The sequence below is a fragment of the Mastigoproctus giganteus genome, chromosome 5 (genome assembly GCF_048544385.1).
Source record: "Mastigoproctus giganteus isolate SK-2022 chromosome 5, ASM4854438v1, whole genome shotgun sequence".
NCBI lineage: Eukaryota > Metazoa > Arthropoda > Arachnida > Uropygi > Thelyphonidae > Mastigoproctus > Mastigoproctus giganteus.
In genome coordinates, this window is record NC_143579.1 from 38,739,184 (window position 1) to 38,857,067 (window position 117,884).

Consider the following 117,884-nt stretch of genomic DNA (forward strand, 5'->3'; position numbering starts at 1 on the left):
ATAGTGCTGCCATCTATAACAGATATGTATATCAAAGATAATAAAGCATTAAGTCATACTATGATTAAATAAATTTAATGAACATCTAATATTATATTTATTTTAATAATTACGTATAAATTCCGTTTTACTATATATAACCATAAGAATATTTATATATTCTTATATTTATAATTTATATTTGTTTTACATATATATTATTTATTTAGCTTGTTCATTATTAATTTATGAATATAAATTTATTTATTGATATAATATAAATACATGTATTATATTTATATTAACATTATTATTTATTAGGGCGAGTAGGTATGAGTATAAACCGAATTTGATTTATGCACGGTGCAAAATCTAAATAACTAGAGACCTTTTTAGAGTAATGGTTGGCAACGATCGGTGCCTGCAAATCAAAACCTGTACGCAACTTAGATACATGGGATAGCAACGTAAACATTTCTAACATATGTATTGTTTGTGCGAAGCTTATATATCTTTGTGAGAAATTGCGGCACGTTTTTTATAATATCACATTTTTCATTATTTTTTTTTTACCACTGGAAATTATAGAAAAGTTTAGCTAGTTTTAGCAGTTGTCTTGATATCGCGGTTTCGAGGTTTTATGGTAAAATGCCGGCGAAAGCAGAAGATATCTTAAAAGGATTTAAATTGTATCCTTGTTTGTTTTATAATCTGATGTTAACAGTAGAGCGTGGTAATTTAATAACATTTAATTTAGATATTTTCTTGCATAAATATTAACTTCATTTTAATATTATCTGTAGAGTTAAGCATCTGGTAGGTGGTTAATGTAATTTTATGGATAAGTAAATGAAGATGTGAAGCAGGTCCGTGAAGTTGTTTACTGATCAAAATTTTGTTTTAAATGCTTCTACCCCATCAGGGTATTGCCGAAAGCGGAACAGTTTGGAGGACGTAGCACTACAAAATCTAATAAATAAAATACTTGATTCAACTCTTAATCATTGACTTTCAGAATAAATAGTGGTTGGATTAATTATAATCTAATTAAAATTAGTGCTGCAGAAAGTCAAAATTGATGTGAGAAAAACAGAATTAATGCTGTTATTAGACAGGATGCTAGTTTAATTTGTGAAGAAGCTAGTTAGAATTAGGTAAAGTATGTTGATATATGAAACCAATGTGTGATGACTGCTGTATCCTCAAAAATCTCTTCATTTATTGTTATTTTTAGTATAAAGATATATAGGTTCATTTAGAACTACTGTATATAAGCCCATATTCACATTAATAGCTATGATAAATTTTCAATAAAGTGTTGTCTGTACAAAGTGGTAATTGCTAGACATGAAACAGCGGCACAAATGAAATGTAGAAATTCTGTCTTGTAACGTTAGAACAAAATGAAATAAGCATAAGAAGCAAAATTTGATCAGTGTACTTGTAGTTTTTATTTTATGTAAAAGTTATATTTCAGTTCAGTTGCACTTGTGTAATTATTTCATGTGCATGTTTTCCTCGTAGCTGGATTTCATGTACTTATCAATTTAGAATAACAATTTTCACATGCCATTGTATACTCCTGTAAGCAGTTAAGTTGTTAATGAATAGAAATGCTCTGTTTGCTGTGAACCAGCCTAACTATTACCATATCTTGCTGTATAAAGTGATAGTTGGCACACATCTTGGTACTGTATACAGAGTTGGAAGTTTCATTTAGAAAGAATGTTGATTTGTTAAACAGCTGTAGAGAAGAGCAACTTGATTAGTCTGTGGTATCAAAGGGTACTGTTACCAAGAGTGACTTCAGTTCTGTAAATTGTGGCATCTAGAAACTAGGCACCTGGAAGTAGACCTGATTGACATGCTTACACATGAAGGGAACATAAATTGGATAAAGGATGATTACAGAACAGATATGCAAAAATTTTGTTTTTTTTATGCAGAGCAGTTGATTGCTGGAACAAACATCTATCTGGTGTTATAGAAGTGGGTGTTTTGAATAAATTTAAAGAATTAAATTATTAGAAGGGACAAGCAAATGAAGTGGGTAGTGGTTTTTTTATGGCTGATGCTGCATAAGCTTGCTTCCTCTTATCATTTTTTTTCACAACTAATACTTAAGAAAATGTGTGTTATAGAGCTCTAATCCTTCGGCTTTATTTCAGTTGCGCTTCAATTTTAAGGCACCTGATATTCTGCCTAATAGTTCCAAATGTGAATTAAGAAACACTTTTAATTTAGTATTAGTGGTGTAAAAATAATACTTCTTTGCATCATTTTTTTACAAGGAAACATCATCATACATTAACAGTGGGGATGTAAAAAAAATAATAATACACTATCCACTTTATTGCCAATTTTGTCTAATAATTTGTTCAATCCTCCATTAAATTCATTCAAACTACCCATTTCCACAACACCAGGTGTAAGTTTGTTCCAAAAATGAATTGCTCTAGCTGAAAGGAAATTTCTACATATCTATCCTGTAACTATTTTTTTCCAATTTAAATTTATGTCCTTGTAAGTAACCTGAAAAAAAGTAAGGATGCAATCCATATTTAGTTTACTCAGTCCACTTACCTCTTATCAGGACTCCTCACAGATGCGGCGTCTCCGTAGCCAGGTGGGAAGGAGCAGCAGTGCGTAGCACACGCTTCTTGATTGGACCGGGGTTCGAGCCCGTCACCACCAAATACGGAGCATGCGGAAAGATCAGGGAATGACCACCGCACTGGAGCAATATGGCCTTAGTTGCTAATGCTCTTAAAAAAAACCAAATAACCTCACAGATGCCTAGTTTCCGAGTGGTAAAATTTACAGAACTGAAGTCTTTATTCATCATTAGCTTCAAGACCTCTTCTGTCTAATTCTTGTGCGAGGCCAATCTGTTAGCCATTTTGGTATTTAAATTTTTCTTGGAATCTCAGAACTCCTCTTCAAAATTCATATCACATATAAGCAAAAGAAAAAAAAAACTTCTGGCCAGTGAAGTTAGAATTTTTTCCAATTTAAATTTAAATTGGAAAAAATTCAAATTAGACCTATTAAAAATATGAAGGTTATTTTAAAATAAGGGTTATTAGTCTTGTACTTTATTAATCATGTTAGTCCTGTCTGCCCCTGTTCCTACGGATCTACTTTGTAAAGTGAAGCTTTTAAACCTGTGAACAATATCTAATACACAATAAACTAATAATTTTTCAGTGGAAGAGTGTGTGTTTAAATTTAAATTAATATTTTAGCCCCATAATATTCTTTTTCAAATTATATAAGTTTTGACAGGCCTTTCGTTAGCATCAAGTGATGATTAAGCTTGTTCTGGCAAAGAATAACTAAATACTCCAAGAAATGGATTCCTCAATGTGGATTTTTATCAGTCCTTCTCTTCATTGCTATCTTTATACTTATTTTTAATAAAAACCAGGGACTTCTCTAATATGATAATGGTATCTACACTTGGTCCATACCCTCAAACTGGAAATCCCATCAGTACTAGCCAAAGAGGCATGAAAAGTTACTTATCCCAATGTAGGCTAATAATAATCTTACCTTCTTTAATTCAAAACTTAATTCATGTAAAACTCAACTTCTCATTAGTCTTGAGACCTTCTGCTTTGTCTAATTCTTGTCGGAAATCAATCTGTTAGCAATTTTGGTATTTAAATTTTTTTTGGAATCATAGAACTCACATACAGCATTTAAGCAAAAGAAGAAAAAAAACAAAACAAAACTGGCTAGTGAAGTTAGAACTGTTAAAAATGAAAAATATGAACATTATTTTAAAATGCATGCATAAATATTTATATATTTTCTTGAATCACGTCTGTTGCTAATCCCTGGACAGAATCTGTTACCTCTAATCTGAAATATATATTTATGATGGAAACCTGGATCCTAAATTGGCCTGGAAACATACTGAATTTCCTTTCTCCCTCTCTAGATCATGGCTTTTTGAGGAATTTTTTAATTTTCCCTTATTTGCATACTGTTTTACAATAAGTAAGATTAACTTTTATGAAACAAGGGACAGGAGAATTAGATTTTGTAAACTACTGGAATTTCATTTAAATTAGTGTTTACCGCTAGCCAAACTCTTTAGTACAACTGATTGGTAACCTTGATCACAAACGTAGACCAGTGGTCAGTATACAATTTTTGCTATGTTCCCCAGAACATTTTGATCTTTGATCAAATTTTCTGGGGAACATAGCAAAAAAATTGATTTTATTCAATGATAAATGTTTACATCATCATATTGAATCATATATTTTCAATATGATCTCATATAAGCACACACATGTTCCGTTGTGCTTGACAGTGATCAAATCATTTTTGTAAGTTTTCTTTGTAAATGCTTTTATCAGAAATGCTATAAGACATGATAGTTTATCAAATTTAATAGCATTTCTTGAACTGACTCAAATCGTTTTCTTTTCATGTCCTTTTTTTAATTTTGGGAATAGTTTGCATGGTGCCAAAATCAGACTAATAAGGTTGTTGCAGCATAACAGAAATGTGTTTGTTAGTCAAAAATTTACAGATAGTGACATGTGGCACAATACATTGCTGCGATGGAGGAGCCAACTGTTTTGCCAGTTTTCAGGTAATTTATGGTGGATCACACCTGAACCATTTTAAAACTTCTTGGTAGTGGGCTCTATCCTAACCTTCCTATCCTAACCTAATATTCCTATCCTATCCTAACCTAAACTAACCTTCCAGAATAGACTCTGATGATACCATCCCTTTGTCATCAAAAATGCTGTCAGCATGACCTTCCCCTGTGATTTTGACTGCTGCCTTTTTTGGCCTTAGTGAAAATGTTGTTTTCCATTAATAGATGTCAACCTTGGTCTCTGGGTTATATCCATTCATCCAACTGTTACAATTTTTGTTAAAAATACAAGATTCAACATAGCTTAATCTGTCAGCAAATAATGTTGAGTGAGAATGCAAGGAACTAATGTGGTGCTCACTAACTTCAAGTCCAAATCTTCAGTAAAAATGGCCTGAACCAAATAAAATAAAAGATGTCTCTTCAGCAATTTCTTGAATGGGTATTTGTTGATCAAATCGAATGATGGTGTTAATTTTATTGATGTTTTGATCATTTCATGATGTTGCCAGTAGACTTCTTTATCTTCATGCAAGAAATTTTCCTCATGAAATCACTTGAAAATTAAACCCTGTTGTAAGGGTGATGTTGTGATGATAATCTTTTTGCTACTGCTGTGTGTTCAAGAATTATAAGATTGTTTGCTGAACTTTTTAGCCAAACCTTGTGTATTTGTACAAGTATGTGTGCGTTCACAGGCCAGTTTTATGTGTAGGTATAAAATGCTCACATCTGGTGAAAATGTGCTTGGCACACCTAGGATCCTGAGCTGGATATCATCATTCTTCTCTTCTTTAGCATTAGCATTAGTAGAGGCATATGATGCAAGAAGGCAAGCTTATGCAGCATCAGCCGAAAAAAAAAAAAAACACTTCCATTTCACCCCTCCATTCATTCGAAATACCTGTCCAGCTGAGCCTTAAATTTATTTAGGCTATTAACTTCCACAACAAGGGATGGAAGTCTGTTCCACCAACCAACTACCTGCTGGCTAAAGGCAAATTTCCGCACATCTATCCTACATCTGTCTTTCCTTAATTTGAATTTATGCCCTCTCAGGTGATTATTCTGAGCAAGAGGAAGAATCCCATCAGCATTGAGCATGCTCAAACCATTCAAGGCTTTATACATCTCTATCAGATCACCTCATCGGTGCCTAGTCTCCAGACACTGTAATTTGCAGAACTTAAGCCTTTCTTCGTAACAGCAACCCTTTGTTCCATTCACTAATCTTGTTGCCCTTCTCTGTACTCATTCTAGCAGCTCTACATCTTTCTTGAAATGAGGCCTCCAGACCTCTGTATACCGTACTCAATGTGTGGCCGGACCATTGCCTTATACAAGGGAATAATCACCTCCTTATCCCTGCTAGAAAAATTCCTGTATATCATTGACAAGACACCATGAGCTACTCTTGCAGCCCATCTGCATTGCTCAGAGAACTTCATATCTGCCTGCACAATTACCCCCAGGTCCTTTTCATTCTCTACCACTGTCAGTGTAGTACCACAGAGTTGATACGTTGCTCTGGGGTTGCTATTTCCCATATGTAGTACTTTACATTTGTCAATGTTAAACTTCATTTACCATCTCTCAGCCCATCTGCTCAACCTATCCAGATCCTGTTGTAGCAGCATAGTGTCAGTAGTGTCCTTAACAACCCTGCCAACCTTTGTATCATCTGTAAACTTGGACATTAAGCTTGATATACCATCATCAATATCATTTATAAATACAGAAAACAATAATGGACCCAACGCTGAACCCTGAGGGACTCCACTAATAACATTAGTCCACAATGAGCAATGTCCATTGATTACCACTCTCTGTCTTCTCCCCCTCAACCACCCCTTTATCCATAGCAGCAGTTTGCCTCCAGTGCCACACTGCTCCAATTTGTGCAGCGCCTCCATAGCCAGGTGGGAAAAGCAGCAGTGCATAGCACACGCTTCTTGATTAGACCGAGATTCGAGCCTGTCACCACCAAATACGGAGAATTCAGAAAGGTCAGGAAATGACCACCGCATATTTCCGGAGCAATATGGCCTTAGTTGCTAATGTTCCTCAAAACCAAATAACAACAAACAACAGCTCCAATTTGTGCAGCAGTCTTCCATGTGCAACAGTATCAAAAGCCTTTATAAGATCCAAATATATAATATCAAAATTATTCCCTGCATCCAGTTCTTTTGTGACTGCATCATAGTATCCAATCAAATTGGTCAGGCAAGACTTTCCCTTAACAAACCCATGCTGTTTTTGAGCTGTAATTGAAGTCTTGTCTAGATGATCCTGCAGTGCTTCTTTAACCAGTACCTCCATTAATTTTCTGGGAACAGAAGTTAAACTCACAGGGTTATAATTAATTGTCAGCCTTTGATCCTACTTTGTGAATTGGGGTCACATTTGCACATCTCTAGTCTATGGGTACCTCCCCTGGAAGCTCTCATAATTATGACTAAGGGTTTGCTTACTTCCTTTGCTGCCTCCTTTACTATAACTGGATAGATCCCATCCACTCCAGGTGCCTTTCTTGTGTTTATCATCAACAATTTCTCCTCCACTTTAGTCTGTTATTACAAGATTATCTAGCTTACTGCCAGAGATGAAAACACCTCTGGCATTCCCCTTGCTGAATATCTCCTCATGTGTGAATGTCGATGCAAAATATTCATTTAGTTTGTTTAGCTACCTGAGCAGGATCATCAATGGTTGACCCATCGATATCAAGTGTACCAATCTGATTTATCCCCTTCCTTCTAGAGTTTACATAAGTAAAGAACTCTTTGCGGTTTTTCTTTGCATCCTTTGCCAAAGATTTCTCGTAATCTGCCTTCGCCTGCCTAACCTCCTGTGTAACTTGGTTACAGATCAACTTATATCTATCATAGGCTTCTGTGTCACATGTTAATTTACATGTATCCCATGCATTTTTCTTCTCTGCCATATGTGTCTCATTAGTTCATCTGACATCCATTTAAGCCTAAACCTTGAACAATATTTCTTAGTTGGTATGTAAAGCCTAGTAGCTTCCAAGATAAGTTCTTTGAATGCTTCCCATTTTGAATTTGCTGTTGGTAACATCATCAGTTGGTCTCACTGTATAGAATTAAATACTGTCTCAGACCATCGTTAGTCGTCTTTACGAAATCAAAACCCCTTCCCTTTACCCCCTGATGGTAGTTACCTCTTTGAGTAAATCTCACTTTAGCACACTGTGATCACTGCCACCTAGTGGTTCCTTTATCTGCAGATTCTTAATGCATGATGAATCACTACTGATAATCAAATCAAGAGTATTACTCCCTCTAGTTGCCTCCCAAACATGCTGATGTAGAAAACAATCATCCAATAAATCCACAAAAGCCTTGTTAGTGTGTGAGTGACAAACCCACAAATTCCAGTCAATATCTGAGAAATTAAAATCCCCCATTATAAGACAAGCTGATTTACTGGCCCAATCTTATTTCTCTGTACAGTTGTTCATTGTACCCATCAGAGTCATTAAGCCTATAGCACACTCCTACTCTCAATTTTGATCTCCCAGTGCTTATGTCACACCAAACTGACTTGACACTGCACTGTCCAGCGATGTCGACGGGCTTCACTTCCTTGGATTTTATGTGTTTCTTAACTAATAGCATAACCCCTCCTCCCTTCCTACTGTCTATCCTTTCTGTAGACGTTGTACTCCCCAAATTCCAGTTCTGCATTCCTTATATCTGTGTGACACCGCGTCTCTGATATCTCAACAATATCTGTCTTTGATGTTTTGAGCAATACCTCAAATTCATCAAATTTATTTACTAAACTCCTAGCATTGGTGTACACGCAAGTATACATCCACCTGTTCCTATTCTTAGCTACCCCAACCCATGTGTTTACTTGTACCGCAATGGCTCCCAGCAGTCTCTGAAATATCCTGCATCTTGTTTTCCAGGCTGCTGCTCATTCCTATTGAAGCAGTGCAAGAATCACTTTCACCTCTGCCAGTGGCTACTGTTAATCTTTTAGTCCTTGTATCCTCCCATGCTAGCAGTTTTCCGACCCACCTAACTCTGCCTCGATAGCTTCAGCAGATATTCTTGCACCCTTTCTATTTAAGTGTATCCCATCCCTGTAGAAGCAGTCTCTCCTGTTAACAAGTACAGACCAGGTTAAAAAATATTCTACCCCTTGAACCTTGCACAATCTTTTCAGGGCCGAATTGATCGAAAAGGCTCTTATCATATACTCCCTCCTATCATGTCTGGGCAGAATTGCAGACACTTTCAAATTCAACCCTAATTCATGGCTTTTTTTCAACAGTGACCTGTACTTGTTAAGTAATTCTTGGTGATTCCCTTCTACTTTTGGCTCTCTCTCACAGGGTAACTTGGGAATTTTTTTTTTGGCTGGTGCAGCATAAGTCTCAGGCTTCCTTGCACCATATAGCTAATAATAATAATAATGTGTTTAGCCAGCAAGCACATAGTATCTATTCATATGTTTTCCAAAATCTTGTGAAAATGGAAATGCAGTTTAATGTAGAAAATGAATGAAATTGTCTAACGCTGTATATTTGATTTTTAAGAATTGCAGCTCATAGTATATGCCAGTGGTTTTCAACCAGGAACAACATTCTTGGGGTGCCGTGTAATTTCGATTTAAGTTACTTAAAGTTATTATTATTTTTTAATATATACATTTATTTCATTATAAAAAGGTAGTGTGAATCATTGCTGTAATACTCAATACGTTCTACTTTGATATTAATATTTGTAAAATAATAAGAGGTGTTTACCTCAATATAGTACGTAGAACACTTCTACATACTATATTGAGTACTGAAGTGTTCTACGTACTATATTGAGGTAAACTCCTCTTATTTTACAAATTATAAAAAGGTGTACGGTATCCATTGTGCCGTATATTTTTAATTTTGTGGTTATCTATAATTGATCTTTATTTAGGACCTCTATATAAAGAATAAAATTTTTATATAGCTATATATTAAAAGGTCGAAAACCACTGTGTTAGGTATTTCTTTTGGCCTAGGGGTGCTGTGAAAAAATTACTGGGACACTAAGGGTGCCGTGAACCGAGAAAGTTTGGGAACCTCTGGGATATGCTTTCATAGCTATGTCTCTTTGGTACTTAACACCGATTTTGGAATGGTAGAAAATATGGCAGGTAGAAATTCTGAATTTATTAAGGCCTTTTGAATTGAAGCCATGTTAACTAATCTCATGTAAAGTTGTAAGGGTTTTTTTCAGAATTTTTAATAGATTTTTTATCCTTAAAACAAACTGGCTTTAGAATACACAACTTCTTGACTTAATACTTAAAGCTGCATGACCTTCATGACCCAAATAATGCTATCTGTTGTTGTTTTAGGTATTATAACAGTATAGAGGTGTGGTTCGATTCAACATTTATTATTTTTATGTGCAAATTAAATTTTTTTTATTCTTTAATGTATGCATAATTCATTTGGAGAATATTTTCCACATAAATTTCATCTTTTGACTCTTAATTTCTAATGTTTAATTGCTGCTCATATATATTTTTTATTCCTGCTCTACTATAAAAATGTACAAACTTCTAATAAACTTAATCTGATGATAAAAATGGAAGTATATCATATTCTAAAGTCTGAGGTTAAAAATAAAGAATTCTAAGAGTATCTGAATTTTCTGAGATATTCTTGCCCTACATATCTTAAGATAATCATTGCCCTACTCTGTATGTTAGTGAATTTTACTTTAACATAAAATAAAGGAATTGGATGAATCTGAGAGATGCTGATACTGGCAAAATTTTGTGGCAAGGCACAGAGGATTTGTAAGTATTGCAAATTTAATTTATTTATTTTATTTTTAAATAAAATAAATTTTTGTTTATTCTTGAGATAGCCAAAGCCAGAAAAATTTACACATTCATCGTGACTGTATACATATTGTATTGTGACTGTATACATGTTGGTCCTACAGTCCATAGTGGGCTGTGCATTTTTCATGTAGCTTGTGGCTCAAAGCTTTAACCCTTGTATTTGTGACTGTGCATGCTAATCAAAAATTAATTAAATTTTAGAGAAAAATCCTGTGCAAGCTCATGTGCTATTGCTATAATGTGCCAATTCATGAAAATTATGCTACAGCAAAAAATGAATGGAAAATATGCTTGAAGACCCAATAAAATAGTAATAATAAAAAATCCTCTTTTACTACATGGAATAGACTTAAGAATTTTTGTTGGGAAACACCTCAATACATACTGTTACAACTAAAAGGCAGTTTTGCAAGATAATACTATCTTATCTAAAGGCCTGTAATGGTTAATAAAAAGAATTAAACAGGATAAAATTAGAAATGTTGATAAGACCATGTGTTAATGTTAATTCAAAAAATGTACAGCTTGATAAATGGAAACAATTTTTAACATGGAGAAACTTATGTTAAAGTGCTAATTTTTGACTTAATTTGATGGAATTAATTATTGCACATCTAATTTAGAAATTTTTATGGATACAGAGATTCTTATGGATCCAGACTTGCTAGGGAGAATTTAAACAATTAAGGAGAATTATTTCATTAAATGAGAAATTATTTTAGAGAATTAATACACTTCTAAAGATAATCTGACCTTATGATTGTGGAAAGCATATAGTTACAGATCTGCCAAAAATGGGGCACTACCGAAAGCCAGAGGCATATATTATCAATATATATATATATATATGTGTGTGTGTGTGGAGCCGACCGGGCTAGCCGGGTGGGTAAAGTGCCTGCCTGACAACCCAAAGGTCGCGGGTTCGATTCCCGCCTTGGGCTTGGATCAAAGTACTGCAAAAACGTTGGGAGGTGCATTATGGCCACAGAAGCCTATGCGCCAACAGCTACGAAAGAAAAAAAAAAAAAAAGTGTGTGTGGTAGAAGTAATAAAACTGCTGAAAAGCAAGTAGATGGAGGTGTAAATTGCATAAAATGCCAAAACTAAAAAGAGAAGAATAAAAGAAAAAGGAAGTATTGAAGGTGGAAGATTATTATATTATATTATTAGCCATATGGTGCAAGTAAGCCTGAGGCTTTTTCAGTACCAGCCAAAAAAAACATTCCTGAGTTACCCTGAGAGAGAGAGGGGGGGGGAAATCACCAAGGAGGAGAAGAATGATGATATCCAGCTCAGGATCCTGGGTGTGCCAAGCCCATACTCACCAGATGTGAGCCCCTGGGGTTAAATAAATAGAAATAATGAAAATATCCTATACTATAAGATGAATTAAATCAAATTATAAGCTGAATTGGTAAGCCAATTAAAAGGGAGTAAACTGTAAAGCAAAATTAATAAGTTAAATATGTGAAGGAATAGCAAGCATCAGATAAAGATGGAAAAATTTTTGTTGAATAGTCTAAAGAGGGGATAACGAAAATTCCAAAACAAAATAATAAAATAAAAAAAAATCTGATACAAGCTAAACATAAATATTGATACATAATTTGCTTACCAGTTCAGCCTATAATTTGATTTAATTCATCATATAATATAGGATATTTTCATTTTTTCTATCTGTCTTCCAACTTCAGTACTACCTTTTTCTTCTATCCTTCTCCTTTTAGTTTTGGCATTTTATGTAATTTACACTGCCAGCTACTTGCTTTCCAAAAGTTTTATTACTTCTACCATATATATATATATATATATATATATATATATATATATATACAGGCATACCTTGAATAACGAATAGGATGCGTTCCACGAAATTACTTCGTTAAGCGAAATTTCGTTTTCAGAGGTAAAAATACTATGGCCAGAATAGGGATACGTTCCTACCTAAAGAAAATGAAAAGCTTTTTTTTTCGAACAAAGAAAAGTTTTATTAAATAAAACTTTTCTTATACAAAGTGAAATCACATTTTAAAATAGGAGTCTAAAGTTGATTGCTTATGCTTTTTTTCTCTTTCATTTAACAGTTGCCTATACAGAGTTATTGCATTTAACACTGATCGCTTAACAATAAAACTTCTTCCTAAATCAGGATCATTTTCACTAAAAAAATTTAAAACGTTTTCAATGTCATTTAAGCACCTTTTTAAATCTTTGGTTGTTAACACTTTTTCCGCAGGAACTTCTTTAACTTCGTCTTCATTATCTTTGTCTTCGTTGCTAACAAGGTTTTCTAAATCTTCCACTGAAAAACCATCATCTTCTGCATTCAATAAATTTCTAACATCCTCTTCATCGACATTTTTCGAAACCTATTGATTGAGCCATCTGGATAACTTCATTTCAAATTTCTTGGATGTTATTTTCTTCTTCTAGTACAACTTCTGGCCATATTTTGCGCCAAACTCCATTTAAGCATTTCTTAGTGACTTCTTTCCAAGAACTATCAATGTTTTCAATTGCGTTTTTAATGGTGTAGCTTTTCCAAAAAGTTTTAACTGTCATTTCCTCTTTATCCTCTAGTTCGGTTAAATTGCTTAATGTTCGACGCAGATAATAAGCTTTAAATGATGCTATTACTCTCTGATCCAGTGGTTGAATCAGGGAAGTTGTGTTTGCTGGAAGAAACACAACTTTGACAGGAATGCGTGTCCAACGTGTTAAGATCAGTAGGATGTCCCAGAGCATTGTCTAACAACAAAAGAGCTTTTTCTTCAAAGTTGTTTTTTGACAATACCGTTTTACTTCAGGACAAAAGTGGTTAACAAACCAATCAGTAAATAACTCCTTGGTAACCCACGCTTTTCTATTTGCTTTCCATATTACAGGTAAATTCATTTTTATGTTACCTTTTAATGCCCTCGGATTTCTGAATGGTAAACTAATAACAATTTTAATTTATAATCGCCAGATGCATTTGATCCAAAGAGTAACGTTAAACGGTCTTTAGCTGCTTGGAACCCAGCAGCTGATTTTTCTTCAATAGAAATGAAGCTTTTTGTTGGTAGCCGTTTCCAGAACAAACCGCTTTCGTCAACACTGAACACCAAATTTGGTGGAAAATTTTCATGTTCGATTATTTCCTTTAGTTTTTCTGGAAACTTATTTGCAGCTTTTCCTGTTAATTTTACACTATGAATCCTGGCCCGTTTTTTAAATTTCTCAAACCAACCACGAGAAACCCCAAAGGTTTCCGTAATTTCTTCAATTTGTTTAGATTTCAGGTGATTAAACGGGAATATTTTTTTATGTTAAATGTGGCTTGAAATTGCGGACTTCGTTATATCGAAGCTTCGTTATCAGAGGTAACGTTAACCGAGGTATGCCTGTATATACTTTTGGATTCTTTGCTGCTGCTTTGTGCACTTAGGTACAATTGTCATTACATTTATCACTCAATTAATTTTTTGCCTCATATTTATCATTTTATTCATACTTTATATATATATATATATATATATATATATACACGGTGTCTCAAAAATACATGGCATAACTTCAGGAATGAGTTCCTCATATGTAGACAATAAAAATATTTTATATCTGCATGGTTTCCGAGTTTTGAAGGTCTGTCTATGACACTTAGTTGTTCACATCACCTTATAGTAATTGTTCAAAATGTCCACCTTCTGGCTGAATACAGGCCTCACATCGACGTCTCATGGACTCGTGAAGACAATGCCAAATTCCTGGCATGTTTCGTATTGGCTCACAACCTGCCACAATTTGATTGCAGAGAGTTTTCACATCAGCTACCGGAGTCGAATACACCAATGACTTTAAATTCCCCACAAGAAGAAATGTAGTGGTTTAAATCAGGTGAACATGGAGGCCAGGCAGTTGGTCCACCCCTCTACCTCAGGAGTCGTAGATCTTGCTCGTCCTCTGTCGGCAGCACCAGGTGTAAAGTCCCATGTTCACAAAGGCAGCGATGGATACCTTCAAACGTTTTCCTGTCTGGACATCTTCGTTCTGGGAACCTTTCGTGGGAAAATCGGCAAAACGACGAGCCACCAGAGCATTGCCTTCCGCCAAACCGTACATAAAGTGCATATTTGCTTGCTCCTGATTTGAGTACATTGTCGGAATGGAAAACCACCAGATTCTGTCAGTACCTTATGATGCTGTATAACGCTGTAGACCATACTTGTCCCGAGTATGAAAAGGCAATGGTCTTAAATCGAAGAAGAACAGATTATGATTAGAGATAGTGCTATGCTTGGAGAGAGACTCAGTGTGAGACTATAATTTTTATCATGATTAAAATTTTAACCGCCGTACGAGTAGAGGTCTTCCTCCACGAGGAAGGGGCAGTAACTGTGGTCACACGGGATATTTGCTTATCTCTGTGTGACCACAGGCTAAAGACCAATAAAACGATCTATTTAATCAACAGAAATGTTTAGAATAATTTTGGCCTAATAACTATTGCAGTGATGATAAAACACACAAATAAAACTGTAATAAAACAAAAGATTAAGACTTTTGCGCAGATAGGCAAATTGCCTGGGTGGCGCACTGGAGGTTCTGTTGCTTAAATGGAGTACCTTATGATGAAGGAAATCACCTGCAGGAGATAAGACATTCCGGTTAATAACTTGGGAACCAAGCATTTCCGGAACTATGCTCATATAAAATATTTTTATTGTCTACATATGAGGAACTCATTCCTGAAGTTATGCCGTGTATTTTTGAGATAACCTGTGAGTATATATATATATATATATATGCTAGTAAGGTGGCCAGTTTGATTGGTTGGATTTCGATTTTATTTGCGAATATTTCTGAAGAATATTTGCTAATGCTATTGAGGCAGTGTTAGGTGGGTCAGAAAACTGCTAGCATGGGGGAATTCACAAATTAAAAGATTAACAGTAGCCCCAAGCAGAGGCGAAAGTGATTCTTGCACTGCTTTTATTGTAATGAGCAGCAGCCTAGAGAGCAAGCTGCTGGGGATTTCAAGAGCTGCTGGGAGTCATCATTAGCATTAGTAGAGAGGCATATAATGCAAGAAAGCAAGCTTATGCTGCATCAGCTAAAAAAAAAAAAAAAAAACCTCCCATTTCATCCCTCCATTCGTTTCAAATGCCTGCCCAGTTCAGCCTTAAATTTATTTAGGCTGCTAGCTTCCACAACAAAAGATGGAAGTCTGTTCCGCCAATCAACTACCCGCTGGCTAGAGGCAAATTTCCGCACATCTATTCTACAACTATCTTTCCTCAATTTGAAACTGTGCCCCCTCAGGTTCTTAGTCTGAGCAAGACGAAGAATCCCATCAGCATTCAGCTTTCTCAACCCATTCAAGGCCTTATACACCTCAATCAGATCACCTCACAGGTGCCTACTCTCCAGGCGCTGCAATTTGAGAACTTAAGCCTTTCTTGATAATTGACTCTGATGGGTACAATGAACAACTGTACAGAGAAATAAGATTGGGCCAGTAAATCAGCTTGTCTTATAATGTGGGATTTTAATTTCTCAGATATTCACTGGAATTTGTGGGTTGGTCATTCACACACTAGCAAGGCTTTTGTGGATTTATTGGATGATTGTTTTCTACATCAGTATGTTCGGGAGGCAACAAGAGAGAGTAATACTCTTGATCTTATTATCGGTAGTGATTCTTCATGCATTAAGAATCTGAAGATAAAGGACCCACTATGTGGCAGTGATCATAGTGTGCTGAAGTGGGATTTACTCAAAGAGGTAGCTACCGTCAGTGGTAAAGGGAAGGGTTTTAGCTTTCTTAAAAGTGACTACAGTGGTCTGAGACAGTATTTAAATTGTATATGTAGGGCCAACTGATGATGTTACCAACAGCAAATTCAAAATGGGGAGCATTCACAGAACTTATCTTGGAAGCTACTAGGCTTTACATACCAACTAAGAAATATTGCTCAAGGTTTAGGCCTAAATGGATGTCAGATGAACTAATGAGACATATGGCAGAGAAGAAAAATGCATGGGATACATAAATTAATGGGTGACATTATTATTATTAGCCATATAGTGCAAGGAAGCCTGAGGATTATGCTGCACCAGCCAAAAAAAAAAAAAAAAAAAATTTCTGAATTTCTCTTTGAGAGAGAGAGAGAAAGTCACAAGTAGAAGGGAAGGGAATCACCAAGAAAGAGAAGAATAATTATATCCAGCTCAGGATCCTGGGTGTGCCAAGCCCATACTCACCAGATGAGATCCCCTCGGGTTAATGGAAGCCTATCATAGATATAAGCTGGTCTGTAACCAAGTCACAAAGGAGATTAGGCAGGCAAGGGCAGATTACGAGAAATCTTTGGCAAAGGATGCAAAGAAAAACAGCAAAGAGTTCTTTACCTATGTAAACTCTAGAAGGAAAGGGATGAATCAGATTGGGATTGGTCCACTGGATATTGATGGTTCAACTGTTAATGATCCTGCTCAGGTAGCTAGCAAACTAAATGAATATTTTGCATCTACATTCACACATGAGGAGTTATTCAGGGAGGGTAATGCCAGAGGAGAAATTGTTGAAGATAAACATAAGAAAGGCACCTGGTGTGGATGAGATCTATCCATTTGTCTTAAAGGAGGCAGCAAAGGAAGTAAGCAAACCCTTAGCCATAATTATAAGAGCTTCCTTGGACTCAGGGGAGGTACCCATGGACTGGAGATGTGCAAATGTGACCTCAATTCACAAAGGAGGATCAAAGGGTGACACAAGAAATTATAGACCTGTTAGTTAAACTTCTGTTCCAGGGAAACTAATGGAGGCACTGGTTAAAGAAGCTCTACAGGATCATCTAGACAAGACTTCAGTTATAGCTCAGACACAGCATGGTTTTGTTAAGGGGAAGTCTTGACTGACCAATTTGATTGGATACTAATATGTGGTCACAAAGGAACTGGATGCAGGGAACAACTTTGATATCATATATTTGGATCTTAGAAAGTCTTTTGATACTGTTGCACACAGAAGACTGCTGCATAAATTGGAGCAGTGTGGAATTGAAAGCAAATTGCTGCTATGGATAAAGGGATGGTTGGTTGGAGAAGACAGAAAGTGGTAATCAATGGACACTGCTCTTCGTGGACCAATGTTATTAGTGGAGGGTTCAGTGTTGGGTCCATTGTTGTTTTCTGTATTTATAAATGATATTGATGATGGTATATCAGGCTTAATGTCCAAGTTTGCAGACGATACGAAGGTTTGCAGAGTTGTTAATCACACTAATGACAGTACACTGCTGCAACAGGATCTAGAAAAGTTGAGCAGATGGCAAATGAAGTTTAACAATGACAAATGTAAAGTACTACATATGGGAAGCAGTAACCTCAGAGTAATGTATCAACTCTGTGGTACTACACTGACAGTGGTAGAGAATGAAAAGGACCTGGGGGTAATTGTGCTGGCAGATATGTAGTTTTCTGTGCAGTGCAGATGGCCTACAAGTGTAATTCATGGTGTCTTGTCAATGATATACAGGAATTTTTCTAGCAGGGATAAGGAGGTGATTATCCCCTTGTATAAGGCAATGATCAGGCCACACCTTGGGTACTGTATTACAGTGTCTGGAGACTAGGCACTTGCGAGGCGATCTGATTGAAGTGAACATGCTCAAACCTTGAATGGTTTGAGCATGCTCAATGCTGATGGGATTCTTCCTCTTGCTCAGAATAATCACTTGAGAGGGCATAAATTCAAATTAAGGAAAGACAGATGTAGGATAGATGTGTGGAAGTTTTCCTTTAGCCAGCGTGTAGTTGGTTGGTGGAACAGACCTCCATCTTTTGTTGTGGAAGCTAATAGCCTAAATAAATTTAAGGCTGAGCTGGACAGGCATTTGGAACGAATGGAGAGATGAAATGGGAGGGTTTTTTTTTTTGGGCTGATGCTGCATAAGCTTGCTTTTTCATTGTATGCCTCTATTAATGCTAATGTTTATCTGACATAAAATTTAAGGAGGGTATGTTCATTGGTCCCCAAATTAGAAAATTGGTTTTAGACGGTCAGTTTGGGACTACTATGACTGATGTTGAAAGGGAGCCTGGATTGCTTTTAAAAGTGTACTGGAAAACTTTCTAGGAAATCATAAATCACAGGATTATGAGAAAATTGTTCAAAATATGCTCAAAAAGCTTTGCAATTTAGGTTGCAATATGAGTATCAAAATTCACTTTTTGCATGCCCATCTTGATTTTTTTCCCAAAAATCTTGCACTGATGAGTGAAGAACAAAGGGAGAGATTCCATCAAGACATAAAGGAAATGGAGCAGAGGTACCAGGGAATGTGTAATACAGGCATGATGGCCGACTACTGCTGGTGTTTAAAAAGAGAGAAACTTGGCACTGTACATAAAAGAAAAATGATTAAATGTTCTTTTCAAACAAAGAGATGAAGGTCTGATTAATGAAAGTTTCAGAATTTTGATTAATACTTGTTAGTATTTACATATTTTTTGATATATGAAAATATAATCCTATCAATTTGTCATTACTAAATACAATAAAGTTATATACTTTCGTAAAAAACAATACTTTTTTATTTCTTAAATTGTGATGTATCTCAATGTGATAGAAAAAAATCTAAGTCATATTTGAAATCACAGCAACATATTTTGGCAGTAGGACCTATTGAAATTCAAACTCCAGTGAACAAACTTAAATTTGTTAACTAGTGTAATTGTTTCCATTTATCAGATATCATTTCTTTTGTTTAATATTAACATATGGTCTTATCAACATTTGTTGTAATCTCCTGTGAATAATTATTAATTCTTTATTGATTATTGTAAGTCTGAAAGACAATATTTTCTTGAAACAGTCTTTCAGCATGGTTAGACTGAAGATAAAAGGCCCACCTAGAAATTAGAATAGGGCCCCATATATACTTAAAAATGTGATATAAAGTAGGTTCATATGGTTAAAAAATTAAATAAACAATTAGTTATTTCCTTTATTATAACTCAAATTAACAAATTCAATTGGTATAAAAACAAAAAATAAATTCTAAGTGTTTAAAAAATGAATTCTCTTTTTTATTAAATAAACAAGGTACAAAAACAAAATAGGTACTTTTCCGATTAAACAGATTATAGCATAAATAATTTTTTATATTCTGTGCTTTGAGAAGCAAGATTATCAACAATTTTATTAAGATCTATTTGAAGGCGGTACATCTTGATCTATATTCATTATGATTAGAGTCTGTAAAATTTCTTCCCTCATGGTGTGTAAATGTAATTTGGCTAAGGTAAAGAAAGCCAACACGAGAACTTCGGGAAACTTTTACCAGTTAAAAGCGTTTCCCGGTATCGCAACTTCTTGCATTCTTGGTATGCAGATTGTGTGTGTGTTATCGGTAGTGGCAGTAGAAGTCGATAACGATGTGTTGATTAGTTTTTTCTTATTATTAAAAGCAGATTATTTGAGTTCATGAGTGGGCTAAAATTTATTTATGGGTACACCTTCCAGACTGCCTCAGTCTTAGGGTGTTTATCCTCACTTCCCGCTGTTTTAACCTGATATGAAAATTGCTTCTACAGATGGTGTCTGTTATCAGTAGTTGCATAGAAGTCATTTTCCTATTGGGTTAAAACAGCAGGAAGGGGGGATAAACACCCTAAGACTCAGGCAGTCTGAAGGGTGTATCCATAAGTAAATTTTAGCCCCGAAGGCATTACACTCACGAACTCCAATAATCTGCTTTTAATAATGAGAAAAAACTAATCAATACATTGTTATCGACTTCTACTGCCATTACCGATAACACGCACCATCTGTTTACCGAGAATGCAGGGAGAAGCTGCGGTACCGGGAAACGTGTTTGACTGCTAAAAGTTTCCTGTGGTTCTCGTGTTGGCTTTTACTTTCACCCGTGATTTTATTACAGCCAAATCTTGTTAATACAAAGTTCAAGGGACTGAAATATTCATGTTTTGTAATAATGAGGTTCGTAATAACAAAGTCCCCAAAAAGGGTTAAAATTTTAGGTTTTTTTTGTTTTTTTTTTTTTTTGTGTAGTACCATATATCTAAGAATAATAATAAATAATAATAATATCAAAAAAAATATTTTAGATTAATAAAATAATAAAAACAAAAGCCTGTCTAACAATACAGTAATAGGAATAACACATTTTTTAAAGATTTTATTTTATTTGTAAGATAAACTAAGAAAAGCAGTTAACAAAAATGAAAATATTATAGTATATATTATGATATATACAACACTTTAGTATCAAGTAAAAAGAATTACAATCTTAATATAAAAGGAGACATATAAACCATTAACTTTTTGATAAATTAATCTAATTTAAAGAAAGAATCCAATTTTGTTTGCCCAGTTCTTGTCCTATATGCATTTTTAACTACAGCACCGACTATCAAATCAAATGCAGTAGTTTTTTCTTTATCAACATTTCTGCAGGCCAACGCATTCTCTGTTATGTTCAATGCATCAACTAATGCTAAATGCATTTTGGACATCTTTTTTAGATGGCATTGTGTGTGCTCTTCACTTTCGCTGTCACTGTTAACAAAAACATCATCATTTTGTTTGGTGCTCAGCAGCTCTTCTTGTGTTGGTGTTGCAGTGGTAGCAACTTCATTATCCACCTTCACAGACTCTTCAACTTCGCCAACAAAATCCATATGCTCTCTCAAATTCCTCAATGTTACTATCACATTTGTCTGCTGGACCATGTTTTTCTATGATATTCTCTCCAAAGCCACTCTTTCTGAAGCAGTTGATTATTAAACTTGAGGCAATACTGTCCCAAGCAATAACAAGATTATGGATAGCATCCAAGACATTTGGCTGAAAATTGTTTTGGATCAAGTACGTTATCAGGCAGGCTCTATATGCTCTCAAGAGAGCATATAGAGCATTTCCTTTGCAATGTCCGTTTTGCTTCGTTCCATCCTATCAGCCTCTTGTATAATTTTCAGTTTAATTTCTAGGCTTAATTCCGCCCTTTTATATTTTTTGCCACAGCAGTGCTAGATGAGTTTTAATTATAAACAAACTTTAAATTAATTTAAAGACAAGTTGCAAAAAAAAGACATCACCTCAGATAAAATGGCACAAAAAAAAGATTAAACTGTAGCAAAAGACTCTTTGAAGTGGCGTAACAATTGCAGCTGACCTTTTCCCATGGAGAATAAGGGAGTAAACAACTTATAAAAACTATATTTACTTTTTGTTAATTTAGCATCTCATCCTTCTTAATGTTTTTCAGAGTGCACTTAAGTTGTAGTTACCATAAACTGGTTTTGTGTACAAAAAAGTAATTTCTAAGAAGTCAGTGCCATCCTTTGGGAAGCAGGGAACTGGGTGGCCAGAAGCAGTAATAGGGGCAATAATCAGACAACTGTACCAAAGTTTGTATTAAACACACAAAATAACAATATTTATTTCTCACTGGGTGAAAAGAACTTTGTAATACATATTAACTGAATTTTGTAATAAACGAATATATATATATATACATAGAAAAGCCTATCCTTCCGCAGGGGAATGGTATGTGCTTCCTATAAACGAGTACTTTGTATAAATTGAGTTTGTATTAACGAGATTTTGCTGTATTTTTAATATTGAAAATACACGTTCACATGTTACTTGTGTGGATGGCAGTGTTAATATATATTTGTATGCCATCACACGCTTCTTGATTAGACCGGGATTCGAGCCCGTCACCACCAAATATGGAGGATGTGGAAAGGTCAGGGAATAACCACCGCATATCCCGGAGCAATATGGCCTTAGTTGCTAATGCTCCTAAAAACCAAACAACAACAACAACAAGCCATATATTATACATAGTACATGCAAATAAGCATATTATATCATTTAATAACATTAAATATACAGAGAATATAGCCTTTGCACGAATTATGCCCATTAGTGTTAAGACAAATTCATTTTTTTTATTTCTAAATTTTGATAATTTTTCCTAAAGTGAACCAATTCATTCTGCAGTTCTATGTAGTCAACGTTAATATTTTTAATACCTTGTTGTTATCGCTGTTTATTAATTCATTTTTACCATGCAGAAATCATATAGATTTCTTGAATCAAGGAAGGAAAAACTCCTCAAAATTGTTCTTTATTTGTTTCAGATCTCAACTCAATGCTTGTTACTCCATTATTAAAGTTTTTTAAATTTCTATCTCATATTTCTTATAATCATCTAGTATAAGGCAGTCTTGAGTGACTTTCATAGGCATTCCTTTTTACTCTTATGAGCCTAACAGCAGGGTAGTATGGTTCAATTTCATTAAGCAATTCAAGATCATTTAATGAAATGTAAAACTCAAAGGTTGAATTGGGAAAGCAAAATTGAGAGTAAAAGTGTGTTATAGGCCTAATGACTCTGATGAATGAGTCAGCAGGGAAGGAGGGACCATGCTGTTAGTTAAGAAACACAAAATCTAGGGCAGTGCATTAAGCACATATGGATGGACAGTGCAGTGTTGAATCAGTTTGGTGTGACATAAGCACTGGGAAAGCAAAATTGAGAGTAGGAGTGTATTATAGGCTTAATGACTCTGATAGGTACATCAAACAACTGTACAGAGAAAGAGAGTGGGTCAGTAAATCAGATTGTCTTATAATGGGGGATTTTAACTTCCCAGATATAGACTGGAACTCGTGGGTTGGTCACTTTCACACCAGCAAGACTTTTGTGGATTTATTGGCTGATTGTTTTCTGTAGCAGCATGTTCGAGAGGCAACCAGAGGGAGTAATACTCTTGATCTGATTATCAGCAGTGATTATTCATGCATTAAGAATTTGCAGATAAAGGAACCACAAAGTGACAGTGATGACTGTGCTGATGTGGGATTTACTTAAAGATGTAACTATCATCAAGGGTAAAGGGGAGGGTTTTTGCTTTCATAAAGGTGACTACAGTTGTCTCAGAGAGTTTTTAAATTCTATACAGTGGGATCAACTGATGATGTTACCAATGGTGAATTCTAAATGATTGTCTTATAATGGGCGATAATGGGAAGCCTTCAGGGACTTAACCTTGGCATCTGCTAGGCTTTTCATTCCAACTAAGAAATGTTGTTCGAGGTTTAGGCCTAAATGGATGTGAGATGAACTAATGAGATGTGGCAGAGAATAAAAATGCATGGGATGCATATAAATCATCAGGCAACACAGAAGCCTATGGTAGATATAAGCTGGTCTGTAATCAAGTCAAAAAGCAGGTTAGGAAGGCAAAGGTAGATTATGAGAAATCTATGGCAAAGGATGCAAAGAAAAACAGCAAAGAGTTCTTTATGTAAACTAGAAGAAAGGGGATGAATCAGATTGGTCCACTTGATATTTATGGTTCAACTGTTGATGGTCCTGCACAGATAGCTGACAAGCTGAATAAGTATTTTGCATCTACATTCACACATGAGTTATTCAGGGAGGGGAATGCCAGAGTTTATTAAACTCTGGTAGTGAGGTGAATGATTTTGTAATAACTGAGGGAAAAGTGGAGGAGAAATTGTTGAAGTTAAACATAAGAGAGGCACCTGGGGTGGATGGGATCTATCCAGTTATATTGAAGGAGGCAGCAAAGGAAGTAAGCAAACCCTTAGCCATAATTATGAGTACTTCCTTGGGCTCAGGGGAGGTCCCCACAGACTGGAGATTTGCAAATGTGATCATCCCCAATTCACAAAGGAGAATCAAAGGGTGACACAAGTAATTTCAGACCTGTTAGTTTAACTTCTGTTCCAGAGAAATTAATGGAGGTAATCATTAAAGAAGTGCTGCAGGATCATCTAGACAACACTTCAGTTATAGTTTGGACACGGCATGGGTTTGTTAAGGGGAAGTCTTGTCTGACAAATTTGATTTGATGCTATGATGTGTTCACAAAGGAACTGGATGCAAAAAATAATTTTCATATCATATACTTGGATTTTAGGAAAGCTTTTGATACTGTTGCACATGGAAAACTACTGTACAAATTGGAGCAGTATGGTATTAAGGACAAGTTGTTGCAATGAATAAAAGGATGGTTGTGTGGGAGAAGACAGAGAGTGGTAATCAATGGACACTGCTCTTTGTAGACTAATGTTATTAGTGGATTCTCCCAGGGTTCGGTGTTGGGCCCATTATTGTTTTTTTTATTTATCAATGATGAAAGTATATTAGGGTTAATATCTAACGTAACGTTTGCAGACGATACAAAGGTTGGCAGGGTTGTTAAGGACACTACTGACGCTATGCTGCTGCAACAGGATCTGGAAAGGTTGAGCAGATTGGCTGAGAGGTGGCAAATGAAGTTTAACATTGACAAATGTAAAGTACTACATATGGGAAACAGTAACCCCAGATCAACGTATCAACTCTGTGGTACTACACTGACAGTGGTAGAGAATGAAAAGGACCTGGGGGTAATTGTGCAGGCAGATATGAAGTTTCCTGAGCAGTGCAGATGGGCTGCAAGCGTAGCTCTTGGTGTCTTGTCAATGATATACAGGAATTTTTCTAGCAGGGATAAGGAGGTGATAATCTCCTTGTGTAAGGCAATTGTCAGGCCAACCTTGAATACTGCATACTGGTCTGGAGGTCTCATTTTAGGAAAGATGTAGAGCTACTGGAACAAGTTCAGAGGAGGGCAATGAGATTGGTGAGTGTAACAAATGTTTACTCTTTGCAAGAAAGGCTTAAGTTCTGCAAATAGCAGTATCTGGATACTAAGCACCTGTGAGTTGATCTCATTGAGGTGTATAAAGTCTTGAATGGTTTCAGCAAGCTCGGTGCATATGGGATTCTTTCTCTTGCTCAGATTACGAACCTGAGGGGGCATAAATTCAAATTGAGGAAATACAGTTGTACAATAGATGTGCGGTAAATTTGCCTTTAGCCAGCAGGTGGTTGATTGCTGGAACAAACTTCCATCTGTCATTGTAGAAGCTGATAGCTTAAATAAATTAAAACAAGAACTGGACAAACTTGGAGTGAATGGACTGGTGATATAGGAAGTTTTTTTTTTTTTTTTTTCTAATGCTATATAAGCTTTCTTTCTTGCAGCATATGCCTCTAGTAATACTAAATTGAGTTATTGAAGAAATCGATAGGTACTCTCAAGACATTTAATTAGTTGTGATTGTTTTTTGAAAGTCAATGGGGCACATGGAAAAATGTAACTTTCAATTTACGTGAGAATCTCAAAAATCTGGAATTTTCAGAAATCTGATGTTGTATTCAACCCCAAAGAAGAAATAGGCTAGCCGGCAGAAGTCCAGACAACATATTTTCCCTTTGCCCAACCTGTGGGTTGTAAAAAAAACAAAAAAAACACATATACACACACCAGAGGTGCCAGATTTATGGTATCTTTTATTAATAATTTTTAAACACCAATTATTTTATATATTTCTATTTTACGTGTTCTAGACTATATGCAGGGCCAGATTTCCCATTAGGCACTATAGGCACAGTGCCTAAGGCCTGTGAAATTTTAGGGCCTGCAAAGGAAGGCAAAAATTAAAAAAAAAAAACAACAGGTCACTCTTCATTATGACTAACGAAAAATGATCTGAGAAACGATGTGCACAATCAGCTCTAGGAGCTTCCATTTAATACGCATACACTATCTAGCCACTGTTCTCGAAACTGGAAGGATTGAAGTGATGGTTGCTTCGTCAGTTGAGGTGTGGTTTATCATTTATTATAGTTGAAACCAGAGTCATGTTAATTGACATGCTTCACAGTCAAAGTGTTAAAACAGAAGAAACGTTTTATCCCCCTTTTTTTTAGCACATTTCGGAATTGAAGTGCCTAGGGCCTACAAAAATCAAAATCCCACCCTGACTATATGTCATTCTTATTATGTATTTACAATGTATAAAATGACTAATTTTATTAGCTGTTCAATATTAATTGACAGAATAGCACTTAAAAACTCAATACATGCAGTAATATATATTTACAATAGTTTTTAAGACAATTTAATTGTTGAAATCATATTGCACCATTTATGCCTCATTAAAATGTATTGAACAATCGGAACACCCATACTAGAAACAGCATTCGAACTGTGGCTTTTATTTCTCAGACAAGTACATTAATCATTGGATCATTCTAGCAGTTTCAGGTTAACTTTTTTGGCTTAATGCTAGTGACTGTCATTCTGTGAGGTTATAAGGATCAGAGCTACTGTATTATATAATAAAAATAACAAATTGCCTCTGAATACTTAGGCTATTGTGTAATCTTCAAAAAAAAACAATTTTCAAAATTCGACATGAAATAATTCAAAATTATTTACCATTTAATGCTGCCTTTGTTTTCAATCTGTTACGAAGAAAACTGAAAAGTCCATATTTTATATTAATATATATTCTTAATTATTTTTTTGAATAAAACCTTCTCTGCAGTGCTTTAGACATGTTTTTTCATCTCTTCATTATTTAGGAGTTTTTAATATTATCTGCCTTATTATCTTGACTGACAGTGAGTGAAATGTCTATTTAAAACCAGTGTTCTTCAACAATTGTATGCTAGCCACAGTCTCCCGTGATATGAAGTGAGAGAGTGTAATAATTGTGTGCTGTCACGAAAGGTCATTTCAGCATGTCTCAATAATTGATCGTGAGAGATGTAAATTTTCAATTCTTGTTTTTTTAGCACATGCACACAATTACCATGAATAATCTTAAATTGATCCTATATTTTTCCTATTCGCAAAATGACTAGCAGAGATTTCTGGAATTTTCAGTGAAGAATCAAAGAAGCATGTTTGTTGAAAGTTATATTTGGATTTACAGCTGTGTGGACTGAGTAAGCAAAGAGCACAAAATTGCCAAAATTGTATGGGGGTCTCAAAGACCTTGCATGTCCAGATCTGAGTTAAAACTGGGATCTCTTCACTGGTTGCAGTATCTGGTAATGCTCCAGGATGCACTCCTGATTCAGGCCTTGGGAAAATGATCATGTGCATATTTCTTTGGTTGGGCTCACATCTGGTGAGTATGGGCTTGGCAAACCCAGGGTCCAGAGCTGGATATCATCATTCTTCACTTTCTTGGTGATTCCTTCTAATTCTCTCTCTCTCTCTCTCTGGGTAACTTGGAAATTTTTTTTTTTTTGGCTAGTGCAGCATAAGCCTCAGGCTTCCTTGCACTGTATGGCTAATAATAATAATAATAATAATGGTGAAGGTAAAGAAAGCTAACACGAGAACGACGAGAAACGTCAGATAACTTGCACGGAAAATTAGTTTCCCGATACAGCACTCTAGCGCTGCTCGCTCGGTAAACAGACGGTAGGAGTTATTGGTCTGGAGCAAAGTCGAGAACAATATATTGATTGACAGGTAGGCGTGTCAAATGATGTGGTGATTGGTGCGCCAACACAACACACGATAACATCGGTTTAGTATCACTTTAGTAGCACTAAGGGTAACTTGCCCTAATCGTGGCAAGATCCAATATTCCTTACATTTCGAGGGTACAGCTCTAAATTGGTGTTCGCAGGCCGACCGCTAATTAGTACACCGGACCGAACCTATTGGTAACTCTCGAGGAGGCTTCCGGATCAGCTAGTGTATAATCTTGCTACCTCTACTCTGCCAGATAGTGACTGGAGGGAGTCCGAGTAGTGTATGTGGGGAGCATTGTCGAGGCCACGTTATGTCAAGGATCTTACCATGTGTACGCCATATCCAAAAATTTCATTACTTCATACAGCATGTCCCACCCACTTTTTCTTACTATTGAATACACCATGAATTGTCAAATTGATAGAGCAAGCTTATCTGCAAAAAGATCTAAACCTCCCAAGCACTTCCTAATTCATTTCACAAATATATGTGGTCTCAGTTATAATCTCAACGATGTCCATTTCCACTTGAAGTCTGCCAAACCCCATGTACTTTTTCTGACAGAATCTCAGTTATTGGTTGATTCAACTACTGCTCATCTCAGATGCCCAAATTATTCGCTGTATGATTCCTTTCGCCTCAAAGGTGGTACTTGTGCATATGTCCGTTCTGATATTCCCTGTCAGAGACTTGGCAATTTGGAATCTTCTCTCTTTGATCTTCTCTGGCTTAAAATCTCTCTACCTCATTGTGTCAGATTCATCTGTTGTCTCTACCGTTCTCCCAACTCCATTAATCACTTGGAGCTCTTTGACTTCCTCTCTTTGCAACTTGACTTTCTCCAGTCCAACTTTCCTAACAGTGAAGTAATTTTCCTTGGTGATTTTAATGTTCACAACTCCAGCTGGCTTCCGTTTTCTAGTCACAACGACCCAGCAGGTCGAGATTCTGAGGCTTTTGCAATTACTAATGAACAAGCACAGATTGTTCATTTACCAACAAGAATACTGGACAATCCTAATCATACAGCCAACACGCTTGATCTTTTTCTCACAAACAACCCTTCTAAAAACACGGTCGAAGTGAGAGGTCCTTTAGGCACTTCAGATCACAGCTTGGTGATTGTCTCTTCTCCAATGGAACCTTTATCTCATGGCTATTCCCAACCTCGTGTTGTTTGGCATTACAAGAATGCAAAATGGGATGGCCTGCGAGACTTCGTTTCTTCTTTTCCTTGGTCGGATTACTGTTTCAAAACTTCTGATGTCAACGTTTGCTCTGATCATGTCAGTGAAATTATTCTTGCAGGAATGGAATCCTTTATCCCACACTCCACTTTAAAATCTCATCCTTTATCTAAACCTTGGTTTTCCAATAAATGTGCTAAGGCTGTTCAAGAGAAGAATGTTGCATATTGTAATTGGCTTGTTTCTAATTCTTCAGTTTCATTTTCTGTCTACACCAAAGCTCGCAACAATTGTAAAGCAGTTATTAATCAGTGTAAACTAGAGTTTGAACTCTAGTTTACACTGATTAATAACTGGCTAATTAATTACAATTAATATTTGGCTAAGAGTAGAAAACTTGCTTCTTGCCCTAATGGTAACCGAGCATTCTGGTCTCTTGCCAAAGCTATTGGCCGCAAATTTTGCCCATCTCTGCTCCCACCTCTGTCCAAACCAGATGGTTCTGTTGTCACTTCAGCCAAGGATAAAGCTGACCTGCTAGCATCCCATTTTTCTTCCAACTCATGTATTAATGATCTTGGTAAAACACCTCCCACCATTCCCAACACGCTCCATTCAATTCCCCCTGTGGTCTTCTGTCAAAAGGATGTCAGAAGGATTTTGACGAATCTTGATGCTAAGAAAGCTCCAGGTCCCTATGGTATTTCTCCACTTGTTCTCAAAACCTGTGCTCCTGAACTTACTCCTATTCTTTGCCGCCTTTTTTCACTTTCTTATTCTAAAGGTGTTTTTCCTTCTGCTTGGAAATTTGCTCATATCCAGCCAGTTCCTAAAAAGGGTGAGAAATCCCTCCCATCCAATTATCGTCCCATTGCAAAACTCTTTCTAAAGTAATGGAGAAATCAATTAATCGCCAACTCTTAAACTACCTAGAAACCTTCCGTCTGATCAACGATCGCCAGTATGGATTCCGTCAGTGTCGATCCACTGGTGATGTTCTGGCTTATGTTACCCATTTATGGACTAATTCAGTGGAAAGGTTCGGTGAAACACAAGCAGTTGCTCTTGACATCTCAAAGGCTTTCGATCGTGTTTGGCATAAAGGTCTTCTAAACAAGCTTCCATCTTATGGTTTGCCAACTGTTTTTAGTAATTGGTTATCCAGTTTTCTCTGTGATCGCTCACTGAGGGTGATGGTAGATGGTTCTCTGTCTTCTAACTTCTTCACTAATGCCGGTGTCCCCCAAGGTTCAGTTCTTTTCCCCACTCTTTTCCTCCTGTATATTAATGACCTTCTTCCATTGACTGGAAATCCTATTCATAGTTTTTCCGATGATAGCACATTGCATTCCACTTTCCATTTTGAAGAAACCTTGCCCTGTTCAATCAGCTTCAACTTCTCGAAAATCTGCTACCAATTCCTTAAATGCTGATCTTCAGGTAATTCGCCAGTGGGGCAAAGACAACGTAGTTGATTTCAACCCTTCTAAAACTCAGTCTTGTCTTATATCTCGCAAAAAGGATTCTTCTGCTCCTATGCTTATCTTTAGTGACACTCCGATTTCTAGGCAAAATGATATGTCTCTTTTGGGGATTACCCTGACTTCTAATCTTTCTTGGCACAGGCACATTACAAATATTGCTTCCTCTGCATCTAAAAAACTTGGTTTTCTCTTTCCCTCTCGGCGTTACTTTTCTTCAAAACAGCTGCTCACTCTATATAAATCGCAAATCTGCCCTGCCATGGAATATTGTTCCTACATCTGGGGTGGTGCCCCCAAAACCTCTCTCAGGCTTCTTGATTCCATTCAGAAGAGGGCAGTTAGGTTAATTGATGATTCATCTCTAACAGAGTTTACACTCGCTGTCTCTTAGACGTACTGTTTCTGCTGCATGCCTCTTCTACAGATACTGTACTTCTATGGGCACTGTTCTTCTCAATTGGCTTCTATAATTACTGCTCTCTCTTTCAAAACAGTCCAAACCCGTGCTGCCACCAGCCAACATCCATTTACTGTCCAACTTCAAACTCACAGAACCAACCTTTCATCTTCCTTGTTTATTCATTCAACTGCCGTTTTCTGGAACAACCTTCCTTCATACGTATTTCCTGAAAATTATAGTCTACAGAAGTTCAAGTCCAATGTCAACAAATATGTTCTCTCGTCTTCTCAACCTCCTACCCAAGCACGGTACTAAGTACAATAGGTTCTAATACCTCTCTTGTTTGAGGTTTACATAAAAAAAAAAAAAAATTGCACATGCCCTAATGAATTCTTTCCATAATGGTGAAAAAAGGTCAGATTACCTCCACTTTGATCTTGAACTCCTCCCAAAGTGGAGGGAGTAACATAACCATTTTTCTTTAGAATCATGGGTGGACTAGCACATAAATTGCTTATTAACAAAATATTAATTTTTTATTACTGTACTTTTATTTTTAAAGACACTCGTGCAGATACACACATATCATAACATCAGTCAATACCTCAATAGCTATTCACTATATATATATATATATATATATATGAAGAATCTTTCTTTCTTTTCCTATTATTTCCTAACCTAACGTTTAAGGTTAGGTCACGAAATATAAGGAAACCTTTTCTGTTATTTCCTAACCTACCGTTTAAGATCAGGTTACGAAATAATCAATGGACACTGCTCATCGTGGACTAATGTTATTAGGGAAGTCCCTCAGGGTTCGGTATTGGGTCCTTTGTTGTTTTCTGTATTTATAAATGATATTGATGATGGTATATCAAGCTTAATGTCCAAGTTTGCAGATGATACGAAGGTTGGCAGGGTTGTCAAGGACACTACTGACACTATGCTGCTGCAACAGGATCTGGAAAGGTTGAGCAGATGGGCTGAGAGGTGGCAAATGAAGTTTAACATTGACAAATGTAAAGTACTACATATGGGAAACAGCAACCCCAGAGTAACGTATAAACTCTGTGGTACTACACTGACAGTGGTATAGAATGAAAGGGACCTGGGGGTGGTTGTGCAGGCAGATATGAAGTTCTCTGAGCAGTGCAGACGGGCTGCAAGAGTAGCTCATGGTGTATTGTCAATGATATATAGGAATTTTTCTAGCAGGGATAAGGAGGTGATTATTCCCTTGTATAAGGCAATGGTCAGGCCACACCTAGAGTACTGTATACAGGCCTGGAGGCCTCATTTCAAGAAGGATGTAGAGCTGCTGGAACGAGTACAGAGAAGGGCAACAAGATTAGCGAATGGAACAAAGGGGTGCTCTTACGAAGAAAGGCTTAAGTTTTGCGAATTACAGTGTCTGGAGACTAGGTACCAGCGAGGTGATCTGATAGAGGTGTACAAAGCCTTGAATGGTTTGAGCATGCTCAATGCTGATGGGATTCTTCCTCTTGCTCAGAATAATCACCTGAGAGGGCATAAATTCAAATTGAGTAAAGACAGATGTAGGATAGATGTGCGGAAATTTGCCTTTAGCCAGCGAGTGGTTGGTAGGTGGAACAGACTTCCATCCCTTGTCGTGGAAGTTGATAGCCTAAATAAGTTTAAGGCTCAGCTGGACAGGTATTTCGAACAAACAGAGGGGTGAAGTGGAAGTGGTTATTTTTTATTTATTTATTTTACTTTATTTTTTTTTTGGCTGATGCTGCATAAGCTTGCTTTCTTGCATCAAATGCCTCTACTAATGCTAATGCTAATAAAACGAAAAATAAAGAAAATTTTTTCTTTTTTTGTAATCAAACCTAAATCAACAATATAGTAAAAACACTCATGAACTCCAAAAATCTGCTTTTAATAATGAGACAAAAAAAACATAATGAAGAACATCAAATTGAATGGAACAAAACTTTTATTCATTTAGTTTTCATCAAAAAATCAACCAGCGTTTTATTTTCCTTACAAATTTCTTCCATCTTTAAAAAATGCATTGCTGCTATTACCAGTTTACCGTTCATCACAAAACTATTATGCATGTTCTTTACTCATAAATACACATTATAATGCCAACCAATGACTACACAGTAGCTTGTCATCTGTCGTACCCACCACCAATCATTTCATCGTTTGCCATGCCTACCTGTCAATCAATATATTCTTCTAGATTTTGGCTCCAGACCGATAACACCTACCGTCTGTTTACCGAGCGAGCAGCGCTAGAGCCCAGTGTCGGGAAACTAATTTTCCACGTAAGTTATCCGACGTTTCTCGTCTTTCTCATGTTGGCTTTCTTTACCTTAGCCGACGTGATTTTATCAGATACACTGTTGTCAGGAGAACATTTTTTATAATAAGGATAGGTAGTCTAGAACTAAAATATCTCTGCCAGAAGCTAAAAATTTATGATGTTACTATTATTACTTGTGTGGGAACTATTGACATTAATTGCACTCAAACTGATGATTTGTGTGCAATTTTTTATATTAAAATTTTTTTTAATATAAAAAATATTTTAATATAAAATGTCAGGTGACACAGAAGCCTATGGCAGATATAAGCTAGTCTGTAATCAAGTCACAAGAGGTTAGGCAGGCGAAGGCAGATTACGATAAATTTTTGGCAAAGGATGCAGATAAAAACAGAAAAGAGTTCTTTATTTATGTAAACTCTAGAAAGAAAGGGATAGCTCAGATTGGTTCACTTAACATAGGTGGTTTGACTATTGATCATGCTCAGGTAGCTGATAAATTGAATGAGTATTTTGCGTCAACATTCACACATGAGGAGTTATTCAAGGAGGGGAATACCAGAAGTTTATCAAACTCTAATAGGGAGCTAAGTGATAACTGAGAGCAAAGTGGAGGAGAAATTGTTGAAGTTAAACATAAGAAAGGCACTTGGGCTGAATGGGATCTATCGAGTTATATTAAAGGAGGGCAGCAAAGGAAGTAAGCAAACCCTTAGCCATAATTATAAGAGCTTCCTTGGGCTCAGGGAGGTCCCCATGGACTGAAGATGTGCAAATGTGACCCCAATTCACAAAGGAGGATCAAAGGGTGACACAAGTAATTACAGACTTGTTAGTTTAACTTGCAAATTACAAATTGGAGCAGTATGGCATTAAGGGCAAGTTGCTACAATGGATAAAGGAATGGTTGAATGGGAGATGTCAGAGAGTGTTAATCAATGGAAACTGCTCTTCGTGGGCTAATGTTATTAGTGGAATTCTCCAGCTTTCAGTGCTGGGTCCATTGTTGTTTTGTGTATTCATCAATGATATTGGTGAAATACCAGGCTTAATGTCCAAGTTTGCAGATGATAAAAAGGTTGGCAGGGTTGTTAACAACAGTAAAGACAGTATGCTACTGCAACTGGATCTAGGTAAGTTTGGGGAAATGGGCTGAGAAATGGCAACTGAAGTTTAACATTGACAAATGCAAAGTACTTCATATGGGTAGCAGTAACCCAAGAGAAACATTCCAACTGTTGCCCTCATTTTAGGAAGGATGTACACTCAGGGAAGTGGAGAGTGAAAAAAACCTGGGGGTATTTGGGGAATCGGATATGAAGTTTGCTGAGCAGTGCCGACGTGCTGCCAGAGTAGGTCACGGAGTCTTGTCAATGATATATAGGAATTTTGCTAGCAGGGAGAAGGAGGTGATTATCATGTTTCACAAGGCAATGGTCAGGCCACACCTTGAATACCGTGTACAGGACTGGAGGCCCCATTTTAGGAAGGATGTCGAGTTGCTAGAATGAATACAAAGAAGGGCAACAAGATTGGTGAGGGGAACAAAGGGGTGTCCTTACCAAGAAAGGCTTAAGTTCTGCAAACTGCAGTGCCTAAAGAGACTAGGCATATGCAAGGTTGATCTGATTGAGGTGTATAAGTCTTTGAACAGGTTGAGCAAGCTCAATGCAGATGGGATTCTTCCTCATGCTCAGATTAAGACCCCATTGGCGCATAGATTCAAATTGAGGAAAGACAGTTATATAATCATCATCATCATCAACCATTTTCAATCCATTGCAGGATGATGACCTCTACAGCAACTTTCCAGTTCTTTCTGTTTTGTGCAATGGCCATCCATTTACTACCCATGAACTCTTCAATTTCATCTGTCCATTTCCATTGTTGTCTTCCAGGTTTTCTTCTAGCTCTTCTTGGGTACCATTGTATTATTTTCTTAGTCCATGTGTCATCATGTCTTTGAGCTATATGTGTCCTGCGCAACACCATTTTAGTTCTTTAGTTTTGATAAGAATGTCCTTTACTTGAGTTGCTGCCTAATCTGTGTGTTTCTCTTCTTATCTAACAATCTTGATTCCTAATATAATTTGTTCCATTCATCACTGTGTAGTTCTCAGCTTCTCTTCCATTCTTTTGGTGAGTGCCTAAGTTTCACTTCTATAAGTCATGGTAGGGAGAGTATATATTGGTTCATTTTTTTATCAAACCCTTTGATTTCAGACACATTGGGATATTACTCCTCGGTATGTGACTACATTTCCTCAATGCTATCCATCCAAAATTTATTCTTCTTTTGACTTCCAGCCATTTATCATTATTGTGCCAGATAAGTATACGAATCCACCTTTTCAATTACTGCTTCTTCAATGATTATATCCCTTTCTGTGGCATACTTGTTCATCATTACTTTTGTTTTAGCCATATTCATCCTTAGTCTGTGCAAACCTGTGAATACATTTTAAACATTTTTTTCTAAACATTTTAAATGCGAAACTCCCCTTCAATCTTTCTCCCGTTTTGGAATCTCACCAATTTGAGATTCCAAAACGGGAAGAAGATTACAAAATTCTTCTTAAATACAGTATGCGTTCCCTTTCACTTAACTTGCCAACTGAAGACGTTTTAACGAAAGTCCACCGTTACAACTATTGGCTTATTCACTATTTAGAATTTCAACTTAATCAACTTCACGACAATCGAGGACGGAGTTAGTACACTTCTACTTCCTTGCGCATATTTTAATCCCATTTTCATCGTAATTATCACTTATTCATCCCCCTTAATTTTGAAAAAAAAAATCACCTTAAAATTAGTCTATCTCATATTATTCAAACCATAACAATTGCAGATCGATCAAAGGTGAGTACTGGAAATTTAAGCTTTTGCTATTTTTGAATTTATATAGCATTAACTTAATAGTAATAATAATGCTGTCATTAATGAAATTTATTGATGATATGTTGAACATACACAAAGTCATTTTGGTGTGACATAAGCACTGGGAAATCAAAATTGAGAGTAGGAGTGTGTTATAGGCCTAATGACTCTGATGAGTATAATAAACAACTGTTCAGGGAAATAGAGTGGGACAGAGAGTCTTATAACGGGGATTTTAATTTCCCTGATATTGACTGGAATTTGTGGGTTGATCACTCACATACTAGCAAGGCTTTTGTGGATTTATTGAATGATTGTTTTCTACAGCAGCATGTTTGGGAGGCAACTAGAGGGAGTAATACTCTTGATCTGATTATCAGCAGTGATTCATCATGCATTAAGAAATGCAGATAAAGGAACCACTAGGTGGCAGTGATCAGTGTGCTGAAGTTAAATTTGCTCGAAGAGGTAACTACCTAAGGGAAGAGTTTTTGCTTTCGTAAAGGCGACTACAGAGGACTGAGACAGTATTTAAATTCTATATGGTGGGACCAACTGTTACCAACAGCAAATTCAAAATGGGAAGCATTCAAAAAATTAATCTTGGAAGCTACTATGCTTTTCATACCAACTAAGAAATATTGTTCAAGGTTTAGGCCTAAATGGATGTGAGATGAACTAATGAGACGTGGCAGAGAATAAAAATGCATGGGATGCATATAAATTATCAGGCAACACAGAATCCTATGGTAGATATAAGCTGGTCTGTAATCAAGTCAAAAAGAAGGTTAGGAAGGCAAAGGTAGATTATGAGAAATCTTTGGCAAAGGATGCAAGGAAAAACAGCAAAGAGTTCTTTACTTATGTAAACTGTAGAAGGAAGGGAATGAATCAGATTGGTCCACTGGATATCGACGATTTCATCTTCAACTGTTGATGATCCTGCTTAGGTAGCTAACAAACTAAATGAATATTGTGCATCTACATTAAGTCATGAGGAGTTATTTAGGGAGTGGAATGCCAGAGATGAATTAAACTCTAGCAGTGAGCTAGTTGATTTTGTAATAACTGAGAGCAAAGTGGAGGAGAAATTGTTGAAGATCAACATAAGAAGGCACCTGGGGTGGATGAGATCTATCCAGTTATAATAAAGGAGGCACGAAGGAAGTAAGCAAACCCTTAGCCATAATTATGAGAGCTTCCTTGGACTCAGGGGAGGTACCCGTGGACTGGAGATGTGCAAATGTGACCCTAATCCACAAAGGAGGATCAAAGGGAGACAGGTAATTACAGACCTGTTAGTTTAACTTCTGTTCCAGGAAAATTAATGGAGGCAATGATTAAAGAAGCACTGCAGTTATAGCTCGGACAGCATGGTTTTGTTAAGGGAAAGTCTAGCCTGACCAATTTGATTGGATACTATGATGTGGTCACAAAGGAACTAGATGCAGGGAATTACTTTGATATCATATAGTTGGATCTTAGAAAGATTTTTGATGCTGTTGCACATGAAAGATTGCTGCACAATTTGGAGCAGTGTGCCATTGGAGGCAAATTACCTAGGGGCTCACATCTGGTGAGTATGGGCTTGGCACACCCAGGGTCCTGAGCTGGATATCATCGTTCTTCTCTTTCTTGGTAATTCCCTTCTACTTCTCTCTCTCTCTCTCTCTCTCTCTCTCTCTCTCTCTCTCTCTCTCTCTCTCTCTCTCTCTCTCTCTCCGGGTAACTCAGAAGTTTTTTTTTTGGCTGGTGCAGCAAAAGCCTCAGGCTTTCTTGTACCATACGGTTAATTGTAATAATAATAAATTGTTGCTATGGATAAAGTGATGGTTGAGTGGGAGAAAACAGAGTGGTAATTAATGGACACTGCTCTTCGTGGACTAATGTTATTAGTGGAGTCGCTCAGGGTTCAGTGTTGGGTCCATTGTTTTCTGTATTTATTAATGATATTTGATAATGGTATATCAGGTTTAATGTCCAAGTTTGCAGATGATACTAAGGTTGGCAGGGTTGTTAATGGCACTAATGACAATACGCTGCTGCAACAGGATCTTGAAAAGTTGAACAGATGGGCTGAGAGGTGGCAACTGAAGTTTAACATTGACAAATGTAAAGTACTGCATATGGGAAGCAGTAACCCCAGAGTAACGTATCAATTGTGTTTTACTACACTGACAGTTTTAAAGAATGAAAAGCACTTTGGGGTAATTGTCTAGATGGTCTGCAAGAGTAGCTCATGGTGTCTTGTCAGTGATATACAAGAATTTTACTAGCAGGGATAAGGAGGTGATTATTCCCTTGTATAAGGCAATGGTTAGGCCACACCTTGGGTACTGTATACAGGTCTGGAGGCCTCATTTTAGGAAGGATGTAGAGCTGCTGGAGCAAGTGCAGAGAAGGGCAACAAGATTAGAGAATGGAACAATTGTTGGAATGGAATTTTGCTAGCAGGGAAAAGGAGGTGATTGTCCCTCTGTATAAGGCAATGGTCAGGCCACGCCTTGAGTACTGCGTACAGGTCTGGAGGCCTCATTTTAGGAAGGATGTAGATTTGCTTGAGCGTGTACAGAGAAGAGCAACACGATTGGTGAGGGGAATGAAGGGATCCTCTTACCAAGAGAGGCTTAAGTTCTGCAAATTGCAGTGGCTGGAGACTAGGCACCTGCGCGGTGATCTGATTGAGGTCTATAAGGCCTTGAATGGGTTGAGCACGCTGAATTCTGATGGGATCCTCCCACTTGTTCAGAATACGAACCTACGGGGACATAAGTTCAAATTAAGAAAGGATAGATGTAGAATAGATGTGCGGAAATTTGCCTTTAGCCAGCGGGTGGTTAATTGCTGGAACAAACTTCCATCTGTCGTTGTGGAAGTTGATAGGTTAAATAAATTTAAGGAGGAACTGGACAGGCATTTGGAGGGTATGGTGTGATTTTTTTTTTTTTTTTGGCTGATACTGCATAAGCTCCTACACTTGCTTTCTTGCATCAAGTGCCACTACTACTACTACTACTACTACAAAGGGTTGCTCTTACGAAGAAAGGCTTATGTTTTGCAAATTAGTGTCTGGAGACTAGGCACCTGCGAGGTGATCTGATTGAGATGTATAAAGCCTTCAACGGTTTGAGCATGCTCAGTGCTGATGGGATTCTTCCTCTTGCTCAGAATAATCACCTGAGAGGGCATAAATTCAAATTTTGGAAAAACAATTGTATGATAAATGTGTGGAAGTTTGTCTTTAGCCAGTGTGTGGTTAATTTCTGGAACAAACTTCCATCTGTCGTTGTAGAAGTTCATAGCTTAAATAGATTCAAGGCAGACCTAGACAAACATTTGGGACGAGTGGATGGGTGAAATTAGAAGATTTTTGTTTTTGGCTGATGCCATATAAGCTTGCTTTCTTGCATCATGAGGCGCCTCCGTAGCCAGGTGGGAAGGAGCAGCAGTGCGTAGCACACGCTTCTTGATTAGACCGGGGTTCGAGCCCGTCACCACCAAATACGGAGGATGCGGAAAGGTCAGGGAATGACCACCGCATATCTCGGAGCAATATGGCCTTAGTTGCTAATGCTCCTAAAAACTAAAATAACAACAACAACAACAATCTTGCATCATGTGCCAATGATAATAAAGGATTCTGATTACTGTATCAATAAGGAAAGTGGATGAATAATGTTGAATTAAAAATAAAAAAACGTATGAATGCACTAATAAATCAGAAGACACTGAGTCTCCTCATTTATTGCTGAGCAAGGAGCAGCTTTCAAAGCTTTGAGTTAAATATGAAATTAGCAAACATTACCTGCAGTAGAAATGATTTCTTTTAGGTAAACTGTACCAGAAACAATTCCTAGACTTTAATCACTATCATTTGGTTTTCCCAAACCCAAAACTTAAGATAGAGGTGAGTTATATCTAGATGTATTCCTTCTTGAAACTTTATGTAATATAAACAAGAAAGTGTTTTCAATGGGTGCACTGTAGACTAAAAAAATGCATGGCACCTTTTAGGATCGATCATGGGACAAAGAGAAAAAGAGTACTAAAAACTGGATATGACTAAAAACTAAGTGTGAGTTTAATGTATACCAGTAAGAAAATATAAATGAGAAGGATGCCTAGATGGTTGAATATGGAACTGGCTAGTTTAACAGAACAGAAAAAAGATTGTGTGATTGTTTTATGGGGCAGTGAAAAGTACTGATACCTACAACTAAAAGTTAATCTGTAAGCGTACTACAGCAGAGGTTAGGCTGTGGCAGCTAATTATGAGAAATCACTGGGTAAGAGCATAAAAAACAGCGACAAGAAGTTTTTCACATATGTAAATATAAAGAAGAAAAGAATGAATCGAATTGGAACATTGTTAAGGGATAGGAAAGCCGTAGATAACCCAGCTGATTTTGCTGATGTAATGAACAGATACTTTATTAATGGTGCCTCCGTAGCCAGGTGGACAGGAGCAGCAGTGCGTAGCACACGCTTCTTGATTAGACCAGGGTTCGAGCCCGTGACCACGAAATATGGAGGATGCAGAAAGGTCAAGGAATGACCACCGCATATCCCCGGAGCGATATGGCCTTAGTTGCTAATGCTCCTTAAAAAAAAAAAAAAAAAAAAAAAAACAACCAACCAAATAACTTAACAATTTTAGATGAAAGACCCATTTTTGAGAGGAGAAACTGCATGAGTGAAGCTGAATAGTATATCACTAAGAGTATTGAAATCACAGAAGACTGCTTTAAAAAAAAAAAAAAAAAAATTCAAACCTGAAGGCATTTTAGGCTCTCGGATTGATAGCACATATCCAATAATTTTAGGTGATGAGAGAGTGCATTGAACCATTAACCATCTAACTGGAAAAAATCCATGACGACAGCAGTCACATGACACCTTTACTTTAGCAATCAGTTTGTTGGAGAAAAGGGCATGAAATAGTTTAAAATACACTGGTGTGCAAAACTTTAAGGACCAACACTGTTTCTATAGGATAAAAATCTGTCATTCACACCCCATCTTACTTACCTCCAAAGCAAAATCAAAAAATACTCTGCACTAATAGCTAGAGTCACTCGTCGCGATTGGGGGCTTAAGAAGAGGACCCTAGCCCTTTTCTATAAGGCAGTCTTCTTACCATCAATAACATATGCATCAGGAGCCTGGTTCCACAAAGCGGTAACAGCAGTAAACAAAAGGAAACTAGAGACCATTCAATGTTCAGTCCTACTGACAATCTCGAGAGCCTGCTGTACTGTAAGCACCCATGCCTTCCAGGTCCTCTTGGGCGATCTCCCCCTGGACCTGGAGATCGTCCACTGTGGGCTGCTTTATCAACTATCCAAAGGTAGAGCAATCACCTGCCTGGACTACACAACTGATCTGGTGAACGATCGTAAGCTCGAAAAAAAAACGCCTTCTCACCCACTTACAGCAGTCCTGGCAAACCCGCTGGATGACTTCGACAAAAGGGGAAGTCACCCGAAGATTCATACTGGATAATCAACTAGTGTTTCCCAAAAGCCCAAACTGGTTTTCACCGGGACTGCTTGACATCTTACCTACTCACGGGACACGGCGCAATAAGAGCAAAACTCTCCAGTTTCGGTTTGAGTGACACCCCTCTCTGCCACTGTGGACAACCAGAGACGTGGGAGTACCTCATGCATCACTGCCAACTATATGAAGACCTCCGCTGCCTCTTAATAACCAGAATACGTTTCTCGCCAATAAACCAAGAACAATATCTCCTGGAGAGCGAGGACAATTATAAAGCCCTAACGCAGTTTGCGCAGGATCTTTTTACTAGAAGAACATACCCACAACCTTAGCAGGAATTTTCCTACAAACCAACCACTCGTCATCCAGAATAAAGATCCTTAGATGTGTCAACCAAACAAAAACCTAACAGCTACAATCTGAAGAACAACTAATCATTAACTTAACCTGGATCTGACCACCGGCTTAAACTGGAGTCATTATCTGGACTTGACCACTCACACAGACGGGACAACATGTCCCAGGAATGGCATACGAAGACCCGACAAAGACATTGTGCAATTTGCTGCCGAAACATCATTAGGCGATCTGAACCGGGTACCCTCACTCTGTTCACTTTCCATTCCTTCCCTTGGTAGGAGGATGATTACTCTGTACCCTCCCCCCCCCCTGCCATCTCCTATCTTCACCTGGTGAGGCATGGGCCTGCCCCACTAACTTTTGGGGTTATCTTCACTGTTGACCCCATATTTCTGTCTTTCACCCCCCAGTCTTCAGTCTCCCTTCCCTCTCTAGCTATCTTGCGACTAGTGTTTGACCCTTGTTAAAACTACACAAGCCCTACACTAAAAAAAAAAAAAAAGAAAAAAAAATACTTATCTCTTTCGCCCTGACCCAATTTCTAGTGTTTCTCCCCCACACTTTTTTTTTTTTTTTTAGGTCCTTGCCACTGAAATCTCAGGAAATTATGTGGCAGGACCTGCCAGAGTAAATAGTAAATCTCTAAAATACTGGTGTACCTGGTCTGCCTCCATGAAGTATAGTGTGGGCAATGGTGGGTCTCATTTGAGACCCAACGGCTAAAAGACCAGATGAACAACGGTACGAAACATTACACACCACAATATCCATACACTTTTAAACCTCTGGCCTCTACAGTGTTCTGTGTCACACCACAATGTATACTACGCGGAGATGGGGGAAACTCCTGGTGCCGTTAGACCCTAAACACACTATACTATACTGTTTCTGTAGGTTACAACCATAAAATCTTTACTTAAGGTACTCTACTGATGAGAGTAGATTCAGTATCAGCAGTGATTCTGGACGTCAGCTAATCTGGTGAGAGGTTGGCACCTGGTATCACCCTGCAAACATCACTGAAAGGGATCGATATGGCGGTCGAGGTGTTCTTGTCTGGGGAGGTGTTATCTTGGATGGACATACACCACTCCAGATACTGGAAGGCGGTATTGTAACTGGTGCACGCTACTGTACTGAGGTAATCCTCTCCATGTGCGTCTGATCCGAGGTGGCCCTGAGTTCGTGTTTATGGATGATAACCCCACACCCAATCGCACCGCAGCTGTGATATGCTTTTGGAAAGTGGGGACATTGTTCGTATGGATTGGCCTGCCCATTCATCCGATCGATCTAAATCCCATCGAACACACATGGGGCGCTCTGGGGAGACGCTAGCGGCACGTCCACACCCACCAGAAAATGTTCACCAGCTGAAGATGGCGGACAGAGGAATGGACGATGTTACTGCAAGAACTTACCAACAACATTGTTCTAAGTATGGACAGGCGGTGCAAAGCCTGCATTGACATTAGGGGTGGCCATATCTCCTACTGAGTACCACCTCTTCCCTTTGTTCCATCTTTGGCAGTGATGCATCTGTATCATGGCAGCCAGTGCTATGTTGCCATTTTTGAATAAAGTCCCTCTGTACCATTTTGTTTCTGTTGTTGTGTGTCGGTCTTGTTTCCTTCATCATTTCTGTACCTCACGAGGTTCCTTTGGTATGCTTTTCCCATATCCAGGCCACTCCTATGAGAGGCTACAGTTGAAAACCTGACTGGTCTTAAATTTTGCACATCAGTGTATGTAACTTTCAAAAATTTATTCCGAATGCTAATATTTATAATGTATAACAAGATCATTAGAAACAAATGTCTTGTTTATATATATAAAAAAATTATAACCAGCTGTACAGCTAAAAATTGTTATTATGACCAGGCAAAAACAGAAGGAAACCACAATGCTATGGAAAGTTGCCATAGAACGGGTGTTTTTCAATGTGCATATCTCTATATCCAAACTTTTCTATTAAAAAAATTATTAATGAAAAATGCAGTTAATGATATTAACTGCATTTTTAATAATTTTATTTCCACGAATTTCCCTGCTGCAAAAGCTAGACTGAACTGGTCTGTATTTATTCACTTCACTCTTACAACCATCTTTATGGACTGATGGTATGTTTTCCTTTCTACAACCCAAAGAAACCTCCTCTGATATAATTCTAATAGGTATTTAAATTTATAAGTTTTACTGTTTTTGGTGTATAAAATACATCAGCTGGAGCTTAATATTAATTATGAGAGCATCATCATACTCAGAGGAGGTTTCTTTGGGTTGTAGAAAGGAAAACATACCATCAGTCCATAAAGATGGTTGTAAGAGTGAAGTGAATAAATACAGACCAGTTCAGTCTAGCTTTTGCAGCAGGGAAATTCGTGGAAATAAAATTATTAAAAATGCAGTCAGGACATCTGGACAGAAAGTTTTGTGAAGGCAAAAGTCTTTGAAAAAGCCACCTGTAAATTGGATATAGGAAATAATTTTGAGCAGAGCATTTCTTTCTTCTGCATGAGGTTACTGTAATAAACTGATACATGGTGGTATCTGGTGAGACTGTTTGATTTATCGATTGCAGATTGGCAGTAGAACTGATAGTAGAGGGTTATAATTAATGATTACTCGTCAGTTTGGGCTAGAGTTAAAAGTAGTGTCTTTCAAGGATTAGTGCATGAGCCTCCATTATTTCTGAGATGATATTGAAGAAGGGATACAGGAAGTGACCTCAATTTGCAGACAGTATCAAGATCAGGAAAATGGTAAATGACCACTGCCAAGCAGCATTCCTTCAGAATGACTTAGATAGGCTTCAGGATAGCCATATAAAAGTGGTAGCTGTATTTTAATGCTGAAAAGTGCAAGTTTTGCACTTAGCATTAGCAGAGGCATATGATGTATGAAAGCAAGCTTATGCAGCATTCAAAAAGAAAATAAAAAATTCCCACCCATCCATTTTGCTCTAAAAGTTTGTCCAGCTCTTCCTTGAATATAAGCTATCAATTTCCACTCATCTATTCTACAACTGTCTTTCCTCAATTTGAATTTATGTCCCCTCAGGTTTGCAATCTGAGCAAGAGGAAGAATCCCATGAGCATTGAGCCTGCTCAAACCATTCAAAGCCTTATACACCTCAATCAGATCACTTCACATGGTGCCTAGTCTCCATTTGCAGAACTTAATTGGTGAGGGGAACAAAACCCTCACCATTCGTGGGTACAACAAACCCAAAATAGTTTATCCATTAGTAGGAGTTGAATTAAAGACAATGAAGGAGGAGAGAGATTTAGGGGTTACAATCAGGCAGATGTGAAGTTCTCCATGTAGTGTAGACAGCAGCTAATAGGTCTGTGTGGTGTCTTATCAGTGACCATCAAATATTTGCATGTTGAGATGGGAAGGTCATAATCCTACTGTTATAAGGCAGTGATAAGACTGCACTTGGAATATTGTTCCAGTTATGTTTCTTGAGTAGTTTCAAAGATGGGTAGCATGGTTTATGAAATTGGCAAACATTTTATGCCAATTTCACCAAGATATACAAGGAAAGACTCTGAATATGTGGGTTGCAGAACTTGGTAACTAAGCACCTTAGAGGTGACCTGCTTGAAGACTATAAATGCTCAGAGATGGGATAATAAATTGAGTGAAGGTGAAATATTTTATGGTTATAAGTGTTGGATATAAATTCAGATTAGGGGAAGAGTTATAGATCAAAATGTAGGCAAAATGCAGGAAGTTGTCTTTTATCTGGTGGTTGTAAATTAGAGGAATAAGTTACCTCAGTGGGTAGTTAAGGCTTGGGGAAAATTCTAAAGTGAGCTGGATTTTACTTTTTTTTTTCTTTACATTTATGAATAAAAAAGATGAGTGTAACTTAGAAAAAAATTTAAAAGTTTAAAATACACTCTTATTTTCTAAATTAAAGAAAAATCATCCAGGTAAATTTTATAATGAAGTTGCTTTAGCTGCAAAATTAACAGGATTTTTGGCCTCTGTTATTAAAATAATGAAGGTTGAAATACAGCAAAAAGAATCATCATTCACCTGGAGTGTATTCCATAAATTAAAATCATCTGGGTAAATTCTATAATGAAATAAATGTTTTAGCTGGTGCTTTTGCTTCCACTGTTGTTTTCATTGCCAGAGAAGCAACCATTATTATGAGTCATCACTGCTTTTGTATCAAGAATCAATGCATTCACATTATCATCACTATAGCTAGCTACTTTCCATCATTGAAAGCTGTAGCACAGATAAGTGCTATAGACTCTTCAGATTTATTTTGCTCCAGGCATATGGACAGCCAATAAGTTTGAAATTATGACAGGCAGAGTCACCATTGAGTCACTGGAGGGATAAATTTTATAGCAGAGTTTTATAGGTAAGAAGTGGATGAAACTTTAAATTGAGAAATAGTATGTTGAGAAAGAAAAATAGGTTACTATTTTATAGAGAGCTTTGACTAGGGCTATGTAGGATAGGGGTCTTAAATCTGGATTTTTTTTCTATAATGGCAGTAAATTCTAAGTAAATAAAACCTAATATGTAGTTTCAATTGTACGTTATTGTTTATGACAAATATTCCAGCCAATCTGAGTTCGTGACATACAGAAGATTTTGCACACTATAGGTTTGCATAACACAATATTCAAAGATCACCAGTTTCCTCTTGCTTCTACCCTAGCAACTATAAGCTGGACAGTCATCAAGTACTTCAGCTCAACAGGGCAATCATCATTAGTAGCTTTCATGACCTCTATGGGCAAGTTGGCATTAGTAGTGGCAAAGTAGAACAGAGAAGCAAGTTTATGCATCAGATTAAGTCCTTATATGGCATCATCTCTAATAATATTTATAATCCTTCCTTAAATTTAACTGCTTTACTCAGAGTGTGCTTGAGATTCAGTGTTGGATATATTCTACAGCACTTTTTTTTTTTTTTTTTTTTCTTTTTTTTTTTGGTAGTTATTATTGGCACATTGGCTTCTGTGGCCATAATGCACCTCCCAAGGTTTTTGCAGTACTTTGATCCAAGCCCGAGGCGGGATTCGAACCCGCGACCTTTGGGTTGCCAGGCAGGCGCTTTAGCCACCCGGCTAGCCCGGTCGGCCTACAGCACTAAACACTACCAAAAATTTGTAATGAAGTGAATTCAGTTGAGCCTTACTGAACTTAAAAACTTTTTTTTTTTTTTTTTCTAATTAAGCTTGAATGGTTTTTCCTCTGAAAGCAGGAGTCTTCACCTCGCTGAAGGATTCTTTTTTATAATATTGAGTTGTTTCATTATTTCTTTGAAGGAATCTCCTGCCTTTTTTTCAGAATCAAGGTATAGATTTGAAATTACTTTTTTAGAATGTTTTGTTTGCATAGTGTTATGCTTGTTTAAAACTTGTTTCACAAAACTGCTGGCACAATATGGTCTAAGATGCTGATACACCATAACACTAACATCTACATTTTTGCAACTAAAACAAACACAAAATTGCAGCTCATTAAGGATGTCATAGGAGGCTCCCTTCAAACCGTTATTGATGCAGGATGGTGACCTCTTTCCATTTTATGGATGATATGAGCAATTCCCCAAGAGTCAGAAGTATAGATTTGACATTATAATTATTAAATTATTTTTCAACAGCAAAGATTTATTTTAATCCAAAACAGAATATTGTGGTGCCAATTGCCATTGTTCTGCTGAGTTAGTTTTTTGTTGGTACCTCTTTATATACCTCATATATGTGTCAACAGATATCTCACACTTCTGTGATCAGCCTTCATCCTTAAGTCTGAGTTAATCAGTAACGACATGCTCCTGGTTGAGATATCCATCACTCTGGCCATTATCCCTGCTTTTGGAGTAGATGTCACTGAATTCTAATTGTTATCATTTCAACCCGTTGAGCCAGAAAAGAATAGAAACTGATCAGTTTGTGCCAGTATGAGGGGGTATCAAAACGTTTGTACCCTTACCTACAAATAATAGCCCTAGAAAGGAGAAAATTCACAGGAACTTTAATCCTTTTCTATGTACTCTCCATGTATAGTAACATATTTCTCCCATCTATGGATCAGTTGTTTAATACCTTGATCATAGAAGTCTGCACTTTTTGCCTGAAACCACAATTCCACTTATATGACCACACTGGATTTCCATTTCCACTTTTTTACAGTGTCACAGGTTGGACAATTCTGACCATACACAGCTTTCATTTCTTCATCAATTTCCTGAGCTTTCTTGCCTTGCAAATGCAGGAACTTGATCACTGCTCGATACTTCACTTTGTCAACCATAGCATCCTTCTTCAGATTCCGGGCTCCACCTCTGGTGTACAATCACCTACGGGAATGAAATTTCACATGTTAGTCATTGAATATGTAGACAACTTATATTAAAAATGGCATCTTACTACTGATGTTTTATATAGGTCCGGGTACGAACTTTTTGATACTCCCTCATATTTATTCTTAGGGTATCCTTGTAAAGGTTAATAGTTTAATAAAACAGTGGCAGCAACATTTTCAATATATCTATGGATGTCATACTGACATTATGCTGGACAGTTACAGTATACAATTTGGTTTCACTCTGCTCACTTTTAGTTTGTAAAGGTTATTTGTCTCTCTGAATGCTTACAGTCTGGGCTTGATTGTAGTTTGTATATAATTTCATATTTTGCATTAGAGGCATATGATGCAAGAAAGCAAGCTTATATAACATCAGTCAAAAAAAAAAAAAGAAATCCCGTTTCCATTCACTCCAAAAGTTTGTCTAGTTCAGCCTTGAATTTATTTAGCATTAGCATTAGTAGAGGCATAAGATGCAAGAAAGCAAGCTTATGCAGCATCAGCCAAAAAAAGAAAAAAAAAAGAAGAAAAAAAAACTTCCACTTCACCCCTCCGTTCATTCGAAATACCTGTCCAGCTGAGCCTTAAATTTATTTAGGCTATCAACTTCCACAAAAAGGGATGGAAGTCTGTTCTACCAACCAACTACCCGCTGGCTAAAGGCAAATTTCTGCACATCTGTCTTTCCTCAGTTTGAATTTATGCACTGTCAGGTGATTATTCTGAGCAAGAGGAAGAATCCCATCAGCATTGAGCATGCTCAAGCCATTCAAGGCTTTATACACCTCTATCATTTAAGTTGTCAACTTCCACAACGACAGATGGAACAAGCTTCTGTGTGTATTTGTAATAATTTGTTTATGGCATGATGCTAGTACAGACTGAAATGCTGCTCCTTAATATATTTATTAAAGACATAGGGTAAGGCGCATTCAGGGCTAGAGCCTCAAGCTGCGAACAAATTTAGACTATGTATATAAAGTGCTTAGCATCATAATACACAGCCATTTCTGTATAAACAGAAAATTTTTAAGGTGGCATCGTTTTAGGTTATATCTCATATTGTGAATACCTTCACAACGAGTTGCCATGATATTGCACTACTTCGAATAAGTAACGCTTCACCTAAGGAGAAGACTAGTGTTACTTATTCTCAGATAGGTACCACCACCCAGACAGCACTGTTTCAGGGCTATTTGGCCCTTCGTCAGTGAGTGTGGGGCCAAATAGCCCTGAAACAGTGCTGTCTGGGTGGTGGTACCTATCTGAGAATAAGTAACACTAGTCTTCTCCTTAGGTGAAGCGTTACTTATTCGAAGTAGTGCAATATCATGGCAACTCGTTGTGAAGGTATTCACAATATGAGATATAACCTAAAACGATGCCACCTTAAAAATTTTCTGTTTATACAGAAATGGCTGTGTATTATGATGCTAAGCACTTTATATACATAGTCTAAATTTGTTCGCAGCTTGAGGCTCTAGCCCTGAATGCGCCTTAGTCTAAATACATCATACACCATCAGGCATCTCTCATATTGTGGAGTTATACTTCATAACTGTTTTTGCCATCATTGCATCACTTGGGTACCTACTCACTCACTGACGAAGGGCCAAATAGCCCTGAAACAGTGCTGTCTGGGTGGTGGTACCTATCTGAGAATAAGTAACACTAGTCTTCTCCTTAGGTGAAGCGTTACTTATTCGAAGTAGTGCAATATCATGGCAACTCGTTGTGAAGGTATTCACAATATGAGATATAACCTAAAACGATGCCACCTTAAAAATTTTCTGTTTATACAGAAATGGCTGTGTATTATGATGCTAAGCACTTTATATACATAGTCTAAAGACATAGGGCTAATAACTTATTAAAAATTAACTTTGGCTAATTGCTACAGTGTCAGAGGCAAAACTTTCATTCCACCAGGTTTTCCACTGTGGGGGACCCAAAGGGTCGGGTACCCAGATAGTGGGATTTAATTGGTTGTTGATGCTATTCCAATAGTTGGATAAAAGTTTGTATCTTATGTATTCTGCACAGTTTATCTGTTTAATGTATATATTTGTATTAATTCATATTTATATTTTTTTAAGGTCAAAACCTGATGTTGAACATGAAGGTAAGTGTATGGCTTTTATTTGGAACTCATATTTGTAATAAGTAAAATTTGACTGTATTACCATGCTGCATTTAAAATTAACTACAAAGCCCAGCTTGTTATTCAGGCAGTTTGCTTATATGTACTTTAATTGTTCCTTGGCTCTGTCAGCAGACTGCTTTTCCAGTAATGGCTCACTGGCCACCACTGTATTATTCACCAGTCAATTAATTACTGTAATGCATATTCTTATTCATTGAAGTTAACTTCCAGGATTGCTTGATAATATCTTACCTATCAGAATGATTGACTGACAAGTGAGTCATGTCAAAGTGATTTATTTTTTTTTTTTTTTAGAAAAGCATTTCTCATATAGACCTTTGAGGAACTGTTAAGTTACATATAAACAAATACCAAGCTAGCCAATACCAGGTAAATATACCCTTGACACCTGATCTATACATTAAAGTGTTGGCAATCACTTTAAATTTATGTTAATCTGCTGCTAAACATTAGATTAGAAAAATAATAAAAATATTACTTGTTTCACTTACACATAATTTTGAATTCTGAAAATTTCCTTATGCTGTGCTGAAACTGGCAAAACACAGGGTGTTCCACGTAAAACTGACATGATATTCATTTTTGAACAACTCCTGCGTGAAGTTGTTCAAAGAATGAATTTTAGCCAAATCATTTCAGTTTGTGTTGCTCAACAAACAGTCGGCATTTGGCACTCGTAAGTGATAGGTGTGTGAGAGTATCATCAAGGATGCCATATTCTGTGCAAGAAAGGATTTGTATAGTGGAAGCCTATGTACGTACTGGCTCTTTTAAGGAAACACAGGAATTGTTTTCTGAGAAATTTCCTGTTGCTACCATCCCAGCTAAGAGTACTATTCGGTGCTTACTTGCAAAATGGCAGACAACAGGTTCCGTTGTAAATGCACCGAGAAATCGTCTACCCTCTGTTAGGACTCCAGAGGCGGCATTGAACATTCAAAAGAGAATTTTAGCTAACCCCAGAAACTCTGTCGGGAAATTGTCGCAACAAACTGGAATGAAACCAACTTCTTGTTTTCGTGTATTTCATTACCTGAAATTGAAACCCTATCTTGTGAAGTGTGTCCAAGAATTACTGCCACTTGATGCAGCAAAACGTCTGAATTATTATGAGTGGCTCCTTAACAAGATTGCACATGGTAAACTTGACCCACTGCTTTATTTCATGCAGTGGGTCAAGTGATAAGGCAATGGGTTCCATCTTTCTGGTCATGTGAGTTCTCAATAACAGTTGATACTGATGTGCCAAAAATCCGAACAACTTGCATCAGAAGCCGCTTCACGACCTGAAAATCGGGGTATGGTGTGCGGTTTCTGGAAATTGAATTGCCAGTCCAATATTTTTTGACACTACAGTGAACACAGCAGTTTACCTTCAGATTTTTGAGAACTTCTACACTCAGTTAACAGAACTAGAGTGCGAAAACTGCTACTTTCAATAGGATGGCGCCACGTGTCACACGTCTCATGATCACTGGCCCGTGTTTATGACAGTTTCACAGAGGAATGCACAGTTGGCAAAGGATTGTGACTGCCATGTTCTCCAGATTTGTCTTTGTGTGACTTTTACCTATGGGGAAGAGTTTGAGCACAACCCCCACACAATAAATGAACTGAAGGACAGCATTTGAAGAAATATCAAGGCTATTGACATCACTGTTTTGCATCAGGTCACCTTGAATATGATTACACGTGCACAAAAGTGTATAGATGCACAAAGACATAATTTGCAGCATCTCTTATAACTGTGTGTACATTCAGAGAGAATAAATAAAGTTACTTTTGTGTTTATCTCATTTTACTCCTGTTTAGATTTCTCTTAATTATTTTGCCAGTGACTGGGGCCGGTTTTATGTGAAACACCCTCTATATTTGGATAGATTTGGAAAATAAATTTCAAATAAAGACTACCTGATTCATCAACAAATAAAAACAGTGTGCTGGTTTAAGTTAAACAATGTTCACACTTAACTGTGGTTGCTTAACTGTCTACACTTAACTGAGACTGCTAATGATAGTGTGAGATGGAATATATATATATATATATATATATATATATATATATATATATATAGAGAGAGAGAGAGAGAGGGAGAGAGAAATGGTGAAAAGAATGGTTTGTTACATTCAGATTTTGCTACGTACTCGCATGAATTCCAATAGATGAAGTGTCATGTCAAGTGTTACAATTTTTTCAAACTAATGGAGTTAAGCTTGTACTGTTTTTTGGACATTTTTAGACTAACTACACTTCAGCTTTATACCAATAGTAACCTTCGACAGACTCTTTTGGCTAATTAGGTATGTTGTAAATTTTAAAATGGCATGTGGGATAAATGATTTCAAACTCTGAAAATTCTCATTGACTAATTTTTTGCCTTATTTTGTACCATTGTTTGAGGTATAGTGTTCTAACTACCTGTATATTCATAATGTTCATCCTTGATATGGGTGAAAGATTACAGCAGTTTTTTTCCCGAAGTGAAGGAAACGTGCTTTTTTTTTCTTTTTTTTCTTTTTTTTTTTTTTTTGAGTAGGGAAACTGTTCTTTTTTTGGTTTTTATGTCTTTTAGATTATGTGCTACTTGCATTTTTTTATTTGTATTAGAGAGTGCACATGTTGTATGCAAATGGAAAGTGAACTTTTCTAAGAAATATAATAAACTGTTTTCTTATGTTAGTTTTTATTTATACTCTTCCCCCCCTTCTGAAACTTCAATTGTATTATTTGTATTATTAATTTGATTTACTGTCAATGTTAGTATTAGTTATGTGAGAGTGCTGTCTACATTCATATTAACCCTTGAAACATTGCTATTAAACTAAATTAAAACATAAATTGCTAAAATTCTAATAATTGAGTGTAAATACAAATAAAATTTATAGATATAAGTCTAAGGCAAAGGTTGTTCCTCCAAGGCTGTTTCAATACTGAGAGAAGATTTGCAGACCTGTTGCAGTATCTTGGAGGATGCAAGCACCTATGATTAGTTTTAGCTTGAGACAAAACTATTATTGTTACTTTCTTGTTACTTTGTGTAAGTATATGTAAAAAATTCCAGGAAAAATCTCAGTAAATCTTACAGTGATGGGAGAGTGTGAATCAAGTTGTATCATGCTCAGTGCGCTATTTGTAAATAGTATGCAATTCATAGTCATTTATGAGTTACCAGCAGCTGCAGTCCATGTTCAAGTGCACAAGGGGATGTATCACCTTGTTGTTTTCACACATTATATTGGTAAAATGTCAGTAATAAAACAGCATACCAATGTCTAATTTGTGATATTAAAAAAAGTTTTTATTTGAAATACGTTAAAAAATTCAGTGAGACAGTTAAATATATTAATTGCATCTTCCCGAGGGTCGTGAAAGTGTGAGTAATAATAAATAAACCGGTTACTCCAAACTTTAACACCTTTCACAGTCTCGTGATCTTGCCGGGAAGGTCTGTATATAAATCGTTTTGCAACGTGAGGAATTCTTAATGGCCTCTTTAGTTGTAACTGTGGCTGGCTGACTTCAGATGGTTACAATTGAATTTTCTCCCATGAATCATTCCAGGATTTTCAGAACATAGTGCTGCAAATAAGTTCTGAACAACATTGTACAGACATAATTAAAAGTTAGCATAACTTTTAATTATGTCTGTACAATGTTAGCATAGTGGTTATAATCACCATCCTCCCACACTGAGTGGAAAAGGATAGAATTCGAATCTGTCAATGCATGAGATATTTTTGTGGACTTGTTTCACAATGTGGCTGAGTTTTCCCAAGAAAAACCATTCCACTGTTGCTTGAGATTCAGGTTTTTCATCCGGCTAAATGACCAATGACTATATGCATTTACAGACAGTGTATTAATGCCTCATAGCCTTAGTTGCTAAATACAAAATTAAAAAGAGATATTGTGAGAAGTGATATACATCAAAGTGTGGAGAGACAATATCTGATAAAGTTGCAGGCTCAGCTCTAAATTGCCACACCTTCTTGAATGAACATTCAAGACGTACCGCAAAACGAGAGTAGCCTTGTGCAGGCGAAGTTTTTACTGCTCCTGGAATAGAGAAGTTGTTTCTGTTTTATTAGCTTAAATTGGCATATTAACTTATTTTCTAGAGTAGCTTTATATTCCTAGTTACGATACTTAGTTTAAAGTTTAACTTAGATAGAGATTTTGTAGGTATTACTTAGTATCAGTAAGGGTATAAAATCCATGTGTTACAAGTTGCAGCTCCGCTGAACGAGAAGTTTTTTAGCCATATTTAGCCGCTTTATTGACCAATTGTTATATTACATTATTTTCTATAAGTAGCTTATAAATCTAGTCAGGATCCTTAGTTTATTCTGAATTGAGACAGCGAGATTTGGAAGTTAATTAATACTTAAGTGTCCGTAGATTTACCGTTCGCAACTTGCTGCCATTGTTATACGATACGTTATATCCCGAACTAGATAGCGTTAGTATAATATAATATTGTCAATTAATCAGTAAAATCTATTAATCTTGTTAAACTTCATTGTCAATTAAATTGTACTTTTTAACTAAATACATATAACGACTTAGATTACAAACGTAACATAATTAATTAATACATAACTTGATACGGAAGTTATATAAACGGAACTCGTAGATAATACTCGATACTGAAAAATATATATAGCATTATAACTGTGTCGGGATACAAGTTTAGGATTATAATTTTGCACTGAAATTGAAATTTTATTGAAATTAAATCGAAATCATGACTCAGACCAGAGCAGCAAAGCAAAAGGCTCAAGCTAATGGGAGTGCTGTGACTCAGGGGAGAACTGAGGGGGGCAGTTGCCCTCTGAGTCACAGCCTTTTAAAATGCACTGCTTGCTTGATGTTTGTGGAGCAATAGGGTACGGGACATGATATTGCTATGGGGGATGTCTTTGTGTGTGCACGATGTAAGGAGTGTAAAGAAATCAGGCGACAACTCAACGTTGTTATGGACCTATATGAAAGCTTGAAAGACAGGGTGAATGCCCTCGAAGGATCTAAATTCAGGGGCCCATCAAGCTCTCAGCTGCCCACATCAACGCCAGAGCTTGCACTTGGTCATCATGCAACACAGCGGCAACCTCCAAGGCATAATGCGCTGGTCCCACAGGAACTAGTAGTTGTTGGTGACTCTATTGTCAGGGAAACTGGGGAACATGCTTTGTAAAAAGGATAGGTGGAACAGGACCAGGGTATGTCTGCCAGGGGCAAAGGTTGATGACGTTGTAGAGTGGATATCATCTTTTAAGGGCACAAAAGGTGATATAGTTGTACACGTTGGCACTAATGATATTAAGAGTAGAAAACCGGTGGAATTACTTAAAAAGTACAGGTCACTGTTGAAAAAAAGCTGTGAATTAGGGTTCAATTTGAAAGTGTCTGCAATTTTGCCCAGACACGATCGGAGGGAGTATATGATGAGAACCTTGTTGATCAATTCGGCCCTGGAAAGATTGTGCAAGGCTCAAAGGGTAGAATTTTTTTCAGCCTGGTCTGTACTTGCAGCCACTGGCAGAGGTGAAAGTGATTCTTGCACTGCCTCTATTGGAATGAGCAGCAGCCTGGAAAACAAGATGCAGGATATACACAACCCATGTGTTTACTTGCGGTACAAGTAAACACATGGGTTGTGTGTTTACTTGTACCGCAATGACACGCATGTATACTTGCATGTACACCAGTGCTAGGAGTTTGGTAAATAAATTTGATGAATTTGATGAACTGGAATTTGGGGAGTACAGTGTGTACTGAAAGGATAGATAGGAAGGGAGGAGGGGTTATGCTATTAGTTAAGAAACACAAAATCCAAGGAAGTGAAGCCAGTTGACATCACTGGACAGTGCAGTGCCCCTCGACGTGGGCACCTGTACATGGTGAGGGGACCTCCCAGTGACGCTGCTGGACTTCCAGACTAGCATCACTGGGATCTAACGCCCATACCTTGGTTCCCATACCTTGGTTCCAGGGTTAAATCTTTGGAATCCGGTGTGTGCAGCCGTGCGCCGCGACCCGTGGATTTCGGAAGGGGGGATCCTGGTGGTTGAGGGGCCCAGCCTTAATACACCACTTTGGCCCCTGCTTCGACAAGACGGGAGGTCCCGGACCGGCCCGACTGGGATCAATCAGCGGGTGGTATTTTACTGCTAGGGTCAACTGCGTTCCAATAAGTCTCCCTCCCTTTGGTCCTGGGATGGGATAAAGACTTATTGGTAACGTGGGTATGGTGCTCCTAAGCGAACTCGGTGTCCCATTCGTGTACGCAGTACCTGCTAGTTCACGAGTGGGCGTCCCCTCGTAGGGCTCCCTGGTGGGTGAGGTACTTAGGCATCAGACACTTTCTCTTTACTTTTATGAGTAATTTAAATCCCTCTTTTTCTGGGGCCCCAACAAGGCCCCTACCTAATCGATCGTCAGATGAAAGTGAGAGCAATTCTGCTAAAAGAGCCAGAACTGAGGAGAAAACACCATCTGTGACACCTCTTTTCCTCATTCTCCACCAGAGAGCAGTCAGTAGGGAAAATGTCACCTTTCTTTATCCAGAAAGGATTAGAAGGGATGGCAGGTTCACCCAAATCCGTAAAACGGCTGCGTTCTGGAGATATTCTAATTGAAGCATCAACCACAAATCAAGCTGAAAAAATTTTGAAAGCCACATCTATAGGGGAATACCCATCATTGTAACCCCTCACAAAACTTTGAACTCTTCATGAGGTGTCATATCAGAGTGGGATCTTCTTCACGTTTCTGAAGAAGAGATCTGCTTTGAATTAAAAGAACAAGGAGTAACAGCTGTCAAGCAAACATCCATGCGTAAGGATGGGAATCTCGTCCCTACCCGAGTTCTCATCCTAACATTCAACACCCCACGGCCTCCAAGTTCCATCAAGGCAGGGTACTTAAACTGCCCAGTGAGGATTTACGTTCCAAACCCACTGGGGTCTTTTCAATGTCAAAAGTACGGCCACTCACAAACAGCTTGTCGTGGTAACCCTGCCTGTGCTCGATGTGGTGCTAAAGATCACGAGAGTAAGGAATGTATAGCTCCTAAGCCTAATTGTATTAACTGCCAAGGAGAGCACCCTGCATACTCTCGAGCATGCCAGCGGTGGAAGGACGAAAAGGAGATACAAAAATTAAAAACGGAGCTAAACATCTCCTACCCAGAGGCTAGAAAACGCATACAACCAATAAATAGCGGGAAGCCTTCATATGCTCAGAAGATTTCTGCGAAGTGCACTATCGGTATGCAAACAGAGATGACTATACCACCAAGAGAGTCATTCACCCCGATTGCAAGCTATTTATTGAGTTCACAAAAGCCCACCAAAAAAAACACAATCAGCTGCCACTCCTATATCCGTACCTTCTAGTGCTCCACCACTACCAAAACCAAGTGGTAAAGAAAAGCCAAAAGCTTCAGAAGAGTCATCCGTGACACCAGAAACAATGGATGTAGAGAACAAGGAGGTACCGGACAGCGTCCATTCTTCCCCAAAAAAGATAAATCCAAGACTGACAAAATAAAGCCCTCAGCACCTCGGAAGCCGCCTGACGGACCCACCAAGCCAAAATAATGGCTAAATTCCTACAATGGAATTGTCGTGGATTCCGGCAAAATACTGATGACATCAAGGCCGCCCTCCTGCAAAAGCACGAGCCAGTTTGCTTTTGCTTGCAGGAAACTTATCTAAAAGCAAATAATGATCCCACCATGCATAACATCACAATTTTTCGAAAGGATAGAATTGCGGATGGTCCTGCTCATGGAGGAGTGGCTATCCTTGTGGGCAACCAGACCCCAGTTCAGCCCTTGCTAGTTACAACCAGCATAGAGGCTGTTGCAATTCGCCTTTCAGTGGGATTTTTATTAACTGTGTGCTCTATTTATTTGCCACCTGGGACTGACATCTCCCAGGAAGACCTTGATGATCTTGTAACGCAGTTGCCTCCCCATTTCTTACTTCTCGGGGATTTTAATGGACATAACACCCTGTGGGGTAGTGCTAACATCAATGGAAGGGGACGAGTCATAGAGTGTATGCTAAATGACAATGACCTTTCCCTTCTAAATATTGGAACAAATACCTTCTTCCACATGCCTACCTGTACTTTTTCTGCCATTGATCTCTCTATCTGCTCCCCTGCTCTACTCCCTTCACTCACTTGGGAAGTGGAGGAGAATCCATACGGAAGTGACCACTTCCCTGTGATAACCTCGTTACACAGTGGGAGACCATATCTTCCCTTCAGGTTACCATGGTGGAAGATTGATCAGGCTGACTGGTCTGCCTTCCAACATCAGGCAAATTTTGATCTCAGCACTGTCAGTCAGGAGCCGATCAATGATGCAGTAACGTACATCACAGAAATTATCGTCCAAGCAGCTGTGAATGCTGTTCCAAAAACATCTGCCCGGTTTCCACCATTTCCCAAACCTTGGTGGAATTCACAATGCACAGCAGCAAAAAAGGCTCAAAACAAAGCTTGGGGATATTCCGCCGATATCCTACCACGTCCAACCTTATAGCCTTTAAACGCTTACGAGCCAAAGCACGCTATATCCACCGTCAGAGTCAAAAGGAATCGTGGATCCGTTTTACATCATCCATTAACCAGTCTACCAACTCTAAGGTAGTCTGGGATAAAATCCGGAAAATGAAGGGAAAATATACATCCCACCCTTCTTCAATCCTAGATTATAATGGATGCACTATTGCAGATCCAACTGCAATAGCCAATTCTCTTGGGGAAACATTCTCTAACATCTCTGCAACATCATCGTATTCCCCAGAGTTCCTGGTCCTGAAACATAAACTCGAGAAACAGGCACTTAATTTTAAGTCCAAGAGTGTCTATCCCTACAATGGGGCATTCACTATGCAGGAACTGAAAACAGCCCTCACTCTTTCTCTTTCCAAAGCAAGTGCTGTAGGACCAGATGGCATCCATTATGAAATGATTAAACATCTTTCACAAAAATCTATGGATTATCTGCTCTTTCTATATAACAGAATCTTTATTGAAGGGCAGTTTCCGGATTCCTGGCGCAAGGCAATCGTTCTTGTCTTTGCTAAGCCAGGAAAGGATCCAAAAGTCACTACCAATTATCGTCCTATTGCTCTGACTAGCTGTCTGTGCATAATCCTGGAGAGAATGGTTAACTCTTGTTTAATATGGTATTTAGAATCAAATGACCTTCTCTCCAACATCCAGTGTGGCTTCTGAAGGAACTGGTCCACTTTGGACCATCTAATTAGACTGGAAACATCCATCCGGGATGCTTTCCTAAAACGCGAACACTTGGTGTCAGTGTTCTTTGACATGGAGAAAGCGTATGACACAACTTGGAGATTTGGCATCTTAAAAGATTTACATAGCCTAGGCCTTAGAGGGCATCTCCCCTTTTTTATTCAAAACTTTTTAGCCAATCGATCTTTCCAAGTTCGTGTGGATCCTCACTCTCTCGTTCCTTCAGCCAAGAGGAGGAAGTACCACAAGGATCAGTGTTAAGTGTCACGCTTTTCGCCATCAAAATAAATTCCATCACAGAACAACTTCCTCCAACTGTAAACTGTGCCCTCTATGTTGATGACTTTAGCATGTTTTGTCAGTCATGCAACATGAGGGTTATTGAAAGACAACTGCAGAAAGCCATTGATCGCCTTAATTCCTGGGCACTTGCTAATGGCTTCAGGTTCTCGCCGGAGAAGACCGTTTGCGTACACTTTTGTCGTAAGTGTAATCTTCATCCTGAACCTGAATTAAGGCTCGGACAAAATGCTATTCCAGTAGCAGCGAACACAAAATTCTTGGGACTTATATTCGATAAAAAACTGACCTTTCTGGATCATATCCATCAACTCCGCACAAAGTGCACAAGAAGCCTTAATATTCTCCGCTCGCTCTCCTCTACATCTTGGGGTGCAGACTGATGCACCCTACTACAACTTTACCGTGCACTTGTGCGATCCAAATTAGATTATGGGTCCCAGGTATATTCTTCAGCCAGAGACAGTGCCCTTCGATGGCTGGACCCTGTCCATCATCAGGCTTTCCGTATCGCTACTGGAGCATTTCGAACATCTCCTGTCCAGAGTTTATACGTCGAAGCAAACGAACCACCGTTATTGCTTCGATGTAAGCAGTTGTCTCTAAAGTACGCTCTAAAATTGAAATCCCTGCCAGACCATCCTACGTGGCCATTCGTTTTTGAGCCACGATGGGAAAATTTGTACAACGCCCGTAAGACTGCCAATTGTCCTTTTGGTATTTGTCTCCAAGAGCTACTCATAGAACTTAATATCAAGGTAGACAAGGTTGCCCAAACACTGAAGCAATCCCTTCCACCCTGGCATGCTCATGTCCTGGCATGTGACTTGTCCCTTAGAAATTGGGGAAAGTCGGACACTCCATCATATATCTACCTGCAGCTTTATTCAGCACACCGAGCTGAACATTCTGACTTCGCGCCAGTTTACACAGACGGTTCGAAGTCAGAATCATATGTGGGATGTGCTGCTGTCTTTACAGACACCACTACATCGGAGCAGATTCCCTCTGAATGCAGCATATTTATTGCAGAGCTGCACTCTATAGAGTTAGCCTTGGATCAAATTAGTAAATGCCAATACAAACGGTTCATTTTATATTCCGACTCCCTCAGTGTATTACAGGCTTTAATATCTGTGAGATATAATCCTCATCCATTTCTGTCTAGTATTCAGCAGAAGATTCACTTCCTCTGTGAATGTGAATATGATGTCCGCTTCTGCTGGATTCCCAGCCACATTGGGATTAGGGGAAATGATTTGGCTGACACTGCAGCCAAATCAGCAATTCCCAGTAATAATCGCTGCCTGTCAGTCCCCTATACAGACTACATGCAAGTAATATATATAAAGATACACTCCTAATGGCAGGATTCGTGGAATAGACAGACTGTGAATAAATTATATCGTATAAAGCCTGTAATTGAATCGTGGCAGTCTAGTCTGCGCAGGAATCGTAAGGAGGAAGTTGTTCTTGCCTGGACCCGCATAGGACATAGTCATTTGACTCATTTGTTTTTGCTGAGGGCTGATGACCCTCCTATGTGTGAGTCCTGTGGCACAATTTTAACTGTCAGACACATTTTAATTGATTGTCCAGATTTTAGTAATATCCGTTTTACCGCTTTTAATCATCTGACTGAGCTGTATACACTCAGTCAGATTTTATCTGACAGTGACCATGTGTCTGCTATTTTTAGCTTTTTGAAATCAGTAAACCATTTTACTCATATTTAAAAAATCTACTTTGTTAATGTTACTTGTTTACTGATATTTGTCTTTTACCGTTTATACTTGTTTTTATACTTTGACTTGGTGACGTAATTCGTTAGGCCACTGAAAATTTTACTTTTTATGACTAGGTTTTGGCGCATTATAGCCTTAGTCGCTAATGCGCCAATAAAACCCAAGCAACAACAACAGTGCAGTGTCAAGTCAGTTTGGTGTGACATAAGCATTTGGAGATCAAAATTGAGAGTCGGAGTGTGCTATAGGCCTAATGACTCTAATGAGTATAATAAGAAACTGTACATGGAAATAGAGTGGACCAGTAAATCAGAGAGTCTTATAATGGGGGATTTTAATTCCCCAGATATTGACTGGAATTTGTGGGTTGGTCACTCACACACTAGCAAGGCTTTTGTGGATTTCTCGGATGATTGTTTTCTACATCAGCATGTTTGGGAGGCAACTAGAGGGAGTAATACTCTTGATCTGATTATCAGTAGTGATTCTTCATGCACTAAGAATCTGCAGATAAAGGAACCACTAGGTGGCAGTGATCACAGTGTGATGAAATGGGATTTACTCAAAGAGGTAACTACCATCGTAACTTGCATATATACTATGCAAGAAGGATAGGTAGAACAGGACCAGGCTATGTCTGCCAGGGACAAAACTTGATGACATTGTAGAGCAGATATCATCTTTTAAGGGCACAAAAGGTGATAATTGTTGTACACATTGGAACTAACAACATTGAGTAAGTGATCTGTAGATTTACTCAACAAGTACAGGTCAATGTTGAAAAAAAGTTGTGAATTAGGGTTGAATGTGAAAGTGTCTGCAATTCTGCCCAGACACGATAGGAGGGAGTATAGAATGAGAGCCTTATCTGTCAATTCGGCCCTGGAGAAATTGTGCAAGGTTCAAGGGGTAGAATTTTTTTTCAGCCTTGTTTGTGCTTGTTGACAGGAGAGACTGCTTCTACAGGGGGCGCCTCCGTAGCCAGGTGGGAAGGAGCAGCAGTGCATAGCACACGCTTCTTGATTAGACCGGGGTTCGAGCCCGTCACCACCAAATACGGAGGATGCGGAAAGGTCATTCAGGGAATGACCACCGCATATCCCGGAGCAATATGGCCTTAGTTGCTAATGCTCCTAAAAACCAAATAACAACAACAGCTTCTACAGGGATGGGGTACATTTAAATAGAAAGGGTGTAAAAATATTTGCTGATGCTATCGAGGCAGTGTTAGGTGGGTCGGAAAACTGCTAGCTTGGGGAGGATACACAAACTAAAAGGTTAACAGTGGCAGCAGGCAGAGGCAAAAGTGATTCTTGCACTGCTTCTATTAGAATGAGCAGCAGCCTGGTAAGAAAGACAATGGAGATTTCCAGGACTGCTGAGAGTTATAGTGGAACAAATAAATATGGCGCCTTCGTAGCCAGGTGGGAAGGAGCAGCAGCGCATAGCACACGCTTCTTGATTAGACCGGGGTTCGAGCCCGTTACCACCAAATACGGAGGAGGCGGAAAGGTCACGGAATAGCACCGCATATCCCGGAGCAGTATGGCCTTAGTTGCTAATGCTCCTAAAAACCAAATAACAACAACAACAAATAAATATATGGGCTATGTTAGAGTAACTAAGAGTAGAAACATGTGCATGTATACTTGCATGTACACCAATGCTGCTAGGAGTATAGTTAATAAATTTGATGAGCTTGAAGTGTTAGTCAAGATATCGAAGGCAGATATTGTTGGAATATCAGAGACGTGGTGTCACACAGACCTAAGCAGTGCAGAAATTGAATTTTGGGAGTATAATGTGTACAGAAAGGATAGACAGGACAGGAAGGGAGGAGGGGTTATGCTGTTAGTTAAGAAACACATAAAATCTAAGGAAGTGCATCCAATTGATGCTGGTGGACAATGCAATGTCGAGTCTGTTTGGTGTGACATAAGCACTGGGAAAGGAAAAATGAGAGTAGATTTGGGTTATAGGCCTAATGAATCTGATGAGTATAATGAGTAGTTGTGCAGGGAAATAGAGTGGGCCTGTAAATGAGAATATCTTATAATGGGGGATTTTAACTTTCAAGATATCAACTGGAAATTGTAGGTTGGTCCCTCACACACTAACAAGAGTTTTATGGATTTATTGGATGACTGTTTTCTATAGCAACATGTTCGAGGGGCAACCTCAGCAGTGATTATTCATGTATTAAGAATTTGCAGATAAAAAAACCTCCTGGGTGACAGTGATTACAATGTATTGATGTGGGAATTAATTAAAGATGTAACTACCATCAAGGCTAAGGGGAAGGGTGATTGCTTTCGTACAGGTGAATACAGGGGTCTCAGACAGTTTTTAAATTCTGTACAGTGATATCAACTGATGATGTTATCAACGTTGAATTCTAAATGCAAAGCCTTCTGGGACTTAATTTTGAAGGCTACTAAACTTTTCATTCCGATTAAGAAATACTGTTCAAGGTTTAGGCCTAAATGAATGTAAGAGATGAACTAATGAAACTCGTGGCAGAGAAGAAAAATGTACGTAATGCATATAAAGTATCAGGTGACACAGAAGCCTGTGGCAGCTATAAACTAGTCTGTAATCAAGTCACAAAGGAGGTTAGACAGGCAAAGGCAGATTCCGAGAAATCTTTGGCAAAGGATTCAAAGAAAAACAGCAAAGCGTTCTTTACTTATGTAAACTTTAGAAGGAAAGGGATGAATCAGATTGGACCACTTAACATAGATGGGTTGACTATTGATGATCATGCTCAGGTAGCTGATAAACTGAATGAGTATTTTGCATCTTCATTCACAGATGAGGAGTTATTCAATGAGGGAAGTACCAGAATATTATCAAACTTTAACATTGAGCTAAGTGATTTTGTAATAACTGAGAACAAAGTGGAGGAGAAATTGTTGAAGTTAAACATAAGGAAGGCACCTGGAGTGGATGGGATCTATCTAGTTATATTAAAGCAGGCAGCAAAGGAAGTAAGCAAACTCTCAGCCATAATTATGAGAGCTTCCTTGGACTCAGGGAAGGTCCCCATGGACTGGATGTGTGCAAATGTATCACCAGTTCACAAAGGGGGTTCAAAAGGCGACAAAAGTAACTATAGACTTATTAGTTTAACTTGTGTTCCGGGGAAAATAATGGAATCATTGGTTGAAAAGGCATTGCAGGATCATCTGGACAAGACTGCAGTAATAGTTATGACACAGCATGGGTTTGTTAACGGGAGGTCTTGTTTGACCAATTTGATTGGATACTATGATGTGGTCACAAAGAAACTGAATGCCAAAAATAATTTTGATATCATATACTTTGATTTAAGGAATGCTTTTGATACTGTTGCACATGGAAGACTGCTGTACAAATTGGAGAGATATATCCTTAAGGGTAAGTTACTACATGAATAAAGGGATGGTTGAGTGGGAGACGACAGAGAGTGGTTATAAATGGACACTGCTCTTCGTGGAGAAATGTTATGAATGGAGTTCGCCAGGGTTCGGTGTTGGGCCCATTGTTGTTTTGTATATTTATCAATGATATTGATGAAGGTATATCAGGTTTAATGTCCAAGTTTGCAGATTAGCATTAGTAGAGGCGAAGCTTATGCAGCATCAGCCAAAAAAAACCCGCTCCCATTTCACTCCTTCGTTCGTTCCAAATACCTGTCCAGCTCAGCCTTAAATTTATTTAGTCTGTCAACTTCCACAACAAAATCTGATGAAAATACTCTGAGTATAATAAGAAACTGTACGGGGAAATAGAGTGGGCCAGTAAATCAGAGAGCCTTATAATGGGGGATTTTAATTTCCCAGATATTGACTGGAATTTGGGGGCTGGTCACTCACACACTAGCAAGGCTTTTGTGGATTTATTGGATGATTGTTTTCTACATCAGCATGTTCAGGAGGCAACTAATAAGAGGGAGTAATACTCTTGATTTGATTATCAGTAGTGATTCTTCATGTATTAAGAATCTGCAGGTAAATGAACCACTAGGTGGCAGTGATCACAGTGTGCTGAAGTGGGATTTACTCAAAGAGGTAACTACCATTAGGAGTAAAGGGATGGGTTATTACTTTCGTAAAGGCGACTACGAGGGACTGAGACAGTATTTAAATTCTATACAGTGGGACCAACTGATGATGTTACCAACAGCAAATACAAAATGGGAAGCATTCAAAGAACTTATCTTGGAAGCTACTAGGCTTTACATACCAACTAAGAAATATTGTTCAAGGTTTAGGCCTAGTGGAGGTCAGATGAACTAATGAGACATATGGCAGAGAAGAAAAATGCGTGGGATACATACAAATTAACACGTGACACAGAAGCCTATGATAGATACAACTTGATCTGTAACCAAGTTACAAAGGAGGTTAGGCAGGCGAAGGCAGATTACGAGAAATCTCTGGCAAGGGATGCACAGAAAAACAGCAAAGAGTTCTTTACTTATGCAAACTCTAGAAGGAAGGGGATGAATCAGATTGGTCCACTTGATATCGATGGGTCAACTGTTGATGATCCTGCTCAGGTAGCTAACAAACTGAATGAATATTTTGCATCGACATTCACACATGAGGAGTTATTCAGGGAGGGGAATGCCAGAGGTGTATTCAACTCTGGCAGTAAGCTAGAGAATCTTGTAATAACTGAGAATAAAGTGGAGGAGAAATTGTTGAAGATAAATACAAGAAAGGCACCTGGGGTAGCATTAGCATTAGTAGAGGCATTTGATGCAAGAAAGCAAGCTTATGCAGCATCAGCCAAAAAAAAAAAAAAAAAAAAACCCACTTCCACTTCACCCCTCTGTTCGTTCAAAATACCTGTCCAGCTGAGCCTTAAACTTATTTAGGCTATCAACCTCCACCACAAGGGATGGCAGTCTGTTCCACCAACCAACCACCCGCTGGCTAAAGGCAAATTTCCACACGTCTATCCTACATCTGTCTTTCCTCAATTTGAATTTGGGTGGATGGGATCTCTCCAGTTATATTAAAGGAAGCAGCAAAGGAAGTAAGCAAATCCTTAGCCATAATTATGAGAGCTTCCTTGGACTCGGGGGAAGTACCCATGGACTGGAGATGTGCAAATGTGACCCCAATTCACAAAGGAGGATCAAAGGGTGACACAAGTAATTATAGACCTGTTAGTTTAACTTCTGTTCCTGGAAAATTAATGGAGGCACTGGTTAAAGAAGCACTGCAGGATCATCTAGACAAGACTTCAGTTATAGCTCAGACACAGCATGGTTTTGTTAAGGAAGTCTTGCCTGACCAATTTGATTGGATACTATGATGCAGTCACAAAAGAACTGGATGCAGGGAATAACTTTGATATTATATACTTGGATCTTAGAAAGGCTTTTGATACTGTTGCACATGGAAGACTGCTGCACAAATTGGAGCAGTGTGGCATTGGAGGCAAATTGCTGCTGTCGATAAAAGGGTGGTTGAGGGGGAGAAGACAGAGTGGTAATCAATGGACACTGCTCATCGGGGACTAATGTTATTAGTGGAGTCCCTCAGGGTTCAGTATTGGGTCCATTATTGTTTTCTGTATTTATAAATAATATTGATGATGGTATATCAAGCTTAATGTCCAAGTTTTCAGACGATACGAAGGTTGGCAGGGACACTACTGACACTATGCTACTGCAACAGGATCTGGAAAGGTTGAGTAGATGGGCTGAAAGGTGGCAAATGAAGTTTAACATTGACAAATGTAAAGTACTACACATGGGAAACAGCAACCCCAGAGCAACGTATCAACTCTGTGGAACTACACTGACAGTGGTAGAGAATGAAAGGGACCTGGGGGTGGTTGTGCAGGCAGATATGAAGTTTTCTGAGCAGTGCAGATGGGCTGCAAGAGTAGCTCATGGTGTATTGTCGATGATATATAGGAATTTTTCTAGCAGGGATAAGGAGGTGATTATTCCCTTGTATAAGGCAATGGTCAGACCGCACCTAGAGTACTGTATACAGGTCTGGAGGCCTCATTTCAAGAAGGATGTAGAGATGCTGGAACGAGTACAGAGAAGGGCAACAAGATTAGTGAATGGAACAAAGGGGTGCTCTTACGAAGAAAGGCTTACGTTTTGCAAATTACAGTGTTTGGAGACTAGGCACTGGCGAGGTGATCTGATAGAGGTGTATAAAGCCTTGAATGGTTTGAGCATGCTCAATGCTCATGGGATTCTTCCTCTTGCTCAGAATAATCACCTGAGAGGGCATAAATTCAAATTGAGGAAAGACAGATGTAGGATAGACTTGAGGAAATTTGCCTTTAGCCAGCGGGTGGTTGGTTGCTGGAATAGACTTCCATCCCTTGTCGTGGAAGTTGATAGCCTAAATAAGTTTAAGTCTCAGCTAGACAGGTATTTCGAACGAACAGAGGGGTGAAGTGGAAGTGGTTATTTTTTATTTATTTAATTGTTTTTTTTTTTTTTTTTTTTTGCTGATGATGCATAAGCTTGCTTTCTTGCATCAAATGCCTATGCTAATGCTAAAAGATGGAAGTCTGTTCCACCTATCAACTACCTGTTGGCTAAATGCAAACTTCTGCAGATCTATCCTACAAATGTCTTTCCTCAATTTGAATTTATGCCTTCTCAGGTGATTATTCTGAACAAGAGGAAGAATCCCATCAGCATTGAGCATGCTCAAACCATTCAAGGCTTTATACACCTCAATCAGATCACCTCGCAGGTGCCTAGTCTCCACACACTGTAATCTGCAAAACTTAAGCCTTTCTTCGTAAGAGCAACTGGATCTAGATAAGTTGGTCAGATGGGCTGAGAAGTGGCAACTGAAGTTTAACATTGACAAATGCAGAGTACTGCATATGGGTAGCAATAACTGAAGAGAAACCTACCAACTGTGTGGTACTATGCTCAGGGACGTTGAAAGTGAAAAAAAAACTGGGGATAATTGTGCAGTGAAGTCTGAGCAGCGCAGACCTGCTGCCAGGGCAGGTCGTGGAGTCTTGTCAATGATATATAGGAATTTTGCTAACAGGGACAGAGATGTGATTATGCTGTTTTACAAGGCAATGGTACCAGGCCACACTTAGAGTATTGTGTACAGGTCTGGAGGCCTCATTTTAGGAAGGATGTAAGGTTGCTATAACGAGTACAAAGAAGGGCAACAAGATTGGTGAGGGGAACAAAGGGGTGCTTACGAAGAAAGGCTTAACTTCTGCAAATTGCAGCACCTGGAGAGTAGTCTACTACCTGCGAGGTGATCTGATTGAGGTGTATAAGGCCTTGAAATGGGGTGAGGAAGCTGAATGCTGATGAGATTCAAATTGAGGAAAGACAGTTGGTGAATAAATGTGCAGAAATTTCATTTAGTCAGCGGATAGTTGATTGGTGGAACAGACTTCCATCTTTTGTTGAGGAAGTTGATAGCCTAATTAAATTTTAGGCTCTGCTGGACAGCCATTTCGAACAAATGGAGGGGTGAAATGGGAGGGTTTTGTTTGTTTTTTTTGTCTGATGCTGCATAAGCTTGCTTTCTTGCATCGTATACCTCTACTAATGCTAATATTCAGTGGCTGTTAGTGAAATCTGAGGCTATCTTTGTTTTCAACTCTCTCTACACATCATGCTTCCCAATGCATTTTAGGAATATTTTTGTCACCATGGAAGGAAGTTTTAACCCACAATTTGAGGAAAGAATCAAACTTGAAGATACCATTCTGCCGGGAATCAGCTGGCCTGAAAGGCCTTAAATTTTGAGGTGTGAAAACCTGGAATAGTCTTCCTCCTCATATAAAGCTGTCAAAAAATTTGAGGCTTTTGAACAAACACTTCATGACAGCCAGTTAAAGTACAATAATGTTAAGCAATAATAATGAATGTATAATAATATATGTGAGACATGCTATGTATAATAATGTACACTGTGCTGCCACTTTATTAGGCAGCCGCCTCTGTAGCCAGGTGGGAAGGAGCAGCAGTGCGTAGCACACACTTCTTGATTAGACCGGGGTTCGAGCCCGTCACCACCAAATATGGAGGATGCGGAAAGGTCAGGGAATGACCACCGCATATCCCGGAGCAATATGGCCTTAGTTGCTAATGCTCCTAAAAACCAAATAACAAACTTTATTAGGTACACCCCTGCTGTGCACAAAAATGGCTTGTCTCACACTGTTGCAAGTCACAAAACCACAGTTGTGGATATAAATGCAGCAGAACAACCTTTCTAGTATCAGTTAAGCATACAAACCGTAGCAAGAATGGGGAAAAGGAGTGATCTAACGGATTTTGAACGTGGCATGGTAATAGGTGCAAGACGTGCTGGACAAAGCATTTCTGAAATGGCAGTTCTCCTGAACTTTTCACTCACTACAATTTCAACAGTGTATCAAGAATGGTCAACAAACAGAAAACATCCTCTTGATAGCACTCCTGTGAAAGAAAATAGCTTGTTCATGAGAGAGGTCAGAGGAGGATGGCTAGAATTGTGCAAAAACAGATGGGCCACAATGTCGCACATCACGTCAGAATACAACCTTGGTGTGCAGAACAAAATATAAAAACGGACCACTGGTCGCAATTTGTCACGAATGGGCTACAACAGCCGATGGCCACACGCTTACCTTTGTTATCAATGAAGAACAAGAGAGCACACTTCCTATGGGCACAGCAACACCAGCACTAGACTATCAAAGATTGGAAAACAGTTGCATGGTCTGACGAGAGAGAAGTGCCCGGTGCATCATGTTGATGGAAGGCTCAGAATTTGGGGAAAACAACATGAATCCCTGGACCCCGTCATGTCTGATGACTACTTAAGAGTAGGAGACCAGCAGAATTACTTAACAAGTACAGGTCACTGTTGAAAAAAAGCCGTGAATTAGGGTTGAATTTGAAAGTGTCTGCAATTCTGCCCAGACACGATAGGAAGGAGTATATAATGAGAGCCTTGTCGGTCAATTTGGCCCTGGAAAGATTGTGTAAGGCTCAATGGGTAGAATTTTTTTTCAGCCTGGTCTGTACTTGTTAACAGGAGAGACTGCTTCTACAGGGATGGGATGCATTTAAATAGAAAGGGTGCAAGAATATTTGCTGATGCTATCGAGGCAGTGTTAGGTGGGTTGGAAAACTGCTAGCTTGGGGGGATACAAGGACTAATAGATTAACAGTAGCCACTGGCACAGGTGTGTCAGTGGCTACTGTGACACAATGAGGTAGCCAGTGGTTACCTCATTGTGTCAAATTCATCTGTTGTCTCTACCGTTCTCCCAACTCCACTAATCACTTGGAGCTCTTTGACTTCCTCTCTTTGCAACTTGACTTTCTCCAGTCTAACTTTCCTAACAGTGAGGTAATTTTCCTTGGTGATTTTAACGTTCACAACTCCAGCTGGCTTCCATTTTCTAGTCACACCGACCCAGCAGGTCGAGATGCTGAGGCTTTTGCAATTACTAATGACCTAGCACAAATTGTTCATTTACCTACAAGAATACCGGACAATCCTAATCATACAGCCAATACGCTTGATCTTTTTCTCACAAACAACCCTTCTAAGTACAAGGTTGAAGTGAGAGGTCCTTTAGGCACTTCAGATCACAACTTGGTGATTGTCTCTTCTCCAATGGAACCTTTATCTCATGGCTGTTCCCAACCTCGTATTGTTTGGCATTACAGGAATGCAAAATGGGATGACCTGCGAGACTTCTTTTCTTCTTTTCCTTGGTCTGATTACTGTTTCAAAACTTTTGCTCAGATCGTGTCAGTGAAATTATTCTTGCAGGAATGGAATCCTTTATCCCACACTCCACTTTAAAATCTCGTCCTTTATCTAAACCTTGGCTTTCCAATAAATGTGCTAAGGCTGTCCAAGAGAAGAATGTTGCATATTGTAATTGGCTTGTTTCTAATTCTTCAGTTTCATTTTCTGCCTACACCAAAGCTCGCAACAATTGTAAAGCAGTTATTAATCAGTCCAAACTAGAGATTGAACAGGCTAAGAGTAGAAAACTTGCTTCTTGCCCTAATGGTAGCCGAGCATTCTGGTCTCTTGCCAAAGCTATTGGCCGCAACTTTTGCCCATCTCTGCTCCCACCTCTGTCCAAACCAGATGGTTCTGTTGTCACGTCAGCCAAGGATAAAGCTGACCTGCTAGCATCCCATTTTTTTTCCAGCTCATGTATTAATGATCTTGGTAAAACACCTCCCACCATTCCTAACACGCTCCATTCAGTGCCTCCTGTGGTCTTCCGTCAAAAGGATATCAGAAGGATTTTGATGAATCTTGATGCTAAGAAAGCTCCAGGTCCTGATGGTATTTCTCCACTTGTTCTCAAAACTTGTGCTCATGAACTTACTCCTATTCTTTGCCGCCTTTTTTCACTTTCTTATTCCAAAGGTGTTTTTCCTTCTGCTTGGAAATTTGCTCGTATCCAGCCAGTTCCTAAAAAGGGTGACAAATCCCTCCCATCCAATTATCGTCCCATTGCAATTACTTCTACTCTTTCCAAAGTAATGGAGAAATCAATTAACCGCCAACTCTTAAACTACCTAGAAACCTTCCGTCTGATCAACGATCGCCAGTATGGATTCCGTCAGTGTCGATCCACTGGTGATATTCTGGCTTATGTTACCCATTTATGGACTAATTCAATGGAAAGGTTCGGTGAAACACAAGTAGTTGCTCTTGACATCTCAAAGGCTTTTGATCGTGTTTGGCATAAAGGTCTTCTAAACAAGCTTCCATCTTATGGTTTGCCAACTGTTTTTAGTAATTGGTTATCCAGTTTTCTCTCTGATCGCTCACTGAGGGTGATTGTAGATGGCTCTCTGTCTTCTAACTTCTCCACTAATGCCGGTGTCCCCCAAGGTTCAGTTCTTTCCCCCACTCTTTTCCTCTTGTATATCAATGACCTTCCATTGACTGGAAATCCTATCCATAGTTTTGCCGATGATAGCACATTGCATTCAACTTTCCATTTTGAGAAACCTTGTCCTGCTCAATCAGCTTCAAGTTCTCGAAAATCTTCTGCCAATTCCTTAAATGCCGATCTTCAGGTAATTCTCCAATGGGGCAAAGACAACTTAGTTGATTTCAACCCTTCTAAAACTCAGTCTTGTCTTATATCTCGCAAAAAGGATTCTTCTGCTCCTATGCTTATCTTTAGTGACACTCCGATTTCTAGGCAAAATGATGTCTCTTTTGGGGATTACCCTGACTTCTAATCTCTCTTGGCACAAGCATATTACAAATATTGCTTCCTCTGCATCTAAAAAACTTGGTTTTCTCTATCGCTCTCAGCGTTAATTTTCTTCCAAACAGCTGCTCACTCTGTATAAATCGCAAATCCGCCCTGCCATGGAATATTGTTCCCACATCTGGGGTGGTGCCCCCAAAACCTCTCTCAGGCTTCTTGATTCCATTCAGAAGAGGGCAGTTAGGTTAATTAATGATTCATCTCTAACAGAGTCTCTCCACTCGCTTTCTCATAGACGTACTGTTTCTGCTGCATGCCTCTTCTACAGATACTTCCATGGGCACTGTTCTTCTGAATTGGCTTCTATAATTCCCGCTCTCTCTTTCAAAACAGTCCGAACACGTGCCACCACCACCAGCCAACATCCATTTACTGTCCAACTTCAAACCCACAGAACCAACTTTTCATCTTCCTCATTTATTCATTCAACTGTCGTTTTCTGGAACAACCTTCCTTCATACGTATTTCCTGAAAATTACAATCTACAGAAGTTCAAGTCCAATGTCAACAAATATGTTCTTTCGTCTTCTCAACCTCCAACCCAAGCACGGTACCAAGTACTATAGGTTCTAATACCTCTCGTGTTTGGGGTTCTCATAAAAAAAAAAAAAAAAAAAGGTGAAAGTGATTCTTGCACTGCTTCTATTGGAATGAGCAGAAGCCTGAAAAACAAGATGCGGGCTATTTCAGAGACTGCTGGGAGTCATTGCGGTACAAGTAAACACATGGGTTCTGTTAGGGTAGCTAAGAATATAAACAGGTGCAGGTATACTTGCGTGTACACCAATGCTAGGAGTTTAGTAAATAAATTTGATGAATTTGACGTATTGCTCAAAGCATCAAAGGCGGATATTGTTGGGATATCAGAGACGTGGTGTCACACAAATATAAGGAATGCAGAACTGGAATTTGGGGAGTACAACATTTACAGAATGGATAGACAGGATAAGAAGGGAGGAGGGGTTATGCTATTAGTTAAGAAACACACAAAATCCAAGGAAGTGAAGCCAGTCGACATCGCTGTACAGTACAGTGTCGAGTCAGTTTGGTGTGACATAAGCATTGGGAGAGAAAATTTAGGGTTGGAGTGTGCTATAGGCCTAATGAATCTGATGAGTAAAATAAGGAAATGTACAGGGAAATATAGTGGGCAGGTAAATGAGAGAGTCTCTTATAATGGGGGATTTTAATTTCTCAGATATTGACTGAAATTTGTGGGTTGGTCACTCACACACTAGCAAGGCTTTTGTGGATTTATTGGATGATTGTTTTCTACATCAGCATGTTCGGGAGTCGACTAGAGGGAGTAATACTCTTGATTTGATTATCAGTAGTGATTCTTCATGCATTAAGAATCTGCAGATAAATTAACCACTAGGTGGCAGTGATCACAGTGTGCTGAAGTGGGATTTACTCAAAGAGGTAACTACCATCAGGGGTAAAGGAAAGGGTTATTGCTTTCGTAAAGGCAACCACGATGGTCTGAGACAGTATTTAAATTCTATACAGTGGGACCAACTGATGATGTTCCCAACAGCAAATTCAAATTGGGAAGCATTCAAAGAACTTATCTTGGAAGCTACTAGGCTTTACATACCAACTAAGAAATATTGTTCAGGGTTTAGGCATAAATGGATGTCAGATGAACTAAGAGACATATGACAGAGAAGAAAAATGCATGGGATACATATAAATTAACACGTGACACAGAAGCCTATGATAGATACAAGTTGATCTGTAACCAAGTTACAAAGGAGGTTAGGCAGGTGAAGGCAGATTACGAGAAATCTTTGGCAAGGGATGCGAAGAAAAACAGCAAAGAGTTCTTTACTTATGTAAACTCTAGAAGGAAGGGGATGAATCAGATTGGTCCACTTGATATCAATGGTTCAACTGTTGATGATCCTGCTCAGGTAGCTAACAAACTAAATGAATATTTTGCATCGACATTCACACATGAGGAGTTATCCTGCAAGGGGAATGCCAGAGGTGTATTCATCTCTGGCAGTAAGCTAGATAATCTTATAATAACTGAGAGTAAAGTGGCGGAGAAATTGTTGAAGATAAACACAAGAAAGGCACCTGGGGTGGATGGGATCTATCCAGTTATATTAAAGGAGGCAGCAAAGGAAGTAAGCAAACCGTTAGCAATAATTATGAGAGCTTCCTTGGACTTGGGGGAAGTACCCATAGACAGGAGATGTGCAAATATGATCCCAATTCACAAAGGAGGATCAAAGGCTGACACAAGCAATTATAGACCTGTGAGTTTAACTTCTGTTCCAGGAAACTTAATGGAGGCACTGGTTAAAGAAGCACTGCAGTATTATCTAGACAAGACTTCAGTTATAGCTCAGACACAGCATGGTTTTGTTAAGGGGAAGTCTTGCCTGACCAATTTGATTGGATACTATGATGCAGTCACAAAAGAACTGGATGCAGGGAATAACTTTGATATTATATACTTGGAACTTAGAAAGGCTTTTGATACTGTTGCACATGGAAGACTGCTGCACAAATTGGAGCAGTGTGGCATTGGAGGCAAATTGCTGCTATGGATAAAGGAGTGGTTGAGGGGGAGAAGACAGAGAGTGGTAATCAGTGGACACTGCTCATCGTGGACTAATGTTATTAGTGGAGTCCCTCAGGGTTCAGTGTTGGGTCCATGATTGTTTTCTGTATTTATAAATAATATTGATGATGGTACATCAAGCTTAATGTCCAAGTTTGCAGACAAAACAAAGGTTGGCAGGGTTGTTAAGGACACTACTGATGCTATGCTGCTGCAACAGGATCTGGAAAGGTTGAGCAGATTGGCTGAGAGGTGGCAAATGAATTTTAACATTGACAAATGTAAAGTACTACATATGGGAAACAGCAACCCCAGAGCAAGGTATCAACTCTGTGGTACTACACTGACAGTGGTAGAGAATGAAAAGGACCTGGGGGTAATTGTGCAGGCAGATATGAAGTACTCTGAGTATTGCAGACGGGCTGCAAGAGTAGCTCATGGTGTCTTGTCAATGATATACAGGAATTTTTCTAGCAGGGATAAGGAGGTGATTATTCCCTTGTATAAGGCAATGGTTAGGCCACACCTTGAGTACTGTATGCAGGTCTGGAGGCCTCATTTCAAGAAGGATGTAGAGCTGCTGGAACGAGTACAGAGAAGGGCAACAAGATTAGTGAATGGAACAAAGGGTTGCTCTTACGAAGAACGGCTTATGTTTTGCAAATTACAGTGTCTGGAGACTAGGCACCAGCGAGGTGATCTGATAGAGGTGTATAAAGCCTTGAATGGGTTGAGCATGCTCAATGTTGATGAGATTCTTCCGCTTGCTCAGAATAATCACCTGAGAGGGCATAAATTCAAATTGAGGAAAGACAGATGTAGTATAGATGTGTGGAAATTTGCCTTTAGCCAGCGGGTAGTTGGTTGGTAGAACAGACTTCCACCCCTTTTTGTGGAAGTTGATAGCCTAAATAAATATAAGGCTCAGCTGGACAGGTATTTTGAATGAACGGAGGGGTGAAGTGGAAGTTTTTTTTTTGGCTGATGCTGCATAAGCTTGCTTTCTTGCATCTTATGGCTCTGCTAATGCTAATACTGTTCTGTGTGTTGGGGGCAGCATTATGGTATAGGGAATGTTTTCTTGGCACACTTGGGTCCATAGATATCCATAGATTCATGTCTGAATGCCACATCGTACCTAAACATCATTGCTGACCAAGTGCATCCGTTCATGTTGACAGTTTATCCTCAGTCAAATGGTTACTTACTGCAGGATAATGCTCCGGTGCACAAAGCCTGAATCACTATGGAATGGTTCCAGGAACATGACAATTACTTTTCTTTGCTGCAGTGGTCCCCTCAGTCCATGGATCTCAATCCTATTGAACATCTTTGGGATGAGCTGTTAAGGGCTGTTCGCTGCAAGCCTACACCTCTGTCGAATATCAAAGAACTGCGTGATACACTCATGTCTGCATGATACTCCATTCCTGCACAACATTTTCAGCATCTTGTTCAATCCATGCCTAAACGATTTCATGCTGTTTTGAAGGCTACAGGAGGCTCAACACACTACTAGGTAGGTGTACCTAATAAAGTGGCAGCACAGTGTATGTATATGATAACATACAGACATAACTTGTTGGCATATAAAATGGTATCATTTTCATTTGTCTCTGGGAACACTCTAGTAAAGCTCTATCCCAATGTTCTCTCCCTCCATATTTGTTGTTACTTCCTTGTTTAACAGTTAATGGAATAAATAAACTTATTAACAATTTAAATTTATGCCTTCAGCATTTAGTTTAGTCAGCCTGTAAACACTTCAGTTGGATCACCCTGCTGCCTATTTTAGATGCCTATTTTCCAGACACTTTAACTTTTAGATCTCGTCTCACTTGATAAGAATACCCCCATTGTGCCTTTAACTAATCTTGCTGCTCTTCTCTGTACCCACTTCAGCAGGCCCATGTCTTTCCTAAAATAGAATCTCTAAGCCTGTACACGATTTTCAAGATGTGATCTATTTCTCTGTATGATGGAATAATTACTGCTTTGTCTTTACTGGCAAAGTTCCCATATACAGGGTTATTAAAATTAAAGTGTCCCTATGTAGCGTGCTCTGGATAGAGTTCTAAGGCTCGTATTGAAGAGAAATTTGGACAACAGGTACAATAAAGAATGCGCTCGCCATTTATTGGGAAAAAAAAATTAGTTACAAAATTTGCCACTGTATGTCACGTAACTATCTTATTTACAATTATGCAAATAACGTAAGTTATTTGCATAATCGTAAGTTATTGGCACAGTGCCACTACTCAGCTCTACTGTACTGTATAAAAGCAAAGCAGTCTCTTCTAAATCATACAGTAGATGTTTGCCTGCACTACAGCAGCAATGCCAACAACGCTGCAGGAAAAGGTGCTATTAGTGAAGCTGTACTATCAGAACAGCAACAATGCAGCTGCGGCTATCAGACAATTCTGGCATCAGAAGGCCTACATGGACCTAAGACTGTCTGTGCCGTCCGCAAAAATTGCGAAATTTGAAGCAACAGGATATCTTGGTGTTCAACCAGGTAGAGGTCGAAAATGAGTAGACTCCTCTCATGTTGATGCTATGGCTATGGCTGTCATGGATTTATCGAGTCAGTCTATGTGGTAGCACAAGTGTGCCAGCTGTTTCTCGTGAAGTGGACATGTGGTATTCCACTGCAAAGCTAGTAATGTGTCAAGTGTTGTGGTACTGTCCTTACAAGATGCATATGCTACAGCAGCCAAAGCATGGTGATGCAGATATTCGTTTCACATACGCACTTCAGTTTCTGGCACGAATGACAGTGGATATCACTTGTCCATGGAACATCCTTTGGAGTGATGAAGCCCACTTCTGCTTAAATGGAAAGTGAATATGTCGCATTTGGGCAACAGAAAACCCTCGAGTCATCCAAGAAGTCCCGTTGCATTCTCCAAAAGTGACAGTGTGGTGTGGATTTACAGCCACATTCATGATTGGGCCAAATTTTTTTGAATAGGTAACACCGACTGGACCTCACACCTGTTCCGTCACTGGACAGCGATATTATGAAATGGCAAATTTTGCAGTACCAGAGTTGCATCAATGTGGGTGCCTTCAGGATACCATATTCATGCAAGATGGTGCGCCATCCACCATTGTGTCCAAAGATTGCTAAGGCAACACTTTACGGATGAACGGATCATCAGCCATTGTTTCCAGACATCTTGACCACCCCATGTGACTTCTGGTTGTGGGGTTTTGAAGAACCAGGTGTATTGGGAAGGATATCAAACTCTGGCAGATCTGAAGGACAGCATTAGACGTCATGTGCTGACCATTCGAGTTGACATGTTATGTTCTGCTGTAGAAAATGCTGTTCTTCAAATGGAAACCGTTGTTGACCAAAATGGAGGCCACATTGAACTATTGTAGCACTGTTCAAGTGATTTGTATTGCCACAGCACCATATAGTGACAAATTTTAACTAATTTTTTTTTCCCAGTAAATGGCGAGTGCATTCTTTATTGTACCTGTTGTCCAAATTTCTCTTCAGTACAAACCTTAGAACTCGCTCCAGAGCCCTCTACATAGGGATACTTTTATAGGGATACTGATAGACCCCGATGAGTTGTCTTAGATGTCTTCTTAACAGTGGGCTTTGCATTTTTTGTGGTAGCATATGGGCCCAATTTCACATTGTCTACACTTGTTATTCCCAGACTACAGCAAACCCCTTTCATAATCACTTAATTTCTTAATAATCACATTTTTTTAAGCTCAAACATTTAAGCGTTCATACAAGCTTTGCCTCGTGATTAAATTTAAAGTTACCAGTTGTAATTTAATGTTTCATTTTCAAATATAAATTTTACATGTATATTTCGGTCAGTTTATAATTATTTGTTTATTGTTTATAGCACGTGTTCCAAAGAAGATTCTGAAATGTCGAGCTGTTTCTCGGGAGATAAATTTTTCTTCTATTGAGCCACTTGCAAAATTCAGATTAGAACAAAGAGTACTCTTCAAAGGACGTTGTATAGAAGGTATATGGCCTTTATTATATTAAGTGTAAAAAAATTTAAAAAATTTCATACTCTTAATTAATAAATATGATAAATAAATAAACCATAAATAAGTTCCAGTTTATTCTTAGAATGACCGAGGCAGAGTTATGGGCTGCTCAATGGTAGAGAAGATATTTGTTAATAATTTATTAAAGCCTAGATTCTTGTTTTGTAGCTAATTAATTTTAAAATTTCAGCAGCTGAAAAGCATATTTGTTACAAAATCTGAGTTTTGTTTTCTTGCATTTTGTTATAGAAATATTTAACTATGTATTAAAGATGTTCTTTTGTAGTCATGACCATACAAATACAGCTATATAGTATACATTCATAAATTAGAATTAGTGTGCCTCCCTCCCCCAATCGTTATGTTGTAGTCCAGGTACTCTTATATTTAGAACACCTCCCACTCCCTTTTTGTATAGCTCTGCTTAAGATTATAACTTATGAATCAAAAAAAATTTTAAAAAAATGGCAGATTGAAGCATATGAATTAGGGTCATCACTTCTAACTATAATAGTTAATCATACTTGAAAATTTTGAACAAAGTGGCAGACATTAGTCTTCATAACTGGTTTAAATTTATTAATGTTACCCTTCATTGCCCTATTTTTGATCTGAGATAAATCCAGAGAATGATGTGTTTTGCTAAAAATAAAAACTGTCAATGTTGATTGCTGACTGCATTTGTTTATTGAATTCATCTCTATTTATGAATTCTCTCAGAAACATAGTAATTTACTACCAAGTAAATAATATCAGAAAGCCATTGCTATTCTTCTGCATTGGCATTGATACCATACTTTGACCTCTGCTTATGTCGATTCACACCTTCCAGTATACTAGGTATTTATTTGAAAACGAAATGCACAAGGCATAATATCGGTGTAGATACACCATAGTTAACCCATAAATTTGAACTATGTATGTAGTGTAAAAGGCATCGTTTTAATAGTATCTCATTGTGGGTGCTTTCACAACGAGATAGCTGGTATTGCACTACTTCAAATAAATAACGCTTCTCTAGAAGAGAAGACTACTGTTATTTATTTTCAGCGGATACCACCACCCAGACAATCATTTCAAAGCTAGTGGGCTTCATCATTAGTGATGACATGTTGCACTACCAGGGTAGTCATCACAGTTGCGAAGTTATATCACAATATGAGAGATGCCAAAGGGTGTTGGTAATAATGTATTTGAAAACAAAATGCACAAGGCATAATCCTTATGGATTTTGGTAATTAACTATATAATATTGGTGTAGATACACTATAGTTAACCCATAAATTTGAACTACATATGTAGTGTAAAAGGCATAGTTTTAATAATATCTCATATTGTGGGTGCTTTCACCCACAATATGAGATACTATTAAAATGGTATTTATGTTTAGAAGACTAAATACACAAGGCATAAATATTATGGGTTGAAATTAACTATATAATTAAGAAAATGCGGTATAATCCAGTGAATGTATTTAATAACACAATAAATACAATAAGATACAGTAGGAGCTTTTGAGACTGTCGAGTCTCTTTATCAACTAATAGATTGAAATTTGAATACAACTGATATAGTTATGCGTGCAGTGAGCTGAGAGTGAAGTCATGTTATTCATTCAAGCTGGTTCCCTATTGTTATTATTAAATACATTCACTGGATTATACCGTATTTTCTCGACAACAATAGGAAACCAACTTGAATGAATAACGTGACTTCACTCTCAGCTCACCGCATGCATAACTATATCAGTTGTATTCAAATTTCAATCTGTTAGTTGATAAAGAGACTCGACAGTCTCAAAAGCTTCTATTGTATCTTATTGTATTTATTGTGTTATTAAATACATTCACTGGATTATATCGTATTTTCTTAACCATGGACCCCAGTACACCAGGCCCTTTCGTGATAATAACTATATAATATTGGTGTAAATACACCATTGTTTACCTATGTTTAAATAATATCAGAAAGGTATTGCTATTCTTCTGCATTGGCGTTGATACCATACTTTGACCTCTGCTTATGTCGATTCACACCTTCCAGTATACTAGGCAGTGCTTTTTTTGTAAAAAAATAGGTGCCGGTACTCATTCTTTGCTATCAGAAAAAATTGAAAATTAAAAGGATATGAAAAGTACTCAAAAAAATTTTTTTTCGTGATATTGTTACTTTCGTAGTAATGTTTTTGGAATAAGAACAACAAATTTAGTATATTAACACAGTTTGTTAAGTATAAATTAATTATTCAAGTATATATAGAAAAATAAGTAAAATGTGAATAAAATAAGTAAATAAATCGGTCAGCTACCGGGCACTCAGGATGACACAAATGGTCGTTAGTGTAGTATCTCAAATAGAGAGCTTTATGGTAATTGAAAAAAGTTTCTAGTACCCCAGCTTGGCCTAAAACTTAGGAAATAATGAAAACGTTGTCTGTTTGAGTCTTTCCAGTTGTTGTTGTGAATGCCAAGGTTGGGAGAAGCGACTCTGACTTCTTCCTGGAGAAGCAGTTAAAGTCTTGGGGCAGAAGCGATTGGCAGGTGAGGGCCATGCAAGACTCCGCACAGGCACCTTTCCACCGCCACCACCTCAACACTGGCTCTCTGAGTATCTCCCCTTGCCGGGACAACTCCAGCTTTGAAAATTGTGAAAAATACTTCTGGTCACAAAATTTATAAATGACCTTTATAGAATTATTAACTAACTATTTAGCAACCTTTTTGTCACCAATAGGAGAGTTTCTTAGTACAAAGAAGCGCGCTATCGAAGTGCAATAAAAAATTGTTTTTTTTTTTAAATTTTAACACAAATAAATGATAGATTTCGATCGGAATAGTTTCCCCTTGATAAGCATCGAATAATGCAGCTAAATTTTTAGCTCCATTAGCGACGGAAATAGAGAGGGAGAAATGAAAATTACTCACATTTTCCTGTCTGGCGCTGCCATTTTTAATTTAAAAAATATTTTAAAATTATATTTTAAACATACTCGTTGAGCTCTTTCCAATGGTGTAGCTATAGGTTGTCGACAACATTTTTATCCCTCCACATTTTAACCCCCCTCCACATCTCAGACAAATTTGTCAACAATAATCAATATGGCATTATGTTGGCCCACTTGATGTGCAAACCCATGCAAAATTTCAAGTAAATAGGTTGAGTGGTTCCAGAGATACAATGCTGTGACAGATGGACGGACAGGCAGACAACCGAGTGACATTTTAAGGGTCCTTCGTTAGCCTGTGCCCCTAAAAATAATAAGTAAAAATAAATAACATAAGTAAAATTAATTTCATAAAGTTTTTGTAGAATATTCCAAATTTTTATTAAGTTTTCATCCGACACCCTATGCCAACTTCTTTTCTTCCTCTTTGTGTGTCGGTTGCTGAATGACGTTTCCGAAGCAGCCACAAATTGACATATTTTGCTGGATCTAAGCGGGTCAGCGGTGGGCATACAGTTTTAAGAAACAGTAGTGAAGAAACTGTTTTTGTCATCAACGAAGCTCTGGTTGGGCTGACAATCAGATTCATTTGTGAAAATCCTCATTCACTTTCGCTCGATGAAATTGATATCGTACTCAGAGCGTCCATCAAATTCTTCCGAAACCATATTTTCAATTAGGTACCCCCAAAATCCACGAATTGCATTTAACTGTAACCCAATCGAAAATTTTCTAACTTCGTTTTCACCAAATGCCAACAATTCAAGGTTAGCCGACTGGGCTAGCCGAGTGGGTAAAGTACCTGCCCGGCAACCCAAAGGTTGCGGGTTCGATTCCCGCCTCGGGCTTGGATCAAAGTACTGCAAAAACCTTGGAAGGTGCAATATGGCCACAGAAGCCGATGCGCCAACAACTACCAAATCAAAAAAAAAAAAAAAAAAAAAATTCAAGGTTTAATACCTTCGTTGTCCTCTTTTTCCATCTCTCGTCATCAGTATTGTCATTAGTTGTTAAATTTGAATTTTATTTATTTTTTTTTGAAACTGTCGAAAATGTCGGTGTCATCCGGATATTCAGGTACTGTGACCATATAAACAGAGATAGGGAAAATTTACGGAAAAATGTGGATAATGCACCTCCGTGAAACAACAGATGATTATTTGTCGGTGTAAAAGAAATCACCCTCTCCTAATTCTCGAACGGGGTGCTTACAGTTGATTCACGAAGGTGTCCAACATATGGCCCGCCTGGAAAGTGAACTAAAACAGCATTTTAAATTTTGTTAATTATCAAAAAAATCTCATTAAATGTTTTGTTCAGTAAATGTTAATTGTGTATTGTACTTAATAAAATTTTCGAATATTTTCGATTTTACATGCAACAAGATATGGAAAATGTAACACACTAAAGAAATCTAACTTTGAATTATTTTGAATATGGCCCCTGCATGGGAAATGTTTAGACACCACTGCAGTAGAAGGTGGACCAGAACCCATTACATTTAATAAAACCACCCTTAGCAAAGGATTCACAACTTTTTGCTAAACTAGTGCTCCCATAGTCAGTGGCGAATCTTAATAGAAAATGTGCATTATCTCAAAAATGGTTCATTTGCGGCCCAATGTTCAGTGGGACTTTTTCGCCTATTTTCATTTGTACTTTTCACCTTTAAATTACTGACCATCATTTTTGAAACACCCTGTATTACTGCTTATTGTATGTACAAATATTTTTAAAAAATTAAAAAATTGTATATATTAGAATACTATTATTCACTTCTGTTTATATATATATTTTTTCAAAATTTAATTCAAATTTGGCATGCTTCATAACACTCAATTTGATATTACATACATTGCTTCCCACGGAGTACAGCAGCCTGAGCAAATATCAGGTTTTGTGTTCTGAAGAAAACAGTAATGGGAGAGTGAAAACAATTAACCTGTTTCAAAACTTCTGATGTCAAATTTTGCTCAGATCGTGTCAGTGAAATTATTCTTGTAGGAATGGAATCCTTTATTCTACACTCCACTTTAAAATCTTGTCCTTTATCTAAACCTTGGTTTTCCAATAAATGTGTTAAGTCTGTTCAAGAGAAGAATGTTGCATATCGTAATTGGCTTGTTTCCAATTCTTCAGTTTCATTTTCTGTTTACACCAAAGCTCGCAACAATTGTAAAGCAGTTATTAATCAGTCCACACTAGATTTCGAATAGGCTAAGAGTAGAAAACTTGCTTCTTGCTATAATGGTAGCCGAGCATTATGGTCTCTTGCCAAAACTATTGGCCACAACTTTTGCCCATCTCTGCTCCCATCTCTGTCAAAACCAGATGGTTCTGTTGTCACTTAAGCCAAGGATAAAGCTAACCTGCTAGCATCCCATTTTTCTTCCAACTCGTGGTTTAATGATCTTGGTAAAACACCTCCCACCATTCCCAACACGCTCCATTCAATGCCTCCTGTGGTCTTCCGTCAAAAGGATGTCAGAAGGATTTTGACGAATCTTGATGCTAAGAAAGCCCTAGGTCCTGATGGTATTTCTCCACTTGTTCTCAAAACCTGTGTTCTTTAACTTCTTCCTTTTCTTGCCGCCTTTTTTCACTTTCTTATTCCAGAGGTGTTTTTCCTTCTGCTTGGAAATTTGCTCATATCCAGCCAGTTCCTAAAAAGGGTGACAAATTACTCCCATCCAATTATTGTCCCATTGCAATTACTTCTACTCTTTCTAAAGTAATGGAGAAATCAATTAACCGCCAATTCTTAAACTACCTAGAAACTTTCCATGTAATCAACGATCGCCAATGTGGATTCCGTCAGTGTCGGTTCACTGGTGATATTCTGGCTTATGTTTACCCATTTATGGACAAATTCAATGGAAAAGTTCGGTGAAACACAAGCAGTTGCTCTTGACATCCCAAAGGCTTTTGATTGTGTTTGGTATAAAGGTCTTCTAAACAAGCTTCCATCTTATGGTTTGCCAACTGTTTGTTGTAATTGGTTATCCAGTTTTCTCTCTGATCGTTCACTGAGGGTAGAAGGCTCTCTGTCTTCTAACTTCTCCACTAATGCTGGTTTTCCCCAAGGTTCAGTTCTTTCCCCCACTCTTTATCTCTTATATATTAATGACCTTCCATTGACTGGAAATCCTGTTCATAGTTTTGCTGATGCATTTCACTTTCCATTTTGAGAAACCTTGCCCTGCTCAATCAGCTACAACTTCTCGAATATCTGCTACCAATTCCTTAAATGCCGATTTCCAGGTAATTCTTCAGTGGGGCAAAGACAACTTAGTTGATTTCAATCCGGCTAAAACTCAGTCTTGTCTTATATCTTGCAAAATGGATTCTTCTGCTCCTATGCTTATCTTTGGTGACACTCTGATTTCTAGGAAAAATTATATATCTCTTTTAGGAGTGCAGTAGCACACACTCTTTGAGTAGACCGGGGTTCAAGCCCCTGACTGCTGAATACGGTCGATCTGCCAACCCGAACTGGACCAGCGTGGCAGATTATGGTCCATTTCCCTCAGCATGAATTGTTGAGGAGGCTTCCACCCTGCAGTGGGTTGATAATGGCTGCACTTTATTTATTTTTATTTTTAGGAATTACCCTGACTTCTAATTTCTCTTGGCACAAGCACATTACAAATATTGCTTCCTCTGCATCTAAAAAAACTTGGTTTTCTCTTTTGCTGTCGGCGTTACTTTTCTTCCAAACAACCGTTCACTCTGTGCAAATCGCATATCTGCCCTACCATGGAATATTGTTCCCACATCTGGGGAACTCTCCTAGATTCCATTCAGAAGAGGGCAGTTAGGTTAATTAATGATTCATCTCTAACAGAGTCTCTCCACTCACTGTCTCATAGATGTACTGTTTCTACTGCATGCCTTTTCTATAGATACTTCCATGGGCACTGTTCTTCTGAATTGGCTTCTATAATTCCCGCTCTCTCTTTCAAAACAATCCAAACACTTGCTGCCACCGGCCAACATCCATTTACTGTCCAACTTCAAACTCACAGAACCAACTTTTCTTCTTCCTCGTTTATTCATTAAACTGCCGTTTTCTGGAACAACCTTCCTTCATATGTATTTCCTGAAAATTACAGTCTACAGAAGTTCAAGTTTAATGTCAACAAAATGGCGCCTCCGTAGCCAGGTGGGAAGGAGCAGCAGTGCGTAGCACACGCTTCTTGATTAGACTGGGGTTCGAGCCCGTCACCACCAAATACGGAGGATGCGGAAAAGTCAGGGAATGACCACCGCATAATCCCGGAGCAATGTGCCTTAGTTTCTAATGCTCCTAAAAAAATCAAAATAACAACAACAATGTCAACAAATATCTTCTTTCATCTTCTCAATCTCCAACCCAAGCATAGTACTAAGTACTATAGGTTCTAATACCTGTCGTGTTTGGGGTTTTCGTAAAAAAAAAAAAACCTGAGGCTATAAGCAAATACAGTAAACCCCCGCTATTCGTGGTATCTGTATTCGCGGTTTCACGTATTCACGATCGCCGATTTAATATAAAATGAAACCTAAAAAAATGTGAATTTTAAAGCGCCGTGAATATTTTCCGCCATAAAAGAACATGGGCATGGCTAAAATTATCTTTCCCGGTCAAAACAGCGCTCAGTGGGTGGGGGAGCGTGGATGTTTCTCACTAATCCTTGTTCAGTATGTGTTATGCGCTTGTCATGGAAGGTTTCGTCGTTTGCTTTTAATTTATACGCTTATAAATTGATATAAATTGATAAATTGACAATTTATAAATTGATATGCTTACAAAAATGATAAATCTACCGTTTTGCAGTGTAAAACAGACTTTTTCGAGTGTGTGAACGGAAGAAAGTGACTTTATTGTGGACAAGTAACCCCTAATCTAACCCCTACAAAAATATGGCTACGAATAACAAGAGAAATGTCAAAATATCAAAGAAGGTGATGACATTAGCGAATAAAATTGAGTTATTAGATAAAATTTCTAATGGTGAAAGTGTCTCAGTGGCAAAACATTATAAAATGAATGAGTCAACGGTACGATTAATCAAAAAATCGGAAGAAAAAATCTGCCGTAGTGTCCGTAAAAACGCACTAATTGCTTCAAAAATTTGCTCTGTAACTCGTGATGTTAAATTAGAAAAAATGGAAAAGGCTTTAAATCTGTGGATAGAAGACCGAACTCAAAATAAAATTCCGTTAAGTTCACTCATCATTCGTGAAAAGGCAAAACTCCTTTATCAACACTTTAGCGAAACTGGTGATAGCACTGGCGGGATAAGTTTTTTTGCTAGCAAAGGCTTGTTTGTTATTTGATTTTTAGGAGCATTAGCAACTAAGGCCATATTGCTCCGGGATATGCGCTGGTCATTCCGTGACCTTTCCGCATCCTCTGTATTTGGTGGTGACAGGCTAGAACCCCGGTCTAATCAAGAAGCGTGTGCTATGCACTGCTGCTCCTTCCCACCTGGCTACGGAGGCGCCCGATATTTCAAGTGTGATGTCTAAGTCTGTTAATGATAAAAAGGTGTGTAGTGATTAATGACAGTAATCAGGGTTTGCTAAATCAAGAGGATAAATCTTTGGGTGGTATAAAACTAAAAGTAGAAGTACCATGTTATACGGGGGTTGCCTGTACATATATACTGTATATATATATAGTATGAATCAGAGCTGTAATAATATGTCGGCTAGTTCACGAACACCCCCTCACCCAGTATCCAACGAACTGACATATCAACAGGTTACAAATCTTTCCTCGTGTACACTATCGCAGGACCAGATTTCACTTTTATCCAAAGGATTAAATTATAATTTACCACCTCGAAAGCTGCCAAAAAAACAATGCGTAATTGATATTGAATTTGGACTTCGTAGCGTTCCACAAAAAGATGTATTTATTCAACAAGTTAACCAAGTAGTGAATAACATAAAAGAAACGCGACTTCCTAAATTGAATACACATGAAAGTTCAGCTTTACGAGAACTTCGAGAAAATAAGGACATTATTATACAGAGGGCAGATAAAGGAGATACAGTGGTAATACTAGATAAACATGATTATATTAATAAGTTAGATTCAGTTGTGTCTGATACCTCCACTTATCGTGAAGTGGACCAGGCACTGTTTACCAATTTGGTAAATCAATACAATAAAACGTTAACCACATATCGTAAAAACGACTACATTACTATGGTTCAGTTGAAGGAATTGAAGTCCAGAACATACAATATTCCTGCACTTTTCGGTCAGGTAAAATTACACAAGCCTGGATTTCCGATTCGACCTATTGTTTCCTACAGGAACTCGGCATTTTCAACCTTAGCCACACATGTATATAACATTATAAAACCTTTTAGACAGGTTATACAATTTGGGATTAAGAATTACGATACATTATTTAATAATCTGAAAGACTGTAGACTCGGCGACAATGACAATTTATTCTCATTAGATGTTACCTCATTATATACGAATGTAAACGTTGAATACACATTAGATATTATTTGGGATATGTTAAATAAAAACTCGACACCGATTAATTATACGAAGCTGCCTATTAAGGAAATTTTTCACTTAATTAAACTGTTAGTTGAAGCTAACTACATCACCTTTCGAGACAAGGTGTACAAACAAATTTTTGGATTACCAATGGGTTTGAGCCTGAGTGGCTTAATATCAGAGATCTATCTCTCAACGATTGAACAGATACATTTGACACCTTTTCGTCCCCGTATCACATACTATGGGAGGTATTTGGACGATGTTCTAGTTATTACCGATAGTACTACTATCCAAGACATTTTACATTCGTTTAATAATATTCATTCTAGACTCAAATTTACATTGGAAAGGGAAGATACGGATACAAAGTCATTAAACTTTCTAAATTTCACGCTTACCCGGGACTCGAACAAAATACAATTTAGCATCTATCGAAAACCCACAAACACCGGTATGCTTCTACATTATAATAGCTACCACCCGTTCACCTACAAAAGATCGATTATCTTTAATCAATTTCTAAATGCCTATAAATATTCAACGACGGATTCTGCTTTGGACTCAGAAATACAAATATTAACTAGCAGATTCTTAAACAGGGGTTATCCCATTAACACAATAAATCGAATTAGGGTACAAGCTAAGGATAGGATACAAAATACTACACCAATCAACAATAGAAATATCAAAAAATACTTTATTTCTGTCCCATATGTTGAACAGTGGCACAAACAGCTTAACAGATTCTTTAAAGATACCGAATTTAAAATTATAGCTAGGCCCATACGGAAGTTACACACTATACTGAACAATCGCTCGGTTCTTTCCGCGTTCGCAACACAAATCAATGATCTAGTATACAACATTTCTTGCGGTGATTGCGACTCGTCTTACCAGGGTTCGACCCGGTTTTCTCTTAATATCCGTGTTAATCAACACGAAGCCTCTGTTCGTGCTTCTCGTTCAGCAGCGTCAGAATTAGCCTTTCATGCCATTAACGAAAAACATACTTTTTTATTTAACGAGGCCAAAATACTTAATGTTCAACGTAATTATACGCGACTATTAATTGCAGAAACCGTTGAAATTAAATTACATGAGAATTCTGTTAATATTCGGCGGCCATATTTGATCTCCGATGCGTGGACCTTTACGCGCATGCGCGAAGACATATAATCACTATTTAAGTTGCAGGTTTAGCCTGATTCGGTAATTTTCGTTCCTGTGATCACGACAGTCGGTCGCAAAGCATTGTCAGCTTCAGGAAGGAAAATCGTTTTGAATATTTTCGTTAGATTCTTTTAATTGCGTTAATTTGAATTTTAATTGTTTTAAATTGATTTTGAATTGTGTTAAATTGATTATTTAATTATTTATATTTTACTTTAATGTTCCGGTAAGTTGTCGATTTTTTCGTTTTTTCCGTTTTAATTTCTGGAGGGTATCATACGGAAGTGTTCCACGTACTATATTGAGGTTAACTCCTCTTATTTATTTACTAATACTGTATATATATATATATATATATATATATATATTGTAATTTCTTAAGCAATTCACTTGTTTGTTTGATGGTTATTGGTTTTTAGTAGAATTCTTAATGGAGAAACGAAAGATGAGACTGCTCTTTAAAGGTACGAGGAGCATATCACAGAACCCTGCAGGATTGCACCACACAGGTTGAAGAAAATGTGTTCTTCTGTAAATGTTTTGTTGAAACAAAGTAGTAATTAGCATTGGTAGCTACATACTGTCTGCTGATTTAATGATTGCTTTTCTGAATTTGATTTTTTAATAAATGAGGACTAATTGATTTTTTAATTTTTTCATTGACTTTTAACAGAATTAACTTTTAATGAGAACTCCTGATTCAGATCACATAACTACTATTGATATTTATTTCTTATGCTTTATATTTGTCATTCCAGAATGGTTTCTATGTGTAATTTTATTTTTGTCTTAGACTGATAATTTTTCATGCATTGATCATCTTTAAAGGAGAAATGGAAATTTGCAGTCTTTTGCAAATGTTGTTATTACTTCATATTGAGTTTCGGCATGTGTCAAAAAACACATATGTGTGATTAGGTTTTTTTTTTAATTAAATTTATGGGTTTTTAATTAAATTTACAGAAATACTGATTCAGATCACATTATAACTGCTATTGATATTTATCTTATGCTTTATATTTATCATTCCAGAGTGGTTCTTTGAATTTGGATTTGTAATTCCTAATTCTACAAATACTTGGCAGTCATTAATTGAAGCTGCACCAGAGTCTCAAATGATGCCTGCTAATGTCTTAAAGTAAGTACAAATAGCAATTTTAACTTCTGTTAGTAACTGATAAATATTGATACCTTGGAAATGTTTATATGCCAGGCAAGGATTTTTTTTTTTTTCAACTGCTTCTGGCTGTTCATGTTTATTGTTTGTTAGATGTATAAGGTAGAGTTTCACTTTAAATTTTTTAAAATGAGAACATCTGTTATCTCCCTGAAAGAAAAAAATAAATAAAATAAAAACTTTTTTTTAACAGTAAAACTCTTAATGTGTTCAGAAGATTTTTAATTATACAGTTGAATATCATTAATACAAAGTCAGTTTATGCAAAATATTTGTTTATAGGAAGCACATATCATTCCCCTGAAAGGATAGGCTTTTCTATGTAAACATTCATCTATTACAAAATTCGTTTAATATGTATTACAAAGTTCTGTTTTCACCCCATGAGAAAAACTTAATGCAAAGGAATACAACATACCTTTACCTACTTATTACAGTACTGAAAAACTGAAAAAAAACTTGAAGAAGTGCGTGACACTGGAGCAGCGATAAAAAAACAGGAAATGAATTTGTGTTGCAAAAGATGAGCTTGAATTGAAACTTTTTGAGTGGTACCAACAAATGCATGCATCAAATTTACCATTATCAGGTCCAATTTTGCAAGAAAAGACTAATCATCTAGCTCAGCAACAAAGAATTAGCGACTTCAAATGTAGCAATGGCTGGCTCCAAAGATTTAAGGGCAGAAATAACTTGGTTTCGGGAAATGTTTGCAGCACGTCTGGATCATTGACAAAGAAAAGGCTACAGACTGGTTGTTTTCTGTAAAGTCCATACTTGAAAAATATGATGTAAAGGATATTTTTAATCCTGATGAGATGGATTTATTTTATAATTTGCTGCCAAGAAAAACATTTGCTGTTTGAGGAGGATCTTGTAATGGTAGAAAATTTGGAGGTCTGTAGGGAAGTGGAGGCCAGAAAATCAAACTCTGACAGGGAGTTAAATGATTTTGTAATAACTGAGAGCAAAGTGGAGTAGAAATTGTTGAAATTGAACATAAGGAAGACACCTGGGGTGGATGGGATCTATCCAGTTCTATTAAAGGAAGCAGCAAAGGAAGTAAGCAAACACTTATCCATAATTATGAAAGCTTCCTTGGACTCAGGGGAGGTCCCCATGGACTGGAGATGTGGAAATGTGTCCTCAATTCACAAAGGGGATCAAAGGGTGACATGAGTAATTACAGACCTTCTGTTCCAGGGGAAAATAATGAAGTCACTGGTTAAGAAAGTGATGCACAATAATCTAAACAAGACTGCACTTATAGTTCAGACACAGCATGGGTTTGTTAAAAGGAAATCTTGTCTAACAAATTTAATTGGATACTATGATGTGGAACTGGATGCAAAAAATAATTTTGATATCATATACTTGGATTTTCGGAAAGCTTTTGATACTGTGGCACATGGAAGACAACTATACAAATTGGAGCAGTATGGCATTAAGGGCATGTTGCTACAATGGATAAAAGGATGGTTGAGTGGGAGAAGACAGAGAGTGGTTATAAATGGACACTGGTCTTTGTGGACTAATGTTACTAGTGGACCTCCCCCCCCCCGGGTTCGGTGTTGGGCCCATTTTTGTTTTCAGTATTTATCAATGATATTGATGAAAGTACATCAGGGTTTAATGTCTAAGTTTGCAGATGATACAAAGGTTGGCAGGATTAGTAATGATAGTACGCTACTGCAACAGGATCTGGAAAAGTTGAGCAGGTGGGCTGAGAGGTGGCAACTGAAGTTTAACATTGGCAATTGTAAACTACTGCATTTGGGTAGCAGTAACCCCAGAGTAACGTATCAACTGGGTGGTACTACACTCAGGGTAGTAGAGAATGAAAAGGACCTGGGGGTAATTGTGCAGTCAGATATGAAGTTTTCTGAGCAGTGCAGACAGGCTGCAAGAGTAGATCATGGTGTCTTATCAATGATATACATGAATTTTTCTAGCAGGGATAAGGGGGTGGTTGTCCCCTTGTATAAGGCAATGGTCAGGCCACACCTTGAGTACTGTATACAGGTCTGGAGGCCTCATTTTAGGAAAGATGTAGAGCTGCTGGAATGAGTACAGAGAAGGGCAACAAGATTGGTGAGTGGAAGAAATGGTTGGTGTTACCAAGAAAGGCTTAAGTTCTGCAAATTGCAGCTTCTGGGGACTAGGTACTTGTGAGGTGATCTAATTGAGGTGTACAAGGCCTTGAGTGGGTTCAGCAAGATCAGTGCTAATGGGATTCTTCCTCTTGCTCAGATTACTCACTTGGTACATAAATTCAAATTGAGTAAAGCCAATTATAGAATGGATGTGTGGAAATTCGCCTTTAGCCAGCAGGTGGTTGATAATTGGAACCAACTTCCATCTGTTGTAGTGGAGGTCAACTACTTAAATAAGTTCAAGGCAGAACTAGACAAACATCTGGAGTGAATGGATTGGTGATATGAGAATTTTTTTTTTTTTTTTTTTTTGACTGATACCTATAAGCTTGCTTTCTTGCATCATATGCCTCTACTAATGCTAATTAAGCAAACAAAGAATCACCATTCTGTTATGCTGCAGTGCAGTTGTTAGTTGAAAACAATGTCCACTTGTGATTGGCAAATTTTCTAATCAAGATGATTAAAGAAGTTAACCAAGTTCCTTGCAATTATGAAAATTTATTTTGTTTTTTTATTTGAAAAGACTGTTGGCATATTTCCATCTCTTAACTTTTGCAAAAGATTTTGATTCCTTTCTTAATTTAAAATGATTCCTGATTATTCTTATCAAACTCATTATGGAAAGTAGGGTGTTTCTGCATGCAATCTCTTTTACATTACCTTTTTTTGGCTACTGATCTCCTTAACCCCATGACACAAAAAATCCAAGAGTGGTCATGTGGTTGGTTTTATAAACATAATTTGGGATGTTAGCCAAGAAGAAACTGTTCAAAATGGTACACTTCATAATTTTATTCTATATTCTGACAATATACAGCCACTTCTCGATTAACATAAGGGTTGCGTTCCGCGTAACTCTATGTAAGTCGGAATTTCCCCCATGCTTGTGCAGCACTTGCAATTGTGCTCGCTGAATTGATTGAATCAAAAAAGAAATGTTCGACAAACATGTAAATAGAATTATTTATTGTATTTATTCAATTTTTTATCTCATGCGCAGGAAAAACAAAAGCGTGCAATTTAAAAAATTTCAAAATTATAAAATTACAAAAAAAAGAGGAGACAGGCATAACATCAGTAAGTTTTACCTCTCGAGCATCGTTGCCAGAATCGACATCTCCAGCTGATAAGTATGTCACTGCGGAGGTTGAGGGCTGTTGAGATTTAGAAGAGGTCAGCCACTCAACCTTATGAAAGAACATATTAATGGATGACTGGACGGTGGCTTGTTTCTTTTCATCATAGATTTTTTTTTTTTTGCAAGCAAGCAAATATCATTCACCCCTATGTTAACTTTTAAGAATCGTTCGCTGTCAGGATCCATCTTCTTAAACCTCGCACCATTACTGATGCAATTTCACAAAATGCCATTGCCATCTCTCTGGTGATGAAGCATCTCGGCTCCTCATTTGGTTCATCTAGAGCTTTGTTAGCATTTTCTTCTTTCACTATCGCTGCCTGCAAGTCAATAAGTTCTTTGTTAGATAATTCTTTCTCTTCTTCTTCTATTAACTCCTCCACATCCTTGGCAACAACCTCCAACTGAAATAGCTCTGCAACCTTCACACTCTTATCTGTAACCTCTTGATTCATTGTTTTCAAATCCTTCGAAGCCTTTTACATGCTGTGGGCATATTTTCTTCCACGCACTATTTAAACAACTTTTAGTAATTTCCACCCAGGCCTTATTAATGTTTAAGATGACTTGGTAAATATTGTAAGGTTTCCAAAAGTCTCTTAACGTAAAATTTTCCTCACCATCTACTGCAGACAATGCTTGAGCAAATGTTGTGCATAAATAGTATGCTTTTAAATTCGAAATAACACCCTGATCCATAGGTTCGACGAGTGAAGTTGTTTGGCAGTAGAAATATGACTCGCATTCGAATTGAAATCATCTAGATGTGTAGGATGTCCAGGAGCATTATCTAATAGAAGCAAAATCGTGAAAGGAACGTCGTTGTCTTTACAATATTTTTAAACCTCGGGAATGAAGCAGCATTTAAACCAATCCTCAAAGAGAGATATTGTTATCCATGCTCTCTGGTTCGAATGGAAATGCACGGGTATGGTGGCTTTATTGATGCCCTTAAATGCACAATGATTTCCAAAATGGTACACAAGCGGTGGTATTAATCTGTAATCTCCTGCTGCATTAGCCCCAAGCAAGAGCGTGGCACTATCTTTTGAAGTCTTGAAACCTGGCATTATCTTTTCCTCTTTGGCAATGTATGTTCGATCCAGCATTTTTTTCCAATACATTGCAGTCTCATCACTGTTAAAAAATTTGCTGCGTTGAGCTGCCTTCATCAATAATTTTTCCAACATATCACAAAATTTCTCTGCAGCTGCAGAATCGTCACTGGTGACTTCACTACATACTTTAACATTGTGGAAACCAGTGCAATGCTTGAACTTATTAAACCACCATTGTTTGCCAATTAATATCTTAATAATTGCTTATCCTTAATATCTTCATAAATACTTCTTGCTTTTGCGTGAATGGTCATTAGACTCAGGGGCACTCGCTTCTGAATCTGATTTTCCATTCATATTATTAACAGCTGTTCCAACTTTGATATAGCACCTGAACACTGTTTTGTGATCACTATTGATCGTAAGTGTGTTGATCCTTTGACATGTTCCTTTATACGCGCAGTGTCCTTTAAAATAGTATTCAATGTTTAAACAGTGAGACCTAATTCCCTTGCAATAGATGACAAACTTTGTCCTGCTTCGTACTTCTTAATCATTTTCATCTTCATTTCTAAATCAATTTTGTTTCGTTTCCCGGCACTGCCAGCACTTGCACTTTCCATTGGTCTCTTTCCCTTCATCCTTGTAATACGTAAATAGGAAGGAAGAGAAGTTTCTGAAAATTTGTTTTTTATATCAGTGAAGGGGAACACATTTCACCATAATACCGTAACATAAAAACCCACAGAATTCCAGTTATTGGGATTATCGCAAATGCAACAAGATTGAGTTTACTACCCATTTATAATAGAGTGCACTAACAGAAAAGCCCAATAAACCAGAAAGTGCAAATTGTTTTATTGTTGTTTGGTGTAACCTCCAGAAATGTGCTTTAGAAAAATATCACAAAGCCATTCAATTGATTCTTATAACAGGAACACATGATAACGGTGAAAGTGTAGTGCAGTTTCCATTATAAATATGACATTTTAGAGAGATAAATAGCTTAGTAATATAGTGAAATTTTCAACTGCTGAGGACTAAAAAAACAATATGTTATTGGGTTCACGTGATATTTTCACAATACCTCCATTTATCCCTACAAATGCAAAATACGTTTCCATATTTTTTTCACTTTGCACCGGCCGGCAAAAACTTGCATAAAGTTGAATTTGTGTAAGTTGTGTATTACGTAAGTCGGGGAGTTCCTGTATTGGGTAATAAGAACAAATATCTTTAATAATAATAGCCTTGTTATCCAAGAAAAAAAATAATCATTTAGTGCACTTCATACACATAGTACCATAAATAATTTCTTCATGGCTGTACTTTTCCAAATAAAAAGTAGTTAATGATGCAGACTGAAAATGAATACCATACTGGAGGAATACTGCAATTCACACTGATGTTTTTCTAATGGATATTCAAATTTATAAGATTTTCTTTTTTAGGCATATCCACTACACCAGTGTGCTGATCATAAGCTACCAGTAATCTCAGCTCGATCTTATCTATTTACGAGGAGGTATCAAAAAGTTTGTACCCTTACCTAGGAATAATAGCCCTAGAAGGTGAAGCTTCACAGGAACTTTAATTCTTTTCTATGTACTCTCCATGTATAGTAACACATTTCTCCCATCTATGATTCAGTTCTTTAATGCCTTGATCATAGCATTCTGCACTTTTTGCGTGAAACCACAATTCTACTTCATTGATGACTTCCTCAGATGAATCAAAGCAGCATCCATGCAATAGTTTCTTCATTTCTTGAAACAAGAAGAAGTCTGATGGTGCTAGATCAGAAGAATAGTGTGGGTGCTGCAGTAGTTCGAAGCTGCACTGGCAACAAAGTTGGTGGTGGCAACGGCTGTGTGAAAAGGATAACCCCTTTTCTGTTTCAACACAGACAACATCACCTTCTTCTCTTCGCAAATGGAGTGGTCTTTGCCTTCTTGGGAGGTGGGGAGGAGGTGTGCTCCACTGCTTTGACATGTCTTTAGTCTCCAGATCATACTGGTACACCCAGCATTCATCATTTGTCACCAACCAATCAAAAAAGTTCTCAACATCCGCATTACACAAATCCAACAGTTGGTGAGAACATTGCATTCGACATTGCTTCTGCAAAGGTGTCAGTAATCTTGGAACCCATCGGGTGGAGACCTTAGATATGTGCAGATGGTCATGTAAAATGCTGTGGGCAGACTCAACTAATTGCCACTGCATTTGTGATGAAATGAATTGCCACACGTCTGTCACTCGGCACCAGCTGCTCAACCTTTGCAACCATCTCACTGTCTGTGGATATTGATAGCCTTCCTTCTCTTGGCTCGTCAAAGACACTTGTACGACCACACCAGAACTCTCGTTTCTACTGTTTTACATTGTCATAGAATGGACAATTCTGCCCATACGCAGCTTTCATTTCTTCATCAATTTCCTGATCTTTCTTTCCCTGCAAATGCAGGAACTTGGTCACTGCTCAATACTCCTCTTTGTCAACCATAGCGTCCTTCCTCAGCTTCCGGGCTCCACCTCTGGTGTACAATCACCTATGGGAATGAAATTTCACATGTTAGTTATTAAATATGTAGAAAACTTATATTAAAAACAGCATGTTTGTGCTGATGATGCTATATAGGTTAGAGTACGAACTTTTTGATACCCCCTCGTAGAGATATCTGCTTTTTTGATGATGTTAATCCAGATTGTCTTAAATGAATTGCTGCCTGGTTATTATTCTATTTATTAACAAAGTGTTTTTCAAATTTCTAAGGTTATCTTTCTAAGATAACCTTAATTCATCTTAGAAATTTGAAATATTTAAATCCTTATCGGCTATTCATTTTTCTGCTTTCATTCTCCATCTTATTCAGATTTGGTTTACCAATTACAGGGGATCCCCGGTATCCGAGTATTCATTATCTGAGTCCCCGCAGTTATGAGGATTTGAAAATTAAAGAATTATAGCTTTTTCCCTTGAGAAAATTGACCAAGCATTTGAATATTTTTTTTTTGTGAGAACAAACTTCTTTTATAACCTAATAAAATAATTTTCCCATTTTTCACTATGTAAAAGTACATAATAACCATTACTATATAATATCGGTGTAGATACACCATATCTACTCATCCTTCATAACGAGCTGCCCATGTATTGCACTACCTCGAATAAATAACGTATCACTTGCAATACCAGGGTACCTGCCCACCCACTGGTGAAAAGCCAACTAGTTTTGAAACAGTTCCGTCTGGGTGGTGGCACCCACCGAGAATAGGTAACCAATGGTCTTCTCTGTTAGTGAAGCATTACTTATTTGAGGTAGTGCAATACATGGGCAACTCGTGAAGGATGAACACAATATGAGATCCAGATGAAATGATGCTTTTCTTTTAAGAGTTGTATATGTTGTATCTACAACAATATTATATAGATATAGAATCTTAAACTATTATGCCTAGTTGCATTTAGTTTTATTTAAATAATAAACATTGCGAAAATTGGTCCTGGTTTGAAGTGGATTCATTTTAAGTGGTATATTCTGGAACCAATTATCCTCAGATAACGAGGATCCCCTGTATTGCATATGAGACTATGTTAAAGTTTGTTGTATTTTCCAGTCTGTTGAGGAGGTTTGCTCTCTTCAGGATAATATGAACCCTGCCTTTCAAACAATTCAAGACTTCTCTGTGTTCAGACTTTCCTTTAATCCTCAAAAGTTTGCTCATTTATCCATTTTCATCAAAACGATTTCTTCTTTTTTTTTTGACATTTAAATTGAATCTTATAAGGTAAAAAAAAAAAAAAAAATTTAACAAAGTGTTTTTAAAATTTCTAAGGTTAACTTAGAAAGATAACCTTAATCGACCCTAGAAATTTGAAACATTTAAATCCTTATCTGCTGTTCATTTTCCTGAGTTGCTAGAACGAGTACAGAGAAGTGCAACAAGATTGGTGAGAGGAACAAAGGGGGTGCACTTACGAAAAAAGGGTTAAGTTCTGCAAGTTGCAGCATCTGGAGACTAGGCACCTGTGATCTGATCGAGGTGTATAAGGCCTTGAATGGTTTGAGCAGGCTTAATGCTAATGGGATATTTCTGCTTGCTCAGATTAAGAACATGAGGGGGCATAGATTCAAATTGAGGAAAGACAGTTGCAGAATAGATGTGCGGAAGTTTTGCCTTTAGCCAGCGGATAGTTGATTACTGGAACAGACTTCCATCTGTTGTTGTGGAAGTTGATAGCTTAAATTTAAGGCTGAACTAGACAAACGTTTGGAGTGACCAGTTGGGTGAAATGGGAAGGGTTTTTTTTTTTTTTTGGCTGATGCTGTATTATAAGTTTGCTTTCTTGCATCATATGCCTCAACTAATGCTAATTTGGAATGGGTGTGGATCTATAGGAAGGAAAGATTTGGGGGGTTTTCTTTGACCCTGTACTTTTTAAAACATTTGTTGAAATATAGAGTTGAAAAATGCTGTACAGTTCCTTAACAGCAGTTAATTCACATTGCTCAGCTGCTTGTTATTACGAAGTATGTGTAAACTCACCTTTCTTCCTTTATGCCATTTGGTCAGCAGTGGCTAATTCAGACATTAAGATACTGTTTTGGGTTGTAATACCAAATTAAAATGGCTAGTGTAAAATCAGTCTACCCTTTTACTAGGTCCAAAACTCCCAAGAAACAACCCTCCTTATTAGATGTATTAAACTGAAGTGTTTTAACTTTTTTTTCTAAAATTTATAACTCAGTTGGAAGGTCCCCTCTCTCTTTGTTTCTTCCTGTTTTTTTTTTTTTTTTTATAAGATAAATTGATTTTTATGTTCCCCAGCCCCCCACCCAAAAATCAACTTTGAAAATCCTTATGTTCACTCTGCAAGAGGATTTTCTCAGTAGATAGACTTTTCAGTGCTCTTTGAATTTATTAATAAATTTTTTCCTGATGTAGTTGTTCCTATCTAAATAGAATTATTTATGCATGTTATCAGTATTGTTATATATACAGTGGATTCCAGTTATTTGGGCCAATAGAGAAAATAGCCAGGGTTTACTTCACTTAATTGGGACAACATGCCGTTTAATCGGGGCAGGAGACGGCAGCACTGGAGATTACCCTACGATTGTCTCCGACCATACCACGTGGTTTGGTCGGATTTATGGCGGTCACAACCATAAAACAATAAAACCAATTAGCAGTCACCTGTTTATTGGTCTTTTCTGTTAGTGCAATCTATCATAAACGGATAGTAAACTCGATATTATTGAATTTGTGATAATACCGACAGCTGGAATTCTGTGGGTTATTATGGTGAAATGTGTTGACACTTCCATGGAATCTTCAATCATATAAAAAAAATAAATTTTCAGATTCTTCTCTTCATTCCTATTTTTAAAGCTTCGTAACTTGTTACTCCGTTCTCACTTGCACATATCGTGTTACTTGCAATTTGCATGTGCCGTGTTCTTTGTTATTGATTGCTTATCTTTTTGCCGTTTTAAATTTTAAAACAGTAAAATTATAAAACGTCAGTGAACAGAAATGTCAACTAGTTAGTATGTACATATTACAGTATGTATTAATTATTCCAATTTTCACGTATCATTTAATTTTTTAATTGGTAAGGTAATAAAGGGTAAATTTGTGCTTAATATATCTTTACTTTTATAGCCTGTGGATAATATTCTTCCTATTTTCGCTAATTAGAATCGCTGTTTAATAGAATTAAAATTAAATTCACAAACGTGATCACAATGACCGGCGCTTGCTACACATCATATCGTGAACGGTACTTTACTATGGTGAGTCGATCATAACGTGATTTTGATTGTATAGTGAACCAATTGTAAAGCGGGGGGTCCATTGTATTTTTAACTATTTACGTGAAACTTTGGATAATTGGGGCAGCCGCTTAATTGGGCCAAAATGCACTAGTCCCGATGTGTCCCAAATAACAAGAATCGACTGTATATATATTTTTTATAAGTCTTTCTGGTGTGATTGCCAGAATGTTTCTGAAGACCATTAAAATTATATTATTATTTGATGTTTATTAAATTTCCTTAAAACACCATTTTTGTTGTTTTCAGTGGAAATGTCATAATCGAAACCAAGTTCTTTGACGATGATCTACTAGTCAGTACATCAAAAGTGAGACTTTTTTATGTTTAGTTAAAAGAAATAGCGTGCTCATTACTCATCATCACTTCATGTGGGCAAAGTATGAAGGCTGCAAGACTATTTCAAGAAAGTTGGTAATTTAAGCAATGGTTTCCATAGTCACTGTCTGGAATATATATATATTGAAGTTCATGGTACCTAGTTTGTGTTCACTATAAGTGGAAAATTAAGAACAAATACAAATGCCATATTTATTGCATAGTGAACTTTTAGAAGTAGTCGGTTTTCTGTGTATATGTGTATATGTAAAGAGGAGGCATTGCTTTACAGGTAGTAAATTATCTAGTTTTCTACCTTAGAAGAAATGGAAGTAATTGATATAATGTTCACAGATTAGAATTTGTATTAGGTTATTTCATAAATGTGCATTCAAAAAAAAAAAAAAAAAAATCATAAAATGCTCGATCTATTCATCAGTATTTACACTTTTTTCTGCATGTACAAAAGTAATGCTATAACTATCAAATGTATCTAGTGTGCCAAATTAAATAGCACATAAGTTGTAAAGAATTAGAGAACAAATGAAAGACTCAGTTCATTGACTTTGGAGATGTTTTTCAGAGCAACTTATTAATCATTTGTTTTAATATAAAACAATGAGTTTAATATGCAGTGCCTCCTCCTGCTGTTCAATATCTATTTATAACACATCCGATTTTTCTCACGTCTGGAGAGAGAGATGTTTGCATACTGTTACTGTTATAAAATGTATATTTGTGCCCAAAAGAAAGAGCTTTTATATGAAAGTATCAGCTTTATTATTCTTTTAGTTTTGAAATTGAAATGCCCCCCCAGTTTTTAATTCGCTGATTTGTATCACGCCGATAACGAATTGGTTTTAATTAAGGTGCTTCTTTTTTTTAATAAGACTTTATCAGATTCAAAGAAGAAAACTTTTGAGTTAAATTTTGTAATGCTTTTCTTTGCCATGAGAAGATTAAGTAATCTGTTGCTGTGTGTATAAGGTAACACAGTGTAACTTTGTGGTTAATGATGTAGCATTGTCTGTGACTTGTTAGTTGTTCTATAATTATTTGTTTGTGTTAAAACTCAAATTTTTAATTCGTATCGTCATAGTAACACTTTCTTTCACTTCAAAAAGTATAAATTGCTTAAGATTGTAAAAGTTGTAATATATAACTATTAAAACACTACTTGTTGTATATGTTACATTATAATAAATATTTCCACTAAATATTAGGCATTTTTCATTTCTTTTCTGATACAATTTTAAAATAATGAATTTCCTTATTATTTAAAGATTGTTTTTGAACATTAGCTAATTCCTAATTTATGGATATAAACAAGTTATTTGTAAATTGTTATTAATAAAGTAGTGGCACCTCTTTCTTTTATCCACATATTTCACTTAGATGCTTGATGTATTTGTTAGAGATATTCACACCTCTGTTTCACTTGAAATGGGAAAGGGGGCGAAATTGGGTGTTATACCTATATGGTAAGTGTATACCATATACATATAAGGTATTACACTTGAGTATAAAGTAATATACGTATTAAAGTAATTAAAGAAATCAATTATCTATTAAAAAAAGTAAAATTTAGTAACGAATGGGCCTGGTGTACTGGGGTCCATGGTTTATAATAACATACATGTATAAGTTATAAATCCAGTTTAATGTAAGAATACAAATATATACTAACAGTAGCTTTCGAGACGTGTGTCTCTTCATCAACTGACATTTAAATACAAAAATATACAACGAATAAGTGCTGAGTGAGGCACGTTAATCATGCATCATTGTTGTTGCACGGACGTGCGCTGCTTTCTACTCCACTGATCATCTAGCATTAATGCTAGATGATCAGATTTCTACACTGATCATCTAGCATTAATGCTAGATGATCAGTGGAGTAGAAAGCAGCGCACGTCCGTGCAACAACAATGATGCATGATTAACGTGCCTCACTCAGCACTTATTCGTTGTATATTTTTGTATTTAAATGTCAGTTGATGAAGAGACACACGTCTCGAAAGCTACTGTTAGTATATATTTGTATTCTTACATTAAACTGGATTTATAACTTATACGTGTATATTATTATAAAGTAAAATTTTATATCATTTTCATATTTATTTATGGACCTAGTGTTTTCTTTCACTCATAGATATTGGTGGTATTTTGGGGTTGGGTTTGGAGCTCTTAACCCGTTGATTCTGGATGCATTTGATCATCAGTTTTTCTCTGGGTGCAGAGAATTTATTTAAATAATGGAGAGTGTTAGCAACAAAGCTGTTCTATGAGACATTATTGAGGTAATTCCTCTGTCATTTGTTAATTGACATATAATATAGAACATGTGGAGCCTTGCTGCTCTGATCTTTAATAATATTAAAGTAATACCACTTTAAGGTGTGCACTTGTTATCAAGCAGGATGGTATTTAAATTTTCAAAATATAAAAATATCAATTTGAAATAAGCTGTTTATTGCCTTTTCAACTATTTTTGAAAAGGAGAATATAACATTATTGCAGACTCCCTGTAATAACTGGTTAATACCATACTACCACCATACTAAAAATACCTTCTTTAATTGATTTAAAACAAGAAGAATATTGAGTATTTTTATTGAAATGCCATTTTTTATTGACTCACAACATAAATCTTGTTGAAAAGGTTGTATAAACTCGTAACTAATGAATTACGCTTATAAACAAAACAGGCAAATGAAAACATGCTTATCTGAAGAAATTTACATTCTTTTTTTGCAAATATTTTTTACAAAGAAAATACAATCACATATCCTTTACAGAGCATTCTAGGCAAATACAGGGTATTCCTTTTGAATGTCCCTGATTTTAAATATCTTGCCAAAGAAAACCCAAACTTTTATTGGGAAAGAAAACTCAAAACAGTGTATAATAAAAAAAGGTCAGCAGATCTCTACATGAGCTCCTTTGGTGCAAAAAAGGAATGTCGAAAAGATGCTTGATTTCAGGCCAAGTTAACTCCAACCTATCTGCACTGATGGTGGCAGTTGCTTGCACATAAGGTGGTGATGTTTAGACACCTTGGTGAAATAAACCATGTCTTTCACATTTAGTCCATGCCCAATCCTTTGTACAGTTTTGTTGAACATGCATCTAAATTGCACTTGAACCGTGCCAACAGATTTTCTCTGTGCAAACCATACCACTGCCTGAACTTTTTCTTGCACTGACACCATTTTTACACAAATGACTGTAGTGCTGCAGCCTCAGTCACAATGCATTTTGGAACGTCACCTGAACAATGAAACTTGACCATATCCCCCTCTGCTGGCTCCCACTATTTTTCCATATGTACAACACATGAATTTTAACCAACTTTTAAAATCAGGGAAGTTCAAAAGGGACACTCTGTATAATCCCAATTATTTTTACTGAAATGCTATTTTTTTTATTAATTTAAAAACCTAACACAGCTTGTAAAAAAAAAAAAAAAAAAAACTTTCATAACTGATAACTTACTGAATTAAGCTTAAAGTAGAAAAATGAAAGCATATTTGTTTGAAGAAAGTTGCACATTCTTTTTTTCATGTATTTTTTCACAAATAGAAAAATCACATTCTTTATAACGCATTCTTGGAAAATGTAGCAAACCTGATTACTGATTACTTTAGTATTTTAAACAACTCCAGTTAAGGTATTTTCTTTGTTGATTTCTCATGTTGGTGTTTTCAAAGGTTCATTAAATGATTTACTGTTCATAGGATCAGGTTTATTTTTACATCTGTCACTGATAATATGATGTACAACCTTGCATTCCAGATGGGCCAAGCTCATTTGAACTTAGGAAAAGAGAGTTCCCACTATTTCATCAACTAACAGTGAGGAAAACAAATTTTCTTAAACTATATCCTGAAAACTTTGTATGTATGACATCTAAACTAATTGGAATATTTTTGGTTGCTCGAAAGTCGACCTTATTCCACATACAGTAAAAGAGTTTTTTTAATAGAAAACGATATAAAGCAACATTTAGTTGTGCAAAAGCTCTGTCTTCATCATAAATACTATTTGTGACAGTTCACATTCCTGATGACTGGCAAAACTAAACTTGTGATTCTTTTTATATTTAATTCAAATTATCATAGACAGATGATCAAAAGTATGTTGTGGTATGAAAATTATGTTATTAGTGTTATTACATGTTAAAATGAAAGCATATTAGAAAACAAAATATTCTTTCATTTACAGCCTTTACTGCATTTTCAAGATCCCTTTTTATTACAAAAACACCTTTGAATTGTTTAATCAATTTTTTACAAATTTAAAGTATCAAAAAAATAAATATAACCACATTTTTAATGACATAAAATTCATTATTTTTTACATTTATTTTATTAATCTGCGATGTGTACAATATATTGTGGTAATACTGATTGCACTTTACAAGACTTGCTTTCTGGATGATTGCATATACTGTACAATTTGAATTTAAATAAATTTACATGTTATGATATCAAGCAATATCACTATTCAGTTAAATCTGAAGTAATATCCCCCATGAAAAAATCAATGGCAAATTACCTTAAGTTTCAAAAACACCGTTCTTGTAAACCACATGTGAATTCCTTTTGCAAAATTTTACATAATCACATTGCTAGCCTAACTGTTCATCTTTTAAACATGGTTCTGTTGCCCTCTGCCATTTAGTATTGTAATTATGTGAATAAAGATTTGAGTATTGCAAGTGTGGTGTTATTGAGTATGGGTAAATTATATAAAAGTTTTTTGGCTATATATATACAGAGTGTCTCAAAAATATTGGTACAAACATTTAGGGGATACAGGTAACATCTAAAGGAATGTGAATCGCATAGGAACCCATAACCGGAAACTTCACGGGAAAGTAGTAGCAGAGGCACAAGAAGCAGAAATGACACAAGACAGTAATTAGTGGCATTTATTTGACATAATATTAACAATGCAGTATGAGATGGGTGCATTTCATGATGTTACAACAGATGCTCGAAGGTTCCACCATGAGACGCGATGCATGCGTGACACCATTGCAGCATGGATTAGCGGACATGGTCAAACACACCTGGAGTTTCTTTGACAGTAGCAGCAGCGCAGACGAGTCTCGCCACGAGATCCATTTCCGTCTCCACAGCGATTCATACACGATAGATTTGAGGGCCTCCCACAGAAAGAAATTGAGGCTCGATAAATCAGGTGAGCGTGGGGGCCAGGCAACAGGTCCACCACGGCCAATCCGTCGACGCCCAAAACGCCTGTTCAAATGGTCACGAACACACCTTCCATAATGGGCAGGCGCCCCGTCATGTTGAAACCAAATATTGCGTCTCACATTTACTGGAACATTGTCAAGTAACCCTGGTAGAACTTGTTCAAGAAAGATCCGATATTTAGCGGAGTTTATGCAGAATGGTAACAGGTAATGGGCCGACTAAGCAGTCACCGACTATACCTGCCCACACATTTATTGCGAAGCAGTGTTGTGCCGCATGGATGCGCACGCTGTATGGGTTGTCATGAGCCCACACATGAGCATTGTGCTGATTGAATAAGCCTTCCCGAGCAAAATAAGCCTCATCCGTGAACAAAACATAGGCTGGAAAATTTAAGTCTTGAACACTTTCTTGGAGAAACCACTGCACAAAAGCCACACGTGCAGGATGATCTTGGGGAAGCAGTAACTGAACCTTTGGAGATGAAAGGGGTGTAAGGAATTGTCGTGCCAGACACGCTGTACACTGCAACGAGACACTCCTAAGGCAGAGGCAACGGAACATGTGCTGGTAGTAGGATTATTCTGGACGACATTCAGCACACTTTCTTCCATGGTGGGAGTTCGCGTAGAACGTGGTCTGCCCGCACTACTCCTGTTACCTCTAAATGACCCATAATTGCACAAATTTTGATGCACACGCTCAAACAAACAGTGGTCCGGTACATGTCTGTCTGGGAAGCGTTCTCCATAAATTCGTTGAGCAGCTGGTCCATTGCCCTCTGCTAATCCATACACTAGGTGCATGTCTGCCAGCTCACAGTTCATATATCGATGCATGCTCTTCGTGCGGTGACTACTGCTTGAATGAGTAAACCAGAAATTTTCCCTCTCGCGAACTGATGAACAGCGGCGTGTACCGACTTACGGTGATGTTTCCGGTTATGGGTTCCTATGCGATTCACATTCCTTTAGATGTTACCTGCCTCCCTAAACATTTGTACCAATATTTTTGAGACACCCTGTATATATGTGTGTGTGTGTGTGTGTGTGTGAAACTGATCTAGGGAAGTATTGTAAAGGCTGTGAATAGCTAAAATAATAGTGAAGAACAGAAAAGAATACAAGGAGGTATTCTTTTGTTTAGTTCTTTTTTCTTTATCTACATATATGAGAAGCAGTCAGAGTTCTGAGAATGCAGTATAAAATACGTAGGTAATTTTTTTTTTTTTTTTCAATATATTCATCCCAAAAGTTCAAATACACGTATTGCATTTAATATGCAAAGAGCTTAATCCTTTAAAAAAAATCTTCAGGTTTTGCATCAAACAAAGCTTTCAGTTGCTTTTAGTTTATAATCTTTAAAACTGAGTTACACAAAGATACTTGAGGTTTCTGAAAAATAATAGTCACATGTAGTGAGATCTTGACTGTACAGGGTTAACTGATATGAATTTTAGCCTGTGCAACTCAAGCTTTGTCATTGAGAAGCAAAACTCAATGACTTAACATTCCTCATCTTTTCCCAAATTGCAGCTTGTTATTGTGGTTTTAGGTGCAAAGTAATCAATTAACAACAGTTTTTGTGTCCCAAAAAATTGAAGCCAACACTTTTTCAGCTGATGGTTGGATTCAAAACTCTTTTGGGGTTGGAGATTCCTTGTCTTTCCATTGCATGCTTTCTAATTTAGATTTGGGATTATTAAAATGTATCCAAATTTTGTCACCAAATGGGATAAAAATCTATATGTATTAACAAGAATTAATTTTAAATTCTCTTTTGATGACACCACCCTCTGATGTTTGTCACAAATGAAAATGTTTCTGGAACCCATCTTTCACAAACTTTGGATATTCCCAAATGCTCATGTGTTGTTATTAAAATGCTTCCATGGGAAATACTTTTTTCAGGTTCAGACACTAATTCTTTTATAAAATTTTTCTTCAATGATGGTATTTTTCTTTTGAACTTTGCCACCCAGCTTGCAACAATAGCATAACTGTTGTTATTTGGTTTTTAGGAGCATTAGCAACTAAAGCCATATTGCTCCGGGGATATGCGGTGGTCATTCCCTGACCTTTCCGCATCCTCCGTATTTGCCCGGTTTAATCAAGAAGCATGTGCTATGCACTGCTGCTCCTGCCCATCTGACTACGGAGGCGCCAGTAGCATAACTGGATGATACTTTCCCACTCTAGCCATTATTTCATGGATCGCTGTAGCATTTCTGTCCTCTTTGGTCAAAAATTTGATTACTGAATGACGCTTGATTTGCTGGATATTCATTCTTCCATCTACCAACATAAATTAGTTTAGAAACTGCATAAAACTCTGACAAAGTTATTTTATAAGACATTAAGCTATTCTATATTTTATTAATACAGTATACCCTGTTCTCAGAACAATTTGACCACTCCTCATTTACATGTGTATATCATTTGATATTAAATGATATCTTGAGATATATTTGATAATTTTGCATCGATGGAGTACAAGTTTAAAGAGTCGTTTCTTGCAAAAAACATTCCTTTACTTAGATCATTATTGTATCTGTGATGTTCTGAAACATAATTTGTTACAGATAAGTATTTACAGTAAAAGCCATTTTTTTCTGATTGTTTTCTAAACTTATGTGACTCAGCTGCACTGTTGCAAAGGCTTGCTTTATAAGTACCTACAGTATTTATCTACTGTGGTAAAACTGAGTGTATGAGGTACATTCTGTTGACTAGCCCTTACAGTGAACCAATATTTGATAACAGAAATTGAAACTGGCAACAAAATTTTCACAAAATTTTCCCACTATACTTGTTTGTAATTGTTAATTACCAATTAAAATTTCGAAATTATTTTTCAATCTTCCTAAATACAGTCAAACTTTTACTGCAGTAGTTACTGATGTGATTTTTTTTTTTTTTTTTAATGGTTTTAATACAAAAATGTGTGTAAGGACCTGTCAAGTGATCTGCTACTGCCTTTGCAACTATTTGTTTTTTTGTTTGAAGAGTAGTATGATATCATACCAGTGATATCATTTACTTGTTTTTCTTCACCCACATCTACAGTCTTACCCTAGCTTACCCTATTTATTGTTTTCACAGCATAACACAAAACCTGATATTCTATCCAGATGGCCTCTACAGTGTGGAAAGCAGTTTCAAATTTTGTGCCAAATGTGAAATGTGTGCCAAATTTGAAATAAACCTGAAAACAGAAATAGATAATAGTATCAAATATTCACTGAGTTGGTTTTACTTTAGCAACATCCCTTTGTGTAGGAATGGACTGCTATGTGATGATGCAAAGTCAGAAATGGTGTCTGCGAGAGAGAAAGAATGGGTTTGTCATTGAGATCTTTCAGACTTCGAATGTGCAGTGATTGTGGAGCAAGACATGCAGGTACCAGTATCTTGACAACAGCCAAGATGGTTAATTAAGTGCTCCTGAGTCTACCTTGCCTAGCTCAATAGTGGTGAAAAACAACCAGCCAAAGGTCACATGTGGGACTACCATGTGATACCTATGGTATGCATAGTGTCTCATCTTGTAATGCAGCACAGTGGCCCAGCTAGCTACCCAGTATTATGTAGGAACAGCAAAACCAATAATAACACAGACAGTGCAATGGACATTAGCTTCTATAGACTATGGCAGTCATGGGTACCAGTATTTGCTGAGAGACAAGAAATTGCACCTTGCATGGGCACATCAGCACCAACACTGGACCACTGATGTGGAAATCTCTCACCTTGTCTGATGAAGCCTGTTTCCAACTCTATCATGCTGCTGGGCATATCTGCCTTTGGAGAAAGCAACATGAGGCCATGGCACCTGGATGCACTGTTGGTATTTGACAAGCTGGAGGTTGTGGTGGTATGGTTTGAGAACTGTATTTGTGGCATGCCCTAGCTCCTCTGATTGCCATTAATTAATGGCTCAATGGGAATGCCCACCTTTCAACTGCTGCCAACCAGGTACATCCAGTCATGATGGCAGTTTGCTAACTGGCTTTAGGAACATGACGATGAATTCTTCATCCTTCCAAGGCTACTCAACTCACCTGACCTAAACCCAGTTGAGCATGTTTGGGACCTACTGGAAAAGGACATTTAATGCTATGATCATCCACCTGAGTGTGTGTGTGGACAATACTGGACACACTGTGCAATGTATGGGTAGTACTACCACCAGCAGATACCCTGCAATACCTTGTGGAGTCCATGCCAAAAAAGGTGAACCCACGAGGTATTGGTTAGGTGTTGCTAATTCTAAGCCAACTGTATATGTGCTTCAGTGTTTATGTACATAATAAGCAGAAGCACATGCATGAAATACAACATACACAAGAAAACGGTCTTAATTGTGTCTACAGCAATGTTAGGAGTGTTGTCAATAAAATGGGTGAATTTGAACTCCAGATTGGGACAACTAATGCTGACAATGTTACTCAGAAAGAGAGGTGATTAGTTTCACCATATTATGTATAATGTGTTTAGATAGGATAAGCAAGATAGGAGGGGGTCATGCTGCTTATCAAAAGCAGCCTAAGTGCAACAAAAGCTTTTCCAGATTCAGAACTTATGTCAGCATAGAATCTGTGGTATGAGGTAGTTGGATGCAAAAGCAAAATGAGAGTGAGGGTATGCAACAGATTAGATTGTGAGGGGTATAATGGGAGCCCACTATGCAGATGGAATGGACGTGTGAATGTCTTATGGGCAATTTCAATTTTTCATCTCATTGGGCGCCTCCGTAGCCAGGTGGGAAGGAGCAGCAGCGCGTAGCACACGCTTCTTGATTAGACCGGGGTTCGAGCCCGTCACCACCAAATACAGAGGATGCGGAAAGGTCAGGGAATGGCCACCGCATATCCCAGAGCAATATGGCCTTAGTTGCTAATGCTTCTAAAAACCAAATAACAAACAAACAAACATCTCATTGATTGGAATAAGTGAGGGGGGGGACTCACCATGGGGACAAACTTTTTAAATAAACTAGATTCTCATTTTTTTTTTTTTTTTTTTTATCAGCATGTTAGAGAAAATATCAGGGTAAGGATATTCTAGACCTTATCACAAATGACATGGAAGACCTCACAGTACAGAAACTATTAGCAGGAAGGACATGATCATGTAGCTTATAGAAAGCGGCTGCAGTTATTAAAGGTAAAGGCATTGGGCTTAATTTCAGGAAAGGGGGCTATGACAGTGCATGATGCTACACGGCCTCTATCAAATTGGCAGAAATCAGGAGGGTTGATACATTAGAAGTATGGAATATTTTTAATTAAAGCAAGGATCACAAAAGCAACAAATGCATATATACCATTAAGAAAATATAGCAAAAGAAGAATGCCAAGATATGTGAATACAGAGCTGGCCAATCTAATAGAGCAAAAAAGATGGCACAGGGCAGCTGCATACATGAAAACAGTAAACCAAATTTCATATAAACAATTGTATGAGTGCATCATATAATATCAGAGGAACAGTGACATTTTCTTCAGAGACATGGCAAAAGAGGCAATCTATTTCAGTATGAATGAATAAGTGATCAGTGGCATAACTGGTGGGGGCTCCCATTCTTTTACTTTGAAGTATAAGTGCAGTTTTTTTTAAGTTTAAAAAAAATGCAAGAGAAATTTTTTGAATAATTCTTTTTAAATAAATGCATTATACATATTTAAGTACCTAATATATTTTAGAAGGCAACATTTTGATCCCCTCCCATACTGAGTTTCTAGTTATGCTTATATAAGAGTAATATTTTCTGAAGGGATTTTGCCAGTTTCTCAGAAAATGACAGAACAGAAAAAGAGTCTATTTCCCACTTACTTTGCTTTGTATTTAGCTGTTTATTTAAAAATTAACAGTTTTTTTTTAGGTGCGTTCAATATACAGTAGATTCTCGATTTTCCGGGATAGATGGTAAAAAACAAATCCTGGATAATCAATTTCCCGGTTAATACAAAAGTCCTCCCACATACATAAGAGATACATTCCAGGACTTCTTACTTCGTTGAGTTTTACATAACTCGGGAATGCCTAATAACATATTGCTACTATATTATTATCGACAAATCTGAATTCAGTGCGATACTTGTTAATGTTTGACCATTTTCATACATCCTTATTAGTTTAATTTTCTGACCCAAATTGATCACTTTCCTTTTCTTGGTAGATTTACTAGTACCGCTCTCACTTATCCTCTTAGTCGGCAGCATGATAACAGTCAAAATGAAATTTTCTGTATAGAACTTCACAGGGTTTAGGCGAAAACTCGCTATTATCACCCTGCTCATGGTCACCTTTTGCTAAAGAACATTTCTGGAGGTCACTACCATAAAACAATAAAAACAATTTGCACTTTCCATGTTATTGGGCTTTTCTGTTCATGCAGGTAGTAAACTTGATCTTATTGCATTTGCAAAAATACCGATAGCTGGAATTCTGTGGGTTTTTATGTTATTATGGTGAAATGTGTAACCCCTTTGCTGAAATCTTCAGTCATATATAAAAAAAAACCCACGAATTGTAAGAATCTTTTATTTTTTTGCTTGTTACTCTGTATCTCATTTGTGCGTGCTGTGATCGTCGTTATTCATTGCTTATTTTTTTTGTTCGTTTTAAATTTTACAATCCTAAAAAAAAAAAAAAAAAAATTGAGTGAAAAAAAATTTATGTACAGGAATACCTCGCAGTTAATTCATGCCAAAAATATACCATGCTGATTGAGGTATTATTAGTATGTATTTTAATGTAATGCGTTCCGACAATTTGATATGGGTCGAGTTGCAAAAATATATAGGTGTTTGTTTACTGTAAATTGATGCACACGAAGTTCTTGCAAAAAAAGAAACTAAAATGATAAAAATGAAAAATACTAGTAAGTACAGTACAAATGATTTTTATTGCAGTGTGTACATACCAAAAGAATATAAGTGAAGTATGTACTGTATTTTTATTTTGAAAGATAACTGATCAGTTTAGTTTGCAGTTTTTTCTTCTTTTTATCTGCATACATATCTTTATAACATTGAATATCATTTTGCAACGCCTGCCTTACTTTCATATTTCGTTCGATGTTTGGATCTACAAGAACACTTCTTTCCACTCATATTTGCGTATAACTGTGTAACGTTTCTAAAAAATAATCTTTAATAAAAAATACACAGCGAAAAATATTTGTACAGCTTACGCACAGTCAACGACTTCACTGCTCGGAATCTAGAGTGTTTACTCTAGATTCCGAGCAGTGATATGGCGTTATACTAGAGTGTATAATGCTAGCAGAGTCCGTATGTAATGGAAGTTGCGACAACAGTCAGCATGGCCATGAATCCATAATGCATTGGCCTATGTGCTGGCATTATAATACATACGAATGTATTTGTGCGTAACGCAGTTCATTTTTTTTTTACAATTTGTAAACTGGGCTATAGCAAAACCCGTGCTGTTCGAAACCGTGCTATGCGAGGTATTCCTGTAATGCAAGTCGGGCACTTACTGTATTGAAAAATGTTCAGCAACCTACATAAAAAAATATGGCGATAGATAAAAAAAACAAAAAAATTTACCACTCACTCCTCGTGTGTCCAATACAATGCTTCCCTTTATTTTTTTGCGATGTCAATTTTAAGTCTAGCTTTCCTATATTTTTTATGATGTGTATGGTTTGGTCAGCAACATTATAATGGTTCATTAGAGATTTAATGGATGCACTGTTTTCAAACTTTTGAATAATTTCAAGTTTTTGTTTAACTGAAAGCACAACTCCTTTGCATTTACCCATCATTTTTGTGATTTCTAAACAAAAAAAAATAATAAAATAAAATTTAAATAAATAATTCCGGCATCTGATATAAATAACGAAACAAAGTTTGCCATTTTGCGTTGCAACAGAACACAATCGACGCAATGCACCACACTAAAACAAACTAAACATTTGCACTCTTTTTCTTTTCTTTTTTTTTTTTGAGGTGTGAAGACAGCAGGGGTTGCAAGATAATAGGTACACTAACTCCTAATGACGACTTATAATGCCACTTGTTGCCTATTTATGACTTGCAAAACATCTGTTTATACCTATTCTATTTATTACTTGAATTGTATGATTTCTGTTTTTTTTTTTTTTAACTAGGAATCTTGAAGTGTCCCGGTTAATCCGATCCCGGTAAATTGAGTCTGCTGTATATATGTACCTATTGTCTTCATCTGTATGTAAGAGAGGTACTACCAGTAGACAGATTTTCAAGAAATTTTTTGTTTGAGCTATTCCAAATTTCATTAAAATCAGGCAAACACCTATATATACAGGGTGTCTCAAAAATATTGGTACAAACATTTAGTGTAGGTAGGTAATATCTAATGGAATGTGAATCACATAGGAACCCATAACCAGAAACGTCACCGTAAGTCAGTACACGGCGCTGTTCATCAGTTCGCGAGAGGAGGTAAAATTTCTGGTTTACTCATTCAAGCAGTAGTCGCCGCACGAAGAGCATGCATCGATATATACAATATACAAGCTGGCAGATGTGCACCTAGTGTATGGATTAGCAGAGGGCAATGGACCAGCTGCTCAACGAATTTATGGAGAGCGCTTCCCAGACAGACATGTACTGGACCACCGTTTGTTTGCACGTGTGCATCAAAATTTGTGCGATTATGGGTCATTTAGAGGTAACAGGAGTAGTGCGGGCAGACCATGTTCTACGCAAACTCCTGCCATGGAAGAAAATGTGTTGAATGCCGTCCAGAATAATTCTACTACCAGCACACGTGCCGTTGCCTCTGCCTTAGGAGTGTCTCGTTGCAGTGTACAGCGTGTCTGGCACGACAATTCCTTACACCCCTTTCATCTCCAAAGGGTTCAGTTACTGCTCCCCCAAGATCACCCTGCACGTGTGGCTTTTGCACAGTGGTTTCTCCAAGAAAGTGCTCGAGACTTGAATTTTCCAGCCTGTTTTGTTCACGGATGAGGCATATTCAATCAGCACAATGCTCATGTGTGGGCCATGACAGCCCACACGGTGTGCACCCCCATGTGGCACAACATCGCTTCACAATAAATGTGTGGGCAGGTATGGTCGGTGACTGCTTAGTCGGCCCATACCTGTTACCATCCCATACGAACTCCGCTAAATATCGGATCTTTCTTGAACAAGTTTTACCAGAGTTACTTGATGTTCCAGCAAATGTGAGACGCAACATTTGGTTTCAACATGAAGGGGCGCCTGCCCATTATGGAAGATGTGTTCGTGACCATTTGAACAGGCGTTTTTGGCGTTGATGGATTGGCCGTGGTGGACCCATTGCCTGGCTCCCCACACTCACCTGATTTATCGAGCCTTGATTTTTTTCTGTGCGGGGCCCTCAAATCTATCGTGTATGAATCACCTGTGGAGATGGAAATGGATGTCGTGGCAACTCTTCTGTGCTGCTGCTACTGTCAAAGAAACTCCAGGCGTGTTCAACCGTGTCTGCCAATCCATGCATGCGTCAGTGTCACGCATGCATCGTGTCTCACGGTGAAACCTTCGAGCATCTGTTGTAACATCATGAAATGCATCCATCTCATTCTCCATTGTTAATATGTCAAATAAATGTTTGCCACTAATTACTGTCTTGTCATTTCTGCTTCTTGTACCTCTGCTACTACTTTCCCATGACGTTTCTGGTTATGGGTTCCTATGCGATTCGCTTTCCTTTAGATGTTACCTACCTCCCCTAAACATTTGTACCAATATTTTTGAGACACCCTGTATGTAACTTATAACTTACACGTACTAACTTATGTATATATACATAAGTTAGTATGCGTGAAGCGGCAATGTGCTGTTACATTACTAGTAATGCTAATTATGGAGAACAAAGGGCGAATGGAACTGTGATCGCTATCACGGTGAACAAATTAAGGGAGCTGAGATAAAGGAGAGGTAATAAAGAATAAAAATATTAATAATATGAATAACTTAGTGCTGTTCGTCCTGTGATTTCAGCACCTTTTTCTAGGGACAGCTGCCGAAATCAAAGGAGGAAATGGAAATAAGTGGGTATAGCCTCTGTTTCTGACATGAAATACACAGCACATGTGGTACAGGTGAAATTAGTTTGTCAGTTTAAATAAGTTCAAGTCAGATTATATGAAATGTTTAATATTAATTTTGATGATGATAGTGCGGCGTGTATATTTCATGGCTGACCCGACAGAGGCTGGAAGTAAAGATTAAAATAATAACCAGGATAAAAAAAAAATAAAATAATAACCAGAGTAAAAAGCAAGAAAATGGGATAACTTACATAGGGTCGTAGTGATCTGTACTGCTGTGGAGAAATAAATGTTTAGTCTGAAAGTGGGCTACGGTATATGGTATAGGTTGGCAACCCCTGGTGTATGGAATCGGGAAAGTTTTAAAAATTAAGTTTTAATTTAATTGCCATGCTACTGGCAATATCCTATTTTAATTTAGCTTATTATAAACAACATGTAGTGGATTGTGCTTTTCTGCTGCCACTGATGTTAGTGTTTCTATTACTTTTTCTTATTTTAATATATATTTCAGTAATTTTTATTTTTCTATTTAATTTTTGAATTAAATTTTATCATATATATATATACACACACACACACACAGAGGGAGAGAGAGAAACAAAAGTATATGGGAGAAGGGTAATAAATTATTACATATTCAAACTGAATAGTCATGTTTAAAGAACATAAAAGTATGGAGT

The 117,884-nt window shown here is 37.5% G+C and overlaps 1 protein-coding gene across 1 annotated transcript; it reads left to right on the forward strand.

The window, feature by feature from the left end:
• Window positions 1–379: 379 nt before the first annotated feature.
• PrBP (Prenyl-binding protein) lies at window positions 380–103,026 on the forward strand. The gene is made up of 6 exons (XM_090373149.1): window positions 380–668; window positions 10,358–10,420; window positions 50,386–50,411; window positions 79,467–79,592; window positions 91,275–91,380; window positions 101,861–103,026. The coding sequence occupies exons 1-6, from the start codon at window positions 628–630 to the stop codon at window positions 101,940–101,942; spliced, it is 444 nt and encodes a 147-aa protein (XP_090229275.1). The 5' UTR covers window positions 380–627; the 3' UTR covers window positions 101,943–103,026.
• Window positions 103,027–117,884: the final 14,858 nt, after the last annotated feature.

Bases quoted from the DNA above. Each gene is read 5' to 3' on its own strand.
- PrBP (XM_090373149.1), top strand. From the start codon at position 628: ATGCCGGCGAAAGCAGAAGATATCTTAAAAGGATTTAAATT. The intron at 50,412-79,466 runs GTAAGTGTATGG...TATTGTTTATAG, and splicing joins ACCTGATGTTGAACATGAAG to CACGTGTTCCAAAGAAGATT. The intron at 91,381-101,860 runs GTAAGTACAAAT...TGTTGTTTTCAG, and splicing joins ATGCCTGCTAATGTCTTAAA to TGGAAATGTCATAATCGAAA.